Consider the following 144,179-nt stretch of genomic DNA (forward strand, 5'->3'; position numbering starts at 1 on the left):
CGAGGGTACAGCATAACACCAATCACTATATTCTGAGGCACACATTGACGGGGGTACAGCACAACACCTATCACTATATACTGAGGCACACATTGACGGTGGTACAGCATTACACCTAACACTATACATTGAGCCAGACATTGACAATAATGCAGCATAACCCCTATCACTATATACTAAGCCAAATATTGATGTGGTGTAGGCCTACCACTTCAGTGTCTGGCTTAGTATATAGTAGGGATGTACCTTTTCAAATAATAACATCTGACAGATGCAGAGAATGCCCTTTCTATTTATAAGTGACATAAATGAGGCTTTCCAGTTTACAAACTGAATTGGGTCTCCGTGAGAGTTGTTGACTGGACAAGATTGTATTGCAGAAGTGTTGTAGGAGAGATTTTGTTTCTCTCACTTTCATGTTCATTTTGTATCAAATTTAACTGACCTTTCGCCTCTTGGTTTATTTGTACATCATAGAATTTTACTCTGGCCTGGAACTTCCAAGTCTTTTTCTTACTTTTCAATGTCTAGCTCTTTTTTGAGTTGCTCTTCTAGAGTTCTCATTTTCTCATCTTGTTGTCTTGTAGTCAGCCTTTTTCACAGCCAGCTCTGCCACAGCATCTGCTCGTTTGCTTGCTGCACAAGATCTAGAGTAGCTGCTGAACGATATATGAAGCAAACATAGCTATGAGCTGAAAGTTCACGTAGACGGCTCCTTTCCCTTTCTGCATCAAACTCATCGTCTACCATCAGGTAAAAGCCTGCAGCACCCGCGGTAGGCCGGCCAGTCCATGGGACGGCACACCGAGATTCCATTGCAGCCAATGCGGCTGCGGGTTTTAAAGTGGCCGTAAGGCACGCCGACCGCTTTAAAATCATTAAGCGGCCAGCATACCTGCACTATGCCACTCAGTGCCTCAGTGGAGCTCTTGGTTTCGCCCCTTTGAAGACGCTGAAGGGGGCGGGCTCACACGGAACACCTGCTCGTGACAGGGAGAAGAGCACGTTGGAGGAGAGCAGTCTGCAGGGAAGGAAGGCAGCAAAAAAAATAAGTATTACAATTGTTGGGGTGATAGGTGGAATAAGTACACAACAGGGTGGTTGGGGCATCACATAAATCAATACACAAAGGGGGTGGGTGGCCGGGGGTCAATACACAAGGGTACGTTAACCAGTACAAAATGGGGCATCAATACACAAGGGAGAGGGGCTCGCTGGGGACATCACGTAAATCAATACGCAAGGGTGTTGGGGCATAAATGAACAAAGGGGGCTGGCTGGGGGCACAAATGCACATGGGCAATACACAAGGGTGTGGGGGAATACATTAAAACGGGGGGGGGGGCTGGATTGGGCATCAATACACAAGGAGAGAAACACACAAAAACAAACCAGTATGGAAAGCATTTATTTAACCCACACTGATGCAGGTGTCCATGTGGCAGAGCCTGTCCTGGTGTATGTGTTTGGGTGTCACTATGGCAGAGCCTGTCCTGGTGTGTGTGTGTGTGTTTGGGTGCCAGTGTGGCATAGCCTGCCCTGGTGTGTGTGTGTTTGGGTGTTGGTGTTGCAGAGCCTGTACTGGTGCGTGTGTTTGTTACAGGGTCACAATACCCACGGCTGGGTACCCCTGTTTGAGGGCTGAGGAATCACCAGTCAGTCCCTGGTACGGATAGCTCCTGCTATCCACGGATCAGTCAGACCACCATTCGTAGTAAAACAAGAACTCCTTTTTATTACAAACACATAGAACTTATATATAACTTCAATTCAATGTGCACCGAACCCAACCCCCAATCACATTGCCCACATTCCCTTCACAGATCCCATCAGTATACAGCAATGTATCAGGGGAAGGGGATTAAGGAATACAATGGGTTCCCCCACCTGTGTTATTCCGCCTGTAGTGCGGGTGCCATCTGGGCAAATAGCGCTGTGCTGGCTGATTAAGAGCCCCAGCCAGGTTACCGGATTGAATGTGGCTGCAGCTCCAGCCTTCAAAGGAACAGTCTCTGGGCCGGTTATACAATAAAACGCAATATTAAATATTACCGGGTCATGGTATCACGAACTGGACACAAAAGCTATCCATGACCCGGCTAAACTTCACACAAACATATGAGCCAGCTAGCCTGGCCCTTTCACAGGTGTCAGCGTGGCAGAGCTTGTCCTGGTGTGTGTGTTTGGGTGTCTGTGTGGCAGAGCCTGCCCTGATGTGTGTGTGTTTGGGTGTCGGAGTGGCAGAGCCTGTCCTGGTGTGTGTGTTTGGGTGTCTGTGTGGCAGAGCCTGCCCTGATGTGTGTGTTTGGGTGTCAGTGTGGCACAGCCTGTCCTGGTGTGTGTGTTTGGGTATTGGTGTGACAGAGCCTGTCCTGGTGTGTGTGTTTGGTTGTCAGTGTGGCACAGCCTGCCCTGGTGTGTGTGTTTGGTTGTCAGTGTGGCACAGCCTGCCCTGGTGTGTGTGTTTGGGTGTCAGTGTGGCAGAGCCTGTCCTGGTGTGTGTGTTTGGGTGTCAGTGTGGCACAGCCTGTCCTGGTATGTGTGTTTGGGTGTAGGTGTGGCACAGCCTGTCCTGGTGTGTGTGTTTGCATGTCAGTGTGGTGGAGCCTGCCACACTAACCGGTGTGGTAGAGCCTGCCCTGGCATATGTGTTTGGGTTTTGGTGTGACAGAGCCTGTCCTGGTGCTAGTGTATGTGTTTGGGTGTCGGTGTGGCAGAGCCTGTCCTGGTGTATGGGTGTTGGTGTGGCAGAGCCTTTCCTGGTGCTGATGTGTGTGTTTGGGCGTCGGTATGGCAGAGCCTAGCCTGGTGAGTGTGTGTTATGGAACCAGAATATATCAGCAAGAAACGCTTATTGCTTTAATGAATATAAGCTGGCCTCGACCAATATAAAGGGTCACACCTCACGCAGATACGTGAGAGACACAAGTAGCAGTGTATTCGATTATCTATGTTTTACTAACCGCAACCGCCATCCGGCTATATCTAGTTGCAGGAAAGTACCTAACATTTGCTTCTAATGGTTTTCTGCCTATTTCCGCATAGTTTCAGAGTGATTTTGGACCTGACCCAGAGTGTGTGTTGTGTGTCTTATTTCTCTCTCCGTGCACGTACATTTATATTCATATAATTTGGAGCAGTTCAACAATTGAAGAAAGGCTTTATTGGAAAGCATCCAAAACATTTGGCGCCCAACGTGGGGCTCGATGAAGCCGTACCTGTCGGAGGTCCCTCCCGGGGAGAGTTCACGCCGTGAGCTGACGATTGGACCCTGGGACTGCAGCCCAGTTACAAGGTAAGATTGTTTCTTATCTACCTTGTGTGTCTCTCGTTACTCACGTGTGTATTCGGAGGAGGGAACTCAGGTGGTTGACGCACCCTCGAGAGGCAATAAAAGAACCCCATGTATATCTACTGTATAATCACTTGTTGAACTGTGGTGCCTCCCTTTTCTGGCAAACACACTGTAGTGGGAAGGAATCGGTAAAGTGTTGCAAGTCTACACCTGATCAACCCAGTTGCTCTGATCCCAGACGGTGCCGTAAGACTAACACTATTTTGGACAGCCCAGTCGCCTGTCCCCAGTGCATAATATTACTACAGTGTGTGTGTGCGTGCCTCGTATCAGAAGGTTTCGGACGGTTGCGGACAAGGTTACGATACCGTTGCGGAATGGGGAACGATAACAGCGTTCGAAGTGGGTTTTGTACGCCCTCCCAATTAGTTGCCGACAGACGAGGGAAAAGATACATTAAGCAATTATCTAAGGTGGAAAAACGATATAAAGTACCCAAAGGAGGAACCTTATCAATTTGCACCTGGCAAAACCTCCTAAATGAAAAAGCAGGAAAATGAGACGACGACGGATTGAAAGATACTGTTCAAATCTGGCTAGATTGTAGCAAAGAATTTAAATCGTTAGATGGCGAAGAAATGTATGATGAAAAGCACTCAAGATATCTGTGTAAATTCCAACGTCTCATACGCCACCGCCCTATAATGGCGCCGAGTCGCCGGACAAGGGGTGGAGTTGCCCAGCCTGTAATGCAATGACGTCAGGAAGCCGTCGCTCTTGTCTTGTCTACTCCGGCTACTGTGTTGTGTCTGACACAGACACCAGCGCCATCTTGTGACGCACTTCACTAACTGTCTTTAGTGGAAAATCCCCACCAATTGCCTGCCCCGCCTTCTATGTTATATCCGGTACAGGCATCGGCGCCATCTTTGTTAACTGACAACGCCCAAAATTCTGGCCTACCTCCGTCTCCGTTGTCTTCTATGTCTATTCCCACAGTGTCATTGTACCCAGTAGTTAATCTGGATGGCACATTTGTATTACCTACCCAAATTACGGCACCCAGACATATGGTCCCAATTATGATAATGGGAAGTGGTGAGGAAACAAAGAAGAAAAATATATCTACTAGTGCTGTTATGCTTCTGGCCCAACACCAGGCTGAGGAAGGCCTACTACTCCAGGGAGGCAAAACACTAAAAAAACCTCAAGCAGTACTATTTCCACCCGCTCCTCCCGTAGTTACATCTCCGGTACCTACCCCCGGCACTACTGCCCCGATAATGATGATGGGCCCGGGCGACAGTGCAGAAGGGGAGGAAATGGATACAACCGAGGGCGCAGCAGCTGCCCCGACCCAATCCGATGCCAACGAAGGCATAGTACTCGAAAAGGGAAACCTTAAGTTTCCTGGACCAAAACCACCAGCTAAACCCCAAGGGGGGCTAGACCTCCAATTCTCGCTCCCGCAGAGATAGAACCATATACTGATCCAGCAGACGAAGAAGACGCAGGTGGACAGGAATCCCCTAGTCTATATTAGTCCGATCCAGGTCAACTCGCACGATCTTCCACAGGCCCTAGCCGCCGTTCACGGCACTCTAACCCTGAGCAGCCTTCGAGTACGTCTGCCCCTCAACCACCTCCATCTATGGGAATTACTAATCCTAACAACCCTTTCTCTCCACAATTTGCCGAGATAATGTCCGCGGCTATAGTGCAAGCCACCCGACTCGCCACAGAAAGTTCTCCACGGGATGGTCTCTCTTCTACAGAACCGCGCTCCAAGTATGTAGCATTTAATCCACAACAATTGTACACAATTGTTAAAGATCTCCCCGAGCCCGATACACACCCAATGCCATTCTATTGCAAAATCTCACAAGCCTGGACCACCTATGGATGTACTTGGTCTGACCTTGTTAGTATTCTCCAAGCCAAATCAGGAGATTATGCAGGCCTCATTCTCGACCAGATACGAGACCCATCTTTCCCACCTTGTGATCCCAGATCTACTGAGTCGGGTCAACTGTTCATCAAACAATTAGAAATCTGGGCAAAGGACAGACTGTCCGAACAAACGGTATCTTTACAAGATATAACCCAAGAAAAAGGAGAGTCAGTGGAAAAGTTTGCCCATAGAATCAAGCAGCATTTTCGTGATCTAGGATTCTCCTTCCAAGAAATGGTGCATTTCCGTATGCTGGGTCGTGCTTTTGTAGACGGCCTACGTTCTGATCTCAACAAAGTACTTACCACTTGCCGCCCTGAGTGGAGATCAATGGACCTCGAAGTCCTTATACAGGTTGCTAAAGGACTGGAAGCAGGAAACAGCAAGAAAAAGTCTGCCATTGTAGCTGTGATGACCGGAGCCGATGCCGCTAATGAAGCCACGGACGGACAGCGACAACCTCGTAAATGCTATGGATGCGGAAAAGTCGGTCATCTTAAAAGAGTATGTCACAGTCGCCATCTGTGGGCCACTTACCAAGCCCAGAACCAAAACCAGAACCAGAACACACCTCCTCCACCTCCTCCTCCTCAACCATAGGAAATAGGTGAGCAAATGGAGGAGGGGGACTCTATTTGCATAGCCGTCTCCGCCCCTCCTTCCGGCCCTTCCCCTAAGATTTCTCTCGATGTAGCCGGAAAACCTTGCTCATTTCTTGTTAACACTGGCGCTGCTCGTAGCGTGCTTTGTGAGACGGATGCACACCCATCCTGGTTATCTGATATACAACTCCCCTGTAGTGGGTTAGAAGGCGTGGTTCAACACAACCCACTCACACGCCCCTTACCCGTCACAAGCTCTTCGATCCATCTGCCTTCATCTACTCTAGCTCAATTTGTGGTCAGTGCTACCTGCCCGTTCAATCTTCTAGGAGCGGATTTCCTCAGCAAAATCCAAGCCAACATCTCTTTTACTGACAATGGAACTGTCACTCTCAACACTGCTCTTGCCCCTGAAGAAACCTGTATGCTTATGGCAGTAATACATGACCCACCTCAAGATGATCACCCTGACTTTTTGAACAGATTGCTTGACAATCTTCCAGCTACTTTGTGGGCCTCTGGGCCTATGGACATTGGACGACTCAAAGTTCCACCAGTACAAGTTGTACTTAAGGATCCTAATATTCTTCCATATAAGGCCCAATATCCTTTATCAGTGGCCCAACAAGATGCAATCTCCACCCAAGGCGCTGTACTCTTGGAATCAGGTGCAATAATACCTACCACTTCTCTTTGCAATACTCCGCTGTACCCAGTGAAAAAGAAACAAATCAAAGTACAGGATGGTACAAGACCTACGCGCTGTCAATGAAGCTACGGTTCTGGATGCCCCCATCGTGCCGAATCCACATACTCTTTTGTCCAGTATTCCGCCTGCGGCTTCCTGGTTCCCTGTAATTGATCTCGCTAATGCCTTTTTCTCCATTCCACTGCACCCTTCGTGTCAATATCTTTTTGCATTCACCCATGCTGGTCGACAATTTACCTGGACTGTGATGCCTCAAGGAGCCCAAAACAGCCCATCCAGTTTCAGCAAAGCTATGTCTTCTGTGCTTTCTTCATGGCAGGACGCTCACCGGGAAGTTGAACTCCTGCAATACGTGGATGACTTACTACTCTGTGCTCCAGACTCATCCACGTGTCAAGAAACTACCCTGGATCTGCTCTATTTTCTAGCCACGACTGGCTGCAAGATCTCCAAATCAAAGCTACAGTTATGTCTTCAAAAAGTTGTTTTTCTGGGACATTGTATCACCAAAGGCCGAAAACATCTTACGATGGCACGAAAGAAGGCTATCCTAGAGTTTGCCCCGCCAGAAACTCCGCATCAATTACAGACTTGTCTGGGACTCATCTCATATTGCCCCCATGGATTGCCGATGCTTCAGTCCTGATGCAGCCTCTATATGACTGTATTCCTCGAGAACTTCCGGCAATTTTCTATCTCACACAAGAAGCTCTAGACTTTTTCTACGCTCTACAACAAATGATTGTCTCATCTCCAGCTTTGGGAATTCCAAACTACTCTCTTCCGTTCCGCCTATATGTAATGGAACGACAAGGCCATGCCACAGGTGTTCTCACCCAGATGCACGGTGGTCGACATCGTCCCCTCGGATTTTACTCCAAACGTCTGGATCCAGTTGCTCGCGCGGCACCCTCCTGTGTAAGGGCTATTCATGCTGCCAGCTGTCTTCTAGACGTTACTTCAGACATTGTTCTTGGACATCCTCTGACGATTCTTGCTCCACATGATGTTTCAGCTATTTTGCAACAGACTCAACCCCGACATCTAACTGCTCAACGTCACCTCCGACTCCAAGGAAGTCTCCTCCTACCTGACAATGTCTCTATTCAACGTTGCAATGTTCTCAATCCGGCTGCCCTCCTTCCACTTCCAAGGGGGGAGTATACTGATATTCTGTCTATGGATTTTATTGATCTAGCCACAGAAGAGGATCTTCAGGAACAGCTATTGTGGCATACACAGTCATCAAATGTCGATTTTTCAGAGGTACCACCCGAAGACGACCCACATGATTGTCTGACCATGATGCAAGTGGAAGTCGGTTCACCTCCGAACATACAGGATACCCCACTCTCTAACCCAGAATGGACCCTATTTGTGGACGGCTCCAGATATGCCGATGACAAGGGTCGTTTCCATACGGGAATGGCGGTTACGACTGACACCACAATACTCTGCGCAAAAGCTCTACGACCGGATCAGTCGGCCCAGGAGGCTGAACTAGCTGCCCTCACCGAGGCCTGTATTATGGCTAAAGATTTTACCGCCAATATCTATACGGATTCCAGGTACGCCTTCGGAGTTGTACATGATTTTGGAGTCATCTGGAAGGCAAGAGATTATATCACCGCAGCAGCGACTCCAATCAAGAACGGGAAAGCAGTTGAAGCTTTGATGACTGCGGCCCTACTCCGGAAACAAGTTGCAATAATCAAAATCAAGGCACACTCACGGGCTGGCACTATGGAAGCAAAAGGAAATGCCTTAGCAGACAGTGCAGCCAAGCAAGCAGCCCTCAATGAAGACTCAACGGTCTCTCTAATGACGGTGACCAAGGAAGCAATACAATTACAACAACAAGCTTCAACCAAGGAACGAAACCAATGGGTACAAGAAGGAGCAGCTAAAGATGAGCGGGGAGCCTGGGCCAAAGGCCAATATCTTTGTCTACCCCGGACATTATATCCTTTAGTTGCATCGTTAGTTCACGGACCTACACATCAGTCTAAAACCATTATGAAAGAAATTATCGACAAAATCTGGATTGCACCAGGAATTACCCCAATACTGGCACGAACCACCGAATCATGTTTAATTTGTGCTCAGTGCAATATCGGAAGGACGGAACCTACACCATCCAAATGTTTACCGAATGCTCAATACCCTTTCCAACGGATTCAAATTGACCATATTCAAATGCCAATGTGTCAGACATTTCAATACGTACTGGTAGTGGTAGATGTGTTTTCCGGATGGCCAGAAGCCTATCCAGTACGAAACCAGACAGCACCCACTACCGCAAAGAAACTTATTCAAGAACTTATTTGCCGCTTCGGGGTCCCTGAGGTCATAGAAAGCGATCAGGGACCTGCATTCACTGCAAACATCACCCAAGAAGTGTGGAAGATTATAGGTTCACATCTCGCTTTCCACACTCCCTACAGACCTCAGAGTAGCGGGAAAGTGGAAAGACTGAATGGCATAATCAAGTCAAAAATGCTAAAAATGACTCAAGAGACTGGTCTAAATTGAGTACAGTGTCTACCCATCGTGCTTTTTGCTATCAGACATACGCCAAAGGCATCACACAAACTCACTCCACACGAAATACTTTTCGGAAGTAGTCCCAGACTAGACCAGTACTTCCCACAACAATTGCAAATGAATTATGAAACAATGGCAAAATATGTTATTGCTTTGACTACTTTGAATATTTTCGGGATTTATAAAAACGGTGGAGGCACCAGCGGCAGGGCCCCTTTCTATCTCAAAGATATGTATAATAATCCAGAATGGAAAGAGCCTCAAAGTAGTCCCTCAAAACCCATGGCTCCACCAAATCCCCTAGCTCCCAATGCTGGTCCATCCATCAGACGCATGGTAACTATTGCAAACCCCACTTACGATGATACTGTGGCCATAGAAACCGGATATAATGACCATAATCTATGGCTCGAAGTCGAATGGATGAGGTATTCTGCCATCAAGCACAATAAGTCCAATTGTTATGTGTGCGGCAGAGCCCGTCCACATCTTGGAATGGTACCTCTACAGTTACCCTATCAGTCACTATTATGTCTATTGAGTCTATATACCAATACCAGTAGCAAACTCACCGAATGTTAACAATGGAAAAGTGAATATCCCCTATTAATTAAAACTCCTAAACTCAGTGAAGGATTACCATATATTCTTGTAATTACACCTGTGTTTCAAACACAAGAGGAACTGGAAAATTCTTTGGTAATTTCTCAGACGGTAGTTGTGCCGAGTACAGTAATCTGACCGGTTCCCTCACACAAAATCAAGTATATTCCCTAGGAGATATCTATTGGCTATGTGGGGACATGAAACTGCGCACCAGGTTAGAAGGTAGTTGGACTGGCGAATGTGCACTGGCCAAAGCTATAATGCCACTACTCATAATGTCAGAAAAGCCAGAAACTATTGAAGCCCAGTCCACACTAAGACGCAGTATATCGAAGACCCCCGAAGGAAGTTTCGACCCCCATGTATATATAGATGCGATAGGAGTCCCTAGGGGGGTCCCAAATGAATACAAAGCCCGAGACCAAGTTGCTGCCGGTTTCGAATCTATTTGGCCAATTATTACTGTGAATAAAAATGTTGACTGGATTAACTATATCTATTATAATCAGCAGAGATTTGTCAACTACACCTGAGATGCGCTCCAAGGACTTTCGGATCAATTGGAGGCCGCAACCCAGATGACTTTTCAGAATCGCATGGCATTAGATATGATTCTGGCAGAAAAAGGCGGAGTTTGTCAAATAATTGGAGAAACTTGCTGTACTTTCATTCCAGATAATACAGGCCCTGACGGAAAAGTGACCGTGGCTATGAAAAAGTTAAATTCTCTAGGAGACGAATTAAAGCGCAACTCCGGAATCGATCATCCATAGGCTGAATGGTTTGGATGGCTCAAAGGATGGAAACAAGCCCTAGTCCAGCTGGGAATAATTTTACTGATTATTGTGATTATTGTTGCTTTTATGCTATTATGTGTAGTCCCTTGCCTTCGACGCCTATGTGATAAGATGCTTGCAGTAGGCGAGACTACCCCGTTAATGCTTATGTACGATGACACGATGCCAAGCTTTGCATCTTCGTATGAAACACCATTTAGTTCGATGGTTCCCCCTGACGGTAATTCCCGCCCCGTGTAGGGGCATATAGATCCGAGGGACATGTCCAAGACCTGAAACCGGGATTTTATCCAGTAGGGATAATTTGTCGCCACTGCAGGTGAAGAGGATGCGGGATCATGTCCGGTAGGATCTGTCAGGATTAGGGACAGTCGGCCATCGTATATTCAAGGGAGGACTGTTATGGAACCAGAATATATCAGCAAGAAACGCTTATTGCTTTAATGAATATAAGCTGGCCTCGACCAATATAAAGGGTCACACCTCACGCAGATATGTGAGAGTGTAATAAAATATATTCGGGCCAATACAAACTTCAAATAATTGGAACACATATAAATGTGTATGTGCGTCAAAAATAGGCAGAGTCACTTAGATGCAAACAAAGGTAAAACATTTAATACGAACAAAAATAGACGAAGAATATAAAAAGTAGATAACAAAAATACGAAACAAGTCTTACAAAAACTTGGAGAGGAATTTAGTTCATGACATCTGTCCTATGCATTCCTGAGGATGGAGGGAGGGAGTGTTGGGACGTGAAGAGTCCGTGGATGGCAAGTACATCTTCTCTCGACCTCTCTTCCCATGCCTCCCCATGTCTTACAAAAGCCTAGCTTATATGTGGATTGGATAGTGATGTCAGGGTATTGGTCTTCACCTAATTGGGTAAACATGCTCACTAAGATCTTTGCACGTCGAAACCCTATTTTAGGTGGTCGCTGTACTTATATTGTAATGCCCTTTTAGAGTTACAACTATACCACGCATTAGCAAGCTACTATCCTATCTATAGAATGCCTGTTCAGCAAATCCTTCATTCTATATTTAAGGTCAAGGAAACCCTGAAGCTTATTATTGAAACCTATTAATATATCTTAATAATCATTTATTTATGAACAATGATTACATATCTTTGACTATTGCCTATACCAATAATTATATATGGTCCATTTCATATTACTAGGGTTAAAAGAGATGTTAAATGTGTTAGAATTTTTTACAATTCCCCCTGATGATAGGATAATATCCTTATCATATCTTTTCAAATACACACATTTACTCACCATTCGTATCACATTCGTATCACACTTATACTACCATCACATCACACTTTACTTGGGACCATATGATAATCATTAGCATGAGACACCCTTTTCTCTACATTTGTTATGGAATGAGAGGATTGTGCTCTTTTTATCAATTCCCTTAATATTCCATCTCCCTTATATACTTCATACTTAACTTGTTTATACATCTTACTACACATACACATACACTACACATAAGAAAACTTTGATAGACAATACATAATAAAACAAGTATAGCTATAATAACAATCGGATTTGACAATATATTACCAGCTGCGGATTTTACCGAAGATTGTGACCACATATTTACTGATTTTTTTAAAATTTGACCAACAATTAACTCCAGACATATCATTCCATTGATGTTGAATTTTTTCTAATTCACCTTGTTTATGTTGGAAAACAATTTCTGCATCTTTCAATTGTTGCTTTAATATGGCCAATAATCCCTTATCTTTCTTTATTTCCTCTGTCCATGTTTTCCAAGGAAAATGGTCTATCTGTGTCAGATTAAATTGCTGAGGTAGTGTTCTCAAACGCTCTGTGCCTATAGTGGAGGCATTAAACTTTTTCCGATCTATCTCCAACTTTTTCAAATCTCCTTCTATGCAATATAAAAGATGAAGAGTTTCATTATGCATACAATTTGAAAAGAATGCTCTGACCAATGACTCTTCCTTCATTACTTGAAAACAAACTTTCCCTATCTTTACTTGAGTCATTAATTCATGCATAGATGTAACACTTTCAATCCTGGCTTCACATGATGAATGATTGTGAAAACAAGAATGATAGACAACCTTTTCTTGCCCTGGAAGACATATTACTTTAGAAACAAAATGAAGACAAGCTGAAACATCTAATTGTTCCAGATTTTCCCCATCAAATACAAAATCTGTATGTCTTAAATTATAACGAATCTAATTTGTCCAACAATGTCGCTTGATGTATCAATGTCCAATATCAGGAGTTGATCCACCCGAACTTCTCTTATCTTATGCAATAACAATATCTTCTGTGGTAAATCCTTTGTCTGATCATCAATTTCAATTGGCTTTTGGTACTGTTCAAACAACACAGCTATCAAAAAACTATGCTATCTTGATGTCACGATTCTTGTATTGCTGTTTCTCTGGAGGTTCTCCTTTCATTAGTTAACTGCTTTGTTTCTCCATTTTCTTGCAGAACTGTGTTCCTGCAAGAACAGAATTTAGTTATAAACATATAATTTACACTGGTCAACATGTACCCACAGCTTCTGCTGCCTACGGGTATTTTTCACAGTTTTTTCTGTTTTTGAACAAGGATCTTGATCCATTGTGTCGATTATTTCAAACGGTCCTTCTCAATTGCTTTCCCAAGGTCCCGCCTTCCTAAAAGTCTTAATCATTACTGATGCTCCTCTCACAAATTTAGAAGAGTGAGGCGGTACCATACGCTGCATTCTAGATGCTGCATGGGGAAGAATTGTTTTTAAATTCTCTTGAAGTACCTGTAACCACTTAGTTCTTGCAATGGCATCTTTCTGTGGAGTAGACAAAAATTGTTCATAAGGAAAGATCAATGGCATTTTCCTTCCTGTCATTAATTCAAAAGGTGTATACTGGGTAGTTGAGGAGCTCGTTCCCCTAATACTCGTCAATACCAGAGGTACTGCATCAACCCAACTATTTCCTTTATCAAGTAACATTTTTGCAATTCTAGACTTAATCGTTCTGTTCATTCTTTCTACAATACCTGCGGACTAAGGATGGTATGGAACATGGAATTGTTGACATACCCCCAGGATTGCGCAAACAGCCTGCATGACTTTGCCAGTAAAATGGCTCCTTCTGTCAGAAGCAATCATCCTTGGGATTCCCCAAGTACAACATGATTCCTTAATGCTTTTGCCGTAGACAAAGCATCATCATTCCTGACAGGCTACAATTCTACCTACTTATAAAATACATTTACCACAACCAATGCATACCTGAGACCTTGGTTACCTGAAGTAGGAGACCTATGTAGTCAATCTGCAGTATAGACCACGAACCATCTGCAGGTGCAATTCTTAGAAGTGGAGACTTTTGTCCTTTAGGCCTAGGGTTTACTTGAGCACAAATGAGACATGACTGAACAACATTTTGTACAGAGTCCACCTTTTTGTCCCAATAAAACTTCTCTTTGAAGTTTTCCAGCAACTTTTGCTGACCCACATGACCTAATCTTTACATCTTATAGCGGGTGAATTCCGTCTGCAAGTGTTTAGGCACAACTGGAAGTAAATTACCTTGCATCTCATAACACACCACTCCGTTCTCACAAACAAAGGGAGGTGTTATTTTATTCTTAGATTCTATAATGAACGCATCTTTCATCTTTATCGATGAATGAAGGTAAATTTGCTTCCTTACTCTTTACTGGTAGTACTTCCAACCGTTCTAGTTCCATCACTATCTCTTCTGTCAAAGCTGCTTCCTTTACTAGAGAATCTGCTTTCTCATTTCTCAAAGCTAAATCACTAGTCCCTCTGCTATGGCCTGGTACCTTGACAATAGCATATCGGTTAGGATTTTTAGAAGCAAGCTCAAAAATAGTCTGCAATGTATCAACATGACTTAACATTTTGTTAGATGAATCCACAAAACCTCGTTTTTTCCACACAGGTAAGTAGTCTGTTAGTGAACGTACGACATATGAACTATCGCTATAGATTACCAAAGGATCATTGTTTTCTTTCTCATTAATTTCCAATACTGTTTTAACAGCTTCAATTTCTGCTCTCTGGGCAAAAAAAATGTCCTGGTAGTCTATGCTGAATAGCTCGACCTTTCTTTGGAAACCAAATGGCATATCCGGTATAATACTGTCCTTTCAAGCAAAATCTAGAACCATCTACAAATACAGGTTCATCAGTTTCCTCTACTTCTTTTCTAAAAAGAGATGGATAATCCCCCTGAAATATCTCAACACATGTGATTTGGATTAATCAAAACTCCCAAGTACTGAACCTCTTGTTTCAGTAATTGGACCTTCCTTGGATTTAATTTCAATCCTGACTCATACAACAGATCAAACAATTCTGCTAACAAGATGAGGTGTTCCTCTCTACTCTCTGTTGCCAACAAGATATCATCAACATACTGTAGAATACAATCTTGCCTTGAGAATTTTGATAATACTTTTGCCAATGCCTGATGAAACAGACTAGGTGACATGTGTGCCCCTTGTGGTAATCTGCAAAATACATATTGCTCATTCAGAAAGGTAAAAGCAAATTTGTATTGACAACTCCTTTATCTGAATACTGAAAAAACCATTACTGATATCCAGTACCGAAAAAAACTTTGCCTTAGCATTCAATCGAGACATGATGTCGGGGGTATCTGCTACAATTGGTGCCACATTTGGGGTACATTTATTAAACATACGCAGATCTAGAAGCATTCTATAAGAATTATCTGGTTTCTTAACTGCCCATAACGGATAGTTTGTTCCCGAATTTGATTTGCGTATGACGCCTTGTTGAAGTAGTTCTTCAATAATTTTGGACAAAGGCTCAATTGAATCTGGAGGCAATCGGTACTGTTTCTGAGCTATGGGATCTGTTCCTTCCACTTTGACAACAACATCTTTCATCGTCCCTACCTCATTCTTAGATTGAGCCCATAACGAGGGATGTTTCTACACAATTTCTACAAGAGTCAAGTCATTACAATCCATTTGTGGCCATACATGATTTGGGGATACCTCCTCAATTAAATTGATAACGGCCACTACACTGTAGTCACTTGGATCAATTACTACAGGCCCTTTTAGGTTATTACTTCTCCAAATCACTTGATTCCCTAAGTCAATGACCCAGCCTCGTTCTCTCATTACATCAGCCCCTAAGATATTTTCTGAGCTAGGACAATGCCAGATATCAATTTCAGTACACAAATAGCCAGGAATCTCAAACAAAACACCAGTAACTAAAGTTGCTGAAGTATTACCTTTACCACTAAAACCTACAATCGTGCAAACAGGTGAATTAGATGTTATAGGCAAAGCTTGATTAGTCACACTTAATTGAGCTCCTGTATCAATTAGGAATGTAATCTCTTTTCCCTGTAATTTTCCCTTGACATATGGTCTGCCACAGTTGTCAGTTGACACTGGAGCTACATGGGTCAACTTACAGAGTGATTGATTCTTATCTAGTCACTGAGAGGGTGTCAGACCCCCCCTGACATTCTTTCCTGTTACATTAGTAGCAGTACTATTTGTTGTCAGCTCTTGCACCTGTCTTATTAGTGGAGTGTATGGGGACATTGACTTAAACTGTTCACCAGTAGGTGGGGCTGTTGGCACCAGCCCATTCTCTTTCCCAAAATTTTGTGTTCTAGGGACAAATTTTCTATTTTTAAGAAATTGTTTACACTGCCACTTCAAATGTCCTCTTTTACCACAATGATAACAACTAACATTTGGTCTGAATATCTTTTGGTTAGTATTATCAAATCGTTCAAAATTAGTAGGATTAGTTTGTGGCTTGTGACAGTCATTCTGAGTTAATTCTAGCCGTTTGTCTGTCCATATCCCTCTCCAAGTTCTCTAATTGCTGAGCTAAAACAAAACAGTCGGGACAGCTGTTAAAGTCGTCAGTACTGTCATCAGGGTTAGATTCTGGTACAACTTTGTTAATCATGCAAATACTTTGTCTAGGCTGTAAATCCTCCACAATCAAGTCATTAAACGTTTTAAACATGCTTAGGGCATTTTGCAGTTTCTTCTTAAGTTTATCAATACAAAACAATTTCTTATCCAATTTCATATTTTCTAGCTCACATTGTTTGTACATACTAGCCCATAACTGTGCATTAGTAGGACAATTATCAAATTGAAAAGTTATTTTACTTTTGTTAGCATAAGTTTTTATAAAATCCATGACTTACCCTGTTTAGTGAACTCTCCGTGAGTGGCTGTTGTTTCACGCTGTATGGCTGTCTTGCGTCTGCCGTCAATAGCGTCTCTTAGCACTTGTGGTTCCAATAAAATCTGAAAGTCTGTATCCTCAAAAGTCCTTTTCTTAATTATCTCCCGACAGTTTGCAAAAAGTGTACAGATATATCTGCCCTTCCCCCTGAGCAAGCTGGAGGGCAAAGGTCAGGAAGAAATACGCAGGGCTGGCTCGCCAGATATGTAATAAAATATATTTGGGCCAATACAAACTTCAAATAATTGGAACACATATAAATGTGTATGTGCGTCAAAAATAGGCAGAGTCACTTAGATGCAAACAAAGGTAAAACATTTAATACGAACAAAAATAGACGAAGAATATAAAAAGTAGATAACAAAAATACGAAACAAGTCTTACAAAAACTTGGAGAGGAATTTAGTTCATGACATCTGTCCTATGCATTCCTGAGGATGGAGGGAGGGAGTGTTGGGACGTGAAGAGTCCGTGGATGGCAAGTACATCTTCTCTCGACCTCTCTTCCCATGCCTCCCCATGTCTTACAAAAGCTTAGCTTATATGTGGATTGGATAGTGATGTCAGGGTATTGGTCTTCACCTAATCGGGTAAACATGCTCACTAAGATCTTTGCACGTCGAAACCCTATTTTAGGTGGTCGCTGTACTTATATTGTAATGCCCTTTTAGAGTTACAACTATACCACGCATTAGCAAGCTACTATCCTATCTATAGAATGCCTGTTCAGCAAATCCTTCATTCTATATTTAAGGTCAAGGAAACCCTGAAGCTTATTATTGAAACCTATTAATATATCTTAATAATCATTTATTTATGAACAATGATTACATATCTTTGACTATTGCCTATACCAATAATTATATATGGTCCATTTCATATTACTAGGGTTAAAAGAGATGTTAAATGTGTTAGAATTTTTTACAGAGAGACGCAAGTAGCAGTGTATTCGATTATCTATGTTTTACTAACCGCAAGCGCCATCCGGCTATATCTAGTTGCAGGAAAGTACCTAACATTTGCTTCTAACAGTTTTCTGCCTATTTCCGCATAGTTTCAGGATTAACCAATTAATAAACTTTACGTAACCTGACGTCCCTCTTTCCGGACACTATATAATCTATAATATAAACAAAATAAAGCAGAGTGATTTTGGACCTGACCCAGAGTGTGTCGTGTGTCTTATTTCTCTCTCCGTGCACGTACATTTATATTCATATAATTTGGAGCAGTTCAACAATTGAAGAAAGGCTTTATTGGAAAACATCCAAAACATGTGTATTTGGTCATCTGTTTCCTGGCACTTTACTTACTGTAGGAATAAATATAACTATTTCATTTTCACATCCTGTGTATGATGACTTTTTTTGTGTACTAATGTACTCCCAATTCCATCACATAAAATTCTATCCCATATTATCTGCCTCGCACTGATGTAATCTTTATCCAGTACACATGGATGCAGAGGAGTTTAGATTCTGTCTATTTTAATCCTCAGCACCAGGCCCATGATGCTCTCAATCTGCCCAGAAGTATTTTTTTTATCTCATGGACAAAATGTGAGAAATAACGTATATATCATACAATCACTTCATAAACACATACCAAATAAACTGCATATATAGTTTGAGGAAAATATGCTTATAAAATAGTTTGTTTTACACTTTGTCAATTAAAAAAATATCCCCAGATGTAATTTAAAAAATCTGGTCACCTTATTTTAGGGATTTGCTAGTACATTCACATCTGGAGTTAAAAACAGCCATGCCTTGGCTACTACCTCATACGAAAGGTATGTATCAATGTAGACATTGCAAGGCATGTAATTTCATTATACCATCAAAGAAGTTCATAAGTAATTACACGCAAAATGAATTGTCAATCAGTACCTTTATTAACTGTTCCTCAGTTGGAGTTATTTATCTTATCAATTGTGAATGAGGCAAGCAATATGTAGACAAGACCACCAGCCAATTGAAAACAAGAATTCTTGAACACATTGGTACCCTTCATAATGAGATTGATACTTCTGGTGGACATCGTATAAAAGAGAAGCATTATAACAAGCCATTATCTTTATCATTTCAAGGTATTGACACAGTTAAAGTTTCCTATACCAGTTTCCATGGGAGGGAATTGGTATAGAAAACTATTTCAAGGGGAATCCTTTTGGATTTATCCACTACATAAACTTTCACCTTTGGGTCTGAATGAAGAATTTGATTATACATTCTTAATTTAATGGATTAATAAATATTATTTTATATAGTACATAGTAATTTAAGATTTGTTCAGTTGGTGACTGGGTTTCTTTGTAGCTGTTAACTACAAGCAATGGGTGTACTTTATATCATAATGAATGAGATTGATATTCACAGTTTAAATAGCATTTCAATAGAAAGTGTTGGGATTTTTTCCTGCTGTAAATTGATCAAGCAATTCTTGTCCATAGTTCTGTTTTTTTCCAATAGAGAGTTTACTCATTAAAGTTATTGCTAGATCTAAAATGTGTGCACATAAGCTTTCTCTTCTAGTTTTAGTATGTTCTTTACAGCCCAGTGAATAACTAGAATACAAATTTACTCAGAATCTTAAATCATTAAACCAGAGGAAAAATTTACTAGAAAAAGCCTGGCGTTGTTTGCATCAGTAACATCTGCCAAATGTCTGATTGGGGAATGTGTATCTTGGCAAGTGACCTGTCTCTCCATTTATGGTTTTGATAATAACACTTTATGCATATGCTGTACTCCAAGAAGAATTTCAACATCAATGTATTTCCCAGTAAGGCTCACCCTGTCCTGAAATTGTGGGATTTATATGTGAATAGTTTCTGACTATTAACATGTTGCCCAGGCAAAAGAAGTCAACACCTTTTACTATCTGCCAAGTGTTAGACAGTTATAAAAACAAATCGAATGTTTTATTATCACGATATATTTTGTAATGGCCTCTTTATTTTCTGCTGTAATTTCTCAATTTCTAGAATACACAGAGAAAATAATAGGAGCTACTAAATTAACTCTACTACTTTCTATTATTCTATGTGTTTTATTTTGTATAAATCTCTGCTGTTAACTTTTGTTAATAATCTGTTTCAAAATGATACAGGAAACAAAATGGTAAATTTTTAGACTTGTGCATTCAGATCCGTACAAATTGCAAACTTACTGGACTTTCATAAATTTGAACATTCAATGAAGCCCTGAAAACTAGGCCAGACCCTCAACGAACCAGCAGAAACTTACCAAAAAACTCTCATTCTTATTCACTCTCCCTCTCACGCTCTCTAACTGTTTACGGACATTCTCTGCTGACTACTTTTGCTTCTGCCAACAACTTCTGCATCTTCTTCTTATATCTAATCTCTTCTATCGTCAATCTTCTATCTTCTTCCGTATCCCCGCAGACATAACCCAGGAGGAACTTCCACCAAAATGGCGGCACTTGTGGTGGCGTCCTCTTCCCAATCCTCCAATCAGGGGAGAGGACCCCACCGAAAGCTCCATCATTTTGCCCTAGCTTGACCACAGGTTAGCGAGCCTGACTGGAATAATGGAATTGTGAGTTCAAGTCCAGCCATGCCTCTTAAAGGGGCGGCCATGCCTTGCTACCTGTAGGACTGTGATGCCTGACACTGAGATGCGGACGAAGATGGAAGACAGCAGACTGAATGTAGAAGAGAAGGGAGAAGATGAATATAGTAAGCAGAGGTGGTCAGCAGAAGCTGATGTGGTCAGCAAAGAAGGTAGGGAAACATTTAGACAGCGTAAATGAGAGGGAGTGAGTGACAGTGAATGTGGGCACCAGACAACAATTTTTGTCTGAAAACAAATGGGCCAAAAACGAACTAAAAAATTTGTTTGAAATGTTTCTTTTACCCATTTGCACATGTCTATAAGTTAATTAAAACTGCATTTTAAAGGAAAACTTGCTAAAGAATACCTCATTTTACATAGTGTTTTTGCAACCATTGATTAATTATGTTATTATGGGCATTAGTAATATTTGAGGCTTCACTCATTATTTGGTGTGTATTACTGTATGCCTGAAAATGTGTTATTATTCTAAATTAAAAGCATTGCCATTATTCTAAATGTCCTTCTTAGTTACATAAACAGCTATATTAGAATACTATGAAATAGTTTCTAGTCAGTATCAAAGCCAATAATTCAAGTAAAAAAGTCTTGTAATCAAATACTGAAATAGCTTTACACACTGTTTCATCCATCTTTATGCGGTATAGATATATAAAAACTACTGATGCCCATAGTGCATAGATCAAGTCAGGTCTAGTACAGTAGTATGACAACAATCTATTCAGGAAGTCTGTGGTATCCTGTATAAATGATGTTGTTTTTATTTATTTTTTTGCTAAGAGGTTACTGCTTACCAGGTGGCTCTCTCAAATATTTGTGAATCTTGGAAAGTAGGTAAAAGTTAGGGGTAGAAGGAAACCTGTTAATTAAAAAAAAATCCTAGACATTAAGTTAGCAATAAAAAACCCTCTCATTTATATTATGTTTATATATTTGTTGCCAACTTTATTAGGGTAAGAAGCGCAGACAGTTTTTGTTTTTTTGTATACATTGTACAGCCAATACACTGTTTTTGCAGCATGCTTACACCTGTTTGGTAGGCCTCGTATTATACATTTGTATTATTTGAGCCTGTGACTAGCTTAGCGCACCGACATTTTTTCTTTTCCTTATTAAGTTAGCAATACATACCTGAATATCAGGTACCGGATCTTTTGGGAGTAAAGAGTAGTGCTGTGTGTTATTGAGTTGTATGCTTCAACTCTTTACATGATCCAGTCCATAACTACAATGGCGGCACACAAGAGTTGATCATATGGGGTATAAACTCAGTCTTATTCATGCACACAGAAAGATCCCAGGGTAAACCAATCCTGTTGTCTCTGCAAAAAAGATTTTCAATCGTATGGATCGAAAAAACTCCAGCTCAATATCCAACTGCAATCTGTCACCCTTATAGGTTGACAAAAACACCAGCCCTCTTTCAAGTACTCGCTTCTCCATCTGTGTTAAAGTATGTGATGAAATATTGACTACTGGCATCTCCATTGTACTCTGTGTGCTTTTGTAAACATGAACATAAATCTGGCAAATGGAATGCATACCTGAGGTTATTGAATTAATTTGTTAGTAATTTGTAGTATATTTGATTAAAGCCTTAACAACCAATGACATGTCTGGCACGTCATGGGATTAACCCCTTAACAACCATTGATATGCCAGACATGTCATGGAAAATTTGTCAGTTAAAGACAAATGGCATTAAACAAGCTTAAAAAGTGATCTAAGATCACGATCACCTCCTAAGCTTCAATGGCATCGCTGAAAAAGCCTCAATGGCGAGGCATTCAGTGACACCAAAAACCCATCCAAGGGTATACTGTTGCAGCTCCGAAGAGTGGTCACAAGCGCCACTGTGAGAGATTTTGCCTCCTGCAAGATGGCGACGCACTTAAAAAAATAAACAGGTTCTCAAGAGGGTCTCTGCAGGCCTTCCGGAGAACTCTGCACCTCCCTTCAGGTTGAATACAGGTACTGCATTGAACCATGCAAGTAAATGAAGCCCAGCTGCCACAAAGTGGTTAGTAAAATATTTTCTAAAAATGGAAATTATTAAAATTAAAAATGAAAACAATAATTATGTAGTGATAAAAATAAAAAAATAGAAAGTTTAGCTTATCAAGGAAAACAAGAATTGTTACTTACCTGCTGCCTCCTTACCATAGATCATGGATCCATGACTCAGGGATTTGACTATTATAAACTTAACACTTTATTACACACAACCATTCAGAGACGCTGTAGTCCTATGACGCATACATGTATTAATTATGCAAGTGCTATCCACTTTGTATTTATTACTCCTAATATTGTGATTTACATTTATTATTCACAAACTGTTCGGATAAAATTTGGTCACAGATTTAAATGTGTATGGGAAAAAAAATCACAACAAATGATTAAGACAATAAAATAATTGCCAGAATTGCCACCAAAAGTACAGTGCATACATTCCTCCATTGTTTTCCAAACATCCCACTCACAATGACATCCTCCTTCTCATACATACCGTATTTGCTTGATTATAAGACGACCCCCCAAAATCTGAATATTAATTTAGGAAAAAAAGAAAAAGCCTGAATATAAGACGACCCTATAGGAAAAAAGTTTTACCAGTAAATGTTAATTCCTGTAAACTATGTGAACAATTGTTTGTTAATAAAAGCTATGATTGAGAAAAATATTTTGTTTTTATTTCCTTTTTTTTACAACCTGCCCCCCCAATTATGCACATCTGCATAACTGGCTTGCCACTCTGCCCCAGAAATGCCTTATACCCCCTATATGCCATGGTGCCCCATGATATGCCTTTTTGACCCCCTATGTACCACTCTGCCTCCAGAATTGCCTTATACCCCTATATGCCACTCTGGCATTTAGGGGGTTAAAAGTCATATTATGGGGCAGAATGGTATATAGGGAGGTATAAGGCATTTCAGGAGGAAGAGTGGCGTATAGAGGGTTAAAAGGAATTTCTGGAGGCAGAGTGGCATTACGAATCGCGTAGAGCTCTACACGCTGCCCGGCTAAGCACCGGGGACTCAGAAGCACCGGTAAGTTGGGGGGAAGGATCCAGGTGCCCTGCATCGGAGTCCCGGGTGCTTAGTCCGGGCAGCGTGTAGAGCTCTACCTGATTCGCGTAGACAACTTCCGCTGCAGTGGAAGTTGTCTGCGCGAATCGGGTAGAGCTCTACACATTGCCCAGACTAAGCACCGGGGACTCAGATGCACTGGTAAGTTGGGGGAGGGCATAACACAGGAGGATCCAGGTCCCCTGCATCGCTGCGGGGGATCTGGATCTTAGTCTCATAGTCAGAACTATTTGAGGTCTGATTATAAGACGACCCCGATTATAAGACGAGGGGTATTTTTCAGAGCATTTGCTCTGGAAAAAACCTCGTCTTATAATCGAGCAAATACGGTATAACAGCACCATTAACCTGAGATGCACCTTTCCCACATCAGGTTCTGAGCTACACACTATTTCCTATTAACCAACTATTATTCCACCCCCACCTTACACTGTCCAGCTCTACAACAAGGAAAGACCTTGACACCTCAAGCCATCCGACCGAAAATACCCCGGCGATTGTGAATAATTGTTACACGTGTCCACAATTAAGCCCATATGGACGAAACGTCTGATGAAGCCCATATGGACGAAACGTGTAAGACGCGGATTCTCCGTCTTGCTCGTAAGGTTGTGTAGAAGATATAATAATTTTTGGCTTTAAACAGACGTACTGGCGTGTTCAGGTATCTTCATTCGGAGTGTGCTGCATAATCTGCTCAAATTTTTGGCTTTGATTTGGCGCCAGAGGGGAACCAGAGCAGCTGCACCCATTTGAGGTCTCCCTGTTTACTGCCCATACGGGTAAGAGCTTTGACTATTCATTCGATGAATGGGGGGGTATGCAATTCATGGCTACCATGCTTAAGCCTCAAATGTCAGAAAAACTCACAAACCTGTGCAGTATCACAAAGTTGCTGTGCTCCAAACAAGAGGCTCAGTTTTTGGAAACACAACTTCTTTTTGATGTATTCTAAAAAAAATCAGAGGCATATCATGGGTCACAGTGGCATATAGGGGGTATAAGGCATTTCTGGGGCAGAGTGGCAAGCCAGGGGGCAGATGTGCATACCGGGGGGCAGGTTAAAAAAAAAGGGGAAAAAAACAAAATATTTTTCTCAATCATAGCTTTTATTAAAAAAAAAATTGTTCACATAGTTTACATGAACTAACATTTACTGGTAAAACTTTTTCCTTTAGGGTCGTCTTATATTCAGGCTTTTTCTTTTTTTTCATAAATTAATATTCAGATTTTGGGGGGTCGTCTTATAATCGAGCAAATAGGGTAATATATCAATAAAAATATTTTAAACTTAGATATTGGTTGGGCCTAATTGAGTCACTTCTAATCACACAAACTATAAAACAATTGGTTATACATGGATTGAAACAAACTAAGAAAATGGATTGAAAACTAAAGCAACGGATGAAAATCCAAATACTTTTTCACAGCATAGCTAGTCTATAGAAATACATCAGAAGTTACCCATTAAGATGGACACTTTGTGAGCTGGAAGTGTCTCCTTGCTGATCCCTGCAATGGGAGAGCCTTTCTTCCATTTAGAGAGTGCGTTGCAAGAGTTTCTAGTCCAAATGTGACAAGGAAATCTTTTCAAACTGACTCTTCTTTATTCTTACACCCTCTCCCAAACTGATGTAATTGATGACCTAACAGGGATTAAAATACTGATGCCCATGGGGGGGCCAGCATGGGCTATAGTGGGCCCTGACTGTTGTGCGGAGGAGGGGTAGGCTTTTTGGCGGGAATTTCAGGGGGTGGAGTTGGGGGAAGATTATATAAGTGGCTGCTTTCCCGGGCTTAGGAACCATTCTTGTGGTTAGCTTACCTGGTTGCGTGTCCCACCCTCCCTCCCTTTTTCTTTTGTTTGTTGGTTTGTGTCGTTTGTCACAGTCTGTGGGGCGGCAGCTTGCCAGGTATCCAGGGGGTTAATGTGGTGGTAAGTGAATGGTTGGTAACATCTGGTGGGAGGTTCTTGGCTGTCAGTGCTGGGAACCTCAGGTCAGGGTGGGGGCATCTCGGTATGTCCCTTCCTTAAGTGGTATTTGGTTATGGTACCTGGATTACTTGAGTGTTTATTGTATATATTTACATGTTGGTGTTTGAGTCATTGTCCTTGTTAACGCACCTATGTTTATTGTTTCAGGTTTTGGCGTGACAATGACTCTAATAAATAAAATTGGCTGTGGCCTTTTCTTATCCATATTCTATGGTGTGGTGTCATTATTGGGGTTTTTAATGGGGAGTTAAGCCTAGCCCGGAAGATCGAAGCTACAACAGTCAAGTAATTTTTAAGTTTGACCACCACAGTGACAGATTTTAGGCTGTTGCAATATGTATAACAAAATTGCTAGGGATGAACCGATACTAGTGTCAGCACCAATACTGAGATTTTGTACAAATGCTCCAATACTTATGACCAATTCCTCCACGGCGGAGGAGGTATCCTGAACCACACTCTTACAAATGGTGCACACTGGGATCAGTGAGTTCCCAGATTGTAGCGGCCTCTTACTGAATGCTGCATTTTAGCTCCCGTACAACAGCATGTATTTCTGGAAAAACAAAGTAGAGAGGCACATAATCACGTCTAAATACTGCACAGTGCCCTCCACAAATAATGGTATGCTTTATCCTTTTGTTCTTTTATTCAAAATATTTAGAAAAATCTAGCCTTTAATTAAAATTGAAAAAAAAAATATTTTTTTCCACTGAAATTATATGTATTTGGTAATTATTTTCACCCCTTCATTTAATACTTTTTGTAACCTCCATTTGTAACATCTGAGTCTTCACCTATAAGTATGGGATAATCCACAGCTAGGTGTGCATTACGCGATTTTAATGCATGAGGTGAAGGCAAAGAACCACCTGACGCAAAGTGGGTTACCTCCGTGGAGTGCATTAAAATCGTATAATACACACCTAGCCGTGGATTTTCCCGCTTATACTATGGTCACTATGGTTGCTCTCTTCATTAAAGTGTGGTAACAGCAACCATTGTTCTATCTTTTTTCTACATGTAACTGCAGTATTACTTAAAAAAAGTTGAATACAGAAGTTTCACAAATAACTCTAATTTTCAAATCCAGAGACACATTTCTTGGTAGTATACCTTTTAGAATGCCCCTATGGCCTTCAATATGTTGGATGTACTTGTAGGGCTTTTAAGAAGCGTATTTATGAACATAGGTATAATATCAGACATGGATATGGATAAAGAACATCATCAGAAAGATGACTCTAAATTTAAAGCTTTTGCCATTGAACAAATTATTTTGGGTGCTAGAAAGGGCAACAGATTTGTAATGGTACAAAAACGTGAAACTTTCTGGATTTTAACTTTGAACACTTTAGTACCCTGGGGTCTAAATGACAATTTTGATTTGATTCCTTTTCTTGAATAATGATTTACCCATTTATTGTTTAATTGTCATGTTTTGGTTGACACCCAGATGATATATCGAGTTGAGTCTATGATTAATTTGTGACTATCATGTGTATTTTACTGATTTGATTTAGATTTGTGGTAACAGATCTATATACCTACCTGGATTTCTTACCTCTTGATATCATCCACTGACACATTATGCAAACTGATTCAGTGTTATTTGTTCTTATTTGGTTATGTTTGTATTATTCGTATTTTATTTTTTCCCACATTTGTCTGTATTTTATTATTTTTTTATAAGAGCCTAATTACATACTTACCTAAAATATGCTTTGTACATTTGTGGCTATTCTTGAATATTTGAATTGTTTAACATACATTTTATTCAAGTTTTTTTATATTTATTTAGCGGATTGTCGACGAAATTATAGTTGGTTTTTTTGGGCGGTCCGGATCCCTGGCTTTCGACACTAGCTTCGCTATGCTGGCTATCCGAGGCTTTGTGCCGGTTGCCATGGTTCCTGTGACGCTCTACGCGTCATACACGGAAGTTCTGTATCTAGTCTCAAGAGACGCGGAAGTCTCGAATGACCCCATAATCACTCGAGACGTAACTTAAAGTTGCAGCTGAGGAAGTTCTAACGAAACGCGTCCTGTGTGTGTTTTTGGCGCTAGCCTGGCCAGGCACAGTCATTTCAGTGGTAGGTCTGTTTATATATTTTTATATATTTATTTTTTCTTCCTGTATATTGTTTTACCCTTGGTGGGGCTGCTTGACTACTATATCACTGTCTGATTTATTTATCTGTCTGTATATTTATATTCAATATTGGAGACATCTTTTATGTATATCATTTTATATTGTGTAATTTTTTGTTTTTATTAATTGTATTGTGTATTTTTTGTCTGTATATGCTTTTATATTTATCCAAGCCCTGTCTTCTTTGAGTTTGTTTTTATCTTTATATGTTCTCTCTACTTGTTGGAGTACCTGTATTAATCAAGACTAGTCGCTTTATCCTTTATTGGTTATGAAAATTATTTTTTATATGAATTAGTTTTGTTCTTGGCTTATATACCTATGGCTGGTAATTATCATTGACATTATGACTTTATATGTCACTTACTTTTTGTGGGGTCAGTTTTTTGAAAATCCCCCTTTCTTTTTCTTTCCCTTTTTTTGGGTTATACTAAGCGCTGTATCTCTTTTTTTTGGTTAATATGTATGCTAAACTATTATAATGAAAGATAAATTAAATAAAGTAGCTTACAACTCACCATAATTTGAGAGCAGATTTGTTTCTCTGTTGCAATTATCTTTTGTTGAATAATATTTTTAGTCTTCTTTTTTACATGTGCATTTTCCTGAAAACAGCACCACACAATTAAAAAAATATTCCTGAAAAATGTCCTTTTCTACACATTAAGGTCAAACTATTAAAACATGACGCTTTACTGCTGTTACGGTCAGGTAGACGAGGGACCCAACAATGCAGGTAAGCACAGCTAAAGAAAGTCCAGAACACAGTCCGAGGTCGAGGCAGGTAGATCAGGTGCAAAACGGTAAACAGGTCCGGGTTCGTAGGCAGGCAGAGAAGAATCGTGGTCGTTTAAACAGCCAAGAGGTCGGTACACAAGGCAGAGATCAAATAGAACGAGAACTATAGCACACCCAACGTTAGAGAACGTTTAGAACAGGCAAAGACAAGGCAAACAAACGGGGTTTAAATAGAAAAGGAACCACTCACGTCATCAGCCGCGCCGTAGAGCATCGCGCCCTAAATAGATTTCAGGTGCGTTGGCTGGAACCACCACCAGATGGCGCACTTCCGCCGTTTTCCCGGCGTGTGCGCGTGGCGACGCGCCTGGATCGTGAGCGGGTGCGCGCGCCCGATGAAGCAGGACCGGAAGCCTCCCGAGTGACCGCGGCAGTACTGGAGGTGGAGCCGCCGACGTCGGGGGACCCAGCGTGAGCGGCCAAGGTAAGTGCAGCAGCGGCGCGCGTTACCCGTCGGCAACCCGCGTGCGGGACGGAGGTGGGGTTGCCGGCGCCCGGCGAGCCGGCGTTAGCAGCGGGAGAGGGAGCCGTGGCGGCGCGCTTAACAACTGCGCAGTGTATATCTAATACTAAATATTGTCAGATATGCCAAAAAAAATTTACATAAAACAAAGGAAAGTACAATTATCATTAATAAACTGTATTTTGTGTTTATTCAGATTGCCTTTTTTTGCTATTTTGTTTAAAGATCTGAACCAATTTAGTATTTAAATATACAGGACTGTGGCCTAAAAGTAACTGGAATTGTTGATCTTCATTACACACTATCTAAAATCAGTTCACATTTGTGGCTAGCTAGAATGTGAGTGAGCACTTAATGCATTTACCTTGTCCATTAACCCCTTCAATCCCAGGGGTTTTTGGTACCTCAAAGCCCAGAGCAATTTTGGAATTTTTGCGCTATGTCGGTTCAGCGATGATTCTCTTTTCCTGTGAATAGTGTACCCATATAAACTATATATTGTTTTTTTAAGGAGAGATAGAGCTTTCTTTTGATACCATGGTTGGATGATTAGCTGAAAATTTAGAGTTAGAAATGTAGTAAAAACTAGCAAAAATTTGAAAAAAACATCTAAGTTTTTTTACATTTTCCCTCTCCATCCAGATTTATCAATTCAGGTGTCCTGATTTCAGAAATACCTAATTTATATAGATTTTCCATATTTTCCCAGCACATATAGGCAACATACTATAAGGTGTACATTACTTTATACAAAGCTGTTAAATTTTACATTAGGTATGATGGGACTGCAACTCTAATTTTAAACAAATAAAACAAAAACACCCACAAAGGTATATATTTCTGTAAAGCAGACAATCCAGGCTATCCTATCAGGGGTATATGGGCACTCTACATGCAGGTATTTGGCCACCAATCCCTGTCAAAGGTGGCCACAGAAATTAGTTCCTGCACTTTTTTCACCAACGTGTCTTAGTATTTTGTAGTATTCTTAGGATTTTCTGTACAGGGTATGTGTTACGGCAGAGAAATATATCCTAAATTGTTCAGCCGCCTCTCCTGATTATGGAAATACCCCACATGCCTAGTTTTTTTGTGGTTTTCTGGACATTACAGGGCACAAACGGGACCATGCGCGTTATAGATTCCAAACGTGAAATTTTCACATTTTGCTTTAGTAGACCTATGTTTCATTTGGGGCGACGCTGGCTTCTGCTGCCAGGGGGGAGTCCAGGCTGTCAAACGACAGCCTGGTCTCCCGTCCAGCGGCAGGGATGTGTCCCTGACGCTGTACGAAGGGCTAGACGTACCGGTACGTCCATAGGGGTTTCTTAGTGGGCGTTTTTTGGACGTCCCGGTACGTCTATAGGGGATTGAAGAGGTTAAAGAAGTCTTGTCAACACCTGCTGTGTTCCTTTTCACTGCTTCTCTCTTCTCCCCTTTCCTAATGCTTCATCTTTTGCAAAGAGGGGTATACGGTCCAAGGGATACCCCTTTTCAATTTTTTCCTCAGATCAATTAGGGGTTGACGCTCTCCTAGAAAAACAAACACATTCACAGTAAATTCAGTGCAATTTTGTTCATTCCATTATTATAAATGATGAGTTCTCACTTATATTTTAGTGATAGCATACATTTGTCTACATACAGAGTTGCTAACTGGCTGGAGTGAGATTTTGATCAGGGCCGGCCTTAGGTGTTCAGATGCCCTGTATGGATTACTTCTCTGGCCCTCTCGACAAAAAAGAAAGGGAAAAAATCTTGTAACAAACAACTAGTTTTAAATAGACATTATTTATGTGCAAGTGCAAACAAGTACAATACTATATAAGTGGAAACGCTGGTACAATAGTGTACATTAAATATATTAAATATAGGGAAAAAAACAATATTTGTAACAAAAACATTTTTCCTTTAAATATTGAAAAAATCAGTCCCTAAGCAATTATTTCCTTTGCACGCCCTCCACTCCCTAGCATGCAATCACTCTCTCCGCTCACTCTCTCCGCTCCCACACCAAAAAAATATATTTGTCACACTGACTGCAGATTAGGGGAAGACTGTGAGAGTCAGTGCAGTCTTCCCTCCTTCTGACTTTGAAAGACAGGTATTGGTGGTGCAACCCACCAACAGTGAGCGGAGTGACAGAAGTAAATATAAATGTAACTCACCCTCACCCCAATGGGTTATGTAGAATAAATGACATAAGAAAATTACAAGAATAAATAAATAAATTATAGTGCACTCTGTGTGATAAAATACAACAGAAAAACAGAAAAAGTTTGGAACAGAAAAAGGTGGCTACAGTTAGCATCTCACCTTGCCTAGAGCCTGTAACCTGGCTCCAGTGATAAAGAACACTGTACTGACTTAGGGCAGTACACCCCCCTTAAGGTGATGGACAGCAGTGTGGATCCAGCAGAGTGTATGGAGTATATGTATTTAAATATAATATAAAAAGTGATGTAAAAGGTAGTATAAATACTTTATTACATAAATTACAACACTATCATAAAATATACTCTATTTAAGTGTCTCTGTGAATCCTCCGATTCTGAAAAAACCCTCATCTTATATTATCAATTCGTTGTTGCAGCCTTAGTCTCAACATGGAGATAGACATACTGGCATTTATCTGATAACTAGGAACTTGCTCTCTCTTCCTTGTATAAAAACTATATACTGAATAGCACTTCTCAATTGTTTAATATATATATAACATTTTATTAGGTACACCTTGCTAGTTCCGGGTTGGACCCCCTTTTGCCTTCAGAACTCCCTTCATTCTTCGTGGCATACTTTCTACTGGAAACAGATTTTGATCCATTTGGACATGATGTCATCAGGCAGTTGCTGTAAATTGGTTGGCTGTACATCGATGATGCAAATCTCCCGTTCCACCACATCCCAAAGGTGCTCTATTGGATTGAGATCTGGTGACTGTGGAGGCCATTGGAGTAAAGTGAACTCATTGTCATGTTCAAGAAACCAGTTTGAGATGAGAGCTTTGTGACATGGTGCATTATCCCGCTGAAAGTAGCCATCAGATGATGGGTACACTATGGTCATAAAGGGATGGGCATGATCGGCAACAATACTCAGGTAGGCTATCATATTTAAACTATGCTCAATTGGTACTAAGGGGCCCAAACTATCCCCCACACCATTACACCACCGCCAGCCTGAACCGTTGATACACGGCAGGATGGATCCATGCTTTCATGTTGTTTACACCAAAGTCTGACCATGCCATCTGAATGTTGCAGCTGGAATCGAGACTCATCAGACCAGGCAACATTCTTCCAGTCTTCCATTGTCCAATTTTGGTGAGCATGTGTGAATTGTAGTTTCCTGTTCTCAGACCCTAATTGTAGTTTCCTGTTCTTAACTGACAGGAGAGGAACCTGATGTGGTCTTCTGCTGCTGTAGCCCATCTACTTCAAGGTTCGATGCGTTGTGTGTTCAGAGGTGGTATTCTGCATACTGTTAGGGATATTAATGAGATAAAATAGGCAAAACCAATATTCCTTCACATACGCAAAATAATGATGCTATCAATTATTGTAGGACCACATCCACAATATTAATATAAAGCGATACCCTATATTTTATCTCTGATCCTAAATCCTTTCAGATCGCGCCAAAAATTATAATTCAAATGAGATTTTATACCATCACGATAGTTAATCAAAATATTATTTATTGTAAAACACAATCTATAAAATATCTATAAAAGTCTTGCAGTGCAGAAGATAAAACACAAAAATTATCTTAAACATGTCAAAATAAATCAAGTCCTCTAAAGAGTATTAGTGAGATTTTAATAGATGAAAATACCTTTTACATCATTGTCATTATTACGGGTTATAAGCTGCAGTCTCACAAGCCATCATATACAATAATGTCATAAACTATTTCCCAGAAGAAGGGAATTCTATATTGAAGTTAAGACCATTATATTTACCATCACTTGTTGCTGTGGCCCAACTGGTCCTTGTAGATAACAATCCAGATTCAGTGGAAAAATTAAATCTAAAAGTTATATATATGTTAGACACTCAAGATCTTATGATGTTCCAAATTCCAATTGTCTGTCCGGTTAAATTGTCTGGCGTCAAATTGTTTGGGAATCCTAATTTGTATGGGGGTCCCAAATTGTTAAAAACATAAGCTTTTAAAGACAGGGCTTATTATTATATTCTCCACCTATTGATTGAAATTCTCCAATCATAATTGTGGGTTTTACCCATTATAATTAGGACTTCTTAGCATATTTGTACCATTGTATTTCCATAATTTACCTCTAAGAGACTCTCTGGTATAAGAAATAACTTTAAGACAATTACATATACATCTGGAATTTGTCCTTGATCACACATATCTCTAGAAGTTACATAGTTACATTGTTCATAAGGTTGAAAAAAGACCTGAGTCCCTCAAGTTCAACTCTCTACCTAACCTTCCTATTCTTGATCCAAAAGAAGGCAAAAAAACCCCTAACTAAGCTACTTCGAATTCTGTCATCAGGGGAAAAAAATCCTTCTTGACTCCAAGAGGCAATCGGATTTCTCCGATTTGATAACACCACCTCCCTTGGCAGTGAATTCCAAACCTTGATTGTCCTCACTGTAAAGAATCCCTTCCTTTGTCGTCTATGAAACCTGCGCTCTTCCAGTCTCAGAGGGTGACCTCTTGTTCTGTGTTCATTTCTGTTAATGAACAGGTCACTGAAGAGCTCATTATAATGGCCCTGCATATATTTATATAATGTTATCTTATCCCCTCTGAGACGCCGATTTTCTAGCATATATAATTTTAACTTTTTTAGTCTCTCTTTATAACTAGTATCTCCCAATCCCCTTATTCATTTTGTAGCCCTCTTTTTCTAATTCCATAATGTCCTTTTTAAGGACCGGTGCCCAGAATTGTACCGCATATTCAAGGTAAGGTCTTACTAATGGCCTGTAAAGAGGCAAGATAATATCCTCCTCCCTTGAATCAATACCTCTTTTTATGCATGCCAAAACCTTATTGGCCCTCGCAGCTGCTTGCTGGCATTGCGCACTGTTGTCAAGTCTGTTGTCAACCATTATTCCTAAATCCTTCTCATTGGTAGATTCCCCCAAGGATATTCCATTTTGGTTGCATTAGGTTGCATTTTTATTATTTTTACCATAATGCATAACTTTGCATTTCTCTATATTGAACCTCATCTGCCACGTGCACGCCCAGTCCCCAACTCTGTCTAAATCTTCCTGCAAAGAAGAAACATCAAGATTAGTCTGAATTACCCGGCCTAATTGTGTGTCATCAGCAAAAACTGTGACATGGCTCTCAATGCAGCTTGGGAGATCATTTATAAATAAATTAAAAAGAAGAGGACCAAGGACAGACCCCTGAGGCACTCTACTCAATACCTGCGTACAGGCTGAGAAACATCCATTCACAACAACCCTCTGCATTCTTTCTTTTAGCCAATTTCTGATCCACATATAGACGTTTGCCCCTAAGCCTATTTCTGTTAATTTGTAGAGTAGCCTTTTATGTGGAACCATATCAAATGCCTTAGCAAAGTCCAGAAAAATCGCATCTACAGCCACACCCAGCTCTATATTTTTACTAACTTCTTCATAGAATGCTAAAAGGTTGGTTTGACAAGACCGGTCCTTCACAAATCCATGTTGACTTCTACTACTTGGATTATGGATCAAGATATGATCTTGAATGTATACCTTTAGCAACCCTTCAAATAATTTCCCCACTAGCGATATTAGGCTTACTGGCCTGTAATTGCCTGGTTGAGATTTTGATCCTTTTTTAAATATAGGCACAACATCTGCCTTAAAAATGATTAGTAATAATGGTTGGGCCAGAATTAGGCTTAGCTCCTTCAGTACCCTTGGGTGTATACCATCCGGTCCAGGGGCCTTATCTACCTTAACAGTATTTAATTTCTTGAGCACTTTTTCTTTTGTCAGCCAATCCCATGTTTGCTGCAACGGTGTCACGTACTGGGTCCATACAGACGACTGTAATGACCCAGAGTGCCCGATGATGGAATTGCAGGAGTCACCGTGCAAGAGTGGAGACACAGGAACAGATGCCGTGTAACCACACTTCCCTGTGTGTTGGGCTATCAGGATTGTGTGGCCGCATGCCAGGACCGTGAAAAAGCAGCAGGAGGTATGCGGTACAGATAACAGAATATGGAGATATCTGGAGCTAAGAACAGAAAAGGCAGGACAGAGCTAGAGGAGTAGAAGCAGGTTGAATAATGAGGAATACAGGTAACATCACAGACTGACACACAATAAATACAGGTCTAGCCTAGGACTATATGATAACAATTGGAGATTTTGTCACATCGTATGGCCATAGTATGCTTAGCCCACCACTACACCAAAGTAATACAATATTCGGTGGGTCCTAATAATAAACCCTGGCTACGGAAGTACTAATAAACTGAACATTGAATCTATACACAGAACAGAGAAGGACATTCCTTGAGACAAACAGAACACATGGGTGGGGCACACCTTATAAAGAAAACAGAGCTGAAGCAAAGAGCATGACTGCAATCAAGGAATCAGAGGTACAGGACAGAGCATAGGGAAATCCAGGAATGGATTACTGCAAAGGGGAACTCTAGCGAGACTGGGAAATTCAGAGATATGCAACTCCGCAGCCTGGATGGGGCGTGACAAATGGTTCCTTAAAATTAGCCAGCAGGGGCTCCGTGATTGGTTCTTCCTTGGTATAAACAGGAGACAATTGGAGTTTGAATGATACCTTTATTGGCTAACTGAGTAAATATAGCTTGCAAGCTTTCAACACCTCTCAGGTCCCTTCATCAGGCATGTTATACAACAATGTGAAAGACCTCTCTTTAAGTATCAGTCAAATAACATGGTTAAGAATGGGAACCTAAGGCAAGGTTCTTTGATCAGTCAATAGTGTTAAAATCAGAGGTGGATTGGAGTCATAAAAGGAGGTGTCAGGAGGTATTCACAACTCTAATGGGGTCAGGTTGTCTGCCTGTCTGGTTACTTAATCTACAAAGTGATAATGGGATACAAATTCCCTATCCCGGTTGAGGCCAGCATTTAAAGAGTTAAATTTGAGTATTAATTTAACCTCCCATATTTTTCTCTCTCTGTCTCTGATACTATCTCCATTTTGGCAAAAATGTTCTCCCACTGGTGTTTTTGCTCTTGTTGTTGATGTTGAATCTGTGTGAATGAAACCTTTTATGTAATGGCTGGCCTGTTTCACCCACATAGAGGGCTGTTGGACACTTTAGAAGATTTGCAGGAGAAGGCACCATTGATCTTATGGTGTGTATTTGAATTTGGTATAGGCACCATGTCCACAGTGTGGATGTGTGTGCATGTTTTACACTTTCCTTGTAGGCAGAGGAAAGTGCCATTTTTGTGGACTTGTTCAGGGCACTCCTGGTTATCAGTTGTTTAAGATTGGGGGGCTGTCTGAAGGAAAGTAGGGGAGGCTGTGGAAAAATGTCCCTGAGTATAAAGAGAAGAAAAAAAGCATTTAAGATGTCTGCTTTCTCTCTGTCCTCACTAACCAAATTTCCAGTTTCAGATAATAAAGGACCACCATTCTTTAACCTATTTAATACCTTTAAATCTCCTTTCTTCCCCATTCTGATGCTCGGTTTGAACTTCAGCAAATTGCGTTGACCAGGTCTACATGCCTAAATGCATTGTTGCTGCCATGTGATTTGCTGAATAGCTATTAGACTTGTGCATTGTATTCGGGCGAACATGAAAACGAACACGAAGGGTGAGTTTTTGTTGTTCAGCCCGAATACCGAAGAAACAAACATGGCGGCGACAAAACATAAACGAAGATGAAGAGACACAACACGAAGAATCTTTGTCTTCGTCTTAGTTTACTAATCTCTCTGGTCCCTTCCCCATCTAGCCTACCTTATCTACGCAGCATCACAGGGGTTAACGGGAGCAGAAATCCGTAGGTTCACCGTCAGGAGTTGAAGCGCCGTGCGAGCGACTCTATTGGTCGCCTGCAGGGGCCTCCTCTCGCATCAACCAATAAACCAGTGGTCTCCTCTGGCTGAGTTTAAAAGCCTTTACGAGCAACTCTATTGGTCGCCAGCAGGGGGCTCGTCTGCCATCAACCAATAAAGTCGCTCCTATGGACATTTAACTCCTGACGGCGAACCTACGGATTCCTGCTCCCGTTAATCCCTGCGATGCTGCGTAGATAATGGGAGCAGAAATCCTTCAGTTCACCGTAAGGAGTTGAGGTACATAAGAGCGACTCTATTGGTTGCCGGCAGGGGCCTCCTCTAGCATCAACCAATTGATGCCAGAGGAGGCCCCTGCAGGCGACCAATAGAGTCGCTTGCACAGACCTTTAACATCTGATGGCGGAACTTGGCCTGGGGAGACCATCCCCACTCCAGAAGTTAAAGGTCGTACAGACCTTTAACTTCTGGAGCGGGGAGACCAGGCTGAGTTTCAGCACCAGGATTTTAAAAGTCTGTACGAGCGACTCTATTGGTCGCCAGCAGGGGGCTTGTCTGCCATCAACCAACGAAGTACAGGTGCACTTCATTGGTTGATCGCAGAGGAGGCCCATGCCGGCGACCATTTGAGTTCCTTGTACGGACCTTTAAAATCCTGGCGTCAAAGCTGCTGCGTAGTGCGTACAGCGTTAACCCCGTATTAACCACTTCTACAAAAACGGAAGGAATTAAGTATCTTATCACATCCTAGTATGTAAAATAACATCAATGGTTACATATCATCATTTTATATAGATTAGGCATCAATACTAATTGTAATCATGTGTTACTGACATACCTGGGAACTCTCCAGGTAAAGCACCACTTCTCCGGATCAACACCCAACTCTTCCGGGTCACGGGACCGGGGTTTGGACACACCCTGCTCCCCGCCCATTTGCCTTTAAAATGGGGGTGTTTCCCACTGATGTCATCAGGCAGACCTGGCCGTGTCCCGCAACGGAAGGCTCCGGGTAGCTGGAGTGAAGAAGTTCCCAGGTATGGTTATTGAGGAGTCAGAATCATGTAAACAGAAATTACGTATGACTGATTTTACCTATTGGGATTTTACATACATACCGTTTTCAATGTATGACTGCTGTTATTCCTTTAAAGAAGAGACAAACAAGCAATATATCATTAGATGGTGTAGCTGATCATTTATTCGGGTCCATAGTCCCGTAGTAAAACAGCCGGCAGAACCCACTAGTACCATACCATACTTAATGCGTTTCACCCCAAAAGGTACTATGTCAAAAGCTAGCTTTCCCATTGTGGTAAATGGTTATAGACCCACCAATTAAAATAAATCAAAGTAGAGGAAATTACTTATTTGAAGAGGAGTAGTCTAAAAACATTACATTAAACAATCTAAAAAGAAAAAAGAAACAGGCACTAATTATACTGGGCTCATAATTGTGTATGAAATAAATATTAATGTAACTTAAAAACTCAAAAGAAAAAAGAGAACATGACTACATATTTAATATATATTTAATATATATTTATTTATATGTATTGTATATACAGTTGTGCTCAAAAGTTTGCATACCCTTGGAGAATTGGTAATGTATGTACCATTTTTAAAGAGAACATGAGTGAGCAGGCAAAACACATTTCTTTTATTTCTTATGGTATTCATATTCAACTGTAGGTTATAACAGAATGGCACAATCATAAAACAAAACATAGCAACAAAAAAAAAATATTGCCCCCTTTAGCATAAATGACATTGTACAGTCTTTTGTAATAGTTGTCTATGATGCCCCAAATTCTTGCAGGTGGTATAGCTGCCTGTTTGTCATGGCAAAATGCCTCCAGGTCATGCAAAGTTACACGAACCACATGTTTGAGAGTGGCTTGATGATATTAAGGTCCCTCCAGAACCCTCACCTTTTTCTTCTGTAACCACTGGAGGGTCAACTTGGCCTTATGCTTAGGGTCATTGTCAGGCTGGAAAGTCCAAGAGCATCCTATGCGCAGCTTTTGTGTAGAAGAATGGAAAATGTCAGCCATTATTTTATGATAACATGCTCCATTCATCCTGCCATCAGTTTTCACAAGATTCTCTGTGCCTTTAGAGCTCACACTACCCGCCAAAACATCAGTGAGCCACCATCATACTTAACAGTGGGGATAGTATTACTTTCACTATAGGCCTTGTTAACCTCTCTCCAAACATAGCGCTTATGGTTGTGACCATAAAGCTCTATTTTAGTCTTGTCACTCCACATTACAGCGTGCCAGAACCTGTGAGGCGTGTCAAGGTGTTGTCAGGCATATCGTAACAGGGCTTTTTTGTAGTATTGGTGTAGTATTGGTGCAGTAAAGGCTACTTTCTGGCAACTCAACCATGCAGCTCATTTTTGTTCAAGTTTCGTTGTATTGTGCTCCTTGAAACAACCACATCGTCTTTTCCCAGAGCAGCCTGTATTTCTCAGGTTACCTGTGGGTTATTCTTAGTATCCCGAACAATTATTTTGCAGTTGTGGCTAAAATCTTCCTTTGTCTACCTGACCTTGGCTTGGTATCAAGAGATTTCCTAATTTCCCACTTCTTAATGAGTGATTCAACAGTACTGACTGCCGTTTTCAAGGCATTGGATATCCTTTTCCATCTTTATAAAGTTCCATTACTGTCTTTTGACAGTTCTTGTCTGCTCCCCAAGGCCATACCTGGGAACTTCTTCACTCCGGCTACCTTGCGGGACTTTGCCAGGACTGCCCACTGACGATAAGTGGAGGTCCTGCCGATGTCAGGGGCGGTCCCACTGACATGGGGGGGCATTCTCACTGATGTCGGCAAGAAACACCCCCATTTAAAGGGAAAATGGGGCGTCTCAAGACCCCGCTCCCGCGACCGGGAGGATTCGTGTCAAGACCCGGGGAACTGGAGAAGCGGTGCTTCACACGGAGTTCCCAGGTATGCCCATGGCTCAGTATCTAGCCTGCTCAGTGCATCCACATAAGAGCTAACAAACTCATTGACTATTTATACACAGACACTAGTTGCACTTTAAAAAGCCACAGGTGTGGGAAATTAACCGTTAATTGCCATTTTAACCTGTGTGTGTGTGTCATTTTGTGTGTCTGTAACAAGGCCAAACATTTAAGGGTATGTAAACTTTTGATCAGGACCATTTGGGTGATATCTGTTATCATTATGATTTAAAAATGAGCCAAACAATTATGTGATAATAAATGGTTTCATATGATCACTAGCCTTAAATAAAATCAATGTCAACATTTCACAATTTATGCCAGGGTATGCAAACATTTGAGCACAACAGTATATATATATATATATATATATATATATATATATATATATATATATATATATATCTCCTAATGATGAAACACGTCTGACATTAATCTGGGTAAATAAACCCTTCACCACCTTTAGAGTTGAAACCAAAGGGTTTACTAGTGGTCAAATTAGAGATCCGGTACACTTCACACTAATAAAATGTTCTATTGCCATAAACATAAAATATTTTCAGTCACAGGAGATAGTGGTTGCGCATACTGGAGAAGAAAGTCACAGCAATATAATATGTGGCTGGCACCGTGTGGCAAAGAGTCAAGGAATGGGTACTCACATTTTTCGGGGACTTAAGCAATTAGTCCCACAAAACTTGCATGGGCGATACAATCCTCGCCTGAGGATATCTTTGGCAGCATGCAGTCCTGTGTAGTTCTTTTGTTTGGTTCTCAGGATAAGGTGCACATAAAAATTTAAACAGAAATAAGCATAGTGCTTTCTGTATATATAAAATGAATAAAACAAATAAAAACAGTTCACTATTGTCACGCGCGCCGCTGTCCCTACCTCTGACGCCAGGGCTGCCGCGCCTGGTCCCGACTACTCCACGGCGGTCCCCGCCGGGCGCACACGGCGGTGTCGCGGTCCCACCTCCTCCTCGTCGGCTAGGGTCGCGTCTGCTGTCCGTGGTCGCGCCGGCGCGTCCCCCGCGCGTGCCGAAGGGGACGCGGGTATGACGCGGCGTAGGTCCGCATCTGGCGTACCGCAGTGTACGCAGTCTACGCAGCGTACGCAAAATACGCAGCGTACGCAGCGTACGCAGCCTATGCAGCCTATGCAGCGTACGCAACGTACGCAACGTGCGTAGATTACGCTGCACAGCTGTTTGTATCACTTACCTATTTAAACACCACTTTTTCTCTCCTGTAGTCACCCGTTCAAAGTGTTATGCTTTCTGGGTGTGCTGATTACTATATTATCTCGATTTCCTTGTGTACCGACCATTGCCTGTTTTTTGACTACGATTCCTGCTGCCTGCCCACGACCTCGGACCTGTTTAACCGTTTTGCTCCTATCCTGCCTGCCTCGACCTCGGATACGTTTGACACCGCTGCCTGCCTTTGCCCTTTTGATTACGGACTGTATACTGGACTTCTCTACAGTGCTTATCTGCATAGTAGGATCCTTCCTCTCTCCCTGACCCCGTGACAATTTTGAACGGGTCAAAACATGGATCCCGCGGATATGGCACGGTTGCAAGCACGCCAAGACCTCCAGGACCAGCGTATGGCGGCGCAGGCTACCCAGCTACAGTCCCTGGAACAAAAGGTGGATGCCATGACGGACTTGTTGCGTTCTTTGACGTCTCTCCCAACAGTGGGATCACCCCATCGCAGAGACGCTCAGCACGAGGACACAGGTTCTGTTGCCAGGCTCCCTCTGCCAGACAAATATTTTGGAGATCCGAAGGAATGCCGTGGCTTCCTTAATCAATGCATGCTCCACTTCCGAAACCACCCCCAGGCGTTCCAGACATCCTCCAAAAGGGTCTCGTTCGTCATTTCGCTGCTCAAAGGTGACGCCTTACTGTGGGCTTCTCCTCTCGTGGAGCAAGAGTCCTATCTCCTTGAGGACTGTCCCGCTTTCATGGAAGCCGTACGGACTGTTTTCGATGCGCCAGGTCGTAAGGAAACAGCAGAGTCTTCACTGCTTGACATCCAGCAAGGCCGCAAAACCTTGGCACAGTATACGGTGGAGTTTCGCACCCTGGCCCATGAGACCAACTGGGAGGAGGGCGCTCTCAAAGCCGCCTACCGACGAGGCCTCAACGAGAAAGTCAAAGACGCCCTTGTCTTCCATGATACCCCCGCGGATCTCGAGGATCTCATAGCTCTATGTCTCCGAGTGGACAAACGAATCCAGGAAAGGGCGAACGAACACGCCCGTGGAAAAAGACCAGGACCACTCGCCTCCGGCTACACAAGGCCTCCGGCTGCCTCCTCTTCCTCCTTCGTGGTCGACGAACCCATGGAGATAGGGACAGTGCGCCACCTCACGGAGGCCGAAAAGAAACACAGACGGACACAGAGGCTCTATCTATACTGCGGTCAAGAGAAGGCACCCTAAGCACACGTCCTTTTTCTTCTCCTCCCGCTACACGCCTGACGGTGCCCGTCTCCATTCGTTGGGAGGAACAAGTGGTAGCCACCCGCGCCTTCATAGACTCCGGGGCTGCGGGCATATTCATGGATCGCCAGTGGGCGAAGGAACACCACCTACCGCTTCGTAGCAAGACAGCTCCCTCCCTGGTCGCTTCCGTTGACGGCTCCCTTCTGGGATCAGGACTCGTGACACAGGAAACCATACCTCTGACCCTACTGGTAGGGATAACCCACCAGGAACAGCTCACGTTCGAGATAATTCAGTCTCCTCATGCCCCACTAATCTTGGGACATCCATGGCTGCAACAGCACAACCCACACATCGATTGGGTAAAAGGGGACATACTAGCGTGGAGCAACCACTGTCAAGAGGGCTGTGTTCTGCCCTGTCGACGACTCATTCTCGTCCTCGAAATCACACCCACGGATCCCAAGACCCTAGTACCGAGACACTACTGGGACTATCTGGATGTATTCTCCAAAAAGGATGCGGAGAGGCTACCACCGCACCGGTCCTACGATTGTGCTATCGATCTGTTGCCTGGAACCGATCTGCCGCGGGGACGTACTTATCCCCTCTCCGAACCGGAGAACAAAGCCCTGGAGCGATACATTCAAGAAAGCCTGGATAAAGGCTTCATCCGCCCATCCTCTTCTCCTGCTGGTGCCGGTTTTTTCTTTGTGGCCATGTATCGATTATAGGGGGTTGAACCGTATCACCATCAAGAACAGGTACCCGCTCCCTCTCATCACGGAGATCTACGACCTCCTGAAAGGAGCCAAGTATTTTACTAAGCTATACCTCAGGGGTGCCTACAATTTGATCCGTGTCAAGTCCGGGGATGAATGGAAAACGGCCTTCAACACCCGCTTCGGGCACTATGAATATAAAGTCATGCCCTTCGGGTTATGCAACGCTCCTGCCGTGTTCCAGTCTTTCATCAATGACGTCTTCAGGGACATGCTCTTATCTCACGTCATTGTGTACTTGGACGATATTCTCGTGTATTCTCCAACACTCGAGACACATCGACGCCACCTACGAGCTGTCCTACAAAGGTTAAGGGAGAACGGGTTGTACGCCAAGGCTGAGAAATGCATATTCGAGCAAACCCGTCTGCCCTTCCTGGGTTATATCGTCTCCTCCGAGGGGCTTCACATGGATCCTGCCAAACTCGAGGCCATCACAGCCTGGCCCCTCCCTAGAACACTCAAAGCCGTCCAGAGGTTCCTGGGTTTTGCCAATCATTACAGGCGTTTCATCAGAAACTACGCTGCCATTGCAGCCCCTATTACCGCCTTGACGAAAAATGGAGCCGATCCATCTCAGTGGTCCTCACACGCCCGACAGGCGTTCGAAAAGCTAAAACAAGCCTTTGTCTCAGCTCCTCTATTACGTCGGCCGGATCCTACCAAACAGTTTCTCTTGGAAGTAGATGCATCCGAAAGCGGGGCAGGGGCTGTTCTATCACAACGCCACGATCAAACCACGAAATACCATCCCTGTGCCTTCTTTTCCAAGGGTTTTTCCGCAGCCGAACGGAATTATGACGTCGGTAACCGCGAACTCCTAGCCATCAAAATGGCACTCGAGGAGTGGCGCCACCTACTAGAGGGTACAGAACAACCCGTGGTCATCCTAACAGACCACAAGAACCTGCTATATATCGAGAGCGCCAAGAGATTAAGCCCTCGACAAGCACGGTGGTCGCTATTTTTTAACCGGTTCAATTACTACTTCACCTACAGACCAGGCTCCAAAAACGTCAAAGTTGATGCCCTCTCTAGACGACACGAGGGCCACAGGGAGCAGCACATCAACGAGCCCATCATTCCATCTACACATCTGGTTGCCGGTCTGTCCATACGCACGATGAGCAGGATCCGTATGTCCCAAAGGGCCATCCCGTCTTCTGAACGTCCTCCTCCGGGACGTCTCTACGTTCCTCCCGGTCTTCGTACGGATGTTCTTCACTGGGGACATAAGACTTTCCTCGCTGGTCATTCTGGGTTCCGGAAGACAGAATACCGCGTCCGCAGGTCGTTCTGGTGGCCATCACTCACCAGAGACGTCCGAACATACCTTGCCGCCTGTCACACCTGTGCTTGCCAGAAAACCTCTCGGAATCGACCCCAAGGTCTCCTGCATCCTCTTCCCGTTCCCACGGTTCCCTGGACACACGTGTCAATGGACTTCATCGTGGATCTCCCCAGATCACAGGGTAACACGACTATCTTGGTGGTCGTCGACCGTTTCTCTAAGCAAGCTCATTTCGTCGCTTTACCACGCCTGCCATCTTCTTCACAACTTGCCGATGTTTTTCTCAATCAGATCGTCCGTCTTCACGGTCTTCCGCTCCACATGGTGTCCGATCGCGGTACACAATTCATATCCCGCTATTGGAGACATCTCTGCCTGAGACTCGGAATACAGCTCCACTTATCGACTGCTTATCATCCGCAGACCAATGGACAAACCGAAAAGACTAACCAAACACTCAAACAATACCTGCGAATGTTCAGCAACGACAGCCAAAACAATTGGTCGTCTCTCCTGCCGCTCGCAGAGATGACCTATAATGGCTCCCTGCATGAGTCCATTGGATGTACCCCGTTTTTTGCTGCCTTGGGCTATCACCCTGTCATACTGCCTCCTCCGTCTTCTCGTTCCTCCTCCACGGTACCCGCGGTCGACAAACGTGTATCTGACATGGACGATCACTGGAAGAAACTCCGGGAGGTCCTCTTGAAGGCCCAGCTTCGCTACAAACGCTGTGCTGACGCCAAGAGGACTCCACCTCCGGACTATCAAGTGGGCGACCGTGTCTGGTTATCCACGCGACACATTCGTTTGCGGCAACCTTCCCGGACCCTGGGGCCTCGTTTTATTGGCCCTTTCCGCATTCGTGCCAAGCTTAACGACGTGACGGTGTCCCTTGCCTTGCCACCTACCATGCGGATCCCACGGTCCTTCCACGTCTCCCTGCTGAAACCCTATGTGTCCAACCAGTTCACCGTTCCATTCAAGCCTCCGGCCCCGCTCGACATCCGGGGTCATGAGGAATACGTCGTCGACAGGATCCTTGATTCCCGTTGGGTTCGTAATGGCCTTCAGTATCTCGTGGCTTGGAAGGGGTACGGTCCTGAGGAGCGGACGTGGGTGCCTGCTCACTTCGTACATGCTCCCCTTCGTGTCGCGCGGTACCACGCGCTCTACCCTCTTCGTCCGGCTCCGTCTCGCTCGGGACGCGCTCCTGGAGGGGGGGTACTGTCACGCGCGCCGCTGTCCCTACCTCTGACGCCAGGGCTGCCGCGCCTGGTCCCGACTACTCCACAGCGGTCCCCGCCGGGCGCACACGGCGGTGTCGCGGTCCCACCTCCTCCTCGTCGGCTAGGGTCGCGTCTGCTGTCCGTGGTCGCGCCGGCGCGTCCCCCGCGCGTGCCGAAGGGGACGCGGGTATGACGCGGCGTAGGTCCATCTGGCGTACCGCAGTGTACGCAGTCTACGCAGCGTACGCAAAATACGCAGCGTACGCCACTTTTTCTCTCCTGTAGTCACCCGTTCAAAGTGTTATGCTTTCTGGGTGTGCTGATTACTATATTATCTCGATTTCCTTGTGTACCGACCATTGCCTGTTTTTTGACTACGATTCCTGCTGCCTGCCCACGACCTCGGACCTGTTTAACCGTTTTGCTCCTATCCTGCCTGCCTCGACCTCGGATACGTTTGACACCGCTGCCTGCCTTTGCCCTTTTGATTACGGACTGTATACTGGACTTCTCTACAGTGCTTATCTGCATAGTAGGATCCTTCCTCTCTCCCTGACCCCGTGACAACTATATACTCACAATATGGTGAGCAATAAATGGATTGCTCAACCTTCTGGCGTAGGTGGAATGATCCTCACCAAGGATATAAACTTGCGTGTTTAAAACGATAAAAAGATACCAGGAGCAGAAAAGAATGGTTTTTAAAAAAACTTATTTATTTTCAGCTTTCTGGTTAAAAACCATTAAAAAGTCAATAAAAATAACACAAACGCGTTTCACCTACTAAATAGGCTTCCTCAGAGTGTCTAAAAGAGCTCCTGGCATTGAAATCCTTATATAATAAATTCAAACAGTGTGAAATTGCGCCAAAATGACATCATAATTAAGGGGTGTGGCTGATGGCATCATCAGCAACAATCCACATGTTTAAAAACATAAGGCACAATAAAAATAACGGGAAATAAAATAATTTACAAAGTATATACACATCTAATATATGATGCGCATGGCAAAAAACTTAATTTTGAATAGTCAGCAAAAAAATATTTTCAATCTCCATTATTACATGAGCTAAAGTGTTTCCCAAGAAGAAAATAAATTGTGTGATATACCACATTTGCCACATGTAATCAAACAAACCACATTATGAGTGGTACAATTAATGAATTGTTTATTGTTCAATATTAAAAGTGTGTCTATTTATCGTAGATGTAAAACATTTTTCTATATTGAAAATGGACAACATTTACATACTTTGTGTCCACACGGAAAAATACCTATGATATGTAACCATGTAGATTGGTCTTTGGATTCACTAGCAAACTAAGTTGGAGACAAAATATTGTCGATTTTTTGGGGGACATGTAATACCTTTCAATAAAATATTTTCATATATTTCATCTGATTTCAATATTTTTAGATGTTTAAATATTGCAGTTCTTGTTAAATTCACTGTTCTGTAAAATAGAAAAAAATTAAAAGGGGATGATGTATGATCCATTAATAAATCTTCCCACATCGTATTGCTAGCTATTTAGTAAGCTTTAAATAAACATATCATCATTTTTATAACCTCTCAATTTTAATTAGACTTGGGCACCAGGGGGCTCTTCGTGTTCGTCTTCATATTTGTCTTCGGAGAAAAAAAAACCTTCTTATTCCGCGAATATTCGCCCGTTCCCGTTCTTTTCTGGCGAATATTCGTGGCCATTCTTCGTGCTTGTTTCATCTTCGTTTCCTCCCGGCTGCATAGCAGGGGTTAATACGGGGTTAAGAACACATCGGAGTAGCAGCAGCAGCAGATGCATTCGCGCCGTGAAGGTACGTGTGTGCGACTCTATTGGTCGCCGGAAGGGGGCTGGTCTGGCATCAACAAATGAATTGCAGAACTGCAGAATGCACCTCATTCGTTGATGGCAGGCGAGCCCCCTGCCGAAACGACCAATAGAGTTGCACACACGTACCGAGGTGTACTGTACACAAAATGACCTAGACAAATTCTCCAAGGAACTTGGCCTCCTTTGTTTTAATCATACACAGTCACACATCCATAGATGTTTAATAAAAGAATAGGGATTATTTTACATTTTTAAATTGATTTTGGACCACTTGTAATACATGCCTAACATTTGCTACCTATTTATAATGGCATACTTTGCAACAACCCAACTTTTACTGGACAGGACTGGAAAAAAACAGGACTGTCCACAAAAATGTTGGGTGTGTTGGCAGGTATGCGAATGGAAAAATGTTGGACAAGAACTAAAAAATAGCTTAGGGTTAATGTACGGTTATTTTTAAGATTATTAGCAGTGCACTGTTTTGGTTAAAGATGTATTATGTCTAAATAATAATTTAATTTGAATTTTAATTGGTTTATTGAATTTTATTTTAAAGTTATATTTATTATTATTTACTTTATTATATTTATTTAATGTTGTAGTGCTACCCTACCCAGCTATACCTATGTTCACTAGCAACCTAGTTTAGCTAAATTTGATGGGACAGGAAAAAAGCAGGACTGTCCCTGAAAAAGTTGGGTCTGTTGGCAGCTATGTGGATGCAAAAATGTTATAGGGTGAAGTGTGAGTTATAGCGTTAATGCTAGTGAGTGTAGAAGTGAAGGCCAGGGCAAATAACAGGAGGAAAGGTCCTTGTGATTTGTGAATTGTACGTGTGTGTGTTATGTGTGTTATGTGTTATGTCACTGTATTATATGTGTTATGTGTGTCAGTCCTAGACGTTTGGCAGCGGACTTCCAGAGCTCAGACACAAGGCCCTAGCGTAAGCTGGCTACACCGGCGGAGGTAGCAGGCGTTGCCACACCGCAAACAGACGCAGCCAGGGGGGAGAAACTGCCCTTACCATTAGGGACATTTAAGGCATGACACTAGCCAGGAAGGGAACTGGCATTGAAGAGACGCTGGCACCACCACCAGCAGCAGCAGCATTGGGAAAGGCGAATGAGTGGGCAATTGACGACCTGCTCACCTGTTCCACTCCAGAGCAAAGCATCCAAACACTGTCAGTCCTTGGCGTTTGGGAGCGGACTTCCAGAACTCAGACACAAGGCCCTAACGTAAGCTGGCTACACCGGCGGAGGTAGCAGGCGTTGCCACACCGCAAACAGACACAGCCAGGGGGGAGAAACTGCCCTTACCATTAGGGATATTTGAGGCATGACACTAGCCAGGAAGGGAACTGGCAGAGAAGAAACACTGGCACCACAACCAGCAGCAGCATTGGGAAAGTTGAATGAGTGGGCAATTGACTACCCGCTCACCTGTTTCACCCCAGGGCAAAGCATGAAAGTCTGTCAGTCCATGGTGTTTGGGAGCGGACTTCCAGAACTTAGACACTAGGCCCTAACGTAAATTGGCTACACCGGCGGAGGTAGCAGGCGTTGCCACACCGCAAACACGTGCAACCAGGGGGAGAAACTACCTTGAACATTTTGGACATTTGAGGCATGACACTAGCCAGGAAGCGAACTGGCAGAGAAGAGACGCTGGCACCACCAGCAGCAGCAGCAGCAGCATTGGGAAAGGTGAATGGGTGGGCAATTGATGACCCGCTCACCTGTTTCACCCCAGGGCAAAGCATGAAAGTCTGTCAGTCCACGGCGTTTGGGTGCGGACTTCCAGAACTCAGACACTAGGCCCTAACGTAAATTGGCTACACCGGCCGAGGTAGCAGACGTTGCCACACCACAAACAGACGCAGCCAGGGGGAGAAACTACCTTGAACATTTTGGACATTTGAGGCATGACATTAGCCAGGAAGTGAACTGGCAGAGAAGAGACGCTGGCACCACCACCACCAGCAGCAGCAGCAGCATTGGGAAAGGCGAATGAGTGGGCAATTGACGACCCGCTCACCTGTTTCACCCCAGGGCAAAGCATCAAAGTCTGTCAGTCCATGGCGTTTGGGAGCGGACTTCCAGAACTCAGACACTAGGCCCTAACGTAAATTGGCTACACCGGCGGAGGTAGAAGACGTTGCCACACCACAAACAGACGCAGCCAGGGGGAGAAACTACCTTACATTAGAGAAAAAAATGTTTTACTTTGCAAGCTAAGAGCTGGGTAGCCCAGCTTGGGCAGATTGAATTCAAGAAAGGCAATCTGCTCCATCAGATGAGGTGCCATGCGTGAGCACTGTGGACTCAGTATGTTTCCAGTCATAGAAAACACGCGCTCACTTTGAACAGTCGTTGGCGGACATGATAGAAGCTGCTGCGCAACCCATGAGAGTGCAGGCCACACACACTCTTCTTTTCATCCCAGTAGCTAAGAGGATCAACATTAGGTGCAGAAGGAACTTCACAGAGGTAAAGTTTGACCATTTCAGCAGCACTACTCTCCTTTCTGCTGCTAGCTCTGTCAGATGGTCCAACTATACTCCCAAGTGCCTCTTCCCAAAACGCAGCTGCTCCACTCAGCTGTCTTGTTGTGATGCTTGTGGCACTGCTGCTGATGCTGCTGCTAGGAGTAGCAGACCACATAATCTCTTCCTCCTCCTGCACCTCTCCCTCCTCGGACAGCATTCCCATTTTACGCTGCCAGTCACGCACCTTGTTGACCAATTGCTCCCGGTAGCTACTGAGAACATTGAATTTCAAAGCTAGCTTTCCCTTAATTCTTGGATCACAAAGGCACGCTCGCAGCATTTCAGGACTCTCTTCCATGTGTTTGCGCAGGTGTACTTTTAGCAGATCCTTCAGCTTCCTGACTATGGCTGCTACGTCAGGATGTAGAGTGCCACCTTGAACAGCCTCACGGTTTTCAAGGAACACATCCATCTTGCTGCCTAGATGGGAGAACACTGGGATTACCTGGGCCAGACTGGCAGTGTTTGATCTTAAATTTTCTGTGGCATCCCTGAATGGTTTAAGGACTGCCACTAGCTGGGCGATCACTGTCCAATCCTCCCTATTCAATGGAGATGTAATCCCAATATTGTGCTCTGAGGCAAGATTATGGATTGCCCTCTGCTGCTCCAAAATCCTAACGTGGAGTTCCACCGTGTACTGACATCCTGACGTAGGCAGTGTACGGGAAGACCTGACCTCTCTTGCTCTTCCCTCAAAAGTTGGCTAGCCTTAACACTATGGTGAAAGTGCCCAGCGATCTTTCTGCAGCGGGACAGAACTACTGCTGCCACATTAGTTCCTTCTGACATTGCTGCCTTCACTACAAGATGGATGATGTGGGCTGCACAGCGCACACCAACAATATGACCATCTTGCAGCGCTTTCACCATATTGGCAACTCCGTCAGTTACCACAAAACCAACTTCAACATTTGTGCCTGCCTCTGCTCCCACCCAAAGGCTAAACATTTTCCTCATCGCATGCAGAATATTTTGGGAAGTGTGCTTTTCATCCATCACTTCTGCATGGAGAAGGAATGATCGGTAGCCTGCTGCAGCAGCTTCCTTGGGCACACCGGGCTGCCACCAGTGTGCTGTCAAAGAAAGAAAGGCATGCTGCCCACTAGGTGCACTCCACAAATCTGTTGTGAAATGAACAGACTGACCAGCAGCCTTGGAAAGCTCCTCTTTCACTGCTGCAACACAGGACCGATACAATGAGGGGACAATGTTCCTGCTGAAAGTGGAACGTGACGGAACTGTATATTGTGGAGCCACAGCCGCCATGTTACGGTCAGGTAGACGAGGGATCCAACAATGCAGGTAAGCACAGCTAAAGAAAGTCCAGAACACAGTCCGAGGTCGAGGGCAACAGCAGGCAGCAAGGTCAAAAACAATCCGAGGTCAGGGCAGGTAGATCAGGTGCAAAACGGTAAACAGGTCCGGGTTCGTAGGCAGGCAGAGAAGAATCGTGGTCATTTTAAACAGCCAAGAGGTCGGTACACAAGGCAGAGATCAAATAGAACGAGAACTATAGCACACCCTAGAGAACATTTAGAACGGGCAAAGACAAGGCAAACAAACGGGGTTTAAATAGAAAAGGAACCACTCACGTCATCAGCCGTGCCGTAGAGCGTGTCGCGCCCTAAATTGATTTCAGGTGCGTTGGCTGGAACCACCACCAGATGGCGCACTTCCGCCGTTTTTCCCGGCGTGTGCGCGTGGCAACGCGCCTGGATCGTGAGCGGGTGCGCGCGCCCGATGAAGCAGGACCGCAAGCCTCCCGAGTGACCGCGGCAGTACTGGAGGTGGAGCCGCCGACGTCGGGGGACCCAGCGTGAGCGGCCAAGGTAAGTGCAGCAGCGGCGCGCGTTACCCGTCGGCAACCCGCGTGCGGGACGGAGGTGGGGTTGTCGGCGCCCGGCGAGCCGGCATTAGCAGCCGGAGAGGGAGCCGCGGCGGCGCGCGTAACACGCCATCAATTGTTTGAAAGGCTCCCCTTCGATCATAGAGAAGGATGCCCCTCCAACAGCAATGAACTGACCAATAAGTCGCGTTACTTTATTGGCCTGCTGTTTGGGCACAAATTGTTTCAGGGTGGGCTGGACATGCAGTGCTCCAACCTGCCTTGGTCTCTGGCTACCAGCACTAGCTGCTGCTGCTGCTGCTGCTGCTATTGGCTCAGAAGCAGCTGTTGGGGTTTTTCCACGGCCACCAGCTATGCTGCCTGCACTAAGATTTACTTCTGCATCTTTCCCCAATAGCACAGAGTTGTGTTGAGTGCTGAGGTGATGCTTCATGCTAGCACTGGTAAAATGGCCAGATACTTTCCCTCTGCTTATTAGCTTCCCACAATGTTTGCACTTTCCATAGCGCCCTTCTTCAACATTTTCAAAGTGCTCCCAAATTGGGGCGCGCATAGCCTTGGAGTGTGCCTTGGCTGCTGCTCCTACTGCTCGGGGTGGATGAACAGATGCAGAACTAGTGGTGGTGGGACTGGTGGTAACAGTACTGGCCATAGTGGGACTGCTAATTGCTTTAACTTTAGATTTGCTAGGTTTTGCTGCTGCTGGTGGTGGTGATGGTGATGATCGTAGCGGAGAAGGTGGAGGCTCAGGGGAAAATTGTGCACTAGTCATTTGGACACTGCTCCCTGAGGAATCTGATTCCTGACCACTCATCTCCTCTACTTCCTCTGGCTCATAGTCTAGTTCTTCATTAGCCAGATCGAATGGAATTCCTACTAGGCTGGAGCTAAGACTGATATCATCGTGAGACTCGTGACTAGTAGTAGTGCGAGCAGGAAGAACAGACTCTGCACTTGGCCTCTCAGTCTCAGGCTCCTCTGCTACCTCGCTAGGTGGAGTTCCACTATGTGTAGCCCTCTCTCTAACTGTCTTTACAAAAATTTTGTAAGGACTTGGTGGACTTGCTAGAGGTACTAGGAGTACATGGCGTGGCGGTACCGGTGGGAACAGTAGGCGCAGCACTAGTGGTGGTAGAGGCGGTAGAGGTGGGGGTGGTGGTGTTGGTTTTCCCTACAAACGAATGAGATTGCTTTGGTTTGGGACCCCTCTGAGTCTTGCTGCTAATTTGGCTCTGCTTGGTACCTTGCATGCTGTTCGTGGATGGGGAAGATGCTGCTTGGGGCAAAAGGCACTTCTTTTTACTCCGTGGGCTAGTAGAAGTACTAGTTGGGCTACCCTTTAACTTTAAACGTGCTTCTGGTGCTTTAGGCTTTCCGTAAAAAACCATAGAGCTTGTGGGCCTAGCCGCACTACTACTGCCTGCTTTTGGTGCCTTTCCTTTACTTGATGATCCTTCAAGCAATGCTTCCCCAAATGATAAGCGAGAGCTTGGCCTACTTGGCCGACTAGACTGACGCAAAGGCTGCATCTTAGAACTGGTGGTGGTGCTGGTGGTGGTGGTAGATGGAGCTTGTCCCTCCTTAGTCCCAAAAGGAGGATCCATTTCAAATTTTGTGTTCTGTGTGTAGTGTAGTGTTTAAAAAAACTTAAAAAAACTTTAAGACTCAAGCCCACTAAACTAAAGTGAGGTTAAATTATATATAATATTATATTATTAACAGATTAGAATTACTTATATTTTGGATTATAGATAGAATATAGATTATGAATTAGAAATAATTACTTATATATATTATAGATTATGAATTAGAATTTATATTATATTATATAATATATTATAGATTAAGAAGATTAAAGATTAGAATTATTTTAGTACTACAGCTAGTAGCTTGAAGCTTTGCTTAGTACAGTTGTTGTCGTCACACAGTCAATTTTTCTTGAAAAGAAATTAGAAATAAAATAAAATGTCACAGCAAAACAGTTAGCTTCACTGCTTGCTGAAACACACAGCACTTATGCGGCTGCACTCACTAGCCCAACAAGTTCACTTCACTGATGGACTGAGGTGAGCAAAACACTAAGGGTACTTTTTAATAAAATTTAAATAAAATGTAAAATAAATGAGAAAATCTTTGCAAAACAGTTAACGTCACTGCTTGCTGATCAAAAAAAAAACACAGCCCTTATGCGGCTGCACTCACTAGCCCAACAAGTTCACTTCACTGATGGACTGAGGTGAGCAAAACAAATGAAATAAAATGAAATATTATTAATTAAGAAAAATTGACTTGGTCTCTTGCTGTTGCTAAAACAAAGCACAAACTATAGAGCTGCAGCAGCAGTACTAATAGATTAGCTGAACTATAAGCTAGTAGTAATTATTAATTATATTTTTTATAGCTAATTTAATTAACTATTAAGATAAGAATTATAGAATTATTGATATTAATGATTTTAGATTAGACACTAGTAGATGTCTTGAATGTCTACAGTACACTCTACACTAGTATACTATTACTAACGTAACTATAGTATATATAACTGACAAATATATATATAATTTTATAATGTATTCAATTATTTATTATTAATATTACTGATTTTAGATTAGACACTAGTAGATGTCTTGAATGTCTACAGTACACTCTACACTAGTATACTATTACTAATACTATACTAACTATAGTATATATAACTGACAAATATATATATAATTTTATATGTATTCAATTATTAATAATATATTCTATTAAATTATTTATACATTCTATTATTTCATTTATTTAAGCAGGACAGGCAGTAGGCACTAGTGCCAGCCCAGGGCAAGGGCACCCCAGTGCCAGTGAGGCACTGAGTGCACTGTCAACTCAACAGCACTACACAGTTGATGACAAAAAATTAAATAAAAAAATTATTAAATTAATCAAATTATTATTATTAATTCAGTAGAACTGAAGTGAGGATGAAGTACACTGTGAGAAATGGCAGGCTGAGGCTTACCAGTCTCACACAGAACAGAACAAGCTCTCTGTAACGCTTGGATGCAGCACAGCAGTGTTGCCAAAGCAGTCACAGCGAAAAATGAATGGATCTCTCAGGCAAGCTCTGGTCTTATAAAGGCGCCTTCAGAATTCAAAAACCAGCAGCACAGGCATTGGACGAGACCCTTAGCGTGACGTCACAAGAGTGAGATGATTGGAGAGACGAGGATCAGCTCACTCCTGTTTGAAATTTTGGCGGCTGCGCGGCAAAAACGATTCTTCGTGGTTGTCAGTCTTCGTCTTCTCCTACGTTTTGTCGGCACTGTATTCTCTTCGGCGCATCTTCGGCATGAACAAAAAAATGGCCTCTTCGTGCTCGTTTCCATGTTCGCCCGAAGATGAATGCGCAAGTCTAATTTTAATCTCTCAACCAAATCAAGTGCTTGTCCTTCAAAACTCAATGCGTTACTACAGTTTCTCCTCAACTGAATAAACTGTCCCACAGGGATTCCTTTAAAAGTATTGCGTGGATGACAGCTGCTTGCATGTAAAATGGTATTAGCTGCCACCTTTTAAACGTTCCTGGGGTTTTTGGTCAGCGGTGACATCATCAGGGGGCGTGCCAGAACAGCCTTCATTCCTGCTGCCAGCGTTCACGCGCCTGCAGCAATAGCCGGCACGGAACCCACAATGGTAAGTATCCTAGGCAGGGTTCCGTGCGTGGGAGGGTATTTGGGCAAGGCGCTGCGCATTGGTGAGTGCCCATCTGACTGGTGCAATGGATGGGCGCCTGACATCTACCCCTCCTAATGCAGGACCTCTCGGCATGCCTTGGTCCTGGTCTCTCTGGATGTCTCAGGTGAAAGGTACATATGAGGTCAGGAGCGTGTACGTATTTAGCAAATTCCCGAGACCTTCATAACCCTTCCAGTGGATAAGATATAGTAATTGCCTCCGATATATCCTGGAGTCTAAAATCTCTTCTACCTCAAATTCCTCTACTCCATCTAACAGGATAGATTCCGGGGAGGATCTTGTCTGCTAGAAAAAGGATTCTGAGTCCAGGGTTTCAATAGCGATACATGAAAAACTGGGTGAATCTTGATTGAAGGGGGAAGGTGCAATTCCATAGCAAGGGGATTCATCATTTTACAGATCGGGAAAGGACCTATAAAATGTGGACCTAATTTCTTCATGGGGCAGGAGAATTTTAGATGTTTGGCGGACAACCAGACTTTGTCCCCGATCTGATACAAAGGTGTGGGCGCTTGGTGTCGGTCAGCAAAGAATTTATAACGACACTGAGCTTGTGTCAAGGTTCTTCGAAGTAAGGCATAATTGTGGGTGAGGTTGCATTTGATGTATAACTCTTGGCAAAAGGCCTTCCAAAAACATGAGGGGAATTGAGTACCCTGATCAGACACAATATTATCTGGCACCCCATGAAGTCTGAATATTTCTCGGACCACCAAGTTGGCTGTCTCAGTAGCTGATGGAAGAGCCTCATGTGGGATGAAGAGTGCCATTGATCCACTATTACGATGATGGCCATGTGCTTTTGAGAGAGAGGCAGATCTGTTATAAAATCCATAGAAATCCCTCCCGAAGGTCTGGTGGGTACAGGTAAAGGTTGTAGCAATCCAGTGGGTCGAGTATGTATGTCTTTAGCTTGGGCACAAACAGTACAGGATGAAAGATAGTCAGACACTTCCTTACTCAGGTTAGGCCACCAAAAAGTATGCTGAATTAAGTCCCTGGTCTGTCTTACACTACCGTGCCTGGTCATAGGAGAATCATGATAGTTTGGAGAACTTGAAGATAAAGTTTAGGAGGAACGTAAATTTTATCCTGGTGGTAATATAGACCTTGTCGCAAGTCAAGGTTAGGTGGAGTCGGGCCTGCAGAGTAAGATCTCAAGGTATCCCAAAAAGTCTGTGTAATAGCTAAAAAATGTTCAGGTTGGAGAATAGTGTCAGTCTCGCATGAGAGTGTGGCGGGTTTCTCTGTCATGTCAGAGTGCATCGGCTTTACAATTGTGGGAGCCCGGACGGTAAGTAATATGTAGTTGGAAGCGGGTAAAGAAAAGTGCCCATCTGGCCTGCCAGGGCTGAAGACATTTAGGAGAACATAAGTATTCTACGTTCTTGTGATCCATAAATACAGTGACGGGGCGAGCATTCCCTTCAAAGAGGTGTCGCCATCCTTCTAAAGCCAATTTAATCACCGGTAATTCTCGTTCTCCTACATTGTACTGGATGAAGAAGGTCATCTTTTTCCTGTCTCTGAGATAGGATAGCACCAGCTGCCGTCTGAGATGCGTCCACCTCTAGGGTATAAGGTCTACTGGGATCTGGAAGTGTCAGAATAGGAGCGGAGATACATTTTTTCTTTAGTGTATTGAATGCTGCTTGTGCTGCTTTGGACCATTGAAAAGTAGAATTCTTTGCTGTAAGCTTTAATAGGTTGAATGATTTTGGAAAAGTCATGAATACATTTATGGTAGAAATTAGCAAACCCCACAAATCTCTGCACTCCTTTCTGATCTGTAGGTGGAGGCCATTGAAGGATGGCCTGGATCTTTTGGGGTCCATTTCAATACTATTTGATGATAAGATAAATCCAAGGTGCGATGCAGACATTCCTGGCATTATTTAACATCCTTTTTCAAATTCCATCATTTTGGCATTCGCTTTACTCACTTATTTCAGTCACTATACAGTTCCCCTCTCACCCAACTTCTCATTAATGGCCTCGATTTCCGTTAGGAGAAGGCACCCGTCAGGGCTGCCCCCTCTCCCCGTTGTTGTTTAACTTAGCCATTGAGCCGCTGCTACGTTTGATTCTTCGCTCTAGTCAGTTGAAAGGTATCCCCGTGTGTGGAACTGAGTTGAAGGTGGTCGCTTTTGCCGATGACCTGCTTTTATTTCTCTCTGATCCCAAACAGTCCGTCCCTCCTCTTATGGACCTTTTTGCTTTATTCCATAGGGCTTCAGGGTTATTAATTAATGCGACTAAGACAGAAGCACTCCCAATATTCCCACAGGCCAGGAACGGTTGGAGCGATCGATTCCCTTTCCGCTGGACTGCCTCCCCGGCAAGGTAGATGCCACTTGTATAAGATGGCTGCATTCCCTAAGCTCCTTTACCCTATTCATATGCTTCTGATTTCTTTGCGGCAGGCTAATGTGCATGCCCACCATCGTTCTCGCCAACGTTTTCTATGGGGTGGTAAACAGTCTCGGATTGTGCTGGTAAAATTACAACAGCCCACCTCCAACGGAGGCTTGAATATCCCACACTTACCTGATTATAATTTAGTGGCCAATTACAGATACGCCATTGACTGGATTTTAGATAGACACAGTTTTGCTTCAACTGGGTTGGAGTCCCAACTTTCTCCAGATATTCGGTTGCCTTCTCTCCTACACCTGCCTACACACCTGTGGCCACATGACTTACAGTGGGGCAAAAAAGTATGTAGTCAGCCACCAATTGTGCAAGTTCTCCCACTTAAAAAGATGAGAGAGGCCTGTAATTTTCACCATAGGTACACTTCAACTATGAGAGACAGAATGGGGGGAAAGAATACAAGAAATCACATTGTAGGATTTCTAATGAATTCATTGGTAAATTCCTCGGTAAAATAAGTATTTGGTCACCTCCAAACAAGCAAGATATCTGGCTCTCACAGACCTGTAACATCTTCTTTAAGAGTCTCCTCTGTCCTCCCCTCGTTACCTGTATTAATGGCACCTGTTTGAACTTGTTATCAGTATAAAAGACACCTGTCCACAACCTCAAACAGTCACACTATATTCGGGGGTTTAGCGCAGGAATGTGCAATTCGACATGCAGTTCCGGACGACGGGCAGGCAGCAGGGTTAGGATACAGATCCCCGCAGAGTGCAGGGGACCTGCATCCTACTCTCTGATACGCTGAGACAGCCTCCCCTGCCGGCACTTTCCACGGGTGCAGTGCTGGCATGGGAGATTATCTAAGCGCATCGCGCAGACGTTCACCGGCAGCGGCGATGTGCGTAACCAACCTTCGCTGCCAGCACGTCTGCTCGGTGTGCTTTAACAATATTCCTTGCCGGGAATTCCCACGGGAGGAGTCCCGGCAAGGGAGATTGTTAAAGCACATCGTGCAGACGTGCCGGCAGCGGAGGTTGTTTACGCTCACCGGTGAACGTCTGCGCGGTAAGCTTTAACAATCTTCCTTACCAGTGCAGAGTGGCAGCATATCTCGGGGGGACACACACAGAGTGGCAGCATATCTCGGGGGAGGGGACAGAGTGGCAGTTATTTTTCATTCTTCAATATTAGACCCTATTGCCAATATATAATATATATATATATATATATATATATATATATTACATCAATTTGTCTTGCTTTTTTACATCAATATGCGTTAGAAAGTCAGGAAAAGATGGTGGGCTGGTTCGGTGGCACAATGGGTCACTTGACTTGACTTGCCCCCCAGGCCTTAGGCTGCCAGCCCTCCCCTGCCACATCCCCTTGTTCCTCTCTGACACAACGTTCCAGAAACCTCAATAATCTTATCCACATACCCTGCCACTCCTCCTACCCTACTTTTACCTTTACTCTCTGGAATGCATGTTCTGTATGTAACAAACTAACAGCTATACATGACCTCTTCGTCTCTAGTTCCCTGTACGTTCTTGCTCTAACTGAAACCTGGCTAACCTCTTGTAACACTGCCTCTCTTGCTGATCTCACCTATGGTGGCCTCCACCTCACTCCCACTACCAGACCTGATGACAGAAAGGGTGGTGGTGTAGACTTCCTACTCTCCCCCAACTTGCACCTTTCAACACATTCCCTCTCCTCCATCACTCTTTTCTCCTTATTTGAGGTCCACGCTATCCAACTGTGTAATCCCATCTCCTTTCATCTTCCCTTATATACTGTCCAAAAGGGGAAAAGAAAAAATGTTGGTGCGCTAAGCTAGTCTCAGGCTTTTCTTATATACTGTCCCTGCTAACATCTTTCTTGACCACTTATCCCCATGGCTTCTATCATCCTTTGAGACTTCAACATCCCAGTTGACACTTTGGCTTCAAAATATATTTCCATTACCTCCTTTTTTGATCTCATACAGCATTTTAACTTCCCTATTGATGTTGATGGTCACATCCCGGACCATATTTTTGTAGCATGTGCTTTCTCACTATTTTTTAATTCCAATCCCTTTCCCCCTCTCTGACCACCACTTTCTATCCTACTCTCACACCTTGCCTCCTACTCCTTCTCCCAAAAAAAACCTTGCATAACTGCATCTTACCTTACTGCATCTGATTTTGCCACATACTTAAATAATGAGATTAAAACTATTAGATATGAAATATCTGAACAGTCCCCACCCTGCCCCCACCCTACCTCTGACTATGCGCCCCCCTACCCACTGACCTCTTCTTTGTTTGCTACATTAAATCAATTCTCTGCTGTCACTAAAGAGGAGTTACATGCTCTTATTCTTTCCTCTGGAAATATTATGAAATATTTTGGAAGCCATCCAACACATACATAATGTATGCATGCATTTAAAATGGAAGGACACAGTGTAGAAATATAGCATTTTTGTGTACTTAGGTATTAAGTTATTCTGGCTGTTGTCAGAGTTAAAACGAGTTCTATTTAAAAAATATTTTTCATGTTATCATATGTAAGCAGCTCACAAATGTACATGTGCATTTTCCCCCCACAGAGAAATACTCTACGGAGCATCTGTTTGTAAATCTGTCTCCTTGTAAAATATATTTTGTTTTGGAAATCATCCTGTAGTAGTTAGCAGTGCTACTAGGTTTTAAAAAAATATATTTTACAGTATCACACAATATGCTTCATAAAATGCAATAATGCCAACTCCTGCAGGTACATCTGTTCCCTTAGTTTAGTAGACCATAGAAGAGACAGTCCTTTTTTGAGTCCAGCACTAAAAACATATGAATTCTCCCCTGGAACAGAAACTCCCTTATCTGGGTCATCTATGAGGCACAAAAGCAGTTGTAGTGTGATTTGTTGACCCTTTGTGTACTTAACATACTGTTGCAAGTTTATTTTCATTGAGAAACATGAAGGAAATGCAATAGCATACTGGTGTAATGTTTGGCACGTAGGAGGTAGCATGCACACTACTGTATCTCACAAAAGTGAGTACACCCCATGTTTGTAAATATTTTGTTATATCTTTTCATGTGACAACACTGAAGAAATGACACTGTGCTACAATGTAAAGTAGTGAGTCTACAGTTTGTATACCAGTGTAAATTTGCTGTTCCCTTAAAAATGTGAGGGGTGTACTAACTTTTGTGAGATACTGTATATAACTTAATGTGTGCGGACATCTGACCATCACACCTGTATGAGCTTGTTGGATATCCTATTTCAATACCATGGGAATTAATATGGAATTGGCCACCTCTTTGCAGTCTCCATACGTCTGGGAAGGCTTTCCACTAGATTTTGGAGTGTGTCTAAGAGATTTTGTGTTTATTCCGCCAAAAGAGCATTTGTGAGGTCAGACACTGATGTTGGACAAGAAGGCCTGGCTCACAATCAGCATTCCAAATCATCCCAAAGATATTCAGTGGTGTTAAGAGACCACAAGAGTTATTCCACAGCAAACTCATCAAATCATGCCCTTTTAGACCTTACTTTGCTCGCACAGGTGCAAACATGAAAGGGCCTTACTCAAATTGGTGCCACAAAGAAAGGCCGAGCGGGGTTCTACAGCCTCTACTTCAGTGGTTCTCAACCCGTGTATCCTCAGGACCCACATTTGTCTTTGGTCATTAAGTCGCGACCCAAAAATAATTTCATAATTTATTCCATAAAACAACTTGTGCAGTATTCCACATATATATATATATATATATATATATATATATATATATATACACTGCTCAAAATAATAAAGGGAACACTAAGATTACACATCCTAGATCTGAATGAATGAACTAATCGTATGACATACTTTCGTCTTTATATAGTTGAATGTGCTGACAACAAAATCACACAAAAATTCTCAATGGAAATCAAATTTATCAACCCATGGAGGTCTGGATATGGAGTCACACTCAAAATCAAAATGGAAAACCACACTACAGGCTGATCCAACTTTGATGTAATGTCCTTAAAACAAGTCACAATGAGGCTCAGTAGTGTGTGTGGCCTCCACGTGCTCGTATTACCTCCCTACAATGCCTGGGCATGCTCCTGATGAGGTTGCAGATGGTCTCCTGAGGGATGTCCTCCCAGACCTGGGCTAAAGCATCCGCCAACTCCTGGACAGTCTGTGGTGCAACGTGGCGTTGGTGGATGGAGCGAAACATGATGTCCCAGATTCAGGTCCGGGGAACGGGCGAGCCAGTCCATAGCATCAATGCTTTCCTCTTGCAGGAACTGCTGACACACTCCAGCCACATGAGGTCTAGCATTGTCTTGCATTAGGAGGAACCCAGGGCCAACCGCACTAGCATATGGTCTCACAAGGGGTCTGAGGATCTCATCTCGGTACCTAATGGCAGTCAGGCTACCTCTGGCAAGCACATGGAGGACTGTGCAGCCCCCCAAAGAAATGCCACCCCACACCATTACTGACCCACCGCCAAACCGGTCATGCTGGTCAGGCAGCAGAACGTTCTCCATGGCGTCTCCAGACTCTGTCACGTCTGTTACATGTGCTCAGTGTGAACATGCTTTCATCTGTGAAGAGCACAGGGCGCCAGTGGCGAATATGCCAATCCTGGTGTTCTCTGGCAAATGCCAAACATCCTGCACGGTGTTGGGCTGTAAGCACAACCCCACCTGTGGATGTCGGGCCCTCATACTACCCTCATGGAGTCTGTTTCTGACCGTTTGAGTGGACACATGCACATTTGTGGCCTGCTGGAGGTCATTTTGCAGGGATCTGGCAGTGCTCCTCCTGCTCCTCCTTGCACAAAGGCAGAGGTAGCGGTCCTGCTGCTGGGTTGTTGCCCTCCTACGGCCTCCTCCACATCTCCTGATGTACAGGCCTGTCTCCTGGTAGCGCCTCCATGCTCTGGACACTATGCTGACAGACACAGCAAACCTTCTTGCCACAGCTCGCATTGATGTGCCATCCTGAATGAGCTGCACTACCTGAGCCACTTGTGTGGGTTGTAGAATCCGTCTCATGCTACCACTAGAGTGAAAGCACTGCCAGCATTCAAAAGTGATCAAAACATCAGCTAGGAAGCATAGGAACTGAGAAGTGGTCTGTGGTCACCACCTGCACTTTGCACAATGAATAATGCAGTAATCACAGTGCTAGTGAAAATTAATGGGGATGGGGATAACTGGGGCTGTGTGGGCGTAACTGGGGCTGAGATGGTGCATAGGGGCTGTGGTGGGGAGTAGGGGACAGGGAGTGTGTTGGGGGGCAGGGACTGTGATGGTGGTAACTGGAGCTGTAGTGGGGGTAATAGGGGATTTGGTGGGGTAACAGGGGCTGTGTCCTAGTGGGGGACAGAGGCAATAGGGACAGCAGAGCAGAATATATATATATATATATATATATATATACATAATTAGTACACTAAAAAAATATATACTTACCTCAGAAAAGATGAGGGAGTGGAAAGGCTGATCCGCGGGCTGCAGCAGGAAGAGGGGAGGAGCAATCAGAGAAACACTTTATTCAGCACCCACTAGGAGCAGACAGCAACCACAAAACAATCAAACAACTTGCTTTGCAGTCGGGGAGTAATACTAAAGTACATGCCGGACCGGAGGCTGTCTGATGGCCCTTATTGTTGCGGCCGCGGTCCTGACAGACTGCGGCTTGCGGATTGCCGCTAGAATGTGTACAATTTCCCTGGTATGCCTCCAGTCCGGCCCTGACCCTCCGCAACCCACTGAAGACAGGGTCGCGACCCACCCTTGAGTTGAGAACCACTGCTCTACTTCATATCCTACAAGTCTTCCTGCACCCTCTCAGCCTCCACCCGATTCTACCAAAGAAGCTATTCAGATTGGCTTAGTAAGATGTCATTTAAAACCCGAGACGAAGACCTGGCGCAGATCACAGAATTTGTACCTTTATTTTACCTAGCCTGGGATATTTCTTTAAGGACTGCCGTAACCGTCGTCGACATTATGATGTCGACGACATCACCCAGAAAATACTTATTTTACCCCAAGTATGTACACCCCATTTATCCATATCTTTTTCCTTGCAGTGGACTAACTGGCCTATCCGCCTATCTGCTATAATTGACCCCGGAGCTTCTTGGATGTGGATCTAGCCAAAACTTTGGCGATTCCTATACAATTGAAATCTAGACCTATCCATATTCAATTGGTCGATGGCAGCCCCCTCAAGTCAGGACCCATCTCTCACGAGACTATTCCATTGATAGTCTTCATCGGCAACAAGCATCAAGAACTCCTTCAATTTGACATCGTTCTGACACCCACATTTGCTGTCATCCTGGGCCTCCCATAGCTTCGTAGACATAATCCTGCTATCAACTGGGGAACAGGGACACTAGCCTTCCCTTGGACATTTTCCACCAACAAATGTTTATCTTCTCCAGCGCTGTGCCTAACCACCGACTGTCCCTTATCCACCATCATTCCTCAGGTTTATCATCAATTTCTGGATATAGTTGAAAAGAAAAAAGACGATATGCTGCCTCCTTATCGCCCGTATGATTTCCCGATCAATCTTATTCCTGGAGCGTCTATGACTTTATCAACATTAAAGGTATAGATAAAAAAACTAAATTACAGGCATAGATCACAGGTTGCACACCCCAAAGCCAGCCCTGGTGTCCACATAGAACTTGACCAGCACCCACATTACACACACAAATTACAGCTCAGCCTGAGCCATCTTTGTCGCCAAACAGCCCAGCATGAGCCATTTTTGTCGCCAAACAGCCCAGCATGAGCCATTTTTGTCCCCAAACAGGCCAGCATAAGACATCTTTGTCCTCAAACAGCCCGTCCTGTGTCATCTTTGTCCTATTGTCAGGGTCCATGTATAAGACCCCGCCGCAGCGACTCACCAGAGTACCCGCTACCCACGGGTACCGGGTCCAGCACTGCGTACCCACTACCCGCGGGTACTGGCTCCATCGCTGCATCGTCGGTCTCGTCCTCCTTCCCCGTGGCAGAATCAAAGGGCGCACGCCCTACAACTTCAACAGAACCCTGCACCAGTACAAGCCACTCCAGCTCCTGCATCCGTTCCTGAGGGAGCCTCAGCTCCAGAGCCCTCGGTCCCACTTCCTGAATGCTTCACAGGTGACCGTACCAAGTATCGTGCATTTATCACGTCTTGCCAGATTCTTTTCAAGCTGAAACCCAGGACTTACCCCACTGACTACGTACGGGTCCACACCGTCATTTCCCTCCTGTCGGATGAGCCCCAGGCATGGGCTCACAATCTCATTCACACCCGCAGCCCACTTTTGGACTCATGGTCATCATTTCGCCAAGCGTTTGACGCTCTCTATGATGACCCCTTCCATATCTCTTCTGCTACTACCTCTCTGAGAACGCTTAAACAAGGAAAACGGCAGGTTGAAGATTACATTACAGAGTTCAGGCGTCTGGCTCTCGACTCTCGAATGAGGGAGTCTTACATGATCAGTTGGGGACTTTCGGAGGCCGTTAAGGACGAGCTCGCTCGTACCACCATTCCCACAGGTTTGGAAGATCTTATATTGCTAGCCACCCAGATTGACTGCCGACTACGGGAGAGAAGAAGAGAACAGTTGTCCACCACTCCTTCCTGGACACCGATCAGATCCTCCTCAGCACCTCTGCCATCTCCACCACCCATGCAGATTGGGATTCTTCGGGGAGCCCTGTGCGCAGAAGAAAAAGAGTGTCTTCATACCCTGGGACTGTGTCTCTATTGCGGCAAGGCAGGCCACGCTTTCCAGGACTGTAGAGCCCAGGCCCGCTCCGCCAAGGTGGAGTAAGGGCTCCGCTAACCTCTCAGCGATGATCGATGTGACGGAAGCCTTCATCACTGGGACCACTGGAGAAGCCTGACTGCCAGCCTCCTCCCTATTGACTATGGGCCCTGGGTTTGTAAAGGCTTCTGTGGCTACCCCCAGCAGTATCATCTCATCACTGGCTGAGGGGATTATCTCCAGCAGACAGCCAGGATCTGCCACCAGGGAGTGACTGCCATTCTTTCAGTTTAATGTTGTATAAATCAGTCTTCCCCTATTGTATTGTTAATCTCGTTACTGCCCCTGTTGTCTCTGGGAGGCAGATTAAGGGGGCGGTTTGTGTCCCAATATCTTGTTTTATGTTAATGTGTGTTTTGCTGGATATATCCAGTCCTGAGTGTGAGAAATAAATCAGTCTTCGTTTGGTTTTACCCTACACTGAGTCTTGGCTAGTGACTGGGGAACCGGGGAAAGTGTGGTGTCCCAGGCTAAGGGAGCACAAGACAGCGGAGGTAGTCGGTCGGACTAGCCAGCTCCGTGACAATCGACTCAGGAGCAAGCGGCAACTTCATTGATTTCACATCCTGTTTCCATCCTGCTTGTGGACGGTAGCTCCTTAAAGACCGGGCCTATCATCTGTGAGACCTGCACCCTGCATCTGAAGATTGGTGACAAACATGTGGAGTCTCTCCGCTTTGATGTTGTGCCATCTCCCATCTCTCCGCTCATCTCAGTCTTCCATGGCTATGCCTGCACAATCCCTCCATCAACTGGGAGATGGAGATTTTCCGATTCGCCTCACCACCAAGAACCTACCACCTTGCAGGCCATACGATTGCCCAATTGAACTGTATGCTGGGGCGTCTATCCCGTTCGGCAGGATCTACCCCCTATCCGAACCTGAGTTGATTACTTTAAAAGAATACCTCGACGACAACCTCACTAGAGGCTTCATACGCCATTCTACATCCCCAGCCGGTGCAGGCATCTTCTTCGTACATAAAAAGGATGGAGGCTTACAACCCTGCATTGATTATAGAGAGCTCAACAACATTACCTTAAAGAATAGGTATCCCTTTCCGTTGATTCCTGAACTACTCGAACATGCTTGTACTGCCAAATACTTTACTAAAATCGATTTATAAGGAGCTTACAACTTAGTGAGGATCCGTAAAGGAGACGAGTGGAAGACAGCGTCCCAATGTCGATACGGTCACTATGAATACCTAGTGATGCCATTTGGGCTGTGTAACGCCCCTGCCACATTTCAACATTTTATCAACTACGTCTTCCATCCTGGATCACTTTGTCTTGGTATACTTGGACGATATATTGATTTTTTCACTGTCACTAGAGCTCCATCGGACACATGTTAACCAGGTACTCGCTAGATTGTGAGCTAACGGACTGTATGCTAAACTAGTAAAATGTATGTTCAAGGTCCAAAGCATCGAGTTCTTGGGATATATACTGTCTCCAACTAGCATCCAAATGGGCCCCAAAAAAGTGGAGGCTATTCTTAACTGGCCGCCATCCACAGACCGGAAGGGGGTGCAAAGATATATTGGCTTTGCTAACTATTAGCGAAAGTTTATCAGGGATTTCTCGAAGCACGTACAACCCCTCTCAGCTCTCACCTCTACACACAACAAGTTCGCCTGGACAGAGGCTGCTCAAAAGACTTTCCAGTTCTTAAAAGACAAATTCATCTCTGCTCCTATCCTCCAGCTACCTAACCCCCACAACCCATTCACCCTCGAAGTAGACACCTCCGACACTGCAGTAGGTGCCGTTCTATCACAAAGGCAGGAGACTTATGGGCAACTTCACCCGTAGCTTATTTTTCTCAGACCCTTTCTCCTGCGGAAAGAAATTATTGTGTAGGAGAGAGTTGCTGGCCATTAACCTGGCCTTAGAAGAATGGAGGCATTTTCTTGAGGCCGCTTTGCACCCTGTCACGGTCTAAACACCTTCAACCTCGCCTGGCCAGATGGGCACTGTTCTTCACCCGATTTCAGGTGCACATCCTGTGTCGCCCAGGCTCCGCAAGCCAAGGCAGATTCCCTGTCACATATGTTCGATGGGGCACCCGTACCCCCTCCGGACCAAGATACCGTTTTGGCCCCCCCACATTTCCTTGCTCTAACCCACTCCCTTTGGGAGTCACGCCCTGAGGGGCGGGGCGTACCCGAGCGGCAAATTTAAAACCGAGCACTGAGCTTTGCCTTATGTATCTCCTATGTGCTCCTGTATTATCCTTACTGTGTACCAGACCAGGCTTGCCTTGACTCCATTATCTACCTTCCTGTTCTTGGCACCTAAACGGCTCCTGCATTTGTGTACCGACCATGGCTATCCTTTGGACTTTTCTTATTGATGTCTTCCCGTGTATTGACCTCTGGCTTATCCTCTCAACTACGCTTTTTTGGACTGATCTACTAAGTACCTCATCTGGTTATTATCCTGCAAGCTGGTCTCCACTCCCCACCTGTTGCTCCGGACAGATCCTGACACCTATAAACACCCTGCCCGTGCCATCTTGGTCCCCAAAGCACAAAAACACCCTGCTTGTGCTATCTTTGCCTTTCCCCAAATCACTTATACATCTATGATACATACAAAACACGTATACAGTCACTCACTCATTCACTCTGTCATTTACGCAATTCCTTCACACAATTATTAATTCTCTCACTCATTCACACAATTCATTTACACATATTCATTAATGCATTCTCACAAATCACTCTCACCATTCATCCACACATTAATTCATTAATTCTCTCATTCATTCACACAATCCATCCACACATTAATTCATTAATTCTCACTCATTCACACAATTTATCCACACATTAATTCATTCATTCTCTCTCATTCACACAATTTATCCACATTAATTTATACTCTCACTCATTCACGCAATTCATCCACACATTAATTCATTAATTATCTCCCACATTCACACAATTCATAAAGACATTAATTCATTTAGCTCACAAATTCACTCAATTCATCCACACATTAATTAATTAACCCTCTCACCCATTCACACAATTCATCTAGGGCTGCAACAACTAAGCGATAAAATAAGCGATAATAATCAATAATGAAAATCGTTGCCAACGCATTTCATTATCGACTAGTTGAATCGATTTTATCGATTATAAGATGAGGGTTTTTCAAATGCTCTGAGAGAGATGCTCAGATATATCGGTGGCCGAAATATATCGGCCGAAAAGGGCATTATCAGCAAAATTCCGAAATAAAAAAAAACGGCAGAAAATAATCATCCTCAGGGGCTGATGCACATCACATGACTCTGCTCCATTCCTTCTTCCCCTGGGGGCATGGCCAGAGAAGTTGTTCGAGAGGAAGCAGCAGGGCCCCTGCAGTAGTCTGCGAGTGAGAGATCTGCAGTTCAGGTAAAGGGGTAGGGGAAGGTCTATGAGCAAGTATGTATGATTAAGGGAATGAATGAGTATCTGTAAAGGAGTGTGTGGGGGGGTGGCATAGGGAGCCTGTAATCACACTCCTATCATGCCCAGGTTCTAGCATGTGCTGGCTCCCTGAGCATGATAGGAGTGTGATTGCTGTTAGACATTATATATATATATATATATATATAATATTGTTATTGATTTTTTCTGGTCTGTTAATCATTTTTATTAAAAGTAACACACCAAAATTGGACAAAAATGAAACAACAATATATATATATATATATATATATATATATATATATATATATAATTGTTAACAGCAATCACAGTCCTATCATGGCCCAGGCATACCTAGATTCCAGCATGTACTGGCTGACTTTGCATGATAGGAGTGTAATTGCTATATATATATATATATATATATATATATATATATATATATATATATATATATATATATATATATATATATATATATATATATATATATATATATATATATATATACCGTATTTGCTTGATTATAAGATGACCCCCCAAAATCTGAATATTAATTTATGAAAAAAAGAAAAAGTCTGAATATAAGACGACCCTATAGGAAAAAAGTTTTACCAGTAAATGTTAATTCATGTAAACTATGTGAACAATTGTTTGTTAATAAAAGCTACGATTGAGAAAAATATTTTGTTTTTATTTCCTTTTTTTTTTCAACCTGCCCCCCAGTTATGCACATCTGCCCCCAGGCTTGCCACTCTGCCCCAGAAATGCCTTATACCCCATATATGCCACTGCGCCCCATGATATGGCTTTTAACCCTCTAAATGCCACTGTGCCCCATGATGCACCTTTTAACCCTCTATATGCCACTGTGCCCCATGATATGCCTTTTGACCCCCTATGTGCCACTCTGCCTCCAGGAATGCCTTATACCCCTATATGCCACTCTGGCATTTAGGGGGTTAAAAGGCATATAGGGAGGTATAGGGCATTTCAGGAGGCAGAGTGGCGTATAGAGGGTTAAAAGACATTTCTGGAGGCAGAGTGGCATTAAGGGGGTTAAAAGGCATTTCACAGAGCACTCTGCCTCCAGAAATGCCTTATGCCCCGCATTTAACACTCCCTCCCCCTCCCTCCGCCAAACTTACCGGTGCTTCTGAGTCCCCCGGTGCTTAGTCCGGGCAGCGTGTAGAGCTCTTTGCGATTCGCTGCAGGGGATCTGGATCTTAGTCTCATAGTCAGACTTATATGAGGTCTGATTATAAAACGACCCCGATTATAAGACGAGGGGTATTTTTCAGAGCATTTGCTCTGGAAAAAACTTCGTCTTATATATATATAAATATATATATATATATATTGTTATTGCATGTTTGTCCCATTTTGGTGTGTTACTTACTTTTAATAAAAGTGTGGTTATTTTTTTATTTATTTTTTAAGAAGTGGGGTTCATTTTTGGTTTTGGTTCGGTTTCGGCCAAGTGAATCCTGAATTTTCGGTTTCTGTCGAGAATTTTCATTTCGGTGCATCCAAAATAATAATTGTCACAGTCCCGGGTCCCGGCCGGCACAGGCAAGCTGTTGCCCGTGCGCGCGAACATCGGGATCCCGGGCTGTATCCTCGGGTCCCGGCAGACACAGGCAGGCTGATGCCTGTGTATGACGGGCTCCGGGGTCGTGGGACTTCCTCGTCCGATGTCGGCGAGCGGGTGCCCAATCGCCGGCATCGGACTTACCCGATCCCGGATCCTTCATACTCCTTGCGGCGCTGACGGGGGCGTTTCGTTGCCACGCAGCTGGAGGCGTGGTTTGGATGGCCGGCTGGAGCTTCAGCGGTGACATCATCCTGGGGCGGGGTTTGGTTCTGGCACCGGATTTAAAAATCCGGAAATGCTCTAGCCAGTTACCCTTTTGTGGTCTATGCGTTCTGTAGTGTTCCAAGTTGTTTCCAGTTATTTTGACCCTTTGCTTGCCTGACATCTCTTTGCCTGCCGATTTTGTACTGTTGCTTTGCTGTTCCTGTTGCCGAATTTTGCTTGTCTGACTACCCTTTCTGGATTTTGACCTCGGCTTGCCTGACTACCCTCTCTGGATTTTGACCACGGCTTGTATGACTACCCTCTCTGGAACTGGACCCCTGCTTGTATGATTACCCGTGTCTGTGTTCCGACTCGGCTATCCTGACTTCGCTCTGCCTTACACCTTGTACTGCCAACTCCGTTCCTACTACCTTATCTGGCCTCCTTGCTGTTGGGATCATCTAAATCCTGGGGTGCTGCTGCCAGGGGCTTCTCCTTTGGTTGTAGTATTCCAGGTGGAAAAACCTCCGCGGTGAGTGCCAGTGAAAGGGTGGTCGTGACAGTACAACAGGGTCATGGATCCCTCGGAGTTGCACAAGGTTCTGTCTTCACATGATCAACTGCTGGAGTCTCAGGAATCCAGATTTAAAACTATGCAAGACACCCTGGAGCAGATGGTGCATGCTGTTCAAGTTCTGGTTGCCCGTTCTGACGCCAGTTCGGCTGGTCCAGCTTCGGGGTCCACTTCATCGTCTGCACCCGCTTCTGCACCTCCAGTTACAGCTGCTGTCTCCATGTCGACTCCTGTGAAACTACCTGCACCTAACAGATACAATGGTGATCCTGAATCCTGTCGAGGCTTCTTGAATCAATGCTCCATCCAGTTCGAAATATCTCCGCATATGTTCCCTTCTGAGAAAGCCAAAGTAGGATATTTGATCTCATTGCTCACCGGCAAAGCCTTGGCATTTGCTTCCCCATTATGGGAAAAGGACTCTCCTCTGATTTATAATTGCAGTTCGTTTATATCTGCCTTTCGTAAAACTTTTGATGTCCCGGGCAGCTTCCTTATCTCTGCTACATTCCACTCAAGGAGCTCGTTCGGTGGCTGAATATGCCATTGAGTTCAAAACTATCGCGGTAGAGGTTAATTGGTCTAATGAAGCTCTGATTGCGGCCTTCTATGATGGACTCTCAGAGAGATTAAAGGATGAGTTATCCACTAGAGACCAACCAGGTGAATTGGAAGATTTTGTTTCCCTGACTCTCAGGCTTGATAACAGAATGAGAGAGAGACAATCACAAAGAGCCAAAAGATGGGAGAAGAATTTTTATCGGTTGCCTCAAGCTGTAACCACCTCTGGTCCTTCTACCCCAGTTTCCTCTCCTGCAGAACCAATGCAATTAGGGGCTACTAAATTAACCCCTGCTGAGAAGAATTGTCATAGAATGGAGGGACTCTGTCTCTATTGTGGGCGCAAGGGTCACTTTGTCCGATCTTGTCCTATTAAGCCGGAAAACTCTTGCACCCAGTTCAATTGAAGGAGCCTTGTCTGGGTGAGATTTCTCGTGCTCCTGATTTCAAGAATAAAGACTGTGTTCTCCTCCCTATTTCTTTAGAGTGGAACAAGGTTAAGATTTCTACCGAGGCTATGCTGGATTCGGGAGCTGCAGGTTCATTTATTGATCTTACCTTCGCTCGTTATCACCAGATTCCTCTTTGCAAGATTTTTCCGCCCATTGCTATCACTGCCATTGATGGCCAACCTCTCCACCCGTCCTTCATCACTCAACAAACTTCTCAGTTGCTGCTTTCGGTGGGATTATTGCATCAAGAATCCTTGAACTTTCATGTCATCTCGTCTCCTCGATGTCCAGTCATTCTGGGTCTTCCTTGGTTACGGGCCCATAATCCCTCCATTAATTGGCAGTCTGGGGACATTATTGCTTGGGGTTCGTCTTGCTCTAATCACTGCCTCTCCTCCGTGATATCAAATAACAACTCCATCTCTGCAATTTCTACATCTGCTATACCCTGTGCTTATGTGTAAAAAGTGAGAAAACCAGTAAGAGGAATAGAGTAGTGAACAAATAGAGTAATTAGCCTTAATGACTTTCCTTTTTTGTCTGGAATCACAGCTGCAGCCCTTATACAACACTCTCCGGGTGTTGAGGAATTTCAGCAAAAGGTTCGATAGGGGGCGCTCGTGTATTCCGCGCAATAAAAAGAAAAGAAAAAGAAAAAGAAAAAAACAATAGTGCAGGTGTATAGGAAATTGATGTGCCCTGCGTATTGCAGATTATGCACTCACAGTGTTTTTGTGTAGTTCAATGCGTCGCAGGGGTACCCTCAGGGTCCACGTATGGGATATATGTCAAAGAAAGGAACAAGAGAGGAACCAATAGTGTGTATTGCATATGTTGCTAAAGGCGCAACAAATAGAGTTGTACTTACACTAACACAAGTGTAAAGATGCCCGTAGTCGCTGGTTATGTTCTGGTTGCATCCGTGTCCTCCTCTGTTTGATGGATCCAATGATCAATATTAGTGGATGTGTGGTGTGTCAAACAACCACTGTCCACATAAGCGATATGGTAAAACGTATATTTATTCCAAAAATTACAATAAACTGGATCTATGACAGATGCAGCTAAAAACTAGACAAATAAAATAAATAAATGAAAAGCACTAGTACAGGTAAAAATGGTAAAAGAAGTCCAAAACAGTCACTCAACGCGTTTCGCCATAAAAGGCTTCATCAGGAGTATTTTCTGCTCGTGTGAGCGGGTCCTTTTAAGCTATTCGGTGCCATCTGCTGTCTGTGTTTGGCGTCTGACGTCAGGACAGTAATTGCTTCCGGGTTTCTTCATTCGCCTGCCTGTAGAGGTCGCTGTTTTCAATGTGACCGGTTTCTCCATCAGAGGTTGCGTTTTGCCGTGGAGTGAAAGGTAAGTAAAAAAAAAAAAGTGTTTGTAACTTAATATTAATGTGTTTTCTTTTTACAGGTGGCAAGATGAAGAGCAACAAAGTTAGGATGGTGAGGTCCGTTCCAGAAACGAAGCTGGAGGGACCGTAGTGAAACCGGTATCTATGCCGGTGTGTAGGATGTATTCTGCGTGTGGGGGGAGCCAGACGATGAGATGTAGAGCCATTGGGGCTATCATCTGCCGATCAGTACACACGGGGGAGGGGGGGGCAAAGCCGGGACTGTACATAGAGGTCTCTGTAAGAAGAGAGACTGACAATAAAATGTGGGGCCGATCTGTACACATTGGGGGGGGTGGAACGACAGAGCCGAGAATCAGGACGGCAGGCACACAAAGTGCACGGACAGGACAAAGAAAAAGAAGAACAAGCCCACAAAATGCCAGGAGTATACAGGCCACAAGAAAGGGACAAATGTGAAAGCGTCTAGTAATGTCTATATGAATATGAATTGTATGTGTCAGTAGGGAATAGTTTAAATGTGTGTATATAGAATGTAGTTAGGGGGTCTGACTAATGATGTAAGTAAAGTGTTTGCAAAAAATGATAATAAAATTGGTTAAATGAAATGAAATACAATAAACTATTTTTACCAAATATTGGTGGTTATTTATGTGATGTAAGGGTAGAAGGGTTCTGGTGAATGTAAAAATGCTTTCTAGATATGTGCCAGAATATCCAATTCCATGTTTAGCCCCCCACTTTTGAAAGTTTTTAGTTTAAAGATCCATTCTGTTTCTCTTTTTATGAGGTTCTCCCCTCTCCAATTTTTGGGGACCCAGTCTATACCGATAATTTTAAATGTATCTAATGAAAAAGATGGGCATGTATTGCAGTGTCTCGGGACACTATGTTTGAGGTTTTTGTTTCTTATATTGCCCAAATGCTCTAAAATTCTCTCTTTAAGGGGCCTGGTTGTCATCCCTATATATTGTGAGCCGCAGCCGCATTGAAGTAAATATACAACATTTTTAGTAGAGCAATTGATTACGCCTGTTTTGTGTCCTATGAAATGGTCGGTCTTTTTAGGAAGTGGACCGCACATTTTACAGCGTCCACATTTGTGGAAGCCTTTCGGTTTTATACCTAAAAAAGTATGTGGAGTTATATCTGACTTTTGTTTAGAGAGTACACTAGGTGCAAGCATGGTTTTTAAGGAGCCTGTTTTCTTAAAGATAATTTGGGGTTTGTCCGGTAGGACTTTCCCCAGGATCTCGTCATTCTTTAGTATGTGCCAATGTCTATTAAATATTCTTTTGATCTGATTAGCATGTGTATTATATTTTGTGAAGAAAGAAAAACTGTAGTCTTTCTTCATATTGGGTTGTTTATTCTTGGGTTCAAGTAAATTTTGTCTATCTGTTCCTTGGGCTTGTTGTAGGCTACTTTTTAGAGTGTCTAGCGGATATTGTTTATCAATAAATTTTTGTGTTATTTCATTTGCTTTATTCCTGAAATCTTCATCTTTTGAACAATTTCTTCTTATCCGTGTGTATTGACCCTTAGGAATATTATTAAGCCACTGTGGATGGTGGCAGCTAGTATAATGGATGTAACCATTCCTATCCGTAGGTTTTGTGTAATTCCTTGATAGAATCTGGTTGTTTTCCACAAACAGTTCTACATCCAAGAATTCGATTTGTGTAGTTTGGATTTTAGAGGTAAATTTGAGGTTAAAATTGTTATTGTTTATATGTTTTATAAATTCTTGTAATTTGTCCTCCGTCCCCTTCCAGATGATAAGAATGTCGTCGATGTACCTTTTCCAGAGCACCAGGTCTGCACCAAATGGATTGTTATTCCAAACTGATTGATCTTCCCACTCTGCTACGAAAAGGTTAGCGTAGCTGGGTGCAAACCTGGTGCCCATTGCGGTACCACATAGTTGTAGATAAAATGTGTCCTCGAACCAAAAATAGTTATATTTGAGAATATGTTCTATACATTCTAAAATGAAAAATTTCTGCCTAGGGTCCATATTGCTGTCCCTAGAAAGTGTGTTGTCAATTGCTTCAATTCCTTGTGTATGATTTATAACGGTGTAGAGTGATGAAACATCCATGGTGGCCCATAGTCACCCGGGTGACCGCTGAATATCTTTTAATAGATGTGTAGTGTCTTTTAAAAAAGCTGGGGTGTTAGGTACATATTTTTGTAAAAAATGGTCAACATATTTATATGTTTATACAGACCACTAATTATAGGTCTCCCTGGGGGTTCCTTGAGATCTTTATGTATTTTAGGAATACACGAGCGCCCCCTATCGAACCTTTTGCTGAAATACCCTGTGCTTATCAAGCATTTCAAGACGTTTTTGACAAAACACAAGCGGAGGTTCTTCCTCCTCACAGCACGTATGACTGTCCTATAGACATTCTTCCTGGTACTATATCTCCTAGAGGACGCACGTATCCTTTGTCCTTACCGGAATCCAAAGCATTGGAAGAATATATAAAAGATAACCTTAGGAGGGGGTTCATTCGGAAATCCAACTTGTCACGGAACCGGGTCCATACGGATGACTGAAAGGACCCAGCGCGCCCAAAGATTGTGTGCAGGAGTTACGGTGCAGTAGCGGAGTTGGACAGGGCCTGGTTGCAGGGCGACCACACTCACCCAGGTGTTGAGCACCTAGGGTTGTGCAGCCACATACCAGCGCCCTGACATAGCAGCAGATGTAATCCAAAAGGAAACAAAGTGATATCCTGCAGGCACCCTGGAGCAGGCATGAAACATATCACTAGAATCACGTGCAGGATGCTGCAGGCTGGGAGTATGGAAGCTAAGCAAAGGATATAGCAGAAACATAACAAGCAAGGGGGACAGGGAGCACAAGGGGGACATAGCAAGGAACAGACAGACCACGCAAGAAACAGAACCAGACAAGCCACACATAATACAGGGCACAACAGGGAACAAGACAGGACACCCCGCTGCCGGGGATACAAGACAGGACACCCCGCTGCCGGGGATACAAGACAGGACACCCCGCTGCCGGGGATACAAGACAGGACACCCCGCTGCCGGGGATACAAGACAGGACACCCCGCTGCCGGGGAAACAAGACAGGACACCCCTCTGCCGGGGATACAAGACAGGACATCCCGCTGCCGGGGATACAAGACAGGCTGACACACATAAATACAGAAACTAGCCTAGGACTTCTTGATAACTATTGGAGATTCCGTCACATCTTATGGCCATAGTATGCTTAGCCCACCACTACGCCAAAGTACTCCAATGACGGTGGGTCCTAACGCTAATCCCTGCTGACAAAGGTACGAAACAAACCAAACATGAAATCCAAACACATAGCACTGAGACATACCTTAGACTGCAGACTGAGACAAACAGAACACACAAGTGGCGCACAACTTATAAAGGAAACAGAGCTAAAGCAAAGAGCAGAACTAGAAGCCAGGAATGAAAGATCAGAACTGAGCATACGGAAATCCAGGAATGGATTAAAGCAAAACAGAAAAACTGAAGCAAGATAGATATGCAGCTCCGCAGCCTGGGTAGAACGTGACACAACTCACCAGCGGGGGCAGGATTCTTCTTTATTGCTAAAAAAGATGGAGGCCTGAGACCCTGCATTGCTTATAGAGGTCTTAACCGTATTACCATTAAGAACAAACATCCGTTGCCGTTCATTCCTGAATTGTTCGATCGTCTCCGGGGGTCCACTGTTTTCACCAAATTAGATCTCAGGGGGGCCTATAACCTGATTCGTATTCGTGAGGGGCATGAGTGGAAAACTGCATTCAATACACGTATGGGGCACTATGAATACACCGTTATGCCTTTTGGGTTATGCAATGCCCCGGCAGTCTTTCAGGAATTTATTAATGATATCTTCCAGGACATCACGTTACAATTTGTCATCTTATATTTGGATGACATCCTGATTCACTCTTCTGATTTACAATCTCATCGAAAGCATGCCTGTATCGTATTACAGCGGTTGCGTCAGAATCATCTTTATGCTAAACTCGAGAAATGTGTATTCGAAGTTCCCAGAGTCTCCTTTTTAGGGTTTAAAATTTCGGCATCTGGATTTGAGATGGATCCCAAGAAACTTTCGGCAGTCTCGGATTGGCCCCAACCCCAGGCTTTAAAGCCCCCTCAAAGGTTTCTTGGGTTTGCCAATCATTACAGAAAATTCATTTGTGACTTCTCCAAGATTGTGGCTCCACTCACTAACCTGACTAAGAAGGGTGCGGACTGTAAACATTGGTCGGAAGAAGCTGTACAGGCTTTTTATCAATTAAAACACGCCTTTGCCACAGCTCCGGTCTTGAGACACCCTGATGTATCTAAACCGTTCATTATTGATGTTGATGCCTCTGAGGTAGGGGTTGGACCTGTGCTTTCCCAAAGAAGGGTGTTTAACGATAAGCTTCATCCCTGTGCGTATTTCTCTAAAAATCTCCCGCGGAAATCAATTATGATATGGGCAATCGTGAACTTTTGGGCATAATCATGGCCTTACAAGAGTGGAGGCATTTATTAGAGGGTGCCAGGGATCCATCACCATTTTGACCGACCATAAAAACGTAGAATATCTCAGCACAGCCAAAAGACTTAACCCTCGGCAATCTAGATGGTCTCTATTCCTCTCTAGATTCCAATTTATAATATCTTACCGTCCGGGTTCCAAGAACATTAAAGCTGATGCTCTTTCTCGCCAGTTCATTAATAACTCTGATAGTAAGCCTTCTCTGGAACCTATGATTGCTCCCTCTCCAATCGTGGCATCCGTTACCACTCAGCTATCCTCGCCTATGGTATCTCGGATTCACAAAGCCCAAGAAAGGGCCCTGGTTCACAGTAAATGGCCTATGGACACTTTGTTTGTTCCCGTACCGGAAAGGGATAATGTTTTAGCCTGGGCGCACGCATCTAAATCTTCAGGACATCCCTGCGCTCGTCGTACTCAGGAGTTAATAGGGAGACGTTTTTGGTGGCCTACTTTGGTGGAGGATTGTAAGGATTTTGTTGCTTCGTGTATTCCCTGTGCCACTGCCAAAAGTCTTCATTCTAAACCTGCAGGTCTGCTTCAGCCTCTACCGGTCCCTTCTCGCCCTTGGTCTAATCTAGCAATGGATTTCATTGTAGAACTCCCCATGTCTCAAGGGAACACTGTGATTTTGGTTATTACCGATCGTTTCTCTAAAATGGCTCATTTCGTTCCCCTTCCTAAATTACCATCGGCCCCTGAACTGGTTCCCATTTTCGTTAAAGTAATAATTTGGCTTCATGGTCTTCCGCAACAAATTGTCTCCGATTGGGGAGTTCAATTCACTGCTATGTTTTGGAAAACATTCTGTAAATCCCTTAATATCTCTCTAGCTTTTTCCTCCGCATACCACCCGCAAACTAATGGTATCTCGGAAAGAACCAATCAATCAGTTGAACAGTTTATTCGGGGATTCATTAATGATCACCAAGATAACTGGACACAACTTTTGCCTTGGGCAGAATTTGCGAGGAATAATTATTGTCATGAGGCCTCTAAATTGTCCCCATTCTTTTGTAATTACGGATATCACCCTATTATGTTGCCACACACTTTTACACCGACTCAAGTGCCTGCAGTGGATCATTAGATATCTCAATTACCTGCCCTTTGGGACTCTGTCCAACAATCCTTATCCAAGGCGGCTAATATGTATAGGCGTCAAGCTAATCGGCATCGCAGTTTAGGTCCCTCTTACTCAAAAGGGGATAGAGTGTGGTTGTCGACTAGAAATTTCAAACTTAAAGTCCCTTCGATGAAACTTGCTCCTCGGTATATCGGTCCGTTCCGTATTTCTCGTAAAATTAACCCTGTCACATATGAATTGCTCCTCCCTTCTTCTCTTAGAGTGCCTCGGACCTTTCACGTCTCCTTACTTAAACCTCTCATATGTAATAAATTTACCAAATATACCCCGCGCCCCAAATCCATTTTTATTGATTCCCAAGAGGAATATGAAATCCAATCCATCCTAGACTCCAAGAAAATGCGTAATTCGGTTCATTATCTTGTTCATTGGAAGGGGTATGGCCCGGAGGAACGATCTTGTTATCCATTCTAGAGACCTTCATGCTCCCGCATTGCTTAGGAGATTCCATAAGAAATTTCCTAATAAACCTGGCCGGCCCTCGAGAGGGGGGTACTGTCACAGTCCCGGGTCCCGGCCGGCACAGGCAAGCTGTTGCCCGTGCGCGTTGCCCGTGCGCGGCAAATATCGGGATCTCGGGCTGTATCCTCGGGTCCTGGCAGACACAGGCAGGCAGAGACAGAGACTTACCTGATCCCGGATCCTTCATACCCGCGTTTCGTTGCCACGCAACTGGAGGCGTGGTTTGGACGGCCGGCTGGAGCTTCAGCGGTGACATCATCCTGGGGCGGGGTTTGGTTCTGGCGCCGGATTTAAAAATCCGGAAATGCTCTAGCCAGTTACCCTGTTGTGGTCTATGCGTTCTGTAGTGTTCCAAGTTGTTTCCAGTTATTTTGACCCTTTGCTTGCCTGACATCTCTTTGCCTGCCAATTTTGTACTGTTGCTTTGCTGTTCCTGTTGCCGAATTTTGCTCTCTGGATTTTGACCTCGGCTTGCCTGACTACCCTCTCTGGATTTTGACCACGGCTTGTATGACTACCCTTTCTGGATCTGGACCCCGGCTTGTATGATTACCTGTGTCTGTGTTCCGACACCTTGTACTGCCAACTCCGTTCCTACTACCTATACCTACCTTATCTGGCTTCCTTGCTGTTGGGATCATCTAAATCCTGGGGTGCTGCTGCCAGGGGCTTCTCCTTTGGTTGTAGTATTCCAGGTGGAAAAACTTCCGCGGTGAGTGCCAGCGTAAGGGTGGTCGTGACAATAATACTAAGATCCAGATCCCCCGCAGTGCTATATATATGGGGGGGTTATAAGGCATATTTGGGGGGCACAGTGGCATATAGGGAGTATAAGGCATATCAGGGGCGGGGAGTGGCATTTCTGGGGGCACAGTGGCATATTTGGGGACATATCATAGAGGGACATATCTGGGGGTATAAAGCATATCAGTGGGGCACAGTGGTATATAAGGGGTATAATGCATATTTGGGGGGGCAGAGTGGCATATTTGTAGGGGCCGAGTGGCATATCTGGGGTATAAGGCATATCAGAGGGCACTATGGCATATGGGGGGTATAAAGCATATATGGGTGGGGCAGAGTGGCATATATGGGGGAGCAGAGCAGAGTGGCATATCAGGGGGTATAAGGCATATAGGGTATATGAGGCATATGTGGGGAGGGCAGAGTGGCATATCTGGGGGTATAAGGCATATCTGGGAGTAAGTGGCATATCTGGGAGGCAGTGTGGCAAGCCTGGGCTCAAATGTGCATAACTGGGGGGGCAGGTTGGGAAATAATTTTTTTTTTTATTCTGCTGTTTGTTTTTAACATCCTGTTTGTTTATAAAAAAAAAAAACATTAAACATTTACATTTATTTTTTTATCCGATTAATCGCAAAAATAATCGGCCAACTAATCGATTATGAAAATAATCGTTAGTTGCAGCCCTAAATTCATCCACACATTATGTCATTCATTATCTTACTCATTCTCACTCTTTCTTTCAAGATTCTTACTACTGCCCTTTCTCACAATCTACCCCCTCTCTTCCCTTTCTCACAATCTCCTCCCCCTTCTCACTATCTATCCACTTTCCCCCTACTCATCCCATCTCCTTTCCCTACTCACTATATACCCCCTCTCCTCCCCTACTCACCAGATACCCCCTCTCCCCCGCCTACTCACTATCTACCCTCTTCTCACTATCTACCCCCTTCTTACTATCTACCCCCACCCCGCCTCTTAATAATATATATCCCCTCTCCCTCTTCTTACTATCTACCCCCTCTCGCTCTTCTTACTATCTACCTGTGGTGGGAGCATGATGCCTCAGTCTCGCTGTCCTAAATTTTTTAAAATCTTTTCTCACCACGTGGGAAGAGCACATGGTCTCAATTTCTCCTCTTATGGAAGCATTGTCGGTAAGAGATAAAGTTTATTATTACCTCAGTTACCTCACTGCTTTCATTTATTTTGTTATATTTCTGTATTAATAGTCAGCTGCCTTTTAGATAGTTTGCAGTCTGGCTTACTTACATATGGCCTATCACACTTGCTTTGTCAACTGTATTATTGAAATGGTGTATTATCGTTATGTATTCTGCATTCTTACAATTTGCATCATTCTGTTTTTCCCTTAGTTTTACCCCATCCATACGGCTGATTAAAAAAAGATACAGACTTCAACCTAGTCTCATTTATTGACTTGTAGGAGGTTGTTTAGCTGCCTGTCGAGCTCCACATAGACTGCTGGGTATGTGTAGTGGAGACAGGAAAAAAAGAGATAAAAGTGGACCTCTAGAACATAAAAAAATTCATGCATGTGGGGGTATGTCTGATATCAGACGATGTTCCTGAACATAATTTGGGTCATTGTTTATTAGTTGTACCTAATGTGTAGAAGACATTTCCATACCTCCCAATATTTCAAAATCTGAAAGAGGGACCCCAAATACCTGTTGTAGGCCTTGATGCAGGCTGGCTTCCTAAGGACCACAACTTTGCCTCGGACAGAAACGGGGACAAAAAACCTGCCATCATTGTGGAAAGTGGCCAGCAAGCATATCCAGCTCTTGTTGGCGAAAAGCTAAGAACACCTAATTTTAACTTCTTTGAAATAAAATATTAAGTTCCCACCCTCCCTCCCTATCGAATTTTCCACTATGTGGCAGGGGTACCCGAGGTCTGATGCCAGAGCTGGGGATTGGTCGGCTTGGGTATGGCCAACCCAGGTAGCAGTAGCTTTGAGAGCTAGCTGAACAAGCTCCCCATGGTTCATCCCTGGGAGAGTGAATTCAGGCTACTGTGCATTTCGTAGACGCCAGTAGCTTTCAGCTTGGTTTATGCCTGCGCCAGAGCCTCAGGGCCCTCGATCCTAGATGGACTAGGATCTGGTTATGGTCATGCTACCACTTTATGTTCTATGTAATGTTTACACAGTTGTTGGCTTATTTGATGTTATTCATCCTTGGGTATGTTTAACAAGATTGAGTGTTATGTCATTGGTTGCAGCATCTCTAGCTGCTATGGTTATGTTGCAGTCATTTTCAAATAATTTAAGACATGGGACGAAGTGCTGAGGCACGGCCATTGGGCGACGTGGTGCGTGCATGCTGGCCCCTTTAACTTCATTAGGCGCCGACGGCCAAAGAAGGCGGCTCGGCTGCAGCCCCACTCGCAGCCCCACTACTCTTGTGTGGTTTCAGACCTCATTGTGCATTCCTGCTGTTGCTTCTGTTGATTACTATGTATGACCCTGGCCTGGCTTCTGTTCTGGACTTTCTAGGATGAATTAGCTTTATGGATTATTTTACCAGGTCTCTACAAGCACTCCTAGCCTGTACAGTACACCATAGTGCCCCACTCCCTCAGCGCTATGGGGCAATCCAGAAGAATGTAGAGGATTTTTGAAGCAAGTTGGTATTTACTTTGAAATAATTCCACAGGCATTTCCCAGTGACAGAGCTAAGGTTGGATTCCTTGTATGCCTACTCTCTGACAAGGCTTTAGCCTGGGCCAATCCACTGGGAGATAAGTAATACATAATTACCCTGAATTTGTTGCCCCCTTCTGCAGGGTATTTGATGTTCCAGGCCATACCACCTCTGTTGCAAAGCAACCAATGTCCATTAGACAGGGCAGTCCGACAGTTGCTGAGCATGCAATTAAATTCCGTACCCTAGCGGCAGAGGTTGGATCGAACAATGAGGCACTTGTGGCTGCATTTTCAAATGGCCTTTCTGACTGCATCAAGGATGAAATTGCATCACGAGACTTGCCCAAGGAACTCGAGGGCCTAGTGTTTCCTCATATTAATGGACACTAGGCTCTGTGAGAGACCCTCCTATAGGGAGCCTGCAGAGGCTTCATATTCATTTGGCACCCAGGCTTTTGTTCCCTCCCTCACCTCCCATGTCTCCTGGCGATGTTGCTTCCGATGGTGTGGAACCTATGCAGTAGGGTTTCACACAGAGAGGGCCTTTATTAGGAGGGAGGGGTGTTGTCTCTATTGTGGCCTTAAGGGACATCTGCTGAGATTGTGCCCTAAATGTCCAAAACGCCTGCACCTTTTGGATTCTGTAATGCTCCCGCTGTTTTTCAAGAGTTCATTAATTACATCCTTTGGGACATGCTGCAACAATGTGTGTTAGTCTATCTAGATGACATCCTGATCCATTCTCTGTGCCCTGAAACATAGTATGGGCTATTTTGCAAATTACAAAAATGCATATTTCACCAGACACAAGTCACCTTTCTCGGTTATGTAATATCCGCAGCTGGCTTTTCAATGGACCCACTCAAACTGTCTGCTGTATAAGAATGGCCTTGTGCTATTGGGTTGTGGTCTATACAACATTTTCTGGGTTTTGCTAATTACTATCATAAATTCATTAAGAACTTTTCATCCCTAGCGAAACCCATATCAGACCTAACCAAAAAAGGAAATGATCCCCTTCATTGGTCGCCCGAGGCCACAATGGTATTTGATACCTTGAAACAATACTTTGCCTTGGCACCAGAATTGTCTCATCCTAACCCTGCCTTGCCTTTTATACTCAAGGTCGATGGATCTGAGATAGGAGTAGACACCCTCCTGTCTCAACGTCCTACTCCTGAAGGCCCTTTGCACCCGTGCGGGTTCTTCTCCAAAAGTTACCCCCAGCAGAGAGCAATTACGAAAGAGGTGACAGAGAATTAATGGCCATTATTCTGGTTTTCAAAAAATGGAGGCATATGTTGGAAGGTCTAGCTCTCAAGTACTTATTCTGACCACAAAAACCTCCCTTATCTATCTGAGGCTAGATGGTTATCACACAGGCAGGCCAGGTAGGCATTGTTTCTGTCTAGATTTAATTATATTGTTTTGTAACTGTTGTGATTTGAGATGAAACTGTGCAATGCTTGGTGCAAAAAGGTTACGATATCAGCTGTGTTAAACAAAGATGACCACCGACCAGGTGCTCTTTTGTTCAAAGTCCCAAAATGGCAGCCAAGCACGTGAAACTTAGGCAGAAGGCACAAGCTACGTTAATAGTACCCAAATGCGTTTGTAAACACCCCAAAACACTGATAAGTTTTGTACAACTATAAAATTAATAGTATAAGATGTACCAGGTATTTTGGCAGCAAATGTCTTGTTGTTTTTTGACACCAATTTAACAATCACTCGGGAACCGACACAGTTAATAATGTTTAATAAGAAATGTTAAAAACATACCTACAAACATCAATACCATAGTACATGCGCTATGTTTAGCAGACTAGCATGGATCTACCCAAGTGATTTAAAATGAAAGTATAAAAATATGAGAATCGATACGATTTTAATACTTATGCAATCCCAGGTTATCTTACGTGATGATGCTGGAACACATGAGAAACAGGAGGGAAAAGCCTTTCATACTTCCTACAGCTCTAATGTGGGTCTTCCTCTCTCCCTCCTCTCCAAGATGCAATTCCCCTCTTCAATTTAAGGCATGGGATTAAATCCCCTTTTGCCTTGCCCATTCCCCCCCTACTCTCCTCCCATTCCCTGCTTCCGAACATGCTTTTCCTAAAAAAAACTAGAAAAACTGGTTTTGGCCATGCTTACAGTAATGACCAGATAGAACTGGTCACTACCGGTTTCCAGGACTGTAAAGGCCACTTCTTTTGTTTGAAATTAACCATTCCAGTGCTGGAGACTGCCAGGGAATATCTACTAAATGGGGAATCTCAGAGTTATAATTTAGGGAGTTATGGGCGCAAAAGCACAAATAGCGCCAAAAAATGTACCTCATTTTTCATGTCCATAACAGTAACTTCCCTGTGTTATGCAGGCCCAGGCAACACAGGTGATGGACTCACTATGCAGGAACGGCGGCGTACTCGTGAATGGACGGCAAGATAAATCCGAAGCATATAGGCAGATCAGGGCCAGAGGCAGAGGAACGAAAACTTAAACAAGCCTAGGTCGGGGCAGGCAGCGCAGAATCAGTGTCAGGAAACAAAGCGGAGGTCTGGTACACGAATATCAAGCAAAAGAGAGACAGGAACAATGCACGAAACAATAACCCAGAGTACTACAATAGTGACTTGTTGAATGGGCACTGGTGAACAGGTCAAGGAAGTTCAAATAGGAACCAAAGGCGGGAAAACAGGGAATGGACCAACGGGAGGCAAGATGATGTCATCGCGATCGACGTACCCAAATAGAGGTGTCGCGATGGCAACAGCGCCGGAAACAAACAAGCTCTGCCTGTGTTACCTCCGCAAGCGACGCAGATGCACCACACAGGCAGAAGAGGTAACGTTCATTACTGCCTGATCGCTGCTGGCCTGTCGCGGCGGCTCAAACAGAACCGTTACTGTGTGGTGGGCATGCCCTTTTAGTGCGCACACCCCTCCGTGTACGTGCCGGGTGCAAAACGGTACACAGAGAGGACGCACGAGCGGCACCTGGAGGGGACCGCCCACCAGTGACCGGACGACACGGGACCCTGGCGGACACGGTACAAAAAATACCAAGGCCGATGCATTATCACGTCAGTTTTCGAATTTATTAAGGAAATATGCTCACAGAGACGAAAACCATGTGCACTGAGGACCAGCTCAGAATGACACTATTTGCATTGATAGTTTTTACTAGTATGCTGATTGATTTATAACGTGGTTTTGCCAGTGGAGATACTTGCCTAAATCTCAATGGTGAAGGAAGGACTCCAGCATTTTATTTCTTCCCAGCACTTAATTCACTACGCAGAAGCACTTTATTCGATGGCAAGGAGCTGCTAACCTTTTGTTTACAACACAAGCTTTTGGGTACACTTGAGCTGGTCCTCATTGTACATGATTTTCATCTGTGTGTTTCCTTAATAAATTGTAATACTTATTTTAATTTTTATATATAGTGTTATATTATATTGCCTTTTCTATCCTGCTCAAGACAGTTTTGGTGGCCTAGTCTTCAACCAGATGTGACTGCATTTATGGCCTCTTGTTCGGTCTGTGCCCAGAACAAAACTCTGCATTCTAGTGGGGCTTTTACAGCCTATACCTAATGGAGAGCGCTCCTGGACCCACCTATCTATGGACTTTATAGTTGACCTACCTGCCTTACATGGTCATACTGTAATCATCATGGTTGTAGATCAAAAAATTACCCACGGCTCAGCAGCTTGCCTCCATCTTTGCACAGGAGGTCTCCATGGCATACCAAAGTCTTGAATCGGGGGAGCCACTTTGTTTCTAGGTTTTTCCACTTACAATTGGGAATTCAGCTTTCCTTCTCCTCGGCTTACCACCCACAGTCCAAGGGTACAGCGGAACAGGCAAACCAAGCGCTAGAACTATTTTTGCATTGCTGCATCTCGGACCATCACAACAACTGGGCTTACCTGCTACCCTGGGCAGAGTTCGCACGCAATAGTGCTCTCAACGTGTCCTCTGGGTTTTCCCCAATCATGGCTAACTATGGGTTTCAACTTTCCATGTTGCCTGAAACATTTGTGCCACAGGGAATTTGTGCATTGGAGGATCGCTTAAGGGAACTCCGTTCCACTTGGGTGCAGGTTCAGGACTCGATCCAATGGCCCATGCAACATAAAAAGACCCAGGCGTATTGTAGGCACTCCCATCTATCTGGTTGGTGAGAGGGTCTGGCTGTCTTCTCGCAACCTTAACCTCCAAGTGCCATCCCATATACTGGCTTCCCGTTATGTTGATCCCTTCTGCATCCTTTGGTAGGTCACCCAGGTGCCTTATGCCTTAGATCTTACATCCAATATGCGCATTTCAAATGTGTTCCATGTTTCGCTCCTGAAACCTTTGGTGTGTAACCGCTTCGCTGCCTCATTGTCTCGCCCTGGGCCAGTACGTGTAAACAACCATGAGGAATATGACATTCGGGCCATTATTGATTTTCATGTGTCTAGAGGCTACTTACAATATCTAGTTCACTGGAAAGGGTATGGTCTGGAGGAGCGCTCTTGAGTTCCAGCTACTTACCGTATTTGCTCGATTATAAGACGACCCTGATTATAAGACGACCCCCCAAAATCTGAATATTAACTTAGGAAAAAAAGAAAAAGCCTGAATATAAGACGACCCTAAAGGAAAAAAGTTTTACCAGTAAATGTTAATTCATGTAAACTATTTTTTTTAATAAAAGCTATGATTGAGAAAAATATTTTTTTTGTTTTTATTTCTTGTATTTTCCAACCTGTCCCCCAGTTACGCACATCTGCCCCCAGGCTTGCCACTCCAATATGGCACTGTGGCCCATGATATGCTTTTTAACCCTCTATATGCCACTGTGCCCCATGGTATGCCTTTTGACCCCCTATGTGCCACTCTGCCTCCAGAAATGCCTTATACCCCTATATGCCACTCTGCCTCCAGAAATGCCTTATACCCCTATATCCCATTCTGGCATTTAGGGGGTTAAAATGCATATTATGGGGCAGAGTGGCATATAGGGAGGTATAAGGCATTTCAGGAGGCAGAGTGGCATTAAGGGAGTTAAAAGGCATTGTATAGAGCACTCTGCCTCCAGAAATGCCTTATACCCCTATATGCCACTCTGGCATTTAGGGGGTTAAAATGCATATTATGGGGCAGAGTGGCATATAGGTGTATAAGGCATTTCAGGAGGCAGAGTGCTCTATTAAATGCCCCCTTAACGCCACTCCAGAAATGCCCTATGCCCCCATTTAACACACACACACACACCCTATACCCCCATTTAACTAACACACACACACACACACACACTCTCCCCTCCCCTCTCAGCCCTCTCTTACCGGTGCTTCCAGCCGGGGCAGCGGGTTGACGTCGCCTTCTGCTGCAGCCGGAAGGAGGTGGAGTTGGCAGCGGGGGTTTGTATCCGTCCGTGGCGTATACTTTCCCCGGCTGTCAGAGATCAGAGTTCCCCGCACCGGTGCGGGGAACTCTGATCTCTGACAGTCGGGGAAGGTTTGCGCGACGGACGCAGACAACCCCCGCTGCTAGCCACACCTCCTTCCGGCTGCAGCGGACGTTGTCTACGCGGATCGCGTAGACGTCAACCCGCTGCCCCGGCAATACAGCAGGAAGCACCGGTAAGTGTGTGTATGATGGGGGGGGGGGTGAGACAGGAGGATCCAGGTCCCCTGCAGCGGTGCGGGGGATCTGGATCTTAGTCTCCTAATCAGACTCTATTTGAGGTCTGATTAGAAGACGACCCCGATTAGAAGACGAGGGGTATTTTTCAGAGCATTTGCTCTGAAAAAAACCTCGTCTTATAATCGAGCAAATACGGTATTTTTTTGGGTTCCCTGACATTGTCATCCTGCACCCATGTCCTTTTTGGGGAATTTATTAAACTTATTCAATTTAGCCCATTAAACCATACATTTTTGAAAACAAGACTTCCCATGGTATTTAAAATGCTGGTATTTTAACTATTTACATGCACACATTTTACCACCAGCCATAATCAGTCTGCAGTAGTATTTTTTGTGTGTGCATTTTTTTCACAAACTTTCTAACTAAGGTATGAATTTACAGCTCCTGGTATGTGTCACTGGAAACATTACCCAAATATATGTTCAGCAACATATATTGTACAACATTACTAGTTTTTTTCTTCATAATTACCATATTTGCTCGATTATAAGACAAGGTTTTTTTCAGAGCAAATGTTCTGAAAAATATCCCTCATCCTATATTCGAGGTCAAATAGAGGTCAGATTACAAGACTAAGATCCAGATCCCCTGCAGCGCTGTAGGGGACCCGGATCCTTCTCTCTGGCAGCCTCTGCTGCTGCCGGCACAATGGCGGAGGTTGTCTGTGCGCATCCCGCAAACGTTCACTGGCTGCACAGACACCTCCGCCTATAGGCTGAAAAAAAACATGCGTCCATCAAGTTCGGCCTTTCCTATAATTGTTAAATTTTTGCTGTTGATCCAAAAGAAGGAAAAAAATCCTTCTTGACCCCAAAATAGCAGTCAGATTTCTCCTTCAGTTGTTTCCCCATAATTGAAGATTATATCCCTGAATACTATGTTTTTCCAAGTATTCATCCAGTTGCTGTTTAAATGTCTGTACAGACTCCGATAAAACTACCTCTGCAGGCAGAGAATTCAACATCCTTATTGTCCTTACTGTAAAAAACCCTTTCCTCTGCCTTAGACTAAATCTCCTTTCTTCCAGTCTAAACGCATGAACACATGTCCTATGCATAGTCCTGTTTATGAACAGATTTCCACTCAATGGTTTGTATTGGCCCCGAATATATTTATATAATGCTATCATATCCCCTCTGAGGTGCCGTTTTTCTAAACTAAACAGATTTAAATTTGTTAACCTTACTTCATAACTATAGTTATTCCTTTAATTAATTTTGTAGCCTGTCTCTGCATGCCTTCTAGTGCTATGATATCCTTCTTTAGTATAGGTGCCCAAAATTGCACAGCCTATTCAAGGTGCGGCCTTACCATTGATTATATTTTTATCCCGCGAATTGATGCCCCTTTTTATACACGACAATACCTTACTGGCCTTAGCAACTGCTGACTGACATTGCACATTGTTGCTAGTTTGTTGTCTATAACAATTCCCAAATATTTCTCATTTGTCGTTATCACTAATTCACTACCATTTAGGGTGTAGGTTGCTTGTGCATTCCCTACCCCGAAGTGCATAACTTTACATTTATCTACATTAAATTTCATCTGCCATTTGTGTGCCCAGTCCCCCAGTATATCTAGATCCCTCTGCAGCACAGTAATATCCTGCTTGCACTGTATTACTTTACCTAGTTTAGTGTCATCTGCAAACACAGAAACATGACTTTCAATGCCTATTGCCAGGTGTGAGGGAGCAGCAAAGAACTATGACTTATGTTATGTCAGTAACATTTTGTCACAGCCTAAAATAACAAAAGTAATTAGTGACAGCGCTCTAACAAAGTGTTAACATAAAATAAATAGCCAAACATATGGCAGCAACTCAGTGCATTTAGGCATGTAGATGTGGTCAAGACAACTGAAGTTCAACATGAGCATCAGAAAGGGGATTTAAGTTACTGTCAGGGACGGGGTCCATACAGATGACTGTAGGGGCCCAATGATGGTATTCAGGAGTTATTGTGCAGTAGCGGAGTCAGACAGGGTAGGGTGCAGGCAACTGACCTCTCACAGGTGTTGAGCACCTAGGGTTGTGCGGTAGGGTGACCACATTTTATTTCTGCCATTCAGGGACACAATATAAAGCGCATGAGATCACACACACACAGGTGTGTATGTATATATATATATATGTGTGTGTGTGTATACATATTCACATATGTTAGACATGCATTTTTAACTACATAATATGAACTTATCTCCTTGAACTAAAGAAAATGATTGAAATATGATTTCAAAATAACAGCTGAACTGGCAGTTTCTTTAATACTACACCCTGCTGCCGATATATTTTAATATTGGACCCTGCTGACAATATATATAAATATAAGACCCTGCTGACAATATATATATTAGACCCTCAGCACTGAGGGTATAGATCAAATAAACACATGGAAACAGCATTGTTGGTATTGATCAAGTGAATAAGACATACAAACCCTTTATTTGCAGGTATACATAAATAATGTATGGAAACATAGCATAGCAAGTATAGATCAACAGAATAACACACAAATCTGGCTTTGCAGGTATAGATCAACTGGAAATCACATAAAAACTCAACATTAAAGGTATAGATAAAACCCTAAATTACAGGCATAGATCACAGGTGGCACAACCTAAAGCCAGCCCTGGCGTTCCCACTGCCCACATGACCAGCACCCAGATTACAATTGCCATCTTTGTCCCCAAACAGCCCAGCATGAGTCAACTTTGTCCCCAAACAGCCCATCCTACGCCATCTTTGTCCCATAAAAACCTTGCCTGTGTCATCTTGGTCCCCAGGGCTCAAACACCCTGCTTGTGACATCTTTGCCTTTCCACAAATAAATTATACATGTATGATACACACAAACACTTTTACAGTCACTCACTAATTCACACTTTCATTCACACAATCATTTATTCTCTCACTCATTCACACAAATCATTTACACATATTCATTAATGCATTCTCACAAATTCATTAATTCTCTCCTTCATTCAGACACTTAATCCACACATTAATTCATCAATTCTCTCATTCATTCACACAATTCATCCACACATTAATTTATACTCTCACTCATTCACACAATTTAGCCACACATTAAATATTTCATTCTCTCACTCATTCACACAATTCATCCACACGCTAATTCATTCTCACTCTTTATTTATTTCAATATTCTTACTACCCTCTTTCTCACTATCTACCCCCCCTCTCACTATCTAACCCCTCTCCCCCTCTGTCTCCCTGCTCTGCCACGGTGCGCGCTGCCTCACTGCTGAGCACCGGAATATGAAGTTGTATAATGGCGCTCAGCATGACATGACGGCACTGCGACCGAGCTAGAGGCCTCACGGAGTAGACTGAGGGGTGCCCAGCGGTTGCTGAAAACTTCATGAACAACCACTCGGCGCCCCTCTCTCTCCTCTGCATTAAAACAACAAAGGTGGTGTTTCCCGGATTGAGGTGACCTGGGACTTAAACTCCCTATTGTGCGGCCACATACCAGGGCCCTGACATAGCAGCGGATGTTGTCCAGTACAATGCAAAACCTAGTGATATCCTGCAAGCACCCTGGAGCAGGCATGAGTGCTCTACAGAGAAATATGCAGGATGCTGAAGGCTGGGATCAGGGAAGCTAAGCAGACTGATAGCAAGGGTATTAGAGAAACATAACATACAAAGGGGACAGAGCGAGAGAGAAATAAATGGGGAAACTGAATAAACTATGACCAGCAAAGCCGAACTTAAAGAATACACAGATTTTAAACATAACCAGACAAGACATACAATGGTACAGGACACAACAAAGGACAGGGAACAAGGCAAGGAACACATGGCATGGAGTGAGGAGCTGAGATCCTCTGACACTTCTTCTTTAAGCAAGGATAGGAATTTTAACTGGGACATGGGGAGAGTAGAGAGGAACCGAGATCCTCAGATGATTAAGGGAAAAGAGGGCAAAGGTACATAAAATATTGACACACAAAAATATAGGACTAGCCTAGGACATAGTATGCTTTGCCTACCACTACGCCAAAGTACAATATTCGGTGGGTCCTAGCGCTAAACCCTGCCTACTGAATTACGAATAGGCTGAAACTAAACATTAAATCTAAACACATAACAGGGAGAAAAACATACCTATAGACAGCTTGTTGTGTACCAAACATTTTTTGGTACAATTATGTATTTGACTATTGTTGATAAATTAATATACATATATCATAATGAGTAATATAACACACTCTGATCAAACAAAATTATTGTATCATATTTAGCAGTTTGATAAAATATATTATTTTCACACATGTGTACTGTATGCAGTAAAAGCTAAAACACACACTTAAAACCGGCCTTTATGTTAGATGCTGATTGAAAGGCTAGTGCTTAATTTATAGATAGCATACTGACATTGAAAATGTTTTGCTTTTAATGATTTTTATTATTGTTCGATCATTAGCTATTACCTCAGGTATTTAAATAATCACTTGTAATGTGGATGCATATAGTTAAGATGCATAAGCACATTCATATCCATTGACAGGCTTGGTTACAGATATGCATTAAAGCTGTCGCAACGATAAATAATAAAAGATTAAAATCTTAAAAGTTGGAAAAACTTTAAAAATATACAACAGTGTTTTATTTCAGATTATAAAAACTCTTGAATGATTTACTTTAAAGTGACATGTTCACTGCCTCTATGAGCAAGAACTAATGATTGCTCTGGCTCTGTGATTGGCAAGAAAGCTTCTTAGAAGACATTGACAGGGACAGGTAATAAAGAAGGAGTTTTACCTAGAAGTCGTACTGTCACGAAGATATCTTTCACTGCTCGTGAAGTCAATGACATTACTGGGATATATTTATTTGTGTCTAGGTTGCAATAAGATTGGATATTTCAGACAAATGTGATAAGTGCCGGTTCCAAGCTATATAAATGCATTTACCAAATATTTAAGGAATGATTTGATGCAGTTGATCTGAATTAAAGGGTAATTATTATTATTATTATTATTATTTGCTTTGTTAATAATGTATACTGCAGCTCAATTCTAGCATAAAAAAGTAAAACTGCTAATACAAATAGCAGCACATGAAAAACTGGTTCTAAGTTGTAATTGTATAGCAGAAATAGACCCTTGCCGTAAATGTATATAAAATCACTAATTTAACTTAAGCCATCAGACCACAATTTTGCTAAACAACACTGGTAGTGTTTCATGGTATTGTAGGTGAATTTATGTAAGATGTTCGTTGGATATCTAGAATAAGACAACTCTGAGCCATGGATTAGGCAAGGCACTAGATTAGGCTCCACCAAGACATAGTCAACATGCTCAACCCTGCCACTACTGCTTTCTGCCCCATAATATGCCTTTTAACCCCCTAAATGCCAGAGTGGCATATAGGGGTATAAGGCATTTCTGGAGGCAGAGTGGCACATAGGGGGTCAAAAGGCATATCATAAGGCACAGTGGCATAAAGAAGGTTAAAAGGCATATCATGGGGCACAGTGGCATTTAGAGGGTTAAAATGCATATCATGGGGCACAGTGGCATATAGGGGGTATAAGGCATTTATGGGGCAGAGTGGCAAGCCTTGGGCAGATGTGAATAACTTGGGGGCAGGTTAGAAAATAAAAGGAAATAAAAACAAAAAAAATATTTTTTCTCAATCATAGCTTTTATTCAAAAAAATAGTTTACATAGTTTACATGAATAAACATTTACTAGTAAAACTTTTTTCCTATAGGGTCATCTTATATTCAGGCTTTTTCTTTTTTTTCCTAAATAAATATTCAGATTTTGGGGGGGTCATCTTATAATCAGGGCCGTCTTATAATCGAGCAAATACGGTGTGTATATATATATATGTATATATACATATATATATATAATTAGTATTGTTATTGCATTTTTTCCCATTTTGGTGTGCTACTTACTTTTAATAAAAGTGTTGTTTTTTTTGTTTCATCCTGTTTTTATTATTTTCATTTGTACTATTATATGTTTTATTGTGCAAATCATTCTTTGTAAATCACTGAAGTGCCTGACATCCAAGGCTAGACATACTATAAAAGAATTTAGATATTTACATTTAAGTTAGACTCTCTAAAAGATATGGTATAACTACAGGGGGAAAAGCGCCAGGGAGGCTAGTCCTGATCTAGCACACCCCAACAAGTTTGCCCGGTTGGCAGATGAGGGGGATGTTAGTTCAGAGTTAGCAGTACTGCAGCAAGTCACTGCCTCTGACCACCAGAGGGGTGTCTGCTCCAGTAAGGAGGGAAGGAGGAGCGCAGGGCAGGCCAGACAGGTGCTGGTAGTGGGGGACTCAATTATTAGGGGGACAGACAGGGCGATCTGTCACAAAGACCGGGATCGCCGAACAGTGTGTTGTCTGCCTGGCGCTCGCGTTCGGCACATCGCGGATCGGGTTGACAGATTACTGGGGGGGGCTGGAGAAGACCAAGCAGTCATGGTGCACATTGGCACCAATGACAAAGTGAGAGGTAGGCGGAGTGTCCTTAAAAATGATTTCAGGGACTTAGGTAGCAAGCTTAAGGCAAGGACCTCCAAGGTAGTATTTTCTGAAATATTACCTGTACCACATGCCACACCAGAGAGGCAGCGGGAGATTAGGGAGCTAAACAAGTGGCTCAGAAGCTGGTGTAGGAAGGAGGGGTTTGGGTTCATGGAGAACTGGGCCGACTTCTCTGTCGGATACAGTCTCTACGGTAGGGACGGGCTGCACCTCAATGGCTAGTGGGGTACCACAGGGGTCGGTTTTGGGTCCTATTCTTTTTAATATATTTATTAATGACCTTGTAGAGGGATTGTATAGTAAAGTATCAATCTTTGCAGACGATACTAAGCTCTGTAACGTGGTTAACACAATAGAGGACAGTGCACGATTACAAATGGATCTGCATAGGTTGGAGGCTTGGGCTGGGATGTGGCAGATGAGGTTCAACACAGATAAATGTAAGGTTATGGACATGGGGAAGAAAAATCCAGGCTGGGAATATGTATTAAATGGGAAAACACTGGGGACGACTGACATGGAAAAGGACTTAGGAGTTTTAGTTAACAGTAAATTTACCTGTAGCGACCAGTGTCAGGCAGCTGCTGCTAAGGCAAATAAAATCATGGGGTGCATCAAAAGGGGCATAGATGCCCACGACAAGGAAATAATTCTACCACTGTACAAGTCACTAGTCAGACCACACATGGAATACTGTGTACAGTACTGGGCACCAGTGTACAAGAAAGATATAGTGGAGCTGGAGAGGGTTCAAAGACGGGCAACCAGAGTAATAAGGGGAATGGGAGGACTACAGTACCCAGAAAGATTATCAGAATTAGGGTTATTTAGTTTGGAAAAAAGACGGTTTAGGGGGGATTTAATAACTATGTATAAATATATAAGGGGACAGTACAGAGATCACTCCCAGGACCTATTTATACCCAGGACTGTATCTATAACAAGGGGACATCCTCTACGGTTGGAGGAAAGAAGGTTTCTACACCAGCACAGACGGGGGTTCTTTACAGTAAGAGCAGTGAGATTATGGAACTCTCTGCCAGAGGAAGTGGTTATGGTAAACTCAATAAAAGAGTTCAAAAGGAGCCTGGACGTGTTTCTTGAAAGCAATAATATTACAAGTTATGGATATTAGATTAATAGGGACAGAACGTTGATCCAGGGATTTATTCTGATTGCCATATTTGGAGTCGGGAAGGAATTTTCCCCCTGGTATGGGGCAATTGGCATCTGCTTCATAAGGGTTTTTTTGCCTTCCTCTGGATCAACACAGTAGGGACACAATATGTATATAGGTTGAACTTGATGGACTTTGGTCTTTTTTCAACCTTATGAACTATGTTACTATGTTACACTATGGTGCCACGGAAATCCAAACATACAAAACCACTAATCTGAAGAGGACCTGCATTATGGATTTTATTCTTGACCATTTTGAATGTTTTTCCAGCCACAGCAAACTGGGTTTACGTGTGTCATTCAGACACAAAGGGGGGAGATGTAATAAATATAAGTCAACTATTAATCTCCAAGGACAACAGCTGGCTCCCAACACAATGGGATTCCTCTTGAGTAAACCAGTTTCAAGGAATTACACTAGTGGCGAAACCCAAATGTCCAGGAACTCACAATACATCAAAGGGCTATCTCTCTACCAGGTGGGAACAATAAACAGGAGATACAATCTACAATCTCCTACAACAAAAGGACTGCAGGAGATAGTATCTGGGCTGGAGACAAGCACGTGTTTCTCCTAGAAAAAAAGGATTGCAGGAGACAATATCAACATTCCAGAGACCCACCCTGAGGACCATCAACTTCACTGTGGGGGCAATCTAACTTCCTGGACAAGAGCGGTCTCTACAGGCAGCTGGTGCAGGTACAAGATTGTGCCTTCCTAAGGATGAGTGGACACAAACTAAGAAGATGATTGGCTGGGACTGTTTGGGCATAGTGGCTATAAAGGTGTTGTGTGAGCAACAAAGACAGAGAGAGAACCAGAAAGAAAGAAGGAAGGATAACATCAAGGTGACAGGGACACCCCCTCCTTACATGCACACATAGAGTCATTAGCATAGTGTAGTTAGAGTCATAGAGCCTTGTATTTCAGACGCTTCTCTGTATACTCATATATATGTATTTGTTATTTTAATAAACCCATTGTTTTAAGCCACTGGTGTAAGTGGAGTTTCATACGACGAGGAATCTGTAGTAGTTAAAGGAAAGCCAGACGGGTGAAGGTTATATATCCCGGGATTTAAAGGGGCTTTTTTACACAGAGTGGCATTTCTGGGAGCAGAGTGGCATATCTACAAGTAAGGTGCATTATGAATTATAGGGCGGACCTTAAAATGGCTATTGGCTTTCCAGATGTCTGTAAATAACCTATGCTGCATAATAGATACCAATAATACTAAAATACATGTATTCCTGTTCATTAGATAAAATGTGTATTTTTTCTTTAAAAATAAATGTATCTTTAAAATAGCACCAACCTTTAAGGGTGCGGCTTATAATTGAGCCAATATGGTATAATGGTAGTTAGCATTAATTAATTTATGGTAATTAAAAGTATATACTGGTGCTTTTTAGATTGATTGTGTGTTTTGTTTTTTATGTAACTCTGGTATTACTCTGGTAATTTGCTTATGTTATTATTAACGTTAAATGTTTAAATTGTATATATTATAAATATATAATATTTGTTATTAATATAATGGTAATTAGCAGTAATTAATGGGAGAAAAGTATAGTTAAAATGATACCATTTATTGGCTAACTGAAAGTTTAATTGCGAGCTTTCGAGACCAAGTTGTTAGGTCCCTTCCTCAGGCCTGAGGACGGTACAAAACCTTTTTATCAGTAATTAATGGTAATTAAAAGCATGCACTGGTGCATTTTAGATTATTGATTGAGATTTTTATACGACATCAAAAGAGGCATCATAGATTTGTAAAAAAATATATACTTTTTGAAAAAAAGATGAAAATGGTATATACCAATTTGAGTCCAATTGTTTCTTGATGTACAGTTCATCTTGTTTCCAGGTAGTAGATTTTAAAAAAAAAGTTTTATTAATAGCATTTGTCTAAAAAGTACCAGTGCCTACCTTTTTCAGTCTTATATTGAACAGTTTGATTAACATATATATATATATATATATACAGGGCCGACCTTTGGGGTGTGCGACTGCACAGGGCGCCACACTCCAGGGGGTGCCGCCGCGGGGTCCTACACCGCCACCGTAGCGTACCGTTGCCGTCAGCAGCGTACCTAGCGCGGGGGGGGGGGGCGGTCCGCACCGGGTGCCGCTTATCAGGGGGGCACCCAGCACCCCTCCAGAGACGGACAGTAATGTCCGCCGCTGGAGGAGCAGGCTTGCAAGGGAGCGGTATCGGAGGTCTTTAACAGACCTCCGGCTCCCTTGAGTGATTTTAAGCCAGTTCAAGGATCTCCCTCACTCAAGGGAGCCGGAAGTCTGTTAAAGACCTCCGATACCGCTCCCTTGTGATCCGCGCGGGAACAGCTGCTGTGCGCCGGGGTTTGTTGTCAGATCCCGGCGCACAACAATGAAGCCGCGCCCACCGCTGTCCGTGCCCTCTGACCCGGAAGAAGACAGAAGAACTGAAGAAGAGGAGCGAAGAGAAGGAAAAGGAGCTGTAAGGAGAAAAGAGGAAAGGTAGGAAAGCATTCAGTGAGAGTGAGAGTGGATTGGTATATGTGTGGATTGGTGTATGTGTGGATTGGTATACGTGTGGATTGGTATACGTGTGGATTGGTATACGTGTGGATTGGTATATATGTGTGGATTGGTATACGTGTGGATTGGTATGCGTGTGGATTGGTATACGTATGGATTGGTATATGTGTGGAATAGTATATGTGTGGATTGGTAAGTGTGTGAGAGTGATGGGTGTTATGCTGTACCATTTCCAATGTCTTTTTCATGATCTAATTATGCTCTAAAAGTACATCATAACTCCCATCATTCTATACTGTTCCATACAGTGGCAGAGCTGGGAGGCAGAGGCCTTGCACCCCCACCGCAGGACTCCTGAAAGGTAAGTGAACTTCAAAGAGGGAAAGGGTAGATAGTTAGGAGGGGGTAGATAGGGAGAAGGCAGTGAGACAGGGGAAAGGGGGTAGATAGGGAGAAGGGAGTGAGAAGGGGTAGATAGGGCAGAAGAGAGTGAGAAGGGGTATTTCATACTCCTATCATGCCAAGTCTGCGAGTACATCCTGGAATCTGCGTATGCCTGGGCATGATAGGAATGTGATTGCTGTTAATCATATATATATATATATATATATATATATATATATATATAATATTGTTATTTAATTGTTTTGTCCTATTTTGGTGTGTTACTTACTTTAAATAAAAGTGTTAGATTTTTTTATGGTGTGGGGGGGTCATATTCGGTTTTGGCCAGGTAAATGCTGCACTTTCGGTTTCAGTCCAAAATTCATTTCGGTGCATCCCTACTACTAAGCCAGACAATGAAGTGGTAGGCCTACACCCACCACATCAATGTTTGGTGTAGTATATAGTGATTGGGGTTTTGTTACAAGTTTTGTTACAAGTTTTTATTCCTTTCTTTTTTTCGGGATGGGGGGGCGCCAGAACACCTAAGGCCGGCTCTATATATATATATATATATATATATATATATATATATATACATTCATATAGATATACTAAACAGCTTTAGCAAATTTTTAAATCAATTTTACTTATTTATGTGTGACTGCCTGAGTCTCTGTGTGTGAGACTGTCTGAGTCTCTGTGTGTGAGACTGCATGAGTCTCTCTGTGTGTGTATGTGTGAGAGAGACTGTCTGAGTCTCTGTGTGTGTGAGAGAGACTGCCTGAGTCTGTGTGTCTGTGTGTGTGTGTGTGTGTGAGAGAGACTGCCTGAGTCTGTACATGTGTGAGACTACCCAAGTCTGTGTGTGAGTGAGACTGCCCGAGTCTGTGTGTGTGAGGATATATATATACTAAACAGCTTTAGTAAATTTTAACAGTAAATGTTACTTATTTATGTGTGACTGCCTGAGTCTGTGTGTGTGAGAGAGACTGACTGAGTGTGTGTGTGAATGAGAGACTGCCTGAGTCTCTGTGTGTGAGACTGCCTGAGTCTCTCTGTGTGTGTATGTGTGTGAGAGAGACTGCCTTAGTCTCTGTGTGTGTGAGAGAGACTGTCTGAGTCTATTTGTGTGTGCGTGAGACTGCCTGAGCCTGTGTGTGTGTGAGAGAGAGAGACTGCCTGAGTCTCTGTGTGTGAGAGAGAGAGACTGCCTGAGTCTGTGTGTGTGTGTGAGAGAGACTGCCTGAGTCTGTGCGTGTGTGAGACTACCCGAGTCTGTGTGTGAGTGAGACTGCCCGAGTCTGTGTGTGTGAGGTTTTTATTTTTTAACAAGAAAGCTCGGAAGTGGTTACTAAAAAATTTGAATCCCACTACTGGTCCTAAGCGAGTTTTAGCTACAACCTCAGCTGAGCTTAACTTAAGTTCTGTCATGGAGGGTAGGTAAATTGCTCTTGCTATACTGAGGAACATGCCAGTTTTCTGGGAATCTTCAACCTCCAGGCATGGGAGCAGTATTTGGTCATCTTGGCCCCCCACCTCCCCAGGTTCCACTGGCTCCCACCTACTTTCTGCCTATATTCCACGACTTTAAAAGACTAATTTGTGCTAGCCCTACCCCCTGATCATTGCCACACCTAAGGGATGAGACGCTCCTGTCAACCCTAGAAAGTTCCCATGTATATATATATATATAATTACTTGCGTTTTCGTGTTCGTTCCGAAGACACGACGAAGAGAAGACGGCGGCGGTAAAACGTAGGCGAAGACGAAGACACACGCCACGAAGATCTTCGTGATCGTCTTCATCTACCACTCTACCCGGTCCCTTCCCCATCTAGCTTACCTTGTCTTCGCGCCATCGTGGGATTGACGGAAGCGGAAATCCGTAGATTCGCCGTCACGGGTTACAGGGCAGTGCGATTGAGCCTTTTGGTCGCCTACAGGCCTCCTCCAATAGGCTCACTCGCACGGTCTTTGTAACCCCTGACAGCGAACCTATGGATTTCCGCTCCCGTTAACCCCTTCGATGCTGCGTTAGATAACGAGAGCGGAAATCCGTAGGTTAGAGGGCCGTGCAAGCGACCAATAGGCTCACTTGCACGGCCCCTTAACCCCTTAAGGTGCAACAAGTTACGGCACCAGGAGCCCAAAAGTCTGTACGAGCAACCAACATAGTTGCTCGTACAGACTTTTAAAATCCTAATGCAGCAACTTGTCCGGCAGATCGCACTGGTCTCCCTGTTCTATCAGTTAAATGTCCGTACAAGCGACTTTATTGGCGTACTGGCGCCAGAGCTGCTGCAGTACACGTTAACCCCGTATTAACCCCTTAACCGGAAAAAAACAAAGAAAAAACGAACACGAAGAATGTCCATGAATATTCACCCGAAGAGAAGACAGGAACAGGCGAATATTTGCGGAATACGAAGATTATTTTTTTTTGCCGAAGACGAGCACGAAGACGAACACGAAGAGCCCCCTGGTGCCCAAGTCTAATAATTACTATCCAGATTGCTTGTTGAAGAATACTCATTGAATGACATGCAGATACAAACAAGTAACCAACCCAATAAGGACTTTACAATAGTGATGCAACCCACAGGGTGTAATTCACTAGTTATTTACTTAAAAACCTTAAACATAACAATTTTGGCACATTGACTCTCTAAAATATTCAGCTGACATTTCTAACAGTTTGTTTAAATCAAGCAGTTTGTGCTTAGTAAGCAGCCTGTGTTTATGGTGAATTTGCAAGTTAGACTTTTGTCCAACTCGTGGCGACTTGCTGTTGCAAACTCACATTTTTTGCCAACTTTCAATCACTTGCAGTAGTGAACAGACCCAATCCTATAATCAGGAATACAGTGCTGTAGGGCTTTATGTCCACTGTGTTATCAGCAGAAAGGGAGAACAGAGTGAGAAGTGGTTTTCTTTGTTTAAGTGAATGCATGAATGAATGGACACATGCAAAATGGAATATCGTATTTGCTCAATTATAAGACACATCGCGCAGATGTTCACCGGCTGCCAGACAACCTCCGCTGCTACCCGACGGTGCTCCGTCATACAAGCCCAGGGAGCCTAGAGCATGGAGGACAAGTCTAGGAATGCATCGGTAAGTCAGGGGGGTAAAAGGCATATCAGGGGGCAGATTGGCAAATAGGGGGTATAAGGCATATCTGGGGGGTCAGAGTGGCATATCTGGGGGGTCAGAGTGGCATATCAGGGAGGCAGAGTGGCATATAGGGGGGTATAAGGCATATCTGAGGGGCAGAGTAGCAAGCCGTGGGGCAGATGTGCATAACTGGGGGTCAGGTTGACAAATAAAAACAAAAAATGCATTTTTCTAAATCATAGTTTTTATTAAATATGAAATAATAGTTTACATGTGAAGTAATATTTATTAATAACTATTTTCTTATAGGGTAGTCTTAATATTAAAATTTTGGTGGGCATCTTATAATCGAGTAAATAGGATATAATCTTTAAAAAATTTAAAATGTGACTTCATCATGGTTCCTTTAGTTACAAAATTCCAGCACAGCCCTGGAGGGAGAGAAATGGACGCAGGGGCCCATGACTGGGGGGGCCTGGGCTGCCCTTCCTCTCCTCCTCCACTTTCACCTTTTGAACTGTATAAAGTTACTAATTGCCCAGCTATATGTAAATCTGCAGATTAGGGGGTCACTCGGGGTTGGTCAGCAGCCCCCTGGTGCCCCCCCCCCATGATATGGGCTATAAATTTGGCTCCCTACAGGGTAGGGCATTATTCCTTACTGCCGTTTGCCTGAAAATATTCCCTCCCACCCTCCCCTTTTTTTTTTTTTTTTTTTTTTTTTTTTTTTTTTTGTGTTTGTTTCTATGGTGTAGGTTTTATGCTGGCATGGTGCTAGAGCTACTCACCTTTAGGGGTGGTTGGCTCGTGGTGCACAAGCCTTCGGGCTTAAGTGCAAGACACTCCTTGGGCTAAGGGCCCTTGCGATTCCTATTGGTGCCACGGGCTGACGGGCAAGGGACGCCGTCAGTCACAGCGGGTATATGGTTTACACGCCTATGCCAGATGGTGTTTATTCATTGACGGTTTCACTGGTTACTGTTTCAGTTTGATGGTGTTTAGTTAATTGTTAAAAGGGGCGTTCGTTAAGCGCCCAACACATTGGTGTAAAGTTTACAAAGGGTTAATGGTACTTAACCCTTGACACATTAATTGTGTTAGTGTCACGGTGCGGAGATGCAAGTTGGATTGCACCGTGGACATATTAATCCATATCTGACTTTTATTGACATTGTTAAATAAATAAAGTCAATTTGTTAAAATTACATTTGGTGTATGTCTTTATTGTGGTTATGGGAGGAGGGGAAAAAGGGGGGCTGCCAGGTAGGCCCTCCTCCAGTCATGGAGCCTGATCTCGGACAAAAAAAACAAACAATGCAACATAATTGAAATAAAGAAAAAATATATACATATTTAAAGAACATTTGGTGTATAGGTTATCTTTGTGAGCTACAGATCCCATCAACCACAGCCATAATGATGATGATGAGAGTAATTGGTGGTAAAAGAGTTGCAAAAGAATGTCAGAATTGTATAAAAGCATTTTTCCACATTTAGTTTGTGTATGTATCATAATTATGAAATAATACTCCTTTGATGCATGCCTACCTGTAATATGTTGTATACCTAAAAAAGCTTTATGTGCAATCAACATTTGTGTACAACTAGGGAATTGCTTGCCTGTCCAAATTGCTGGGGACGTCCCATTCTCCTAGGAACACAGTGCGGTTTCATAACGCAACGTTATGTGACTGTGGTAAAAGTGTGATACAGTGAGTATGTGTTAGCGTGTGTATGTAGAGGGGACAAAGGGCCGATGCCACATGTGAAAGAAGGTGCCAACAATCTCCTCTGTAGGACCATAATTTATTAGAAAAATGTACAAAGATGAGTGAGGGATTTTAAGAAAATTATCATGTTTTGGCTGCTTTCTTATGTTTGGTTTTGACATACTGTATATTGGGAAATAAAGCTATGTATCTGTGAGTATATAATTTGTCCTGAAAAGGTATATATAGGTCTCCTTTGATCGCTCTACAGGAGCTTGTGGTGACCAAATCACAATTCTGTGCTCCTATTGAAAGATTAAAAAAACAAACAAAAATGTTTTCAGCAGGTGCTTCCAGGTCAATTTCAGCTCCAAACAGTAATAGGCTCAAGATGAACAGATCACTTCTAACCAATACAAATGATCTGATCATTATTAGAGACACTTGATTACCCCTCCCATTAGGGACGCTTGAAGTCACTGGTTATTGATTAGTCTCACAAATCAATGTCAGTGGCCTAAATTTGTCACTTAATCCGATGTGATTATTTTTATTTCATGTTGCAATATATTTCATTTTGAAAATTTTTTAACCTCCTCAAATGCTATATGGACACATATACCTTATGCCACTCTGCCTCCAGAAATGCCTTATATCCCTATATATGTCACTCTGGCATATATAGGTTAAAAGGCATATCATGGGACAGAATGGCATATAGGGGGGTATAAGGCATTTCTGGAGGCAGAGTGGCATATAGGGAGTTCATGAGGCCGGCGTTCATGAAATTAAAGGGGCTGGCGTGCATGCACCGCGTCGCCCAATGGCCGTGCCATGCCTCAGCTCTTCGTCCCACCCCTTTTAAGACAAGAGTGGTGGGACGAAGAGCTGAGGCATGGCACGGCCATTGGGCGATGCGGTGCATGCACGCCAGCCCCTTTAATTAAATTAGGCACCGACGGCTGGAAGAGGCTTTCAATCCCACTCGCAGCCGCTCAGCGGCTGTTTTGAATGTTGGTCTGCCGCCCGGCCCACGGACCTGCCGACCAACCAGGAAATTTCCCGGTATCCCGTTGGGCCAGTCCAGCCCTGGCCTCACCCTTCCTCTGCCCCTTCAAAGCCGGACAGAGGAAGGGATAGGCGGAACAGAGACCCAAAATCAGGACTAAATCGGGACAGTTGGGGGGCATGCTTTAGGTCACTGATCATTATTCACTCTCACCAATCAATCATCCCTATAACTTACACTAAATGTAAATGCTAACTGTAACTTAAATCTAACATCTAACCACACCTAAGCTCTCCAGTTAGTTTGTTGCGTGCTAGTTGGTTTTGAGACACCAAAAATACATTTAAAAAATTTACCCTAAACCCAGGAAGGATAGGTGCCAAAACACATTTAAAAATGCTTTCAAACCCAGGGAAGGAAATCCAGCAAAACAATGCCATGTGTGCAAGGAAAAGGGAAATCCTGATATTCATCCTGATCCATGCAAGATATGAGAAAACCTTGATATTCTGAGTTCCTGTTAGATTCATGGTTGTGGCAGTTCGTTTGGAAAGGTTAGTGAAATGTTCATGGTGTGTGCCTTCATGGATTAACTGTAAAAAAGTTGAAACATATTTGGGGTCTCTTGAGATCATGTAGCACTGAGATACCACACATATGTAATGTCCATGTGCCCAGGAGAAATGGGAGATTATTATTTTTTCTGGGTTCTTTACTGTCCCAGGTAGCCCAGCACGGAGCATCCATCCCAAAATGTGAATGGAATGTATAAAAAATGGCAAAAATTCCATCCTCGGTGCTTTTTTGGGGTAGTTTTATCCACAAATGCGGATGAGGTCCACCTTTGTTATTCAACTCAATATGAATCCACTTTGCACTCGGTGGTCTCTTGTGGGCGCCAAGCGGTCGCACATGAATACGTTTTCAGCAGTTGCTCGGCGCCTCTAACTCGGCTGTGGTGCCGGCATTTCATGCAGAGGATTTGTATGTCTGATTCTGCTTATTTCATCTATACCTTCAGTGCTGAGTTCCCATGTGAATTTCAGTTGGGTTGGGTTGGGTTTGTGTGTTAATGTGTTGATCTACACCTGCTATGGTATGATTCCATACATTATTTATGTATACCTGCAAATATAGGGTTTGTATGTCTTATTCAGTTGATCTATACATGCAATTGCTGTTTTATATGTTTATTTGATCTATACCTGAACTACAGGCAGTAACTAAAAGAGAGGTGTGGTTTAGTGAATGAGGGAACAAAAGGTACTCTGGGGATGATTACGAGGGAGAGGACCTCTCAATGTCACGGTAGGGTCAGAAGGAAGGAAGACTACCTTCTCCTAATCTGCAGTCAGTGTGGCAAATATTTTTTTGGTGTGGGAGCGGAGGGAGTGATTGCATGCTAGGGAGCGTGGAGCGGGGCCCAAGGAAATGCTTGCATAGGGTCCAATTTTTTCCATATAGAATGTATTGAAAGCAGGGTCTAATATTTATATATGTATATATGTATATATGTGTGTGTATGTATATGTGTGTGTATATACAGTGGGGTAAAAAAGTATTTAGTCAGCCACCAATTGTGCAAGTTCTCCCACTTAAAAAGATGAGAGAGGCCTGTAATTTTCACCATAGGTACACTTCAACTATGAGAGACAGAAAGAATACAGGAAAACACATTGTAGGATTTCTAATGAATTCATTAGTAAATTCCTCGGTAAAATAAGTATTTGGTCACCTACAAACAAGCAAGATATCTGGCTCTCACAGACCTGTAACATCTTCTTTAAGAGTCTCCCCTGTCCTGCACTCGTTACCTGTATTAATGGCACCTGTTTGAACTTGTTATCAGTATAAAGACACCTGTCCACAACCTCAAACAGTCACACTCCAAACCCCACTATGGCCAAGACCAAAGAACTGTCGAAGGACACCAGAAACAAAATTGTAGACCTGCACCAGGCTGGGAAGATTGAATCTACAATAGGCAAGCAGCTTTGTGTGAAGAAATCAACTGTGGGAGCAATTATTCAAAAATGGAAGACATACAGGACCACTGATAACCTCCCTCAATCTGGGGCTCCACGCAAGATCTCACCCCGTGGTGTCAAAATGATCACAAGAACGGTGAGCAAAAATCCCAGAACCACACGGGGGGACCTAGTGAATTACCTGCAGAGAGCTGGGACCAAAGTAACAAAGGCTACCATCAGTAACACACTACGCTGCCAGGGACTCAATTCATGCAGTGCCAGACATGTCCCCCTGCTTAAGCCAGTACATGTCCGGGCCCGTCTGAAGTTTGCTAGAGAGCATTTGGATGATCCAGAAGAGGATTGGGCGAATGTCATATGGTCAGATGAAACCAAGGTAGAATTTTTTGGTAGAAACTCAACTTGTCGTGTTTGGAGGAGAAAGAATGCTGAAGTGCATCCAAAGAACACCATATCTACGGTGAAGCATGGGGGTGGAAACATCATGCTTTGGGGGTGTTTTTCTGCAAAGGGACCAGGACGCCTGATCCGTGTAAAGGAAAGAATGAATGGGGTCATGTATCGTGAGATTTTAAGTGAAAACCTCCTTCCATCAGCAAGGGCATTGAAGATGAAACGTGGCTGGGTCTTTCAGCATGACAATGATCCCAAACACACCGCCCGGGCAACGAAGGAGTGGCTTCTTAAGAAGCATTTCAAGGTCCTGGAGTGGCCTAGCCAGTCTGCAGATCTCAACCCCATAGAAAACCTTTGGAGGGAGTTGAAAGTCCGTGTTGCCCGGCGACAGAACCAAAACATAACTGCTCTAGAGGACATCTGCATGGAGGAATGGTCCAAAATACCAGCAACAGTGTGTGAAAACCTTGTGAAGACTTACAGAAAACATTTGACCTCTGTCATTGCCAACAAAGGGTATATAACAAAGTATTAATATGAACTTTTGTTATTGACCAAATACTTATTTTCCACCATAATTTGCAAATAAATTCTTTAAAAATCAGACAATGTGATTTATGGACTTTGTTTTCTCATTCTGTCTCTCATAGTTGAAGTGTACCTATGGTGAAAATTACAGGCCTCTCTCATCTTTGTAAGTGGGAAAACTTGCACAATTGGTGGCTGACTAAATACTTTTTTGCCCCACTGTATATATATATATATATATATATATATATATATATATCTATATATATATATGTATATATATATATATATTGTCAACAGGGTCTAATTTTAAAGAATGAAAACTAACTGCCAGTTCAGCTGTTATTTTGACACACCTGTGTGTGTGTGATCTCATGTACTTAATAGTGTGTCCCTGAATGGCAGAAATAAAATGTGGTCACCCTATGTCAGGTAGTTGGGGAGGATAGGATAATGGCGGAGTCCAGAATGCAGGAACAGGAACTGGAGCGTTTAGTAGATAATGCCCCAAAATCCGTGTCGTAGAGGAAGCCAAGGTTCGGTACACAGAAGGGAGACAAAGTCCAAAAGGCTAGCCGACGTCTGGTACACGAGAGGAGGTAGTCAGGATAAGCCAGGTCTGGTATACGGGAATCAATAGGAGAAACAACGAACGTAGCAATAGAAAGCACAATAGCTTGGTTTTAAACTTGCCACCCATGTCGTCACTGAAGCGTGTTCCTGCCTCCACTTGTTCGGGAAAGGGTATAAAATTAAGGAGAGAAGATTGGTCATTGTGCTTACTAGGGGCCAAGATCTAATTTTGAGTAAGTCGCCATCTTTCCATGCCGGAGCCCTACGGACAGAAAAACTGTTACTTGACCATTCAGTGAGTAGTTAGGTTTTCTGTAATTTTCTCCTTTTTTATTTTTATCTGTTGGTGTAAATCTGTTTATCATCTTTTTTGTATGCACTGTGATTTTTTTTGTTCATAATAAATATTCGTTTATTGAGTTTTGCCTTTGTCTGGTAAAGACTCACGTTACCAGATTAGACCATTTTATCGGTAATCTGAAATCACATAATTATTGTGTTAAAATATATTGTGGGGGTTTTTTTAGTCTGATTCATTTGGGGTACCAAGGCACCCCATTTCTAAATTGTCTTGGTGGTGGCAGCGTTATTTTGATATTTGTTATATCATTATAGTTAATTGCGGGTGGTATTAAGGGTGGATATTTGTATTTTTATCACTATTTTCGGTCTAGGGCAGACAGATGAATTTTAACCCTTTTACCACTAGAACCAAGTCACGCGCACGCTTGGAGTAGAGTGCGTTCGTGACACCCCCCTTTACCTTGTTGCCGGAGTCCTGCGGTGAGAGCGGGAGGCATCCGTCTTCTCGCTCTGCCGCGGTGCCGGCATTTCATGTTGAGCGCCGGAATAGTCCGGCGCTCAACATGAGATGCCGGCACCACGACGGAGTCACGGAGAGTGAGGGGCGTCGAGCGGTTGCTGAGAACTTGGAAATATTGGTAAGTGATGAACAATATGACTTGATCGGTATCACAGAAACTTGGTGAGATGATACGCATGACTGGTCAGTAAATTTACAAGGATATTTACTTTTAAGAAGGGACAGAGTAAATAGAAAAGGGGGAGGGATTTGTTTATATGCAAACCCTAAACTAAGGCCCAGTATTAGGAAAGCTGTGCATAATGACAGTAGTAATGTGGAGACGCTGTGGGTGGAGATTAGCCTAGATAGTAAGAAAAGTCAAACACTGCTTGTAGGTGTATGCTACAAGCCACCAACATTAGTAATGAGTGGGAAGATCAGCTGCTATTTCAAATTGAAAGGGCTGCAAATAGGAATGAAGTTTTATGGTAAATCAATGTTTATTGAAAGTTTTTAAGATTTTGAGTAAATCGTAACAAGGGAAGAGGGGTACAGAAAATAAAAAGGGGTGGGAAAAGGAGAGGATTAGGTACAACTCACAGAATGCAATAAGACCGGTGGACCAGCGAACCAGTGACCAGAACAAAATTGCCTAATTGGGCTTATCGGAACTTTTCAAGGGTTGTAGGTGGGTCTGAGCTCACCAGGGCCTCCAAGGGCTTCAGCCCAGATGGTGAAAGGTACGCCCAGATCCCCATGGCTACCTCTGGAAACAGGTCCCCACCCACACCTGGAGGGAAGTCTGGGTTGTCACGTATCGGAGTGAGCGGAGAGGGGAGGCACTCCGGAGCACCGAGTGCCAGACACCCAGCATCGCTTGTATGAAGGGGTGAGTCGAAGCCATACGACGGGCACAGCCTACCTCCAGCCAGTGTAATGAACTGATCGACATGCTTAGTAGAGCGCTCTCCACTTCGACCCACTGCTTCACTCGCCAGCCACGCGTCCATTCCAGTATCCGCAAAAGGTGACATGCCCTGTAATATGTACGAGGACAAGGCATGGCCAGACCACCCCTAATTTTTGGGATAATCAAAACGCTGTATTTTATACGTGGGGAACGGTGACCCCAAATAAACCGGAGGAAGGCAGAGCGGACAGCGGAGAAGAAGGAAGGGGTAATGCGTATGGGGAGGGTTTGAAATAAGTATAGAAGTCAGGGCATCCCGTTCATTTTGATAGAGTTGATTCTACCTAGCCATGAAACCGCAAGTCAGGACAATCTACGGAGATCTATGGATAATAGAGGCAGAAAGTTATGGGCATAAACAGGGAAAAGTGGAACCGGCTTAAAATCACTCAAGGGAGCCGGAGGTCTGTTAAAGACCTCCGATACCGCTCCCTCGCGATCCGCGCCAACTGCTGCTGTGCAACTGTTGTTGTCAGATCCCGGCCACAACACTGAAGCCGTACCCACCGCCGTCCGTGCCCTCTGAACCGGAAGAAGACAGAAGAAAAGGAGCGAAGAGGAAGAAAAGGAGCTGACTGCTGTAAGAAGAAAAGAGGAAAGGTAGGAAATCATTCAGTGAGAGTGACAGTGAGAGTGACAGTGAGAGTGGATTGGTATGTGTGGATTGGTATGTGTGGAATCTGTGGATTGGTATGTGTGGATTGGTAAATGTGGATTGGTATGTGTGGAATCTGTGGATTGGTAAATGTGGATTGGTAAATGTGGATTGGTAAGTGTGGATTGGTATGTGTGGAATCTGTGGATTGGTATGTGTGGAATCTGTGGATTGGTAAATGTGGATTGGTAAGTGTGGATTGGTATGTGTGGAATCTGTGGATTGGTAAATGTGGATTGGTAAATGTGGAATCTGTGGATTGGTAAATGTGGATTGGTAACTGTGGATTGGTAAGTGTGGAATCTGTGGATTGGTAAATGTGGATTGGTAAATGTGGATTGGTAAGTGTGGATTGGTAAATGTGGAATCTGTGGATTGGTAAATGTGGATTGGTATGTGTGGAATCTGTGGATTGGTAAATGTGGATTGGTAAATGTGGATTGGTAAGTGTGGAATCTGTGGATTGGTATGTGTGGAATCTGTGGATTGGTATATGTGTGGATTGGTATGTGTGGAATGTGTGGATTGGTAAATGTGTGAGAGTGATGGGTGTTATGCTGTACCATTTCCAATGTCTTTTTCATTATGCTCTAAAGTACATCATAACTCCCATCACTCTATACTGTTCCATACAGTGGCAGAGCTGGGAGACAGAGGCCTTGCACCCCCACCGCAGGACTCCTGAAAGGTAAGTGAACTTCAAAGGGGGGAGAGGGTAGATAGTTAGGAGGGGGTAGATAGGGAGAAGGGAGTGAGACGGGGGGATAGGGGGTAGATAGGGAGAAGGGAGTGAGAAGGGGTAGATAGGGCAGAAGGGGTTGAGAATGGGTAGATAGGGAGAAAGGAGGGTAGCAAGAATATTGAAATAAAGAGTCAGAATGAAAGAGCGAAAATGAATGGATTAATGTGTGGATGAATTGTGTGAATGAGTGAGAGAATTAATGAATTTGTGAGAATGCATCAATAAATATGTGTAAATAATTTGTGTGAAAGAATAAATTATTGTGTGAATGAAAGTGAATTAGTGAGTGACTGTAAAAGTGTTTGTGTTAATCATAGGTGTATAGTTGATTTGTCAAAAAGGCAAAGATGGTATAAGCAGGGTGTTTATGGGACAAAAATGGCACAGGCAGGGTGTTTATGGGACAAAGATGGCACAGGTAGCGTGTTTATGGGACAAAGATGGCGTACACTCGGCTGTTTGGGAACAATGCTAACTCATGCTGGGCTGTTTGGGGGAAAAGATGTGTGTAATTTGGGTGCTGGTCAGGTTCTATGTGGGCAATGTGGACGCTGTTTTTTTTGGAGGGTCATTAAAGAAAGCACTATTATATGTTCAGTAAATGTTATTTAAACGTGTTTATTTTACTTATAAGTTATTAATTTATTTTTTCAGATTTCTTGTTGTTTACAGTTGACATACAGTTTACAAATTGGTGCAATAAATATTCTTGCCAACATAATTTTGTAGATGTCTTTACATTTGGGGGGGCACTTACAGGATCTGCCCCGGGTGCCAAATACTCTAGGTACGCCCCTGGTGCCAATTGGTGGAGTCCTTGTTGTTGTCCGCGTTGAATTTAAGTGTGTGTTTCATTGGTTCTTGTTAGTGTGGCCTGGCATATAAGCCCTAACATTGTTTTCTTTGAACCATTCCGCTTAGTGTTGGCCCTGTTTTGGGTGTTTTTTTTTTACGGACTTTGTCGTGCTTTTGGTGTGCAATTTCGGGGGGGTGCTTAGATTCTTGTGTTTTTTGGCATTGGTGGATGTTTTTGTGCATGGTGTTTTTGTTCGGGGGTTGCATGAAGCTATCGCTGATTCTTGTTCTTGCTTTATTGGAAGCAGCCTCAGAGTTGGGGTACAAAATTCGAGGGTTCGTCTTGCCCAGCGGTGCAATGGAATCCTGGGGTCGCAAGGATCAGCATGAGCGGGAGGATAGTAATGTGGTTTCACTGTCTAATTTTGCTTTGACTGTTGGTGTGCGATGGTACCGGTGTGGTTATGGTCAATGTGATGGAGACCTGTTGTAACGTTGGACTCAGGAAAGGAACCCAGTATGCAGAGACTAGCGCAGAAACAGGTTTATTGAACCAAACAAGGAACAGGATAAGGCAACAGCGATGCCGAACACACAAACGCTATGCATGCTCCTGTGAAACAGTTAATAGCACAGTCCACAAGTATAGCACGATGTCAATGAGCTCAGTGGTGTTATGGTTGCAGGTTACAGCTGGTTATGGTTGAAGTGGGTTGCAGGTTGCAGCTGGTTGCAGGTTGAAGCTGGTTGCAGGTTGCCTACAGAACAACCAAGCACTGAATGGATGTCAGTGCTTGGTTTTTAACTTGCCACACTCCACCGCCCCGCCCCCAGCCCATGACATCACGGAGTATGGGGGTGTGGTGTGTATTGCCCACCTGTGGGGACAAAAGAAGGCCAGCACAGGAGGAGGGATCGTCACGAGCACCTGTTCGGAGATGCCGGCAGCGGACAGGCCGTGTGAGTGCCCGTGGGTGAGGCGCTCAGTTTTGGGGCATGACACCTGTACTCGGACTGAGTAGCCATAGAGATCTTCCTTGCCGCTGAAAGCTTAATTGCTCAAGGGATTAACCCTTCATATTCCTCCAAGCATTAGCCGAGACTTAATGTAGGGTTAAACTGAACTCTGTTTATTGAGGCCAGCACAGATATACAGTGTGGCAAAAAAGTATTTAGTCAGCCACCAATTGTGCAAGTTCTCCCACTTAAAAAGATGAGAGAGGCCTGTAATTTTCACCATAGGTACACTTCAACTATGAGAGACAGAATGGGGGGAAAGAATACAGGAAATCACATTGTAGGATTTCTAATGAATTCATTGGTAAATTCCTTGGTAAAATAAGTATTTGGTCACCTACAAACAAGCAAGATATCTGGCTCTCACAGACCTGTAACATCTTCTTTAACTCCTTCAATCCCCTATAGACGTACCGGGACGTCCAAAAAACGCCTATTAAGAAGCCCCTATGGACGTCCCGGTACGTCCAGCCCCTCTTGCAGCATCAGGGACACATCCCTGCCACTGCACGGGAGATCAGGCTGTCCCCACTGACAGCCGGCATCGCCAGCTTTCTGCTGTCCGATCTGCTGTAACAGCTTCCGGCATGAAAGCCGGAAAGCTGTTACGTTTCAAACTGCGCGATCGGGCGGTTTCAAATGCCCAATCGCGTGATCGAGCATTCCCTTCCGGGTTGCTGACGTGACCCGGAAGGTCATCGGAGGACAGGATATCCCCTGCAGGGGATATCCTGTCCTCCGATGAGGCGCAGACACTGCGATCTCTGTTCAGGTCTTTGAGGACCTGCATAGAGATCACAGTGTGATCGGCGCAGGGGGATCCCGGGGAGGGGAGTGAGAAACCATGTCTCTCACTCCCCCTCCCGTCCTGAAACAGTGAAGGAAAAAAAACCCGCTAATTCATTTAAAAAATAATAATAAAAAAATCATTAAAATAATAATATAAATAATAATAAAAAAAATAATAATGTGAGATGTGATGTCATTGTGACATCACTGGCATGTTCAGGAGGTCTAACCATTATTGTGTAAAAAAAATATATATAAAAAATACAAAAAAAATAAAATAAAAAATAATATAAAAAAAAATTAAAAAAAATATAAAAAATATAATAAAAAAAATAATTATAAAACCTTACATCCCATTGCCCTAGCATAACATCTAGCCAGTATAACCCTCCTGCCCCCGTTCACAACCCCCAAACCCATTAAGCCATAGGCATAAAAATTATACAAAAAATGTACACTTTATAGTATGCTACCTGGTGCTGGGAAAGTATGGAAAATCTATATTAATTAGGTATTTCTGAAATCAGGACACCTGAATTGATTAACTTGGAGGGGATTTTCCATCACTTTACCTAATTTTGTGAGGATTCAGAGGGAAAATGTAAAAAAAATCTTTTTTTTTCTAATTTTCTCTAGGTTTTACTAAATTTCTCATTCTAAATTTTCAGCTAATCATCCAACTATGGTATCAAAAGAAAGCTCTATCTCTCCTTGAAAAAACGATATATAGTTTACATGGGTACACTATTCACAGGAAAAGAGAATAATCTCTGAACCGACATAGCGCAAAAATGGCAAAATTGCTCTGGGCTTTGAGGTACCAAAAACCCCTGGGATTGAAGGGGTTAAGAGTCTCCTTTGTCCTCCACTCGTTACCTGTATTAATGGCACCTGTTTGAACTTGTTATCAGTATAAAGACGCCTGTCCACAACCTCAAACAGTCACACTCCAAACCCCACTATGGCCAAGACCAAAGAGCTGTCAAAGGACACCAGAAACAAAATTGTAGACCTGCACCAGGCTGGGAAGACTGAATCTGCAATAGGCAAGCAGCTTGGTGTGAAGAAATCAACTGTGGGAGCAATTATTCAAAAATGGAAGACATACAGGACCACTGATAATCTCCCTCGATCTGGGGCTCCAAGCAAGATCTCACTCCGTGGTGTCAAAATGATCATAAGAACGGTGAGCAAAAATCCCAGAACCACACGGGGGGACCTAGTGAATGACCTGCAGAGAGCTGGGACCAAAGTAACAAAGGCTACCATCAGTAATACACTACGCCGCCAGGGACTCAAATCATGCAGTGCCAGACTTGCCCCCCTGCTTAAGGCAGTACATGTCCGGGCCCGTCTGAAGTTTGCTAGAGAGCATTTGGATGATCCAGAAGAGGATTGGCCGAATGTCATATGGTCAGATGAAACCAAGGTAGAACTTTTTGGTAGAAACTCAACTTGTCGTGTTTGAAGGAGAAAGAATGCTGATTTGCATCCAAAGAACACCATACCTACGGTGAAGCATGGGGGTGGAAACATCATGCTTTGGGGCTGTTTTTCTGCAAACGGACCAGGACAACTGATCCGTGTAAAGGAAAGAATGAATGGAGCCATGTATCGTGAGATTTTGAGTGAAAACCTCCTTCCATCAGCAAGGGCATTGAAGATGAAACGTGGCTGGGTCTTTCAGCATGACAATGATCCCAAACACACCGCCGGGGCAACGAAGGAGTGGCTTCGTAAGAAGCATTTCAAGGTCCTGGAGTGGCCTAGCCAGTCTCCAGATCTCAACCCCATAGAAAACCTTTGGAGGGAGTTGAAAGTCCGTGTTGCCCAGCGACAGCACCAAAACATTACTGCTCTAGAGGAGATCTGCATGGAGGAATGGTCCAAAATACCAGCAACAGTGTGTGAAAACCTTGTGAAGACTTACAGAAAACGTTTGACCTCTGTCATTGCCAACAAAGTATATATAACAAAGTATTGATATGAACTTTTGTTATTGACAAATACTTATTTTCCACCATAATTTGCAAAAAAATTCTTTAAAAATCAGACAATGTGATTTATGGAATTTGTTGTCTCATTCTGTCTCTCATAGTTGAAGTGTACCTATGGTGAAAATTACAGGCCTCTCTCATCTTTGTAAGTGGGAGAACTTGCACAATTGGTGGCTGACTAAATACTTTTTTGCCCCACTGTAAATATTCATAGTGCCCGTAGTGCCCGATCTGAAGGCGGTTTTCCATTCATCTCTCTTGCATATCCTTACTAAATTATAGGCTCGATGGAGGTCGATTTTGGTGAATACTAGAGCAGACTGGGCCAGGTCCAAAAGTTCGGAGATTAGTGGTAATGGGTATCTGTTCTTTACTGTAATATTGTTTAGTTCCCTCACGGATGTAGTTCCCCATCCTTCTTTTTTACAAAAAAGATGCCTGCTCCAGCAGGGGAAGTAGAAGGAAGGATCAATACTTTAGCAAGGTTTTCGTCAACACATTTAAGTGTGGACAATTCCGGTTCATATAATGGGAAAATTTGTCCGAAGGGAATGGCTGCCCCCGGTAGAAGGTCTATGGGACAATCGTATGGATGATGGGGTGGTAGAACATCAGCTCCTTTCTTTTCAAATACGTCTCGAAACTGTTGATAGGCTGTTTGGAGCATAGGAATGTGTTTGGAGCATAGGAATGTCCATGATGTTGACACATAAGGCTGGGGAGGATAGGCATTTTTGAACACAGTGGTTAGAGGAGAAAATAATAGTCTCAGATTATGTTTGCGGAATAACCTAGAATGTGGGTGCAGACACAATATCAAACTAGAGGAGTTCCTGATGTTTATCTCCAATGGTAACAATTAAGGGAATGGTCTCCTGGGTAATGGGTCCAGACTTGAGTGAGCTCCTATCCACTAATGGAATGTGCCTAGTCAAAGTCTTTTTGCGTGTAGGAATGGCTAAAGTGGAGGCAAGCTCAATATCCAAGAAACATCCGCTGGCTCCAGAGTCCAGCAATGCAGAGATAGATATAGGACCATCAGTCCACTGCAGAGAGATAAGGATAGGTAAGGGGTACGGACCGGTGCAGACTCCCCAAGTAGCGGCACAGGGAATAGGGAACTGCAGTAGTAGCAAGGCAGGAAATAGTTAATGGTCTGGGTCAGGAACTCCAGAAAAGCAGCATAAACGGTTAATGTTTCCACGGTCAGGGTTACAGAGAAGCAACATAAATGGCAAACTTTACACGGTCAGGGTTACAAAGAAGCAGTAGAAACGGTTAACTTTCCACAGTCAGGGTTACAGAGAAGCAGCAGAAAGGGTTAAACAATCCAGGTCAATCAAGCAGAAACAATAGGAACTTTCCACTTTTAAACGTTCCCGGGGTTTTTGGTCAGCGGTGACATCATCAGGGGACATGTCTGATTGGCCTTCATTCCTACTGCCCGTGTGCATGCGCCTGCAGCAACAGCCGGCACTGAGCCCACAATGGTAAGTATCCGAGGGAGGGCTCTGTGCCTGGGAGGTGCAGGGCATTCGGGCAAAGCACTGCGCATTGGTGCCCGACAGGCACCGAGATTCGGTGCACTGCGAGCCCCCACTTGATCGGTGTGGCGGACAGGCGCCTGACAAGGGGTTATAGTATCTGACCCAGTCTAACCTGATTTCAGGACTCATGCCATGATACAGCTGCAACATTCTTTAAAAGTGGTTGCCTAGCACCCCTGGAGCAAGTTGAGTATCTTGGGTCTGGTTACACATCTCTCTGTATTGCCATCAGTAGGTATCCGGTGTGATAGCATATCAGAATAACAGTTGCCTTTTTTACCTACATGTAGTCCCAGCTCAATTAGTCAAGAATATCTTACAGACCAGCATGTCACTCTTTGTTGTCTATCAGTGGAGTCTTTAGAAGATTTGAATGACTGAGTGACTTCCCTCAGATTTTAATCTTTCATTGGTGGCCAGTGAGGACAGTCTCGTGGATTGCATTTGTCATGCAATCTACTGTGGGGATTAGTGCCATAGAGGATCACATGGGTCCTCTTCCATGGGCATCTCATTCTCTATATGTGAAAGGCGAGGGTATGAGGAAGGTGTGGAGGGGCTGCTTGCTAGTTCATCTGACTGTGCTTGTGCTGCTTCACTGCCATTAAGTGCTTCCTTAAACACATTTTTTCTTCATAGTGCCTACAATTTGAGTTAAGAAACCTGAACATACTAACATTGGTACTGAACACTGAATCAACCTTACTAATATATGAACTTTGCTAAAAAAAAAAAGCTAAAACATTAAATCTATTTTAATTATAATGCAACAACAATGCATACAATTTCATTTTGAAAGGCTCTTCACTTTTTTTTCATGGAAACTGACCTAAATTAAAAGTGAAGATAGCAGGCAGCTGTCCGGCCATCGTTGCTCGGTTAACAATTGGGATGGAGACTCATAATCCCCTTAGATTTTTATATCTACCAAAACAGCTTGGGCCCATCAGCAAATTGCAGTGGCATATGGTCCAGGTTTATGAATAATCTGGCACATGCTTAAGGCAAGGACGTCACATTTCTACAAAAAAACAAAATGTTTTTATGGATTTGTCCCTTTTCCAGTTTTTTTTCTGGAAAAAAAAAGGTTTAACAACATAACACAAAATTCACCCTTAGAACAACTAGTCTAGCCGTTCACATTGTTATTCAGTTTTACAAATTTAATTAATTTGTAATATAAACTCTTGTTATCTCTCCTCCAAATCTTGCTCAGCTTGTACTTCTGTTTTGTCTACTTCACTAAGTAATGCACATGTAATGCCTATTGTCTTTTTGCATACTGGAGTGTTGTCCTGTATAAACACATTACATTTACATGTGCACATATTATTAAAAAAAACCCCATTAATTCATGATGTGCAAAAAGAGAAAAGGGAAAGCTTTTATTTCTAATGTAAGTATTTTGTAGGAGCGCATCAGCCCACCCCTAAAAAGTGTTATCATTTAACTTTAAATTTGCTGTTATACATTAAAGATAGTTTATGTGCAAGTGCAAACAAATACAGTAATATATAACTGGAAACAATAATATACATTAAATACAAGGAAAAAACAGCTAATCTGCTGTAACAAAAACATTTTTTTAAATATTGAAAAAATTGGACCCCAGAAAGCATTTCTTTGGGCCCTGCTCCACGCTCTCTAGCATGCACACCAAAACAAAATTGCCACACTGACTGCAGATTAGGGGAAGACTGTGAGAGTCAGTGCAGTCTTCCCCCCTTCTCACTCTGACCATGACTTTGAGAGGTCCTCTCCCCTGCAGTCATTCCCAGTCCCTTTGTCCATCATTTACTAAGCCATACCTCTCCTTTCCTTCCTCCCTGTGAACTATAGACCAAACACATATAAACAGCACTTGCATGTATAGATCACATACAAACCCTATATTTGCAGGTATGCATAAATGATGTATGGAACATAGCATAGCAGGTATAGATCAATAGAATCAACACAAAAAGCAAGCTTTGCAGGTATAGATCAATTGAAAATCACATGTTAACTCAGCGTTGAAGGTATAGATCAAATAAACAGAATCAGACATACAAACCCTCTATTTGTAGGTATACAATAATAATGTATGGACACAGAGCATACCAGATACAGATCAACAGAATAACACACACCCAGCTTTGCAGGTATAAATCAATTGAAATTCACATATAAACCCAGCATTAAAGGTATAGATAACCCCCTAAATTACAGGCATAGATCACAGGTTGTACACCCCAAAGCCAGCCCTGGTGTCCACATTGCCCACATAGAACCTGATCAGCACCCAGATTACACACATATTACAGCCCAGCTGTACCAACTTTGTCCCCGTTGTAAGACATCTTTGTCGGCAAACAGCCCACCCTTCATGTGCCATCTTTGCATTTCCCCAAATCACTTAAACATTCATGACAGACACAAACACTTCCACAATTATTCACTCATTCACACAAATCATTTACACATATTCATTAATGCAGTCTCACAAATCATTCAAGCAATTCATCCACCCATTAATTCATTCATTCTCCTACTCATTCACACAATTCATCCACACATTTATTCATTCATTCTTGGCCGCACAGGTCGCACACCCCTAAGGCCGGCCCTGCTCTTTACCTCCTATCAATACAAATTGGATGGAAGCTCAAATTATGTGATTATAGGCATGGCTAGGGAAAGAGTGTTATCTTTGTCTCTGTGATCCTCCTCTCTGGCAGCCAGTGGACGTCTCCATGATGCACGCAGACAACCTCCGCTGCTGTCGACACTTCTGATGATGTTTTGGATGCTTTCCAATAAAGCCTTTCTTCAATTGTTGAACTGCTCCAAATTATGTGAATATAAATGTACGTGCACGGAGAGAGAAATAAGACACACGACACACTCTGGTCAGGTCCAAAATCACTCTGCTTTATTTTGTTTATATTATAGATTATATAGTGTCCGGAAAGAGAGACGTCAGGTTACGTAAAGCTTATTAATTGGTTAATCCTGAAACTATGCGGAAATAGGCAGAAAACCGTTAGAAGCAAATGTTAGATACTTTCCTGCAACTAGATATAGCCGGATGGCGCTTGTGGTTAGTAAAATATAGATAACTGAATACACTGCTACTTGCGTCTCTCACGTATCTGCGTGAGGTGTAACCCTTTATTGGTCGAGGCCAGCTTATATTCATTAAAGCAATAAGCGTTTCTTGCTGATATATAGTGGTTCCATAACACATTCACACAATTCATCCACACATTTATTCATTCATTCTTGGCCGCACAGGTCGCACACCCCTAAGGCCGGCCCTGCTCTTTACCTCCTATCAATACAAATTGGATGGAAGCTCAAATTATGTGATTATAGGCATGGCTAGGGAAAGAGTGTTATCTTTGTCTCTGTGATCCTCCTCTCTGGCAGCCAGTGGACGTCTCCATGATGCACGCAGACAACCTCCGCTGCTGTCGACACTTCTGATGCGGCACTTCTATAACGGAGCACTGGCGTGATCTTCTGGTGCTCATTCATAGAAGCCCCGGCGGAAGTCCCGGGTAGCAGCGGAGGTTGTCTGCGCGTATCGCGCAGACATCCACCGGCTGCCCCCACTTGACACCAAGAAGTCTGGAGCAAGAGGGACAAGTCTAGAGATGCATCGGTAAGTAGGGGGGAGCATATAGGGGGGTATGAGGTATATCAGGAGGGCAGATTGGCAAATAAGGGGTATAAGGCATATCATGGGGGGCAAAGTGGCGTATGGGGGGGCAAAGTGGCATATCAGGGAGGCAGAGTGGCATATAGGGGGTTTAAGGCATATCAGGGGGGCAGAGTGGCATATCAGGGAGACAAAGTGGCATATAGGGGGTATAAGGTAGACTTGGGCACCAGGGGGCTCTTCGTGTTCGTCTTCGTGCTCGTCTTCGGGGGGAAAAAAAACCTTCGTATTCCGCGAATATTCGCCCGTTCCTGTCTTCTCTTCGGGCGAATATTCGCGGACATTCTTCCAACTTTTACTGGACAGGACTGGAAAAAAGCAGGACTGTCCACCAAAATCTTGGGTGTGTTGGCAGGTATGCAGATGGAAAAATGTTGGACAAGAACTAAAAAATAGCTTAGGGTTAATGTACGGTTATGTTTAAGATTAGTAGCAGTGCACTGGTTTGGTTAAAGATGTATTATGTCTAAATAATAATTTAATTTTAATTTTAATGGGTTTTAAAAAAAATTAGGGGTTTATTTAAATGTATTTTAAAGTTAGATTTATTATTTACAACTTTATTATATTTATTTAATGTTTATACTAGTGCTACCTACCGAGCTATAACTACCAACGTGTATTTGCATACCTAGATAGCTAAATTAGATGGGACAGGACTGGATATAAAGCAGGACTGTCCCTGAAAAAGTTGGGTCTGTTGGCAGGTATGTGGATGGAAAAATGTTATAGTATGAAGTGTGAGTTATAGCGTTAATGCTAGTGAGTGTAGAAGTGAATGCCAGGACAAATAACAAGAGGAAAGGTCCTTGTGATTTGTGCATTGTACATGTATGTGTTATGTGTGTTATGTGTGTTGTCACTTTGTGTTATATGTGTTGTGTGTTATGTGTTATGTCACTGTGTTATTTGTGTTATTGTGTGTGTTATGTTTGGTTGGTTGGTTGTGTATCAGAAGGAAAATAATGAAATGGAAATGGAAAAGGAAATGGAAAAGGCGAATGAGTGGGCAATTGGCGACCCACTCACCTGTTTCACCCCAGAGCAAAGCATCCAAACACAGTCAGTCCTAGACGTTTGGCAGCGGACTTCCAGAGCTCAGACACAAGGCCCTAGCGTAAGCTGGCCACTCCGGCGGAGGTAGCAGGCGTTGCCACACCGCAAACAGACGCAGCCAGGGGGGAGAAACTGCCCTTACCATTAGGGACATTTTGGGCATGACTCTAGCCAGGAAGCGAACTGGCACAGAAGAGATGCTGGCACCACCACCACAACCACCACCAGCAGCAGCATTGAAAAATGGGAAAGGCGAATGAGTGGGCAATTGGCGACCCACTCACCTGTTTCACCCCAGGGCAAAGCACCCAAACACTGTCAGTCTTAGACGTTTGGCAGCAGACTTCCAGAGCTCAGACACTAGGCCCTAGCGTAAGCTGGCCACTCCGGCGGAGGTAGCAGGCGTTGCCACACCGCAGACAAAGGCAGCCAGGGGCGAGAAACTGCCCTTACCATTAGGGACATTTTGGGCATGACTCTAGCCAGGAAGCGAACTGGCAGAGAAGAGACGCTGGCACCACCACCAGCAGCAGCAGCATTGGAAAAGGTGAATGAGTGGGCAATTGACGACCCGCTCACCTGTTTCACCCCAGGGCAAAGCATCCAAAGACTGTCAGTCCTTGGCGTTTGGGAGAGGACTTCAAGAACTCAGACACAAGGCCCTAGCGTAAGCTGGCTACATTGGGGGAGGTAGCAGGCGTTGCCACACTGCAGCTTCACTGCAGTTTCTCCCCCTGGTTGCCACACTGCAACCAGGGGGAGAAACTACCCTCTCCATTAGGGACATTTGAGGCATGATTTCAGCCAGGAAGCGAACTGGCAAAAGATGCTGGCACCACCACCAGCAGCAGCGTTGGAAAAGGAAAAAGGTGAATGAGTGGGCAATTGACGACCCGCTCACCTGTTTCACCCCAGGGCAAAGCATGAAAGTCTGTCAGTCCATGGCGTTTGGGAGCGGACTTCCAGAACTCAGACACTAGGCCCTAGCGTAAATTGGCTACACCAGCGGAGGTAGCAGACGTTGCCACACCACAAACACGTGCAACCAGGGGGAGAAACTACCTTAAACATTACAGAGAAAAAAAATTAACTTTCCAAGCTAAGAGCTGGGTAACCCAACTTGGGCAGATTGAATTTAAGAAAGGCAATCTGCTCCATCAGATGAGGTGCCATGCGTGAGCACTGTGGACTCAGTATGTTTCCAGTCATAGAAAACACGCGCTCACTTTGAACAGTGGTTGGCGGACATGATAGTAGCTGCTGCGCAACCCATGAGAGTGCAGGCCACACACTCTTCTTTTCATCCCAGTAGCTAAGAGTATCAACATTAGGCGTAGAAGGAACTTCACAGAGGTAAAGTTTGACCATTTCAGCAGCACTACTCTCCATTCTGCTGCTAGCTCTGTCAGATGGTCCAACTATACTCCCAAGTGCCTCTTCCCAAAACGCAGCTGCTCCACTGAGCTGTGTTGTGCTGCTTGTGGCACTGCTGCTGATGCTGCTGCTAGGAGTAGCAGACCACATCATCTCTTCCTCCTCCTGCACCTCTCCCTCCTCGGACAGCATTCCCATTTTACGCTGCCAGTCACGCACCTTGTTGACCAATTGCTCCCGGTAGCTACTGAGAACATTAAATTTCAAAGCTAGCTTTCCCTTAATTCTTGGATCGCAAAGGCACGCTAGCATCTCTTCCATGCGTTTGCGAAGGTGTACTTTTAGCAGATCCTTCAGCTTCCTGACTATGGCTGCTACGTCAGGATGTAGAGTGCCACCTTGAACAGCCTCACGGTTTCCAAGGAACACATCCATCTTGCTGCCTAGATGGGAGAACACTGGGATTACCGGGGCCAGACTGGCAGTGTTTGATCTTAATTTTATTTTTAATTTGAATTTACACGGGCCTAAGAGTTTGGCCTACTACTATGCTAGCCTAAAGCTATATTTCCTTACTATAAGTCTACCTCTAGGCAGACGCTCTCAAACCCACTAAGCTAAAGTGAGGTTAAATCAGATTCAGTATATGATTTATTAATTAATATTAAGTTATATAATATTAATAGATTAGAAATAATTTACTTATATATTATGTATTATAGATAGAAGAATATAGATTATGAATTAGAAATTAGAATTACTTATATTATAGATTATGAATTAGAATTTATATTGTTATATATTATTTATAATATATTATAGATTAAGATTAAAGAAGATTAGAATTATTTTAGTACTACAGCTAGTAGCTTGAAGCTTTGCTTAGTACAGCTCGTCACGGTCAATTTTTCTTGAAAAGAATTAGAAATAAAATAAAATGTCACAGCAAAACAGTCAGCTTCACTGCTTGCTGAACAAAAACACACAGCACTTATGCGGCTGCACTCACTAGCCCAACAAGTTCACTTCACTGATGGACTGAGGTGAGCAAAACACTAAGGGTACTTTTAATAAAATTGAAATAAAATGTAAAATAAATGAGAAAATCTTTGCAAAACAGTTAACGTCACTGCTTGCTGATCAAAAAAAAACCACAGCACTTATGCGGCTGCACTCACTAGCCCAACAAGTTCACTTCACTGATGGACTGAGGTGAGCAAAACAAATGAAATAAAATGAAAGATTATTAAGAAAAATTTACTTGGTCTCTTGCTGTTGCGTCAAACAAAGCACAAACTATAGAGCTGCAGCACCAGTACTAATAAGATTAGCTGAACTATACGCTAGTAGTAATTAATTAATATTATTACTTTTATTTATAGCTAATTTAATTAACTATTAAGATAAGAAAGCATTATAGAATTATTGATATTACTGATTTTAGATTAGACACTAGTAGATGTCTTGAATGTCTACAGTACACTCTACACTAGTATACTATTACTAACTATAACTGACAAATATATATATAATTTTATAATGAATTAAATTATTAATTATATTAATTAATATTACTCATTTTAAATTAGACACTAGTAGATGAATGTCTACAGTACACTCTACACTAATATACTATAGTATATATATATATGACTGACAAATATATATATATATATATTATAATGAACTATTAAATTATAGATTCTATTAAATTATTTATAAATTCTATTTAATTTATTTAAGCAGGACAGGCAGTAGGCACTAGTGCCAGCCCAGGGCAAGGGCACCCCAGTGCCACTGAGACACTGGGTGCACTGTCAACTCAACAGCACTTACACTACAGTTGATGACAAATTAAATTAAAAAAAATTTAAATTAATCAAATTATTATTATTAATTATATTAAGTAGCACTGAAGTGAGGATGAAGTACACTGTGAGAAATGGCAGGCTAAGGCTTACCAGTCTCACACAGAACAGAACAATCTCTCTGTAACGCTCGGATGCAGCACAGCAGTGTTGCCAAAGCAGTCACAGCGAAAAATGAATGGATCTCTCAGGCAAGCTCTGGTCTTATAAAGGCGCCTTCAGAATTCAAAAAACAGCAGCGCAGGCATTGGACGAGACCCTTAGCGTGACGTCACAAGAGTGAGCTGATTGGACAGACGAGATCAGCTCACTCCTGTTTGAAATTTTGGCGCTGCGCAGCAAAAACGAAGACGATCACGAAGAATCTTCGATTCTTCGTGGTTGTGAGTCTTCGTCTTCTCCTATGTTTTGCCGGCACTGTATTCTCTTCGGTGTGTCTTCGGAACGAACAAAAAAACGGCCTCTTCGTGCTCATTTTCATGTTCGCCCGAACACGAATGCGCAAGTCTAGTATAAGGCATATCTGGGGGGCAGAGTAGCTAGCCTGGGGGCAGATGTGCATAACTAGTGGGGCGGGTTGGCAAATAAAAGGAAATAAAAACCAAAAATTCATTTTTCTCAATCATAGTTTTTATTAAATATGAAAAATAGTTTACATGTAAATTAATATTAACTAATAAAACTTTTTGGGGGTTCATCTTATAATCAGGGTCATCTTATAATCGAGCAAATGCATATATATATATATATATATATATATACACATTTTTATTTGATAAACATATTTTTTCATTGTTTCTATATTTGTGCATTTAAGCCACTATCTTCAATAATATAGTAGGAGAGTTTGTTATGAATGCTTAAAGAGAATGCAAACGTGGATCTCTAGCCATCTGGACAGATATTTATATTTTTAGTGATTTTAATATGATTAACATATTTTACTATGTGTGTTACATATCTTAGCAAGCCTTCTAACTAATAGCTAGACATAATACTTACCGTAGTCCAGGAGTGATATATTTTGTGTGGATGCAGTTATATTTTCTGTTAAAATTGTCTTTCTTAACCCCTTTTAAAATGCATAGTTTTCAATGGGATTAGGGACCAACCATTGTCCTTAACGGGTTAAAAAACTAGTCATCGCATAGCCTTTTTGCTTCTGGTTTTTGTTTTCATTATTCTTAACAGATGTCTGATGAGTTGGAAAGTGATCTCTATTCACAAGGCTCTGTAATCAATTTCAAAGAGAAATAATGGTAAAGTCACCATTGACTGAGCATCTATGAGTAGTCTTAAATTGCTTCTTCTTGATATAATCAACACTCAGGAGATGCTTTCCGTAATTGCAAAACCACACTGGAATTTATCAGAAATCAGGACTGTCTCACACAAAGCTGGACAGTTAGGAAGCATGAAACATGATTTTAGGTAATTTTTGTTGTACCCTTTTGATCTATACACACATTGTGTCAAATGCCTTGTAGCTTTCTACTTTCACATTTTACAGTCATTGAGATGCACCTCACGTCGTCTCTATTATTTCTAGAAGGGATTACCTACCCTACTTAAACCAAAGAGGCTGGGATGTGATTAGGTACCGGAGAGCCCTGGGTAGTAATTGAGCATGACTAAAGGCTATTCCCAGGTATTGAAAGTATAAACCTACCTCTGCAGGCAGAGAATTCCACATCCTTATTGTCCTTACTTTAAAAAACCCTTTCCTCTGCTTTAGTCTAAATCTCCTTTCTTCCAGTCTGAACGCATGACCACGTGTCCTATGCATAGTCCTGTTTATGAACAGATTTCCACACAATGGTTTGTATTGGCCCCGAATATATTTATATAATGTTATCATATCCCCTCTGAGGCGACGTTTTTCTAAACTAAACAGATTTAAATTAGTTAACCTTTCTTCTATAGTGCTCCATTCCTTTTATTAATTTTGTAGCCCGCCTCTGCACCCTTTCTAGTGCTATGATATCCTTCTTTAGACTAGGTGCCCAAAATTGCACAGCATATTCAAGGTGCGGCCTTACCATTGATTTATACAGAGGCAAAATTATATCTTTATCCCGCGACTTGATGCCCCTTTTTATACACGACAATACCTTACTGGCCTTAGCAACCGCAGACTGACATTGCACCTTGTTGCCTAGTTTGTTGTCTATAACAATTCCCAAATCCTTCTCATTTATTGTTAACCCTAATTCACTACCGTTTAGGGTGTAGGTTGCTTGTGCATTCGCTACCCCGAAGTGCATAACTTTACATTTATCTACATTGAATTTCATCTGCCATTTGTGTGCCCAGACCCCCAGTCTATCTAGATCCCTCTGCAGCACAGTAATATCCCTAGTTTAGTGTCATCTGCAAACACAGAAACATGACTTTCAATGCCTACTGCCAGGTCATTTATAAATATGTTGAATAAAATTGGTCCCAGAACAGAACCCTGAGGGACACCACTTACCACTTTTGACCAGCTTGAAAATTTACCATTTATAACAACTCTCTGTTCTCTATCTCTAAGCCAATGTTCTACCCAAGAACAAGAATTTGCATCTAGACCAATTTCCCTCAGTTTGAATACTAACCTATTGTGTGGAACTGTGTCAAACGCCTTGGCAAAATCCAAGTAGATTACATCCACTGCAACCCCCTGATCAACACTTCTACTTACTTCTTCATAGAATGCAATTAAATTAGTTTGACAGGACCTATGTTTCATAAAACCATGCTGATTTTTGCTAATAATACTGTTCTTCCCGAGGAATTCTTGAATATTATCCCTAAACAGCCCTTCAAATACTTTCCAAGCCACGGAAGTTAAGCTCACAGGTCTATAATTTCCGGGCACAGAGTTTGAACCCTTTTTGAAAATAGGAACCACATCTGCCTTCCTCCAATCCTCTGGTACAATATGGAGGAACAATATATTATCCAGAGACTCTAGGTGGAACATGGCAAGTTCCAATTTATGCATATTGAGCATATATTTCAGAAATTATTAAACACAGTAAATGTGTCTATTGTATCCGTTTTAGTTCAATTATCAAAATCTGGTAAACTGTGTAAGAAATATACTCTCTCTCTCATGTATTTTTCCTTTGAAATATGAATTTCCTTTTTATATTTATCTACACATATACCAATCTCCTTTAGCGGCCAATACTCTGTAGCATCACAACGTTAGGCCTGTACATTCTTGAGAAAGGATAAAAAAAATGATAAACATGTCATGGGTGAGTTTCTCGTCTTCTCTACAGGCAGAAAATACATGGCAGGAAGTTTGTCTTTTCTCATGTCTTGCAGCTGCCACCTGTGGCTATAAACCACTAAATTGGTGAAAACCACATTACACTTATTCTGCCACTTTTACCGGAGGGAATGTTTATACTCTTCTAATACTCTAAGAGTACATATTTCAGCTTTTCAGGAAGCTTTCTTAAAGGTACAATTCAGCAATTATATGCATGTATGCATAATATCATATGATGGGTATTACACATACAATCTATGGTCATTTATGCCTGCCTTAATCAATTCTTGATGTAATCTGAGAGTTAGGATAGCCATATGCCTTTTTATCATCTATAAAAGATCTTTAAGACCTGTTGTAATATTGCAAAAAAAAAAACATTACAAAAAGTGGGTCCCAGCACTGATCCCAAAAGTACCCAAGTAGTAAGATGTTTTTTTGTTTTTGAGTATACACGCTTAACATTTTCACATTTTTATATAATAGAGATAGTCTTTAGAAACTTCAATACAGATGGTCTATTTCCTACACTAAGCTTTCTTGCTTTGCACTTCACTCAGACATTCTTTTTAGTAAATGGCCTTTTTAAACAGCCCAAACTAGTTAGACTTACAAAGAGCAAAATAGTGGCATACTGCAACTCTGTAGCTGCAATGTTTTTCAGTTAGTACTTAAATATGTATTCATGCTTGATGTGGCTGTTTGAGACAGTAAGCTGTCTTTTCTAAGCGATTTGTCAAGATTTAGAGTGTACAGTAAATAATTTTCCAAAAACACTAATTATATGCAGATTAGTGTTCTGTGTTCTAGATCCTATTTTGTGTTTGTTAACATTTTCTAATTTGAATAGTGTTCAGTAGGGTTTCTCTGACAGATATGCTTATTTACATATACGTTTGTAAATGTTTAACCATTATCTGGCCTTCCCTGAGGGAGACCTCTAAGCAGCTTCACATGCCCGGTCTATCTTCCATGCCTCCGGGGGAGATCTTTGGCCAGCTCCCCCACAGCACCGACGACGAAGACCCCCTGACTTTGTGCCATGCAATCCAGTGGCTAATCCGACTCCCTCTGAATACTGTGGTCAGCTGCATCCTCCTGCGCAGCCACGCAACACACAAAAAGGCCACGACAGAGAGACATGAATGGAGTGACGTCACTCTGCTTTTTTAATTTTGGTGGGAAATTTGGATTTAGCACCCTTTCTCCTCCCTGCTCCTATGTCAAACACCAGAAAAACACTACATCTTGCACTCTGATGGTCTTATGTATGTTCTTCATAACGTATACGGTCCTAGAGTATTCTACTGTTATTTCTCTCCTGTGTTTAACCCATCTTAATCCTGATTACTCTGAAATCTGGCTCCCTGACCCCGGCTTGTGACATGACTAATCTGAACTCTGGCTCCCTGACCTCGGCTTGTGAAGGAACTACTCTAAACTCCTACTTCCTCATATACTCATATGCACTCCTGGAGTCTGTCCCTGGTCTTGGAAGATCATCACAAAATCCTACAGCCCAAATCAAGACTATCAAGTGGTTACAAACACTACAAGGTCCATAGGCTTACATACTTTTAACAGCTGTCTGCCATGATGTATTTCAACAATGTTCATTTTCTTACCTACATCGGTTCATCTCACAAATTTAGCACTTTTAAGGGGTTTACCAGCACATTTCAGAATCATCCACGATAAACTTCAATTCCCCCTTCCTAGTTGAGCCCCCAGTTTCCTTTTGGGTATAAATGGCATTTTAAAACATTTTCCTATATGCCCTCTCTGGCCATATTTAGAAAGACAAAAAAAAAGATTAAAGCATTACATTTAAAGTACTTAACAATAACAACATATTAAAAGTTCTCTACAGTGATTAGCTATTGTCAAAATATGACACATTTTTGTATGTTTCTGTAAGAATATAATCAGGTACACTTTTTGTGATTTAGTAAATCATAATCAACTTAAGTTTTTAATAATAAGAATGAAAATATGGTAATAATAGAAAGTGCTATAAGTAGATAACTAACAAATGTTTGTGTTTGAATATCATACTTATGTATTGCAATGACAGTTGAATTATTTGTAAATTATTATTACCCTAGTACAGGGTACAGTCCAATTTTGAAACAGAGAAATGTCTAAAAACTATAAGGCTCATTGATAAGGATCTAGAATTTACTCAGAACCGTTTCAAAAGCAGGGCAAAAGGGGCAGCTGGCCACAGTCCCATCATTCCTGGAAGACTCGATTTGTTGGCAGCATTCACTTAAATTCTTTAAATAAAAATCTGTTTAAAATCAAGCAAGGTTTATATATTTCAATCATCTGGAATATTTTAGCATTGTGTTTCATTAGCTTTTTCCTTTTCATATTCTGCTGTGATGCATGACAGCTACCATCTACAAAATACAAAGACACACTAATTTCCCTTATTATGGACTGGGCACACCTCCCTCTATTTGGCAATACACAGCCTGATTGTAAAGCACTAGTGGATGTGGAAGAAAAACAATGTATCGATATTGTAGCTTGGTACTAGTGGCAAGAAGAGAGTTAAGGGTCAATTTTGCCATTTCTCTGTTACATTCTTTAAAATCATAAATGTGTTAAACAATGTGCTGCTGCAATGTAATTTGATTTAAGTAGCTTTCTATTACCCCGTATGACATGGCAAACTTTAGGTATACCCCCTTCAGATAATGATATTTCTTTGTGTTTTTCAGCTGAAAATGCTTTAGCTCTTTAGTATGTTTATGTAACCTTTCAGTTTTGTTCTTAGGAGCCATAACATTACATAAATGCGTATACTTTCTCATTTTGGACCCACTAACCATTTTTATAACTTATCTTCCTGTGATCATTTGTATTAATAAATACATTTCATTAGGTACTTCTTAAAGAAACAGCTGTCTTTGCTAAAGACAGAAAATGACATAATAATGATATATATGCAAGATAAAACATTGAGCTGCAATTCCCAATAGAGTAAACAACATGGTCTGTTTGACATTAAGTATAAAATATTAGGTATACTATTCCAGTGCATGTAGTTAATTGTTTTATGGTCTGGCCATTGAGTGTACCATATATGCATCCAAATACACACACCATGCTCTCTAATTAATCAAACACTGCAATGTATATATTACCTCCTCTGACCATGCAGAATACAATTTACTGTTACGTGAAACACCAAAATATTTAAATGAGATTAAAAAAATCTTTATGTTTGCTAAAATATCATCCTAATCAATGGCGTGACAACAATGTATTATGATGGGATGCTAGTGGTTTGTTAATAATTAGAAAGTTACAATAATAAAAGGAAACAGAATAAAAAAAAGAATCCTAACTGGAACAAAATATTGATTAATTCTAGTAGCCTGCATGTGTGCTAAATGGTTTATTGTCTGCTACTTATACATTTTTTTTTTAATCAAACTTCAAGCAAAGGTGGCCAAAAGTTTAGTTTTTTGGATTCCTGTGTTGTTTTTTTCTTTTCATTAAAATGTATTATATGCTACACCTGGTGTTTTAAATACAAACATCTCTTGAAAGATAGTGTATATGTGCATGCATTTTTCATGTATTGTCATACTTTCTGCTATTTGTTTATTTCATGCTGTGTTTGTTTAAGGGATAAGGTAATTATTTGTTTAGGATTAAGGCAATGCTTTAGTATTAGTTCTGTCTAAGCCCATGTCAAACACAAAATCATTTTTAATGTTATTTAAATATCATAGGGATCAAATATATATTTCAGTTAAATTTGTCTAATTTGTGATTTGTAGAGATGATCAACATTCCTTTAACTTTAAATTTCCAACTCATACAAAATTCTTACAATATTTATTTAACAGGAATTGTTTTATTTGGATTAAATTTAGGTATGCATAAACATTTATTTTCAGTACTAGGAAAAAACAAACATTGGATCTTGGAAAAAATAGGAATAGGTATTTTGTGGCAATTTATACTCCCGATATGTAAAAATCCATGTATTTTCAATAAAAAAAATAATTCCTTTAGGTTTTCACATAATACCAAAGCCACTGTAAAATGAATACTTATTAATAAATGTGGCATCAAAAGGGGATAATAGAACTACTTTTCTACTGAACAAATTGTCTTTTGTTAAACACGATTTTCATATTTTTTATTCTAAATCCACATTCCAAAAAGTTCCAGAATTTGCATAAATACGAAGCATCTTTTATTATATATAACATTTAATTCCAATGCATTTCTTTACATATAATACAATTATTGAGGCATTTAATGTATAGATAGTTATTAAATACTGCATTCTTTATCCCAGTAGGAATGAGGATCTGATTGTCTTTTGTGCATTCCAGATTATTTAAGATTTCTGTTTTTGTAATTATAATACTGATGAAACTTTAAATCCCATAACGTATTTTTGTGGTAATATAATCTTGCATAAATAACTGAATTGCCTCTATATTTTTAAACTTTATTTAATTTTATGGTTTTGAGCACATCTGATCTGTGAATCATTCCAAAATTCTGTTATATTCATGCATCTAAGACATAAGGTACGTTTACATATATCAACTGAAATATATAAATGTATGCAATTTTATGTATATACTGTATGTATATATGTGTATTTGAAAATTGCATTCACATTATTTTCCACGTAATATTGCATACGTATTAGCACTGAAGCAAGACAAGACAAAGAGAAAATACAAATGAGCCACTTTTGGGCAATGCTGGGTATTTGGATACCAACCCAAATAATTATTTATGCCCAATGCAATTGTGATGAAGAGCAAGTGGAGGATAATTAGACCAGGACACGTCTTCTTTTTGCTCTCCCCATTTTGCACACATGCATGCCCACCAAATGTGAAATTTTCCCCTCAAATGTGATGGTTGCTGAACTTATTTTTAGTGTCATTTGATAAGCCTCGCTGCTCGCAGAGAGACATCCCACTGACCCAGCCACTGGTCATTGTCTATACCAGTTCACATCAAAGCAGGCGCGCTTTGTCAGGTTTCGACTTGAATATCCATTTTGCATCTGAAGTACAGTATCGAAAGTGACTAGATCATTTGAGCCTTTTTCTTCAGCTGCTGCCTTCTTCCTCCCCCACAGTGTTTCCGCTCACGCTAACATAATTTATGATCGTCAACGTGACACAACTCTGTTTTTTTCCTCCCGAAAAAATATATTATAATATATCAATTTTGGTTTGTGATGGGACACACTCATGTGTGCTTAAGTTATCAATTGATGTAAGGAAGTCATTTCTCTGTTGGATCATAGCCAAAGTACAATCCCTTCGAAATCCAAGTAATGCGCATACATTGGTAGGTCATTCAATGTCAAAAGGCATAAAAAAGATGAGCAAAATCTTCACAGGCTGCTGCTTGCTGTTGCTTTTAATTATATTAATTAAACTTTGAAATTTCTATGCAAAATAGAGTTGCTGAATTGTAACGTTAAAGAGCCTTTGGAGATTCAAGGGGGAGGGAATCCTCCACAATGTCAGATTTTGGCTAATTTAGTATCGGAGGTTCGGGGGAGTATAAAAACAATATAACTACAGATTACATTTTTGAATATATCTGCAAACTATTTTTGACCATCATGTTTCATGTGTAATTGAACTATGGAGGCAGGAAAGAAGAGAAAAACAGCAGCCAACAATTCAAGGTCTAAATGTTTTAGTTCTTCAAACTCAGCTCAAGATCTCTGGTTGTAGGCTGTCTTTCTGTAGAATAATGATCTGTGAATTTCCATCGTGTCAAGTTCATAATGAAAAAAAGTGTCTTCAGATCTGAAAAGGCAAAATCTTAGTGCGCGCCAATACCTTCAGGCGTCCTGTCTAGATTTTATCAAGCGTGTGCACTTCTCAGTGTTAAAATGGCAAGATTTGTAGTCGTAAGGCACCCGTAAGGCACCCTGAGATGGGGCACTGGAAAATATTTTGTTTTGTGACATTGCTACGAGCCAATGAACTCTTGCACTTATCCAGCCTGGTGGGAATACATTCTTCAGCTTTTGACTAGGGGTCTATATTTTAATCGAAACGCTGGCTCCTATAACCAGAAGCTTCCCCAAATAAAGACATATTTTGTCTGGAATGTAAATTAATATATAGTTGACTTCTGGCGTATATTTGCATTGTCACTTAAACGTGTATTGTTCTGTTAGACAGTGAATCTGCATTATAATACTACAATATTGTGAACAAAATACAAGAATGAAAATATAAGTGGTTAATGATGAAAAACCATAAAAAAATACATTAGGTAGGTACATGTCCCAGGTCAATGGAAAAAGTCTTCAATGGCATTCACAAGTGTTCTTTGGTTTAAAACAATTAATTGGACGGTACTCTGGTGAAGTTAATGCAGCGTCCCTGAGAAACAAGAATAAAGAACATACATATTAGATTTGTCTAAAAATGGGAGGTTGGAGAAATACATACAATTTATTTTCAAAATATTTTGGAATTGGAATATGTAGACTTCATGGAAGAAACAAAGGAAAATACTTTTTTTGTCTAAATATTGAGGATGTTGCTTTACATAAAGACAGAATTTTCCCAAAAGCTACTGTGAACAAAAAGTACACTTCTCTCTAGCAGTTAGAGCTATCATAAACTTGCTCAGAAGCTGAGGGTGTTCTTAAAAATATTTGTATTTTGACAAATGATTTTTTGACAGAAGTTGAGAATAACTAAAGACGTTACTCATTATTGAACAATATACATCAAATAGGGTCATCAAATAGGGTTCCAAGGAGCGTTTTGGAAAGTGCAATAGTGCAATACAAAGCAGTAAGCCAACATGAATTTATGAATTATATTACTAAATAGGCATTTTGTACACATACTGGGTGATCTTCAAATTATTCTGGCTACAATTTATACCATTTCAGGTAGCAAACAACAAGGAAAAACTCTGTAATTCAGTCAAAACTGATCTGGAACCACATCATTTTAATTAATATCCTCCAGATGAAGATGAACATTTGGAAAAAATATCATCTTGACATCCATGAGGCCCTTAGTGAATACATAAAACACATGATTTTCAACTTTTCATTATACGTCTTGCGTATTGTAAATGTTATGCTTAAATGATTTGTGTACATGCCTGTGCAACAAAGCTTTTCCCGGGATTACAGTCATTAAAATACAGTCCTGGTACAGTCATTAAAATACAAATTGGGAATTATAATGGTAATGTTCTTCTGTAACTGTTGGCTATCATATTTAACAGATCCATGCTCCGAAGACAACATGCAAGTGATAATATTCCGTGCTGGTAGTTTGTGAGCCAAGAATCACTATGCTGCCCTTTCTGAACTGAAAATGCAAAATAGAGGAGGATATTTATTCTAGAAATAAAAGCAAAGCTATCACAATATCTTATATCCCGTAGGAGCAGCCATCAGTGGGTGCTGGAATATATAACATTATAATTATTGAGTTCAGGTGTTCAGGAGTTTCAGTCACACCCATTGCTATTAGATGTATACAATCAAGTACATAGGCAAGGCATCTCCATAGACAATCATTGTCAGTAGAATAGGTCTTAATTAAGAGCTTAATGACTTTAAACATGACACTATTATAGGATGCTACTTTTGCCACAAGTTAGTTTGTGAAATTTCTGCCCTGCTAGATCTGCACGGTCGATTGTAAGTGCTATTATTGTGAAGTGAAAGCATCTAAAAGTAACAACGGCACAGCAAAACAATTGTATACCTAGCACACTAATACAGTGGGTCCTCTGCTTGGTGAATGCACTAAAGAGTTCCAGACTGCGTCTGGAGGCAACATCGGCACAAGTACTTTGAGTTGCAAAATTCATAAAACGGGTTTCAATGGCCAAGCAGCTGCACAAGCCAAAGATCACTGTATGCAATGCCATAAATCGGCTGGAGTCATGTAAAGCACATTGCCACTGGACTCTGGAACAGTGAAAACGTGTGTTCTGGAGTCATGAATCTGGGTTTGGCGGATGCTACCTACTGGAATGCATAAAGCCTACTGTGGTACTCTAAATGGGCCCTCAGTTCCAGCGAACAGTAATGTTAATGCTACCACATACATTTTACATTTGTATGCTTCCAACTTTGTTGCTGGAACACAAAAGGGCCTGTTCCAGCATAACAGGAACAAAAGTTTCCGATTTTAGAAAAGCTGACTTTTCTAAAATGAGAATATGTATAGAGGAGTCATTATCAGACTGGGACAATTTAAATGGCGTTCAGGAGAAATGGGATTATGTAAAAGCTGTATTATTGAAGATAACAGAAAATTGTATTAGGCTGATCAGTAAGAGTAAAAAAATAAAGAAACCGCTGTGGTACTCTGCAGAAGTGGCCAAAATCATAAAAGACAAGAAGTTAGTCTTTAGTAGATATAAAAATACCCAAAGTGAGGAAGATAGACAGATCTATAAAATTAGGCAGAAAGAGGAAAAGAAAGTTATAAGATCTGCCAAATCACATGCAGAAGAGCGAATTGCCCTCTCAGTAAAAAATGGAGATTAAACATTTTTTAGATATATAAATGAGAAAAGGAAAGTTAAACAAGGATTAGTTAGACTAAAAACAAAAGGAATGTATGTAGAAGAGGATAAAGGTTTCGCTGACTGCCTCAATGAATATTTCTGTTCAGTTTTTACAGATGAAAATGAGGGAATGGGACCTCAGTTGGGAAAAAAGACTGACTCATTAGAAATATGTGAGTTTATCGAGGCGGAGGTTCAGCTTCAGTTGTCTAAGATAAAGACAAATAAGTTGATGGGGCCTGATGGGATACACCCCAAGTTATTAAAAGAGCTTGGCGGTGTACTAGCAAAACCGTAAACTGATTTATTTAACGAATCATTGGTAACGGGAGTCGTCCCAGGGGATTGGAAAGTAGCGAATGTTGTGCCCATTCACAAAAAATGCAGTAGGGAGGAGTCGGGCAATTACAGAGGGAAAATTAATAGAAACTATGGAAACTATGTTAAAGGAAAGGATTGTTGAACATCTGAAGTCACATGGGTTTCAAGATCAAAAACAACATGGGTTTTCCTCAGGAAGATCATGCCAAACGAATCTTATTGATTTTTTTTGATTGGGTGACTAAAGTAATTGATCAAGGTGCAGTAGACATTGCGTATCTGGATTTCAGTAAGGCCTTTGACACTGTCCCACATAGAAGACTTATAAATAAACTGCAATCTCTGGGTTTAGATCCCAATGTTGTTGAATGGATTAGGGAGAGGCTGAGTGACAGACAACAGAGGGTTGTAGTCAATGGCGTATATTCAGAACAAGGTCTTGTTACCAGTGGGATACCTCAGGGATCTGTGCTTGGACCCATTCTCTTTAATATTTTTATTAATGATATTACAGATGGTCTTGATGGAAAGGTATGTTTATTTGCTGACGACACAAAAATTTACAACAGGGTTGATGTTCCTGGAGGAAGAAGCCAAATGGCAAACGATCTAGGTAAACTGGAAAAATGGTCAGAGCTGTGGCAATTGGCGTTTAATGTGGATAAATGCAAAGTAATGCACCTGGGGCATAAAAACCCAAAGGCAGAGTATAGAATATTTGATACTGTCCTAACCTCAACGTGTGAGGAAAGGGATTTAGGGGTAATTATTTCTGAGGATTTAAAGCTAGGCAGACAAGGCAGTAGAGCAGCAGGTAATGCTAGCAGAATGCTTGGTTGTACAGCAAGAGGTATTAGCAGTAGAAAGAGGGAAGTGCTCATGCCATTTTACAGATCACTGGTGAGACCTCACTTTTAGTATTGTGTACAGTACTGGAGACCGTATCTCCAGAAGGATATGGAAATGTTGGAGAAAGTTCAGAGAAGGGCTACTAAAATGATTTATGGATTACAAGATAAACCTTATCAGGACAGCAGGCCTGGACAGGGACAAAAAATAGGCCTGGGCATTTCAGACTGAGCAACCCATTTTTATGAAAAAACATATATGTACATACATATACATAATACTTGGTCATTCAACATGGGAAGCCTGAAGCCAAAATTTAGTGCGACTAATCCTTGAAATAAATATTTTGGAATTGGAATATGTAGACTTCATGGAAGAAACAAAGGAAAATACTTTTTTTGTCTAAATATTGAGGATGTTGCTTTACATAAAGACAGAATTTTCCCAAAAGCTACTGTGAACAAAAAGTACACTTTTCTCTGGCAGTTAGAGCTATCATAAACTTGCTCAGAAGCTGAGGGTGTTCTTAAAAATATTTGTATTTTGACAAATGCTTTTTTGACAGAAGTTGAGAATAACTAAAGACGTTACTCATTATTGATCAAATAGGGTCATCTTTTTTGTGCCAAATGTTCCAAGGAGCGTTTTGGAAAGTGCAATAGTGCAATACAAAGCAGTAAGCCAACATGAATTTATGAATTATTTTACTAAATAGGCATTTTGTACACATACTGGGTGATCTTCAAATTATTCTGGCTACAATTTATACTATTTCAGGTAGCAAACAATAACAAGGAAAAACTCTGTAATTCAGTCAAAACTGATCTGGAACCACATCATTTTAATTAATATCCTCCAGATGAAGATGAACATTTTGAAAAAATATCATCTTGACATCCATGAGGCCCTTAGTGAATACATAAAACACATGATTTTCAACTTTTCATTATACGTCTTGCGTATTGTGAATGTTATGCTTAAATGATTTGTGTACATGCCTGTGCAACAAAGCTTTTCCTGGGCTATAATAAATATTATAGAGTAAATAACACAATACCTTATCTTTTCCACTAAATGATTTCAGGGCCTTGAATGTTTTGTCCCCTGAAGTCACTACAAATTCAGGAGGGCGTTTTATCTCTGGATAAGTAAAAATGAAATAATTCCTACTGTAAATTAAGGAAACAGATAACCAAACACACACCAGGACAGGCTTTTCCACACCGACACCCAGACACACACACCAGGACAGGCTTTTCCACACCGACACCCAGACACACACACCAGGACAGGCTCTGCCACACCGACATCCAAACACACACACACCAGGACAGGCTTTTCCACACCGACACCCAGACACACACACCAGGACAGGCTCTGCCACACCGACATCCAAACACACACACACCAGGACAGGCTCTGCCACACCGACACCCAAACACACACCAGGACAGGTTCTGCCACACCGACATCCAAACATACACACCAGGACAGGCTCTGCCACACCGACATCCAAACACACACACCAGGACAGTTAAAAAAAGAAGAAATGGTTCAGCACTCAACTCCCAGGAAGCTGGGAGCTAGCAGCTAAAAAGGGCAAAACAAAAACAGAAAGCATAACAAAAATAGCAACGTTTCGGCCAAACAGGGCCTTTTGAGCTTGACAAAGGCCCTGTTTGGCCGAAACATTGCTTTTTTGTTTTGCTTTCTTTGAATAAAGTAACCTAAAGATTGGAAGCTGATTGGAGTGCTGGGGTTCTTTTGTGTTCGTATACACACCAGGACAGGCTCTGCCACACTGACACCCGAACACACACAACAGGACAGACTCTGCAACACTGACACCCGCATCCAGAGGGTTTCCACGGACGGTTTCACTAAGCCTGCCTGTGGCATCTTTGCCCCCATAACAGCCTGCCTGTGGCATCTTTGCCCCCAAAACAGCCTGCCTGTGGCATCTTTGCCCCCAAAACAGCCTGCCTGTGGCATCTTTGCCCCTCCCCTTACACATCCATGCTATGACACACATTCATTCACAAATATTTATTCACTAATTCACAGATAATCATTCACTCATTCAGATATTCATTCATACATTGATACTCATTAATTCCCTCATTCAGATACTCATTTACATATACTCATTCACATTCATTCACTCACTCCTTCACAGATACTCATTAATTCACTCTTTCATTCAATCTCACATACTCCATACAGCCTCCCTCACCCCATTACCTGAACTGATGATGTACGCGCCCCTCGCAGACTTCCGCGGATCTGTAGAGGGGAAGCAGACGCGCAGCAGGGTCATGTGACGTACGTGACGTACGTCATATGGCTCCGTTGGATTCCTGCGTCCCCCTGGCGGTAGAAGAGATGCTGCTCGCACGCGTCTGCCAGGTAAGTAGCATGCCCGCTGCTAGAGTTGTGGGCCCGGCCGCAGTTGCTGCGGGCTTAAGGGGCAGGTGCCCCTTTTGCCCTGCGTTAAGGACGGCCTATTTTAAAGGTAGGGGCCTGGAGCTGCACCTCCATTAGCCCCTAAGTCAATCCGGCCCTGCCCCGGCCTGCAGGACAGGTTAAAGGATCTTAACCTATATAGCCTGGAAGAAAGACGTGACAGGGGGGATATGATATAAACATTTAAATACTTAAAGGGAATCAACAAGGTAAAGGAAGATAGTTTATTTAAAAGGAGAAATACTACCACAACAAGAGGACACAGCCATAAGCTAGAGGGGCAAAGGTTTAATATTACTTTACGGAAAGGGTAGCGGACGCATGGAATAGCCTTCCAGCAGAGGTGGTAGATGTTAATACAGTAAAGGTATTTAAGCAAGCATAGGATAGGCATAAGGCCAAGCTAGATATAGGATAAGGGCAGATATAGGATAGGAGGCTGGGCAGACTGGATGGGCCTACTGGTTCTTATCTGCCATCACTTTCTATGTTTCTATGTTTCTAACTGTGCATCTGTGCACAATGTAAGGTCTATAGGGACATGCTTTGACAAGTTTGATGTGGAGAAACTCTGATTCCCTGTACAGAGCATTGACGTTATCCTCACTGATGGCACTGTGAGCCAAGCTTTCTCATTCAACATCCTCACAAACACTGAATGGGCACAAATTCACACAGACACACTCCAAAACCTTGTGGAAAGCCTTCCCAGAAGAGTGGAGAAGTTATAGCCACAAAGGGGGAGGGGTGCAGCATAATGATCATGGTTTTGGAATGGGATGTCCAACAAGCTTATTTAGGTGTAATGGTCAGGTGTCCACATACTTTTGGTCATATGGTGTATATGACCACTAACAGATGAAGTGAATAACACTGATAATCTTGCTATCATGGCACCTGCCAGTGGGTGGGATATATTAAGCAGCAAGTAAACATTTCATCCTCAAAGTTGATGTGTTAGAACCAGGAAAAATGGGAAAGCTTAAGGATCTGAGCGACTTTGACAAGGGTCACGTTTTGATGGCTAGACGACTGGGTCAGAGTATCTCCAAAACTGCAGCTCTTGTAAGGTGTTCCCAGTCTGCAGTGATCAGTACCTACCAAAAGTAGAAAAGGAAGGAAAAGCAGTGAACCGACGACAGGGTCAAGGGAAGCCAAGGTTCATTGATGAACGGTGGCCTGTGTGGCCAAACAGACAAGCTACTGTATATCAAATTGCTGAAAAAGTTAATGCTGGTTCTGATAGAAAGGTGTCAGAACGCAATGTGCATCTTGGTTTGTTGCATATGGGGCTGCGTAGCTGCAGACCAGTCAGGGTGCCCTTGCTGACCCATGTCCATTGTTCTGGGCATTTGAGCATAAAAACTGGACCATTGAGCAATGAGAGAAGGTGGCCTGGTCTTATGAATCATGTTTTCTTTTAGATCACTAGGATTGCTGGGTGCATGTGTGACACCTTCAGATGTCTAGTGGAGTCCATGCCTCAACAGGTCATGGCTGTTTTGGTGGCACAAATTGGACTTACACAATATTAGGCAGGTGGTCATAATATTATGTCTGATCGGTATATATATATCCACACCTCAAACATTTTCTCACCATAACCAGTTTAACAAATTAGAATTTTTTTTTAAGTATGTAAATGATAAAAAGTTAAAGGTAACTATCCGCACCTATGGTATCCTTTGCGGTATGGGGGGTCATGGACTGATGCGGACTTCGTCCACCGCGATGTAGCGGGCAGACTCTATAATATGGCTATGCTTGCAAGACTCTATCGGGGTGGCTTTGCTATTGGGGTCTGCACCAGTTTAGCTTTGTATGATTTCTTGTTTCTTTATCGGGATATCGCGTTTTTATTATTTTCATTTCACGTTATCGGCATTTATTTTCGACGTCCGACTGCGTTTTTGTACACACATTTGTCTTCCTCTAGCACACACTTGCACTTCATTGCTTAGAGGTAGCCACCAGTTACACAGGGCCAAGGAGGCCATTGAGGTAGTTCGTGCCGCCAATTCCCCTTTAAGACCGCTGCGGGTCTCCACTCAGTCTGGCGCTATGCCTCTACTACCGCCGACGCTTCGGTGCAGGGGGTTGATGGCCAGGTTGAACCGTCGCATACAGCTTAGCCCATTATCTGTTGTTGCGCATCATGTTGAGTGCTGTATGACCTTTGTTCTTCCGTCTCTTTCTTC

Source organism: Sceloporus occidentalis, unplaced genomic scaffold, assembly GCF_023333645.1.
Source record: "Sceloporus occidentalis isolate IW3139 unplaced genomic scaffold, rSceOcc1.0.p SCAF_65, whole genome shotgun sequence".
Classification (NCBI taxonomy): domain Eukaryota; kingdom Metazoa; phylum Chordata; class Lepidosauria; order Squamata; family Phrynosomatidae; genus Sceloporus; species Sceloporus occidentalis.